Genomic DNA, 144,179 nt, shown 5'->3' with positions numbered 1-144,179 from the left:
AGTTTATATCATAGAGGGGTAAAGATAGGTAGACACTTCGGGTAGACACTTGCAGAAAGTAATCTGGGTTGACACCATTTAACTGCCATGACTCCATGCTAGTTTGTTGTGGCACCAGAACATTCCAGAGTGTTGGCCTCCAAAATATAGCAGTTTGATTTTTTGTAAAAGAGTTTGGAGAAGTTACTTTTTGGACTCCAGCTCATGTTGGTCAAGGAATTCTGGCAGTAATAATCCAAAAAGTAAAAAGTAACAGTTCCAAACTCTCAAATTAACACAATGGCCGTTTATTCTCATAGTTACACGTTAGCTGCTTTCAACAGTGTGTGGAAGGGAAAGCAGGTAACCTCCAAATCTTCATATGTGTCCATGTGTGGGGGACAGCTTAAGGAACTGAAGATATATTCTCTTAGTTTAGGTAGCTGGCACATAAGCCTAAATAACCTAAAGTCACCAGAACCTGTCTGATCTTGGAAGCTAAGCGGGATCAGCACTGGTTAGTACTTGGATAGGTGACTACCAATGAATAACAACTGTTATTATATTTCAGAGGAAGGAAGTGGCAAAAACACCTCTGGATATTCCATGCCTAAGAAAAAACCCTATGGAATTCATGAGGTCGTCATACGTAGACAGGAGACTTGAATGCGCACGCGTGCACACACACACACACACACACACACACACAGGTAGCTAGAAGATGGTGTGGGTTCCTCGGTGCATTCTTACTGCCATTAGCCATATCCTTGGCCCATAATTATCCCCCACGAAACTTGGTATAAAACTCTATTGCAATGTGTGCCTCATCCTATGCTCCCACAGAGCATAGAATTCCTCACATTTGGGAGACTCTTATCCGTGTGCTGGTACGGACCCTTTATGGGATGTGGGAGAAAGAATGATATGCAACATACCTCACTGATTTCCCATCTATTGAAATCTTGCAGTCCCCTTTCCTCCCTCTCCTTTTTTCTCCTTTTTTAATTTCCTTCCTTCCTCTTGTTGACTTTGTATGAGTGAATGCTTTAATTTATTCCCCATGCGGTGGCCTTTTACACTCCTGCTCTTGGGGATTTATAATGCATATTGTTTGCCATTCTAGGTTATTCTGCTCCAGAGAGAATACAGAGATGTGGTTAGCTGGAAAGATGCTATTCTTTTTTTAAAATATATAAAAATAAAAAGAGCCCTACATTGTCTTCTGCTGTATTGTGCCTAAGAAAGCGGTGGGAAGGGAGACAGAGGTGAGTTATTCACAGCATTGTTGTCTCAGGTAGGGAGGGCAATGAGCATCACCTTGCTACAAGCCTTAGAATTGGAGTCACACAGAGTCAAGGGGAATTGAAACACTCCCCCGCCTATATTCTCTAGCAGCGACACAAAAAAAAGAAATAAAGCAAAATAAATAAACAGCACTTTCTGGCATTACAGAAAATCTGCTGAACAGAGATAGTGAAACTGTGCTGGGAAATGAGAGTTGTTCCCAGAAAAGTGAGCACTTTTTTTCATTCACTCTGGAGATGACAGCCTAGTGGAAAATGGTACAAGTACATTATGGTTATGGAAAGGGCCCCTTTCTGGAATGAACAGAACCTCAGTCCGTTACTGAATGCTCAGTAATTCACTCAATACTATTTACACTTGTCTAAAGCTACTGTAGATGATCACCAGGGCTAACCTACTACCTTGTGCACTGACCCATATTATAAAGCACTACGGTGTTTGATGGTGTGATTTAAATGGGGCTTTGCTTGCAGACCAATGAACATATTTACCTATTTCTGAGTACATCGTTTTGATCGTTATCCATGTCATGGCTGAGCCTACCATTTGCCAAGATAGAAGATGCTGGGGTGTCAGTGGACAGCTCTGAAAGAGCAGTCCCTTTGCTCTTTCTCCTGTATCCTCTGCACTCATCCTCTGCTACACGCAGAGATGCATGTAGCAGATGATCTGCCCATTCCCCCAAAGGTTCTGTTGCCCTCAGTTGTGATCGGCAGTGTAATTCCATTGCCACTATTCAACTGGGAGCCCACTCAGCTTCTGAATGTAATAAGGGGGGTAGGATGACTAAAGGTGATCCAAGAAAGGTAAAAAGGAAGGCCATCAAGCAAGCAAGCAGTTTAGTTGTCCTGTTTGCATATTCATATTCATTCCATTGGTAAAAAGCCTGCTTGCCATTCTAGTGATTAGTCTGTTCAGGGGTTAGCGAGAAAATCTAGAAGTTCAATTTTGGCTTTTCCCTCCTCTTGGTTGAAATGATCTACCTGACTCAGAATAGTTATTAGTAAGCCTGGATTCAAGTACTGCCTTGGACATTTTGATAAATGAAAATGACTAATATCTGCAATTCACAGTGTACCATCTAAGTGCACTGGATCAAGATGGTGGCTACAGACTTAAAGAAAGAGCAAGAAAATAAGGGATTATTATTGGCTGTCTGCAGCCATTGCCTGAGGAGCAGGCAGAGACAGAGGCTGTCAAAGGCAGGGCTGACCCAAAACATTTCCTCCTTAGGATAAAGAATAAGGTGATGCCTCTTTCCATTCACATCCTATGTTATCTGATGTGGGGAGGTTCAGGACAACACAAAGGAAAGGTTACTGAACATTGGAGTGGTCAGCTTGCAGGGCTAATGCCAGCACTTGACATACCTGAATAGTTAACAGGCCTCTGGTTCATACCTCCTCTAACCCTGTTTAGGTTTGTCTGAACTGGCACTCTGAGGGACCTGGATCTACTCAACATTTAAATTTTCCCCAATGCCCTTGGCTTAGTGTCACTCTAACACTCTGTGGAAAACTTAAGAGCAAAGCTTAGGGTCAGGGGTGTAGCTACAGCAGGGGCTGGTAAGGAGGGCACAACCCCTCCAGACAAGAATTCTGCCCTCCAATCACCTTTTCCTTCTAGTGCCAAACTTTAGCACTAGAGTAACTTCAACCTTCAGCTGACTATTTAGAAATACAGTCCAGGCATTCAAAGAAAAGGTGAAAGAAACAGCTACCAATGGAATGCAAACATGGCAAATATAAAAGTCCTAAGTGTGAATCAGTGTTTCAGTCTCTGAAATGTTAGAAATGTGGGAAGTGAAGGAACATTTCATTAGGGGTCAGAATTCTTATTTAGGGGGAATGTTCTCATTTTGCTCCCTCCCATAGCTACACCCCTGCTTGGTGCCACCACAGCCAGGTAAACCTGGAAGTCAATTTCAAATAGGATTCATTTAGACTTGAGTTGATTTATGCCACACCATAGCTTCTTGCCAATTCCCCATCTGATTGCTCTCCAGACTTTTAAAGAAAAACTTTGAGAAGCAAGGTAGCACATTTTGGCTCATTTGTGGACATCTTGTTTATAACATGAGCTGTGACATTCAATGTGGGCCCCACACCCTCATACCCCTCCCCAGATGTGTTGCAGCCATATCGTCTCCTTTTGTTTCTCCCCCCGTGTCATGTTATATTTTAAAAATGGCTCCCTAAAAGTATTGTCCAAAACTGATCAACCATAAAGGTTATATTGCTGGCCGGGAATAGCCCTTTGTAAAATGGACTTATGTAAGCAGGTATTACAACTGTGCAGAGGTCTAACTCCCATATCCAGCAGGGGGGATGCTGTTACATTACTATGTCACAGAGCCAGCAAGAGGGCCCAACTGACATGCCTTGTTCTCAGGACCCAGGTTCAGACTTTTTAAGTTTATTGCAGGGGACTTGGAGAATGAGACCAGAGTGGAACAAGATGGGAACGGAACGGAACGGAACGGGCAAAAAACACATAATACCTCATGGGAGAACACCGCCGATGCTGCCAGGAGTCCCCAATCTGTTTCCCATCCATCCCACAGCAGTCGATTTTCAAGAACTGTTCAGAATCATTCTTGAAAATCAGGTGCTGTGGGACAAATGGGGAACGGATTGGCGACGTTCTCCCATGCAGTAATATGCATTTTTCACCCATTCCATTCCCTTCCCATCCCCTTCCATTCCGCTCTGGTCCCGTTTTCCTAGTCCAATGCAATAAACTTATTTGACACAGACAGTGAAGCACAAAGACAGGGGAATGTGCTCCATTCAGACTATGATACAGACAGGGAAACAGAAATATGGGGGGCATGCCAGTGGTTGAGACAGTCAGTGGCACTCCCCAGCAGCCACAACACAGACATGGACTTAGTAATACCAACCTTAATTGAACGCAGACAAGTGTGGGAAGGTTTGAAATGCTTGGAGTGTTTATATAGGAAATGCTCATTAATCAGGCAACAGCTGGAAGAGGCTCCCAGGCCATAAATAATCCAGCAATTCCCTCAGGAGGTTGCTGCTGACAACTGATCTTTCATGATGAAGCAACACTTCCATCTCTTGATACTTGGCTCATGTTTCTGAAGAAACCTGGACCTTGGATCATAAACTGACCATGCCACCAGATACATAAACTGACCATGCCACCAACCCATGGATTGATGCCTTGGCTTTCTTGCTGTACCCTAATGACTTGGACTGCCTGAACTTTGAGAATTGTAACTGGCTGGTAAGCTTCTGTATATGACTGAGGCTGCTACTGTCTCATCTTTGCTTGGTACTTTGCCACTGGCTGGCCTCCAAGGCAGGATGCCAATTCACATAGGTATCCAATGCACAATGGGACTGCTGTATATCAGTCTCAATGTGCATACATCTCTCCTAATGCACACTGGGTACCAATGCACATTGGACACTCTTGCTGGTGTCCTGTTATGCCTCTTTGCCACTCTTTAAAGGGGTTTCTTAGTGCCTTTGCTACATGGCTAGGGATATGTAAAGTTATGTAATGTAACAGGTCATATATGATTCCAGTATCTGTATTTGTTTCAGATCAAGATCCCTCCCTCCCTCCCTCCCTCCCTCCCTCCCTCCCTCCCTCCCTCACACACATCACACACATCACACACATCACACACATCACACACACACACTCCATGTTCACTTTCACTCCAGTGCCTCAGAGAACTGGCCTTCCACAGTTGCCTAGGTTGAATCTTTGCCTGTGTTAAAATGTTTTCACATTTACCATGCTTCCATTAACCATCTCAAAGAATAAACCTAAGAGCTTCTTGGCAAATAAGAGGCCAGAAGGGCAAAACACACTCACCCAGAGTAGACCAGTATGTACAGCCAGAGAGGCATAGGACATTTATTTATTTATTTGGATGAAAGCATAGATGAAAGTGTGTGTGTGTGGGGGGGGCAGCTTGAAGGAGGCACCTTGGCAGAAGGGGTATTCACAGCACTCTGGACATTTCCAGGCAGAAATTCAACATGGTAGCAATTGTGTGATAGTGATAGGAGCATCCCACTAAGCTCCTGTCACTTTTGCCAATGTGAAAATCTCCCAAGTTGTGACCAAAAGATCCCTGTTGTTGTTGTGGTGGTGGTGGTGGTCATCATCATCACTATCATGACTATTGTCCCACTTTTTACTCAGAATTGAGACACATGGTAGGTTGCAAAAACTAAAACAGATACAGATTTTAAAACTCAGATATAATGCAAACCTTTGTTGTTTAAATGTAATTAAAATGTCTACAGTATTACAATAATTTTAAATGTATCCATTAAAAAGACAAAACAGTAGAGCTCACTATTAAAAGCATTGTCCATAAAAACAATCCACCTCCAAAGTTTGTTGATGCTAAGTTCAGGACCATCCCCGACCATTCTAGGCCCAAATGTAAGACCTAGGGATGGACAATGCTTTTAATAGTGGCCTCCCCAGAAAATCTCAAGAGTCCTTATAGAAGGATACAATCCTTCAGATAGCCTGGATCTAAGCCATATACAGCTTTATAGGTCATAATCAGCACATTGAATTATGCCCAGAAACATATTAGTAGCTAGTCGAGCTTTGTTATAAGGGAGTTGTGTTAACAACAAAACTTGGAAATGTTTAAACATCAACACTGGTACCCTTTACAGATGCATCACAGGTTTTTCAGTCCTGAGTGGAGTACATTGCTGACAGAATGAACTAGAACAGAGAGGCACTTCTTGTTTCCTCATGGCTTACACTTTCAATGGTACTTTTGGTGGTTTGCTTTGACACTGTGACAGGTAAAGAATGGAGGTGACAAGAGAAAGCAGCAAGTCCATCTTGTAAACTGATACTTACTTGTGCACCAGTGCTGAGAAGCCTTCCTTGTGATGACGTAGAAAAACTTGCATAAACTGAAAGCATTGGTCTTCATCTTAACTTTCAGGTCATTGATTTCCTATGAATTATAAATCTGGGATATAAATTATGATGATACACATGGGCAACCGATAACATCCCTCGTGTGCAGGGGCAAAATGGCACTGCGCAAAAGGGGCATCATAGTGGCTCCTTTTCCCACCGGGTTGGGGGCATAGTGTGCAGTTGTCGCGTTCCCAGCCCAGCGCTTCCAGGGGCGGCATAGAGCCACCCCTTTGGGCTGTTTATATAGCCCATCAGTTGGCAACAACTGAAGTAAACAAAGATGAAGGGGAAATGTGGGAGAAGGACAGAGAAGCTGTGATATTTTAAAAGCAGCTGAAAATATGTGATGACAGAGGATTGTTTAAGACTATTTCTTCCAGATCAGACAGTTGCAGAGTATGGTGGTAGTGGTATTAGTAGCAGTAGTAGTACTTGTAGATATGAGTACTTTGGTGCACTTCCTTGGTCAAAGGTGCTTTGAATCAGTAGATCTTGGAAAATTTATTCTTTTTGATGTCAGCTTCCAGAATCCTTGAACCAACATGGCTTGTGGTTGGAGGTTTCTAGAGCTGTTGCTCCAAAAAGTGACGTTACCAAGCTTCTGTAGTAACTCAGTCTGTTTCTATCTTTGAACCCTTTCCACATGTGGCCACCATTTCCCAAATCATTTTATAATGTTCATGCATTCTGCTTTGTAACACAACTCTGAAACCATAAACAAACACAGCTTATGACGCTACAGAGCACCAACAAAAGCCTGCATCAAACAGAATATATAAAGCAAAATTCTTGATTCGGCACACATGGAGTCAAGATGGCAACCCAGATTTCGTAATAAAGAAAAGGGGAGGAAGGGCAAGTCTCATCTTCAGAAGACTTTTGATAATTACTGAATGTGTTTATTATGTGGCCTATGAATTGGTCAAATTAAGAAACGCACTTCAGAGCAAACTTTAGCGGGCTTCGCGTTTGCTGTTACTTCAACAATTTATAAACTTTAATTCCAATTCAAAGCTTACCTATTCAAAGCAAGCAAGAAATGCACGCAGAAGGAGAGTCCAAAAGCAGGAATGCTGGGAGCTGCAGTCCAACGATACCTGGCTGGCAAGATGGCATCACTTGGAACCATCTTGCCAGTCAGCTATTGTTGGGCTGCAGCTCCCAGCATTCTTCACCATTGGCTATGTTTGCTAGGGCTCTGGGGATTTGCTGTCCAACAACATTTGGAAGGCCATGTGTCACTCTGAATCTGGAGTTTTGCTCCTGAATGAAGTGTCAATAAGGAATGTTGGCAATAACAATGGAAGATCATTGTCAGGTTTATTAGCAAAATGAAATTTCTATCTGTTCATATTAATATGCTCCCAAGAAAAGGGCTTTAGGAAAATTACTGAATGGTTAAACAAAATGACAAACCCAATAATCCAACCTAATGGACCCTTACTGATATTCAGTTTTCGAAGGTAGAAATGAAATTTTAATAAATAAAGATCTTCTCTTGGTTTTTGTAGCCGAGTTTAACTGTATTGGCTTTGTAACTATAATTGCATTACTAACTAATGGCAGGGTTTTATTTATGATATAGGTGGATGGATATGGGCTGTGGGTATTTTATTTATTTATTTAGACTTATTGTTTCTTCCAGGAAGCTCAACTCAGCATAAATTATTTTTCTCTTCATGGTGTAGTAGTGGTTTGAATGTTGGACTACAACGCTGGAGACCAGAGTCTGAATTCCCGCTCGGCCATAGAAACCCACTGGGTGACTTTGGCCAAGTCACATTCACTCATCCTTAGAAAACGACAAAGGCAACCCCCCCCCCCAAAAAAAAAAAAAAACCCAACAAATATTGTGAAGAAAACCCTATGATAGATTTGCCTTAGGGTTGTCATGAGCTGGAAATGATTTGAAGGCACACCACCACCTCAACAAAATTCTTGCTCACAACAACCCTGTGAGGTGGGTCAGGCAGAAAGAGAGGGCTATATCTAAGATAGCGCAATGGGTTTTGTGGCTCAATAAAGACCAGAACATGGCTGACTTGTTTCACAGGGATATGTGTGTATTACCAAAACTTCCAACCAAGAAAATGTCTAAGTTTATCACTCCACTACAGAATGGGTTTTGCTCCCCTCTAGCAAAGTCTGCAATGACCAAGCTAGAATAGAATTCTACTTGTATGTTTCCCATCCTCCAAGAAGATCAGAGATTGGGGGTTATCCCATTTTATCTTTTAATGATACACGTTGGTTGCCTCAGGCATCGAACAACAAACTTCTAGTTACTTCCTTTGTTATAATTACAGTTTACTGCCAGAGATGCATAGAAGGATGAGCCAGTGTGGTGTAGTGGCCTGAGTGTTGAACTATGACTCTGGAGAAACAGATTTGAGTCCCCACTTGGCCATGAAACCCACTGGGTGACCTTGGGCATATCACTCTCTCTCAGCCTCAGATCCCCTCTGAAGAAACTTGCTGAGAAAACCTCTTGAGAGTTTCAAGGTTGTCATAAGTCAGAAATGACTTGAAAGCACACAACAACAATAACAAACAAAGAGAGGGACATGTGAGATATGTCATGGTCCAAAATAATTTACTGCCATTAAGTACTACACACTTGGGTGTGGAGGCCATTAGTTTTTCAGGCAGCAAATATCTTGGGTTTGCTCTGGTCTTGACACAACTATACATAATGGTGGTGGTGGTGGAGAAAGAAGAAATTAACTGTCCCAAACCTCAGGGTGAATAATTCGCTGTTGGTTAAATAGGTCTCATAGAGAAATGGCATAATGATAGGAATGATTTATTTTAACTCTAAAGAGCTCAGAGTGGGCACAGTCTTGTCAGCTAATATGAAGACATAGAAGAAGCTATGTGGAATAAAGTAAGGCTTTCAACCAGATACATATGTTAATGACTGAGGTGCAGAAGTCCTATTTTTTTCAGTCATCAGCTTTTTCTTTCTGTCTGTCATTTTCTTTGAGGATGGCATTACTGCTTTCTTCAATGTGACAATAGGCATTCACTCTGGTTACCTGCCCCATCATGTTCTTTTAGAGTCATTTTATCTCTGTCCTAACAGTAATCTAGACTGTACAGATATGCAAAAGAGCTTTTCTTGTGCCTTCTTCCTTTAGTATTGCAGGGCATTTATAACACAAACTCATTATGAAAGCATTATATCAAATACTGAGGACTTGGCTTTTTTGGAAAAGCTCAATTCCCATTAAACTTACTGAAAGCACAGCATATTCAGTATGATTTTTGGCCCTGAGCCCAGAGCAGTTACAGGATTGTGACAACAAAACTGCCTTTGAAAATTTGCTAGTGCAAAGATGCAAAATTGGCCCCTGGGTAAGCATAGCTATTTAGGAAATCTAAAGCCTGAAAACAGAGTGAATATTTCCACTAACTATTTAAAAAACAACAACAGATAGATTACATCAGTTTACAAAGAGTTACAGTTACAATTCCACAAAAAAATATTGTATAATTCATCATTGTTCATTTTCTCCATTTCTCAAGTGGTGAGAAGTTCAGAATAATTTGTGAAGAGTTGGATAATCCCTTTCGTAAAGTCTGGTAACTGTATAACCTTAATTATTAATTTATACACATATAGCTTGAGCAGATGCAATAAAGGTGAAGCAGTTAGCATGCAGGGCACCTATAAAATAAAATGTCCAGGTATCTAAAGCTCACTCCTCTCCATGTAGTCAAAGTATTTGGTCCTTCCCATGAGTCTGATGTTGGATTTGAGACAAATCAAACATTTTGACTAGTTGGGCTTTTTAGAGAGCTGCCTACCAAATTGATTTTTCTCATTTCTAGAAGTCATAGGGCTGCAGGAGGTAGTGAACCATCATATTTTGCTCATGGAGAAACAAATCTATTATGATACTTCTCTGGTATTACGAGTTTTCAAACTACAGTCACCCCTCCAAGACCGCGGACTTGAAATCCAGGGACTTGAAAAATCTGTGGAGGGGTGATCACCATTAATCTTAATGGGGCACATGCCCGTGGTGTGTGCCACACATGCACACACCCCATTCAAGCCTATGAGGCTTGAATATGTGCAAGATTTGGAACTCGTGGTGGGAGTCTGGAATGGATCCCCCACAAGGTCCAAGGGGCAACTGTATCTCTGAATTTTTGCAGGTGCGCTTGGCTGAAGTACATCACAGGAATGTGTTGTGGGCAATATGACATGTTTTCCCATCCTGTCCATCACTATGTAATACATCATAATGCACACTTCTCTGATAAACTATTACCCCATGAGTTTTGTTTAGAAGAATCAACAACTGAGCAAGTATGTTAGATATTTAGGTATACTGCATAGAACATACAACAGCCAACAATATGAATTATAAATTAACTCGGTTACAATTAATTCATACTCAATCTTGATTTAAATTATGAAAATAATAAACTGTATTGGGATAAGGAATTACTGTATTTCACTTATGGGATTATTAATTCTGAAAGTCAGCAATATCACTAATAGGAATAGGTGGCTGGCTGAAAGGTAGTACCTAAAATTAGAAGACTTTCTGATTAGGACTATAAAGAAATGAATCCAATTCTTTCTGGGCTGTGTCACTTTCATATGCATCCATTCCACTATTGTATTCATCTGTGGCTGGAGGAAAAACCACCACACAAATATTCTATTATTTTACATACAGATTTTTAAAATTGGCTTTTTAAAAAGATGTGCATTTTAAAAGTGTTTTGTTATTTGGTCTGTACTTTGAACCAAGAGCTGTGTGAGAACATCCTGGGTGTACAAAAATAGTGGATAACTAAGTTCTAGTTTATATTTCAAATACTGGAGTTCACAAAGAACAAATTCCTCAATTTCACAGATACGATTCAATAGCTAGCCATCCTCCTCCAAAAGGAGTAGATTCTGATGAGTCCTGTTTTTGAGCCACAAGCAGCTTGGTTCCACCTAGTGCATCCCAATGGCTATCCTTGCTAGGAAATTCTGAAAACTACAGCCCCAAAGCAAATTTTCCAAGTTCTGAGCAAGACTTTATAAAATATTGGACCTGCTGGGGGTGCAGGATTGCCTTGGGCTCTACTACAGGAAATAAAACTGTAGTCAACATATTGTTTCACTGTACAAGCACTCCACATTTTAGAAATTTTGTGAGTAGAAAACAAGCCATTTTGGCGGTCATTACATGGCAAATTTCATTGCTATTTTCACTATAGATTCAATTCAGAACAATCAAAGCAGATTATATTGCAGGCCTGAATCCTATTAGTAGTCTCAACTAAAACTGACCCATTGAATGAATTGCTGAATGGCGACTTAACACCTATGTAAATCCTATTGATTTACTCTACTTTAGGTGGGACAGACAATAGGATTTAGGTCACGACAACTGCATCTATATTGCAGAATTAATACAGTTTCAAAGCGTCCCCAGAAATGGCGCCCTCTGGAACAGAATTGGGACACGATGGGAATGCGCGGCGGCGGTGGCGGCGTTCCCCCGTGTGATAAAGTCGCGTTTTGGGCCCCATCCGGTGCCCATCGCGCTCCGTGCGCGCCCACGCTCGCCCCCGTTAGAACGCGCTGGGGAACGGTTTCAGCCCCATGCGATAAACTTGACACTGCTATAACTGCCGTAGCTCAATGCTATGGAATTCTAGGATTTGTAGTTCTGTGAGATATTTAGCCTTCTCTCTCAGAGAGCTCTGGTGCCACAACCTACAAACCCCAGGATTCCCTAATAGGGATCTTTGACAGTTTAAGTGGTGTCAAACTCCTCTTGTTCTGCAGTGTAGCATCAGCCAAAGATTCAACAGAGTGGACCTTAGCTGGGAGGCCTTTAAAAGCATGTTACATTTATTACTTTTCAAATAACAATAGAAGATGTTTATGTGACTGTTTCAGTTTTAGAGGTATTAACCTTCCAAGTATTTACAGAAATATCTCCAAAGGGATTTCTGTTTCTGCAAGAATAATTTAAATTCAAAATCTCAAGGTGAGGTTTTTTTTCTTTTTTCTTTTCTTAGAAGAGTAAATTAAGCTTTACTGTTTAGTAGGCCCTCTGGAGAATTTTATGCAGGAAAGAAATATGTCTCGCTTGGGTTTGTACTTCATTCAAAGCATGTAAGTGGGAGTAACTATCAAATGAGGGGCAAACTCAACACATGGATGGGTTGTGGCCTTAAAATGCAGTGGCTATGTTTTTCTTTTCTTTTCTTTTTAAGATCAATTGAAAATCAACAGTATTTCACAAAATACAAACACGTGCTTCACACTAAGTGGTTGTCCCAAACGTTTCTGGCATTTTGGAAACAGAGGACAAATTTGCATCCAAATCTTGTATTAATCCTCAGGAAGTAATAAAATCTGAAAAGCATGTAGGTGGTAATGGTGATGACGGGAGGCTTTCCTTTAACCCAGGATAGAATATTTCTCCGTTGGTGGTGGCCACATTTGACACCCAACCCTCCAATTCACAAGAACTTCCTTGAGAAAGCAAGATGACCAAAGATTCATTTTCTTTTCTTATTTCTTTAACAGGGGAATGAGTTTTGCCCTTCCTTTTTTTAAGCCATAGCATAGCTGCTTTCAGGAGCCCAGCAGCATTCCCTTTCTAATCAGTTACAAATGCCTGAAAATCAAAATGAAACCCATCTTTGGGAGACAGTTTTGATCCCCCATTTCCCAAATATCAAATATAGCTTGGATTAATACTTCAGCCCAGCATTAATTTTACTTTGTTAAATGTTTTGGATTTTACACTGATACCTGCTGAGTTTTATGCTGTTTTAACGTTGATTATAAAAGCATTGGCTATAAAATCTGAATTATATAGAAGCTATTTGAACATTATTTTATTGGAATGTGGGGAATAAATCAACTATTGATTTATTCCCCTACTAAAAATGAATATTTGAAATAGAGTACAGCAGGGGAGGGAAGGCATTTTCAGCCAGGAGGCCCAGTTTACTTTATGAAAGACTCTTGAGATAGAGACGCAAAAGTATAAGTCATTCCATGTGTCAGTTTCCTGGGTTCAGCTCCTTTAAGCAGTCAACTATCTCTTATCTCCAGTCACTGATGAAAAGTAACAGTAGTAGAAACCTGAGATGGGATGAGGACCTACTCTCCATAAGCCATATTTGTTGTACAAACTGGAGGTGCTCCTTCCATGGCTTACAAATATGCATACTGAATAGAATGGTATTTAAAGTCAGAAACTTTTATTAAACATCTATTGACTATAACTATACAACCAAACAATCATCACAGGATCAATCATTCCAAGGACTGATATTCATCAGACATTTCAGACCTTATATCAGCTACAATATTTTTAAAATGTAGAATGTTAATAATATATAAAGGACAGTTTCCATTTAAACATACTTTCAGAAGGGCTGCATCTGATCTACCAGGGAATTATTTCAGAACTGGGTCCAGCAATCTATTCTTTGTACCCTTATAACAATTAGAGTAGAAATGGATGTGTACTATCATCTCAACAGCCTCTGAACTATATTGGCAGAATGTGAGGTCACAGGGTATACCTTGGTATACCTTCAAAATGTCCTTCAATCCGCAAAGAGGGCAAGACATTGACCCTTGCCAAGAAGCATAATCTCAACTACTTTGCTGTTGACACTTCAAAGTTTCAGAGTAATTTTTGCAGCAATTTTGCTATTGTGGTACAACTCCCCAACTAACCTGAAGAGAAACATGGGAAAAGATCTAATTTTTCATATTTCATTTTCAAGAACGGTTCCAGCTAGGCCTGTCATTTAATTTTCTACACACACACAACTTTAAAGCCTTTGCTACACAATGACAGTGACTCTTTTGGTTTTCCAGCCAGTCAATTTTAGACCTGCATTCCTACAAAATAACTTCTCCCGCACCATAACTCACTCCACTTTCTCTCACCTGAAGGCAGTTCACAGATTGTCATCACAGCTGACCTTTTTCACTCAAGTTTTCCTTGCTGGACACAAATAGTAGCACTTGAGGCTGTTAGAGGCAGTGTGAGAGCTTTGAGAGACAAGTTTCCATGACTACCCTGATGTTCAGTGGTGCCAAGAAAATTTTGTGAGTCTGTGGACACTTATATATCTTGAGCTTTCTACACATGCCTTGTGGTGATATATTGCCAGAATGCCAAATAAACCATCATTAAAATGATCATGTGCGTTAATTAGGCATCATGGTACTCAAACAGTTCAACCCTATGTAAAACCTTGTGTGTGTGTGTGTGTGTGTGTGTGTGTGTGTGTGTGTGTGCGCAATGCATACTTGTGTTCGCTAGTTCAGGCGACATCGTCAGTGCCATTTAGCAGTCACAGTGTCTGCAAGCAACACTAAATGGGAAATGATTTTCCTTTAAGGGTATAATTTCAGACAATGGAGTTGCAGCCTTGTAGTTTCTTGTCACATGAGAGACATTTTTTACAGATCACTATTGAATTTCTACCCAACCAACTTGAAAGGAAAAAAGGAACAATATCCTACTTCTTGTATTTCATTTTAAAATACTATTTTAAAATACTATTTCAGCTAGGCTTGTTATTTGATTTTCTGCGAACATGCCCACTGCCCCAGTTTAAAGCCTCTGTTACACAATGACAGTGACTCTTTTGGTTTTTCAGCCAGTCGATTTTAGGCCTGCCTTCCCACAAAATAACTTCTTCCTCATCATACCTAACCCTTCTTTCTCTCACCTGGAGGCAGTTCACAATGTGGATTTTGTTGTTAACTGCCCTTGAGTTGTCCTCGACTCATAGCAATACTGTGAGTGAGACACCTCCAAGACCCCCTGTCTCAACTACTCTGTTCAGGTCCTGCAGATTCAGGGCTGTGGCTTCCTTGATTGAGTCTATCCATCTAATATGTGGTCTTCCTCTCTTTCTATTACCCTCCACCATTCCTAGTGTTACAGTCTTTTCTAATGACTCTTGTCTTCTCACTATGTGTCCAAGTATGACAGTATCAATTTAGTCATCCTGGATTGCAGTGAGAGTCAGGCTTGATTTGCTCTAGGACCCACCTGTTTGTCTTTTTGGCTGTCCATGATATCCACAGCACTCTTCTCCAGCATCACATCTCAAATGAGTCGATTCTTCTTCTGTCAGCCTTCTTTGCTGTCCAGCTCTCATATCTCTACCTTGTGATGGGAAATGTTATTGCTTGGATTATCCTAACTTTAGTGTTACCAGACTGAAAACTGGAGAAGACATGTATCTTTAATGGCCATGTAGAAGAAGGAATTTCAACAGGACTTGCTTGTTGTGCAACCAGGAAACAAGCAGCACCTTCTGGAATCATCTCCTCTATACAACCATAAACGTACAGCAGCCTACTTCATTTTTCACTCTGGCAACCCTACGCAAGATGAAACCTAGTTACAGGATTGACTCATATGTTCCACCCCTTAGGAGTAAACGTTCCTAAGGCAACAGCATCTGAGAATTTAAACCATCAACAAAGGCTTAATTTCAATGAGTTGCTCATGCAAATACCTTACCATGTAACTTCTTGGGGATGAATGAGAATTAATTATTGACAGGCTACAACTGCTCAAGGGAATGTCCCAGGAGTGCTAATGCTGCAGGGTAAGGAGTGCCCTCAAACTAATAATGTTAAAGTTTTCTGTACCACAACTCTAGAGCATTCTAGATCAGGGATGGGCAAAACATAGTCCTCGCAGGAATCGCAGGGTCTATCCCTGAATTTCAGGATGTGGTTCCTCTTCTCAGGGAAAGGAATCTCAGGGTTAGAGTACTGACTTGAAAAGGTGTTTGTGTATATAGATTTAGATCTTCTTTCCCTTTTGTTATACTTGGTATTTTTGATTTGAATTACAAATTATACTCTCTGCAGCTGTGGTTAATGCCAGCGTCTTTCTCCCAAGTCATCACAAGGAGTCATCCCCAGGTCTCAGGTTTTAACCTTGAACTCTCAGGCCTGGGATAGACCTGACCTGGCAACCTTACTCCCATCAGCCCTAACTAGCAAAGCCAGTTATCAAGAATGCTGAGAGCTGCAGTCAAGCAACACCTGGCAGGCCTCAGTTTAGCCACCCCTGCTTTAGAGATATTGCTCAGGGCACTGCTGGAAATGACATCATCAGCCTTAAAGCTATAACTCTACAGCACCCAGTTCGAGCATTAAAACCTCTTATACTATAACTCTAGGGCATCCCTAGAAATTGCATTATTGCATTTCCAAGATGCCTTCAGAAACACTTGAAGCCCATCGGTGTTTTGGTTTAAAAGAAAGAAAGTGAGAAAAAGGAAATGTGGGTTTTAAAAAGTTAAGAAAAGAGATGGAAACGAGTCAGTGTTCAGCAAGAGAAACAAGTACTAAATAGTATGCAGTGGAATACACAGGGGGGACATCTTCCCCCCATCCCCATTCAGCAGGGGCAGGTTACAGTGTTTAGCATGGGAAAGCACCCATTCCCAATAACCTCCAAAATCTACAAAACAGTGATATTTTTATTTAGCCAACCAAAATGCATAAAATACACCACATAAAATTTCAAAGCTCCACTGGTTTCTTCATCAGGTAAAGGTGTTAAAAAATGGTACAAGGATTTTTAAAATAAAATGACTATGTTAGTCACAGGCCTGCATTTTCACCAGGTGTTTGCTATTGTGTTGTTCTGTGGAGGAATATCTATGCATTTATTTATTTTTTCTGCTTAAGTGCAGTACCTTACATTTCACCCTGTTGAAATTCATTTTGTTAATTTTGGCCCAGCTTTCTAATCTATTCAGGTCATTTTGAATTTTGTTCCTCTCCTCTGGAGTATTAGCTATTCCTTCTAATTTGGTGTCATCTGCAAATTTGATAAGCATGACTTCTATGCTTTCATCCACGTCATTGATAAAGATGTTTAATAGCACTGGGCTCAGGACAGAACTCTGTGGCACACCACTGGTCACTTCTCTCCAAGATAAAGAAGAGCCTTTGCTGAGTACCCTTTGAGTTCAACTGGTCAACCAGTTACAAATCCATCTAACAGTTGCATTATCTAGATTACATTTTACTGGCTTGTTTACAAGAATATCCACAGCATTCCCTTCTTCTACCAAGTTAGTAATTTTATCAAAAAAAGAGATCAGATTAGTCTGGCATGACTTGCTTTTCAGAAACCCATGTTGACTTTTTGTGATTATGGCATTCCCTTCTAAATATCACAGACTCTCTGTTTAATGATCTGCTCTAGAATCTTTCCTGGTATTGATGTCAGACTAACTGGGCCGTAATTTTTGGGATCCTCTTTTTTCTCCTTATAACGATGGGAACAACATTTGCCCTCCTCCAGTCTGCTGGGACTTACCCTGTTCTCCAGGAGTTCTCAAAGATTATTGTCAGTGGCTCTGAGATTACATTTGCAACTTCTTTTAATACTCTTGGATGTACTTCATCTGGTCCCAGAAATTTAAATTCATTCATTAAACCAGGTATTCCTGTACAACCTCTTTATTTATTATGTGCTGCATTTCCCCTATTGTGTCCTCTGTTCCATTTTCCTCAGGTTGATCTTCCTTTTCTTTTGGTGAGAAGACTGAAGCAAAGAAGACGTTGAGTAATTCTGCCTTTTCTCTGTCCCCTATTAATATTTTGCCATATTCCCCATGCTGTGGTCCTACTATTTCCTTTTGCTATGAAGATACCAAAAAAAAAAAAAAAAAAAAAACACCCCAAAACTTTTTATTGTTGTTAACCTCTCTAGCAAGCCTGAGCTTATTTTGCGCTTTACTTTTGTGACTTTGCCCTTGCATGTGTTAGCTATTTGTTTGAATTCCTATTTGGTGATTTCCCCCCTTTTCCATTTCCATCTTATACATCTCCCATTTAAAACTTGGTTTATTGAGATACCTCCCATTTTTCCTCCTCATTGGAACAGTTTAAAATTGTGCCTCCAGTATCTCCCTTTTGAGAAACTCCCATCCATCCTGAACCCCTTTCTCTTTTAGTATTCCTTACCATGGGATCACTCCCAGTATTTCCCTATGTTTACTGAAATCAGTTTTCCTAAAGTCTAGAATGTGTGTTTTGTTTCTCCGTTCCACTGTATAACAAATTCCAGGAGAACATGATCACTTCACCTAATACTACTACTACTACTACTACTAATAATAATAATAATTTATATCCCGCCCTTCTCTCAAGGCTGGGACTCAGGGAGGCTTACAACCTAAGGACCCCTTGCATCTTTTTAACCAGGTCATCTATGTTGATTAGGATCAGATCTAAAATAGCTGATTCCCCTTGTTGCTTTTTCCACCTTTTGGACAATTAAGGGCCCGTTCCCACTATGATTTGAAGTGATTTGCTGATCACTTTATTTTTGCCTCATTCACACTGGAAATGGTTTCAGTTGCGACTGAGATTGTTCGGACTCGCTTTGAAGTGAGACAAATGCAAAAAAAGTAATCTTTTTAAACACTAATTTTTGGTGGTTCTTTTGAAAATAATTGATTAGAAAGTGTGTTCAGCAAGTAGGAACAATGGACCTAAATCGCATCGCACTGGAGGGGAGTGTAACCCATGTTGGCCCTGGTTTTTGGGAAATCCACCATTTTTCAATACTGAGCCTTCTCTATCAAGAGAGCAGAGGGCCGTGCCTTGGAAAAGGAGGACGTGTCACCCTGGTGTGGTTGTATACTATATGTTGTGTGGTTGTGTTAGTGTTTATGTTGCATTCACTGCTGCCACTGCCCACCCACTCTCAGCCAGAAGAAGACTGAGGCATGTCCAGAGAAGGGGGGAGCTCCTCAGTACCACCCACCCTGGGAGATGCTTTCCCTTCTGCCGCTCACATGAGACGGCTCTGGGCGAGGAGGACCAACACCACAGACACCCTCCTCGCCCAGAGCGTCCTCCAGGGCAAGCAGCACTGAAGGCTCTCCTCTGGACATGCCTCGGTCTTCTTCTTGTTGAGAGTGGTTGGGTGGCGGCAGCAGCAGCAAATGTGGAGGAAGAAGAGGAGGACCGAGGTTCAAATTCATGGAATAATGAAATAATATGCTTCCATAGTGGGGACTACGCATCAGCCTGAATCAATTCAACGACCCAATGTCAATGCGACTCACAAACCAGTTTTAAATGCAAGTGGGAATAGGCCTGAAATTGTCTTTGAGGCAAGTGAGAAATTTGCTAGACCTTAAAGTTTTGGCTTGAATGGTGGATGATGTTCACATAAATGGTAGAAAGGATAGAGCTATAAAACAGACATTTGTCTGATTACATTTTACTCTTCTGTGACACATGATATCTGGTTCCTTTTAAAGTAATATTATGTCGTCTCATCTCATTCTTGGATAAATTTCTTCTTTTTTCACACTGCCTAACCATTTTATATAATAGTGGGTTTTGGGAGGGAAACCATCAAGAGTTCTTTTATCAATACAGTGGACCCTTGTTATACGCTGGGGTTTGGTTCCAAGATCCTCCGTGTATAACAAAATCCGTGTATGCTCAAGTCTTATTATATATAATGCATAGCAAAATGGTGTCTCTTATAAAAAAAATGAAAAATCAAGGTTTGATATTTGAAATTTATACTTTTTTGAATATTTTCAAACCGTGTATGCTTGAATCCGTGTATAAGAAGTCTGTGTATAAGAAGGGCCGACTGTATTTATTTCACCTGGAATCAAGTTGCTGAGGGTGTTGAGAAGGGATCTCAACAATATGAGTCAGAGATGAAGAAGAGAAAAAAAAGATATCCTTGCATCAAGGAGAGTGGTAAGCTAAATATGACTAATTTCACTTGATTTGCCCCATCGAGCACTCGGGAAGCCATGATTGCTATCCTCTCTGGGATTATTGTTAGTCATCACATGACTTAAAACTGCTCTCGCCTCAATCTTATAGAAGTCTTGACCTTTTTTCCTCCCCTCACTTGTCAAAGGCACGCTGAATGTCTTACCCCCCTTCCTGTCTCCTAGCAATATATGTCAAGCATGCTGGAATAATTCGCCTGACCATCATTGTTGTAGATAATATTCATACCAATAATGAGTCTGTCAATCCAAAGGGATTCTCTCATGCGAGATGAAATAGCTAAAGTGGTTCCATTAAATATTGTTTCCAAAGGGGAACCTGAATGTCAACACATACACATACACACACTGTACTACGTTAGATGCAGTTCAAAAAACTTAATCGTGCTGACTAAATCATTCCTGAGCCAAGTTTGAGGCCTATTTTTTTCTAGGTTAAATAACTTTGGTGTCTGAAGCAAAACTTTAGGTTCCAAGATATTCTGCCATTGCAACCTGTACACACACACATACACACATACTACAGATATACTTTTAGGAAGAAAGGAATAATTATGAGTTCATAGGTCAACTATAAAACATCAAGCAGAGAAAAAGAAATATAGTAAAGGGATCGGGAAAAGAAGAAGCTGAAGGCATGGAAATGGAGAATGAATATTGTCCACTAAGGAGTGGTCTACACAGTTATTTCTTCAAGGCAAAGGAGGGAAGGAAAAGGCATTTTCTATTCTCCTCTATTCCAACAAATTAACTATTTCCCTACACATACACACACCTCCAGGGCTGGTGTGAGATATAATGAGGAGGGAATGAGGAGCCCTGGTGGTGCAGTGGTTAAATACCTGTACTGGCAGTACAGTACAGTACAGTACAGTACAGCCACAACATTGTGAGTTTCTTCCTGACGTTTTGCCAGCATCTGTGGCTGGCATATTCAGAGAACGCTTGTCTGGAAAGGATTTTGGTATATATATTGTGTGACCTGGAAAGGCAGAGTGATTTGCATGTGTATTGTTCTGTTGGCAGGCCTCAGGGTGGGAGGTTCTGCAAAAGAGGATTAGTATCTGCTTGATTGTCTGCTGGGAGATTTCTCATTTGCCTTTGTTGAGTCTTTATCTTGCTATTTTTCAGGACTGATAGCCAAGCCTTGTTTACTTTAAGGGTTTCCTCTTTCCTATTGAAATTGTCCAGGTGTTTGTGGATTTCAATGGCTTCCCTGTGCATCCTGACATGGTAGTGGTTGGCATGGTCCAGAATTTCAGTATTTTCAAACAGTATTTTATGCCCAGGATGTTTTGTGGCATGTTCTGCTACTGCTGATTTTTCTGGATGGCCCAGTCTGCAGTGTCTCTCGTGTTCCTTGATTCTTGTTTGCACACTGCATTTGGTGGCCCCTATGTAGACTTGTCCGCAGCTGCATGGTATGTGGCAAACTCCTGCAGCTGTGAGAGGGTCTCTCTGGTCCTTGGCTGAGTGAAGCATTTGCTGGATTTCCTTCGTCGGTTTATAAACCATTTGAAGGTTGTTCTTCCTCACCACTTTGCCTATTCTGTCTATGACTCCTTTGATATATGGTAAAAATACCTTCCCTTTGGGTGGCTGCTTGTCTTCATTCCTCTGGGTTTTCCTGGGCCTGGCAGCCCTTCTGATGTCTGAGCTGGAATAACCATTAGCCTGTAGAGCCTGGTCTAGGTGCTTCCGTTCATCTTCCAAGAAGTGGGGTTTGCAGATGTGTTTTGCTCGGTCTACCAGTGTTTTGATTGTGCTTCTTTTTTGTCTTGGATGATGGTTGGAGTTCTTGTGCAGGTATCTGTCTGTATGTGTGGGTTTTCTGTATACTGTGTGACCGATGCGTTGGTTCAGTCTGCAGATGACTAGGACATCCAAGACTGGCAGTGTTCCTTCCTTTTCTTTTTCCATAGTGAATTGGACATTTGGGTGGATGTTGTTCAGATGGTTCAGGAACACAGCCAGATCTTCTTCTCCATGTCTCCAAATGGTGAAAGTGTCATCCACGTATTGGAACCAAGTTGTGGGCTTTTTTGGTGCTGTTTCCAGGGCTTGCTTTTCAAAGTGTTCCATGTAAAAGTTTGCTATCACAGGGCTTAGAGGGCTTCCCATTGCTACCCCATCTCTCTGTTCGAAGAATCCATTGTCTCACTGGAAATAGCTTGTGGTGAGGCAATGTTCGAACAGGGCTGTGATGTCTTCTGGAAAAATCTGTAAACTGCTTAGAGAGTGCTGAGTTCACTATGAAGTGGTATAGAAATATAAATGCCATTGCTACTGGGCCTCTGGTGATGTCTCCATCAGTTCATATGTCCTTGGGCCAATCACTGTCTTTCAGCCTGATCTAGCTTAATGAACTGTGAGGACTAAATACTTTGAGTTCATTGTAGGAAAGGTAAGATATAAACAACTAATGTACAGTTGGCTTTCTGTTTCCATGGATTCAAGCATCCATGGCTTGAAAATATTCAAAAATTATATAAATTCTGAAAAGCAAACATGATTTTGCCATTTTATGTAAGGGATACCATTTTACTATCCACTCTATTTAATGGTAAGTCAAGCATCCATGGAATTTGGTGAGTCCTGGAACCAAAACCACAGTGGATACCAAAGGCTCGCTGTAATAATAACATGTAAATGGGCTACAGTTAATTTCTGTCCTAGTATAGACAGGTGGAGGAGCTGCCCAGAGTGGGATGGGTGCCACTGAATGGTAAACCTGTCAAAGCATATAAAGAGATGAACCAGAATAGTGTGAGAAACCCAGAAATTATTGATGGGTTTTGAAGAACAGTATAGTGCTCTTGTACCTTAACCTCAGAAGCCCAAAGCTGCATGGGAAAAGGTGTATCATAATTTTTCAGAAATAGCAGCTATGTGTTCAACTAACCATTGCCTTCTTGCCCCATTAACTGGCAAAATGCGAAAAATGCTTGATTCTTTTTCAAACACTTTTTGACCTCCAGAGGAACAAGCTTGCTTAACCTTAATATATACCTTTTAGCCCATGACTTTTCTTTTATTTTCCACCCTGATTTTAAAGAACACCTCCTTTATGCCAACTATCCATGTTCCAAGTATAAAGAACGGAATTATATGGCTATGTTCCACTGCCGCTTCATGGCTATGGACTTCCTTTCCCTTGGATACTTACCACTATTTGAGTTTCCTATGAATACGTTCCAAAACAATTATAGAAACTTCAGTAACAAAGAGTCTTGTGACTGGTTTAAGTTAACAAATTTATTATGAGATAAATATTTGTGGAGTAGAGTTTGCCCAGTCAGATGTACTCCATAGCACTCTGGTCCATGAAAACTAATGCCAAAATATATGTGCTAGTCTCTTAGTTGCCACTAGCTGGTTGATTGGTTACTTCACTGGTTGGTTGATTCTTTTGTCTGCTACTAATATCATTACCAGAAGTTGTTACAAAAGCCTCAATTTCAGGCTGGCTTCCAATGACTAATCTTAAACTAGTGCTGCATGATGCATCACCCCTAGTATCATATTAACTGGTCTTGTTGGATTTTTCCTTCTTCACATTTTTACAAGCCTCAGGCCCTCAGAATGCATGTTCAATAGTTATTAAACTCAAGAGCAAGTGTGCCTTCTTGTTCAGGTACTATAAAAGTTGACTGAACTAGCAAAGAACATTTCTACACCTGAATCAAACACCTCTGATTTTTAAAAAAATAAATAAAAGAGAGAATAGATTGTTCATTAATGCCAAGGCACAATTTGTGTTTTCTCTCCTCCAACATGAGCTTTTGTACTCTTTTTAATGAGTGTTAGGCTGAGGTGACTCACTATGCAGATGTCTCCACAGCTCTAACTGAATGCTCTTTGGAGCTGTTTTGAGAAACTATGAAAGTAACACAAGGAGAAACCAGTCCAACTTTTGAATTGGTAAATTTAAAAACAGCAACACATACGCAGTAATATTCACAGTTTCCCTTCGCCTTCAGTGGTGACTGTTGAAGAGATGGAGAATAGGGCACTCCCTACGCATGAACATGGGCTGGGGGTGACAGACGTCTGTTAGAGATAACTAGTCAGCAAGGACCTGTGGCTATGTTGGACCCTAAGTGACAGGGCCAGTCCAAACTATCTTGGCCCTCTAAAAAAAGGTCCGCTAAAAAAAGACGTATCTTGGTATAATCAGGGCAATCGCTAAGAAAAAGGTATAGCATTCATATCAGACCAGAAAATGATGGGAACTGAACCAGTTAGGGAACTCACTGCAAGGGCCAACCAGTACAGGGTCAATGGACAGGTCTGGATGTAGATCACAGTATAAATTATATGGAGCTGAGAGCAGGACAGCTAGCATCACTCAATCTGTGCAGTTAGTTCAGGGTCAGGATATTTTGGTTTGTTATTTTTAATTCATTTATTTATATCCTGCCTTTCTCCCGATGTAGGGACTCAGATGGTTGTTTTTATGAACATCCAAAATATGGAGTTGATCTGATGAACAAATAAGCTGGCTTACATCTTCTGACTTTAATTCAGGATCCAGGATGCCCCCGGATGTTATCATACCTAAATTGCCACCTGTCTAAGTGGGATGCTGCCACCTGGATGCATCCCGGTTCGAAGCCTCGCTCAGCCAGCACTTTTTCAAAGTCAGAGAGCTTCCAACTTAAAAAATTAGCCAGCTGAGCGAGGCTTCAACCCAGGATGCATCTGGGTGGTGGCATCCCATGTAGATAGGTGGCAATTTAGGTATGATAACATCTGGGAACATCCCGGATCCTGAATTGAAGCCAAAAGAGGTAAACCTTATTTGTTCATCGGACAAGCTCCTATAAAAGAGTACATTTGCATGCATGGAAGTTGTTTCATATAGCTCAAGGGTGAGGAATGTGTAGCCCTCAGATGTTGTCAGACTGTAACTCCCAGCACCCTAGCCAGCATCACCAAGAATGTGGGGTCATGGGAACTGCAGTTGGGAGTATCTAGAGAGCCACCTGTTTGCCATCCCTGGCCTAGATTTCTCTAATCACGCCTAGGCTGCTAATGTTACTGTATGGCATTGCTCCTCACTCCTCCACTTCCCCAGTATGCTAAGAAGGTGAGGTGAGGCATAAGGATAGCCTTTTACTTTTAAACAGTATGGTGAGGATTTCACTCTCTCTAGAAAGTGGCTTTGCTCTTGGTTGCTTCTAAAAGAGGCACTTTACTCTCCCCCCCCCACACACCTTTTTTTTCCTTTTCCTTTTTTTCTTTTTGGACAGAGAAAGGGCAATCCCAGGATCCAGTGGGGTCAAAGGGCACCAAAATATTCTTGCGGTCACATGCATCACAAAGGCCATATTGTGCCACACCCATAACCTCTTAGCTAGGTACCTTGGCTAGGCTGTCCTCAAAAATATGCTGTGCCAAACTGACCTAAATTTTAGGTAAAGAAATGTGAGATTGTGGTACTGGGTAGACCATGCCAATGAAGCAGATTTTGCATATGTGACTACTTATTTTGCATAATTTAATCTGTTCTTGCTAGATATGCAGAGGCTCAAGGAGACACAGAGGACAGTTTAAAACCATTGGATAGTCTATTGTGGAAAAGCTGCTAAGGTCCCACAGTGATACCCTTCCTCCTTCTCCTTCTTCTTTTACACTCTGGTTTCAGAGATACTGGGTGTACTTGTTTCCATTGGAGACAAACAGCAGATTCAAATGTAGAGTGGAAAGAGTTAACACTTTAGTCAGTGGAAAGAGTTAACACTTTAGCCTAAATCTAAGAGCAACTAGAGTAGATCCATTGAATAAATAGGAATTTACTAAGTTGATTACTTATGTGATTGATTTAAAGCAGTGGTTCTCAACCTTCCTAATGTTGCAACCCTTTAATACAGTTCCTCATGTTGTGGTGACCCCCAACCATAAAATTGCAGTGTCTCGGTTCCCAAGACCATCGAAAATGTGTGTTTTCCAAATATCTTAGGTGATTCCTGTGAAAGGGTCATGCGGCCCCCAAAGGGGTCGCGACCCACAGGTTAAGAACCACTGTCCTAGAGAAAGGGCAGGTGGGCAGGCAGGCAAGCACTGAGGGTGGACTTTATTGTTCGCCACTGTGTATCATCTTTGTTTCCTTCATCCATTACCAAAATTGCTTCTGGGAGGTTCTATGGGATCTCTGGCAAAGCAGTGCGCACCAAGGTGAGGCAACACCCATGGCTGGCTTCCCAGGAGGTTTCTGAGAAGGTGGTCAAGGTGCCACTACCACCCAAGGGCAAATTAAGGTTATTTTTTTAATAAACAACTATGGAGTTTATTACACAGAGGGCAAATTGGTGAAATCTCATGCAGAAACAGGATTTTAAAATCCGCTTGTTGCTTGGCAGATGCATTGGCATGAAAGAGAAATAACACGAAAATAATCCAAATGGAAAGCTCCTTTGCACTTTCGCAATTTAGTGAAAGTAAAAAGGAGCTGGTTTTGACAACTTTGCCCTCTGGTTATTTTTGCATCATTTCTCTTTCACGCAAACATTGTCTGGAAAACATTCCACAAATGCAGTTTTTTTCAACTTTCTGTTTGGGTTAACCCTAAACATCATCTGAAAAACAACCTGCAAATGCAGGTTGTTTCCAGTTTAAATTTAGTTTCTGCACGGGATTCCTCTCATGTGATAAACTCATATGAAACCATCTTCTTCCACTGTCATGACTAGAATACCTATTCTGCTAAGGAAGAAGAGAAATTGGAATAGTTGCTGCCTGGGGAGTCACATCATGGGCTTTTCAGTTTCCAGCTACAGGGATCCAGAATTTCTTCCCTCCCCAAAACAAGAACATCCATTTGTCCAGTCCTCTGCCTAAATATTGTTAACCTGGGGCCATGAGGGTGTAAAAAAAAAATTCCCCACTAAATTCATCCACTATAGCGATCCTCAGTAGACAAGAATAATAGTCCATTGGATGGAGCCATGCAATTGCCGTGGAATCATAGTGTTGTAACTGTGTAGTGTGAAAGGACTTCGGGTGAAAGGATTGAACACCTCAACTATGCTCATCTACAGGTTTTTATCTAGGAATGTCTGCCTCTGAATTAAAAAAAAATTACCAGATGGAGAGCCCTATGGTTTCTGAAGTGACATAACATTTTACCTAAATGGAGGGCAAATGTTCTCTCTGAACTTCTGATATTCCAAGAGAAGCACAACCAACGGTATTTGTAAACACAAAAATGAAGAAACAAAAGAGAAAGAAACAGAACTATTTCCAAGGTTCGGATTTTTATTAATTTTGCATTATGTCTATTTGCCAAGTTCGGTTTGGCAAGTTTTAAAATTATAAGTTTAATTTGATTCCTATGAATCTCCCAAACAGCCTAACAGGTGGCCCCTGCCAGATGCCCAGAGGAAGGCGAAAAACCTCCAGGGCCTCAGGCCAATCTGCCCTGGAGGTAAATTCCTTCCTGACCCCAAAAGTGGCGGCCAGTGCTACCCTGGGCATATCGACAAGAGCCTGACTTATGCAAGCAAATGATGAAGCTCCCTCCTTCGATCTCTCGATGTAGAAGACATGCTGGCATCTTCCAGAGTCCATCGTCATCATCAATGAAAAGCCATCCTGTCTGGACAGCATGATAATAATAATATTAATAATATTATTTATTTATATACTGCTATTCCTGTGTAGATCATAGCGGTTTCCAACAAAAAAATACAACAAGCAACAATTATAAACAACATATATTCCCAACTATGTGCAAACCAACCACCCATACCAATTAAAAACTATACAACATCTAAAACCAATTATCATACAAAACATTAAAACCTTAAACATTAAACATTAAAAGTCAGATGTTTCTTCTGACTTTTATTTTAAATTTAGTAAACAGTGCTGCTACTATAGCTAATGATATTTTAGGAAGCAGGGTTTTTAAAAAATGGATCAGCAAATTCTTACTGAAGCATCATTTTGCAGTTAGTAATATTCGACGTCTTGCTATACCCCATTTCCAAATGGTAGGAGTTTTCTTATTTGGATCTCTGAAGCCCTTTTAGCATTTCTTCTTTCAAAAGTGAGCATCATATTTCAAAAATTCCCTATGTATATCTTTTATTAATTTTCTTTCAGAAGCTTGTCATTCTCTGCTGAGTTCAGCTTGGCAGGTTAACTCAATCTAGAAAATGATGACATTGAAAAAAGCAAAGACTTCTCATAACCTGGATCCATCAACAATCAGAACGGAGATTGCATTCAAGAAATCAGAAGAAAACTAGGACTGGGAAGGGCAGCTATGAAAGAACAAGACAAGATCATCAAATGCAAAGCTGTAATACTGAACACTAAAGTAAGGATCTTCCATACCACTGTATTTCCCATCGCCCTGAATGAATGTGGGAGATGGATAGTGAAGAATGCTGATAGAAAGAAAATCAACTCATTTCAGATGTTGGTCTGGAGAGGAGTGCTGAGGATACCATGGATGGTCAGGAAGATATGGATACGGGAACATACCAAGTCTGAACCCTCCCTAGAATCCAGAATGGGCAAACTAAGGCTGTCGTATTTTGGCCACATTATGAAAAGGCATAACTCATTAGAGAAGACAGTGATGCTTGGAATGGTAGAGGATAGGAGAAAAAGAGGCGGACCACATACCAGATGGATAGACTCAGTTAAGGAGGCTACAGCTCAGAGCCTCAAAGAACTGTGCAAAGTGGTTGAGGATGGAGGGGCTTGGAGAGTGTTTCATTCATGGGGTTAGCCTGAGTCAATGATGACTTGAAGGCAGTTAAGAACAACAGGAACAAAATACATTAATTTTTCAAACATCCTAACAGGTGGACGCTGCTGGATGCCCAGAGGAAGGTGAAAAACCTCCAGGACCTCAGGCCAATCTGCCCTGGAGGAAAATTCCTTCCTGAACCCAAACATGGCGGGCAGTGCTACGTTGGGCATGTCAGCAAGGACCACAGACCACCAACTTGTCAGCTCCTGCTCAGGCCAAACTTATTCCTTCTTACCTTAAGGCTCACAGAATAAGCCTTTTTCCGCATCGACAGGGTACATTTCTGGACATCACTTACCTTGTGACAGTTTCCTTGAAGTCTACTTCTATTGAGACATTGTCCATCATTCTTCAGTGTTCTGCATTCAGATATTTCATTCTTGTATATCATTTACGTTCCAAAACTTTCCTTTGAAGTTGACCTCTGTTGAGATGTTTCCATGAATTCATGGGCTTTCCCTATAACCTCTTCTCATTCTGCAGGAGCCTGATATACTGCAATGGAAACAATTTATTATGCAATGTTTATAGTGCTCCAAAAGATAAAGCTGAGGTTGCAAATGGCATCCAGAAATTTTAAAACTAAAACTTTGTGTCACCTTGTAGTGAGTGATGGGATGCTGTGCTCAGACATTTCCAACTTTGTTGTATACTAAGTCCTTCTTGTATACTTCAGTTCTTCTGTTGTCACCCAAGTCTGCAACATGGAGGGAAAGAAGTAATTCTTTTCAGTCATTCTTAAATGTTCTGCACCCACAGGGTTCATTTCTGGACATCATCTACCTTTTGATAGTTTTCATTGAAGTTGACTTCTGTCGAGATGTTTTTATGAATTCATGATCTATCTCCATGACTTCTCTTCAGTCACCCCCAGGAGCCTGATATACTACAATGAAAACAATTTATTATGCAATGTTTATAGTGCCCAAAAAGAGAAGGATGAGGTTGCAATTGGCTTCCAGAAATTTTAGAACCAAAACATTTGCTTCACCTTGAAGTGAGTGATGTTATGCTGTATTCCCAGCTTTCTTGGATACTAAACTTCAGTCCTTCTGTTGTCACTCAAGTCTGCAAGATGGAGGTGAAGAAGCATCAATGCACAGGTGTTGGTTTGCAGGAAAACTGAAGGAAGGTGGCTGGTACTAGAAGTGAAGTGGTGAATACTCACCTGGAGGACTAAGTCTGTCTGAATAGCCTTTGGAATTAAAGAATACTCACATTTTTGGAAGCAAGGTTCCCTCCCTGTAATGAAGCCAACCAAACTGGTGGCTCTAATAGGTGCATACCTTCAGCTGTTCATATCTATGAGCCATGAGGAGGGTTTCATGAAGCTTCACTTGACTGGAGTCCTCTCTTATAGGTTTACTGGGGCTGATTTCAACATTAAAGAGAGATTAAAATGCATTTAAAGCATCCTGCAAATGAAGTAGAAATGGTGAGTAATTGTATGAATGATTATCACACGCAATTGCGCAAATAAAGTGATATTGGAAATGCATCATCACTGAAATCCCCAAAGTAAAAAGATGTGCATTACTGCTTCTTTGTGACCACTTTAATGTTGGGTTTTGTGTGACGTCATGTGAAATCATTACATGATTATGTGATTTTTCCAGGATATTCATGGGATAAACTCCCAATCACCTTCGTGTGATAAACCCCTTAGTTATGCCAACCACCAAACAGACCATGCTTTGTAGCTGGTTTGGAAGAAGTGAATTGAAAGGAAAAGAGTTGTGGTGGGAGAGCTCACCAAGGTAATAAGGAGGAAGACAGTTTTGAAGAAACGCGGAAATGCGTTTTTACTGGCATGGAGTCCAGTCAAAGCTAGGCTGATGGTTATTATTCTTAACTACTGTGATGTATTTTTATTTGGGGGGGGGAGCAAAATTTTCATAGATCTCGCAAATATTTTCTGTCATTTTTTCATAGGTTTGTGGGCTCCATCTCCCACATATCTGCAACTATGAAACGTTTTGTTTCCTTGAATATCTTTGCAAGTCCTGTTAACACAGGAAAGAAGAAAACTCCTAAAAGCTGAACAACCACCACCACCAAATGGCATGAACTCATACTAAGCCACATCTTGCAGTGCTTTGGTAAATTGCATATTCAGTCCTTCTGTTGTCACCCAAGTCTGCAAGACTGAGCAAAAGAAGCATCAATGCACAGCTGTCAGTTTGCACAAGAATTAGAGGATGAGGTCTGGAAGCAGAAGTGAAGTGGAGAATACTCACCTGGAGGACTGAGTCCACCTGGACAGCCATCGCTTTTGGGATTAAGGAATACTCACATTTCTGGGAGCAAAGTTCCTTCCTTGGTGATGAAGTCAACCCAACTGGAGAATCTGAAGGTGCACAACTTCAGCCATTAGTATCTTCTGGCCATAAGGTTTCATGCAGCTTCACTTGACTGGGGTCATCTCTTAAGTTATGCAGACCGGCAAGCAACCCAGACTTGGTAGCTGGTTTGGAAGAAGTGAGTCCAAAAGAAAGGAGTCATGGGTCACAGTGGCAGTAAATAAGATGGAAGAGAGTTTGGAGGAAATGTGGAAATCAGTTTTTATCTATCCATTCTTTACAGGCAAATCTGCTCACCCTTCTAGAGCTGCAGTTGGGAAGCAGGGAGACATTTGGGGGACAGACCCTTCATGGATGGTTCCCTCTGAATCTTCTTGGTTGGTTCCCTCTGGATCTCCTCGGATGATTCCCTCTGGTTTATCTTCCAACATGAATCCATTCCGTTTCGGAGCTCCTTCCTGGTTTGGTCCGCTGGGCGCAGCCTTCAGACCCCAAGGACACTCCTTTCCAGGCTGCGGGGAAGCGGCCTTTTGCCGCTTCCCCGCAGCCCGGAAAGCGGCGGATCAGGGCCTCAGCGACTGCCGTTCTGGCAGCTGAGGCCCCGATACACCGGGGAAAGGGGCGGGTGCAGCCCGCCCCAAATGGGCGGTCTGTAACCCACCTTAGTTGCCTTTTCTTGACACGTATCAGCAGTTAACTGCCTCATCTTGGGTACCTTGCTGGCCTTAACTGCCATAGAACAATAAGCGCATCACAATGGAAGTCATGGAGCATTTCTCTCTACAACTAGAACAAGCATTTCCATGTCACTTGTTGATGGACACCACCCCTCCCCAGAAGAACAGGTCTTCCTTTTCTTTCTCTAGACAGAGTGATGCAATAACTTGGCAAATTTCTTCCGAGGGGATTTGCCATTGCCATCCTCTGAAGCTGAGAGCACTTGGCTTGCCCAAGGTTAGCCAGTAGGTTTACATGGCTGAGCCGGGATTCAAATCCTGGTCTCCAGAGTGATAATCTAATGCTCAAACCACTACACCATGCTGGCTCATATAACTTGGCTGTTGTTGTTGTGTGTGTTCAAGTCATTTCCAGCTTATGGCAACCCTAAGGCAACCCTATAAGTTTAGGGCACTCTAAAAGCATAGTTCTCTGTATTCTAGGAAATGAGACCAGTAGCACTTCTGGGCGGCTTCCCAATGTGTTTATAGCATTTGTTTTGCCTTGGGGTTGTTGTTGTTTTGTTTTTGTTTTTTGAAAAAGCCATGTGTTTTCTTACAACTTAATTTATTAAAAGAAGGGGGAGTGTTGTAGACTTTTGAATAAACTATGTGACCATCACATCCTCTTTATTCAAAGAAAAGAGAGAGAAGAAATGTTGTAATAAAGAAGAAAAGAAAGAAATGAAGGTCAGAAGCTCTCATTAGGCTAAGGATGGCAGGGGGGAGCAATCCAAAAAGGACTTTTGAGGAACTCTGGAGCAGGAGCATTACCATGAACATACTACCAGTGCTTAAGTGAGTTCTTGCTGTGACGGTAAGGTTAATGGTAGTGACCTCTCACTGGGGAAAAGTAACAATAAATGGAATTAATCCCTTTCCTTAGGTAATGTTTCAAGCTCTTGTCTAGTCATTATACTGAGATTCTCAGGACACTGCACCCAGTATCAGTGTTTGTCATTTTATTGATTGTTTCCACAGAATTGAAAACTACACATAGCTTCCATTACAACTTAGGCAGCCCTTTGAGTTGTACTCTGACCTCATTTAAGGAATGTGGACTGGTGCAGGAGAAAAAAGTAGAGTCTTACAAGCAAAGATTTGCTTGATGTCTTTCTTAGCAATGTGTCTTTCGGAACCAGTAGAACAGCAGGGATTGGGACAGTACATTTGGCTTAACTGTGTTGTTCTACTGCTTGGCTTTCAATCTTCAGTTTTCTCAATATACACGCCTTTGACAATGATGCAAAATGAAACAATCCTTCCGCCCCTCTGATTTCATAATAAGATGTTTCTTTTACAGTGTCTCCTCTGTTGCAACAGAACAAGGCCAATTTCAAAATGTAGATTTCTGATTGACAAACTCCTGGTCAATGAATAGAGACCTATTTGATGAAAGACGTGGCTCTTGTTGATTAATATACCCACCACTGAGGTATGATTTATTTCTCCTGTCTCATGACAAGTTTGCAACCACTGTGAGAAACTAAATTTTATCTCCCATTTTTCAAAAAGTCATTTTCTGGACCTGGAGGAATTTACAAGCAGCAGCTCTAAAATGCAAGGTCCTCATACACATTTCAGTTTTCATTTGTTCTGTAACCTTGACTGGAACAGGCATTTATGTACACACAGATACACTGCTGTTACTTTAAGAATAAAAAGCACACTGTTCTTGGATTTGCATGGTTGCGAATAAGTGCATTTGTTATATTAGCCATAGTTCTTTGCGAATATGTTAATAGGTGTTCTTGCACAGCTTCTATTTAATTCAGCGGATGATGCAGGATCAATAAAATTTGGGAAGCACAGGGAACACCATATATACTCATGTATATACTTATACACGACCTCGTGTATAAGTCGAAGCAAGGTTTCAGGATCAAAATCGCGGATTTTGATATGACCCATGGATAAGTCAAGGGTAAAACTTAGGGCACTATAACAAAGGATGGAAAGCAGAAAACATGACTTCTGTCCTTCCTTTTCCTTCTCTAGACCACTCCAGACCATCTAACATCACATCCCAGGTGTAGGAGAAGTTTTAATATTGGCTTGGGGAGGAAAAGAAGTGGAGTTAAATGGGGGTGTTTCTTTGATGGAAAGAGAAGGCTTTCTAATTGAACTGGGAAGGGAAAGAAGGGGAGCTAAAAGGGGTGTTTCTTTGATGGGAAGAGAAGGCTTTCCAGTCAGACCGGAAACCTCTTACACACACACACACACACACACACACACACCTGCCTCAAGGCATAAAGAGTGGGGCATCAGCAGGTGCTTGTTTCAGGATTTTTCTAAGCAGTATTAATGTGCTGACCCATATATAAGTCAACCCAGGATTTTAGGGGTCAATTTTGGAGTATAAATTACTCAACGTATAGTTCAGTATATATGGTAATTGCAGAATTAAATGGGTATTCCGCCCCCCTCCCCAATACTCATGCATCTGCCTTCTCAGCAGTGCATTTCATCATCCCCAGCCAGTTTTGTGGTTCTCTATCTTGGAGCCAATGCACAAATGCTATCCAAATAAGAATTCTGACACACACACACATTTTCCTTCATTCCCAAGTTTCTAGCACTGCAGACAGTGAGCCATTGAAAATCATTCACTCCTAGAACTCTTACATTTACTGCAAGCAAATGGATCTTGTAGAACCTTACAGACTGAGTGAAATGTTGTGGCATAAGCTTTCGTAGGCTTGGTCTGCTTCTTCAGTCTATGGAAGGAATAAAGAAAAAAGAACAAATTACAATGACTTCTTTCCCCCAAGCGTTTGACTATTCTTGAAATTATCTGTTAACTGCCTACTATAACTAATATAAATCTCCTTCTGTGTATTAATGAGTTTTAACCATTATTCAAACCTCAAAGTTGAAAGGTAACACAATTTTTGACTAACAAAATTAATAAACAGTTCACAATCTTTTATAAAATTAATCAAGGAGTTAGCCTTGATTAATATAGTCATCCCTCTTGGAATATTTAATTAATTTCATTAAATAATCTTCTTGCATTGGTATCACTGAGTCCTTCCATCTTTTGAGTATACAGTTTTTGCAGTTGTGATCAAATACTGCACTCTACCATGCTTTTTCTCTAATTGATCTTCAAGCATTCCCAGCAGGTATAATTCTGCTTTCTTCTCTATTGAAGTTTTCAATATATTTTCCCTCATCAAATGAATCTGAGTTCAAAAATTCAGAGGCTTTGTACATGCCCACCATATATAAAAGAAGGTCCCCGTCTTTTGACCACACTTCCAGCATTTGGAGAAATTTTATACATCTTTGACAATCTTTCTGGTGTTAAATATCATCTACACATCATCTTGTAAATTTTTCTTTCAAGCTATAACTCAAAGCAAATTTCAGGCTTTTGGACCGCAGTCTGTCCCATTTCTCATAATGCAGTTGACACATTATATGAGACCATTTGGTCATATAGTCCTTCACTTGTTCTACTTCCATCTCTATTTTTAGTAACATTTTATACTTTTACACAATCAAATTTTCATAAAGTAAACACAGCTAGCTTCCAAGTTCTGATTCTGTCATTTCAATGCTATATAATTTTTTATCCATTTTAAATCTTTCAGTTAGTTTATAAGAAAATCAATGAAACACCCAAACTCCATCTTCTAATTCTTCTCTTGATTTTATTCTGTATTGCCCATTTTCTATTAAAAGTAAATCTTTATATGTTAACTATTTATCTCTCAACTAAATTTGTCTTCTTTAAAAAGCTTTGTGTGGTGGTGGATGTCTAAGCTGGTTTTCTAAATGCTCAACTGAAATTGTGTTTTCAACATTAAAAATTTTGGAACAGGTATTTGAAGGAGAATACCAGGAAGGACAGAATTCTTATGGTGGCACAATGTCTGCATTCTTTTCACTAGTGGTTAAACCCCTGCTTTGAGTCATCTTGCATCAGGCAACCCCCCAGTTAGAGGATGCCTTTGAACAGAGGAGATATCTCAGAGGAGTTTTTAAGTCATGTGGCTACCCTTCAGAAAGCAAAATGGATGGGATGAAAAAATAGAGAGACTGTGCGAAGAGTAGTGCTCCTACAGTGGCGAGGGAGGTGGGACTTTGGGGTGGGACTCTCAGTTGGGTTTGGGAGCAGGACTTCTGTGGAAAGCACACATTCCCTCTCCCCAAACCAGCCTGTCCTTCTTCTGATGAAGAAAAGGATGAGACGGTGCTTAGGGGACAAAGCGTGCATGGAGGAATGGAGCGGTGCATGCATGCACATGTGCATGCTGACAGAGAGATGCTTGCACACATTGAGAGGGCCACTCACACATGTAAGGAGGGATGAGCATGCACAGGGAAAGGCGTGTGATGTGTTTTAATAGTGTAACAATTTAATTCTATTTTAATACACACTTTTTGTATGTTTTAATTGTATTGGTTTTTTTAAACTGTGAACTGCATTGAGTCCCAATTTTTTTGGAGGGGAGTGGGGACTACTATTACTACTACTAAATAAATAAAACCTTTATTTTTATCCCGCTTATTTGTAAGAAACAATCAAACCAGCTTCCAACAATTAAAATGGTACAAATATAATACAGATAATAATAATACAAATATATACAGAACCTCCCTAAAAACGAATTAAACCATTCTAAGATTAAAATTCCAAACATTAAAATCAACCCAGTTATATTGTAATAATAGAATAGCGCAATAGCAGTGGCAGTGGGCACAATCATCACGTCTGGGATTACACAGATACGCAAATACACCAAGTATGGGGAATCCATACGTGGCTGGGGGCTATTCCAGGAAGGCCCGCCAGAAGAGATCTATCTTGACCACATTTTTAAAATTATCTAGGTTGGTTATTTGTCAGATCTCATCCGGCAAGCCATTCCATAGGGTGGGAGCAACAGCAGAGAAATAATAATAATAATAATAATAATAATAATAATAATAATAGACCTAGGCTGTGCCCACCACCAGCTGCAGGAAAGGATCCTGATGGTCTTTTCCCATGGAAATGATTTCTTGTATTGTTTATACTGTTTTTCATTTTGGTTTCTTTCACTCTGCACATGTATAGCACTTTGATCCCACTTTAACTGCCATGTCTTCATCCTATGGGATCCTGGGATTTGTTAGAAAAGTTATTCAGGTGCAGGAATTCAAAATTCTCAGCCAGGGTGCTCTAGCGCCTCATCCAATTACAAATCCCAGCATCCTATAGGATGGAGCCATGGGAGTTAAAGAGGTATCAAATTTATACAACTGTGTGAAAGATACCTTTCCTCTTGGTAAATTTAATGGTAAGATGCGTTGAGTTAGTGAGTTAGTTTAGAAAAGGCATCCAAATCATCACTCTATTACTACTAATGAAGATTTCATAGATAAGAAAGGGTTTCCTACCATTGCCTCTATGGATAAGCCTAAAGCTCTGCAGCTGGAGACAATGTTAAAATGAACAAATATGCCTCCATCTGTAATCCAGCCTAGCCTTTTTTTTTTTTGACAAGGATCCTATGGGGAGCAATGTGCCTCTGTGAGCACAATGCACAGAGACCTACTGAACCCAGAGGAATCTTTATAATACATGCATTATCTTCCCACAAATCATCCACCATAAAAATAATTATTTGTTACTTTACAAAATAAGAGTTCCATAGGTTTGATGTAAAACACATCTATTACAGGACTTTGATATTCAAGGGGCATCTTTTATCATTAGAGACTAAGAATACCTCTCATTTGGATGAAGGTGTATAGCCTACAAGGTATTCAGGCCACAGAACAGTTCTAATGGAAAAATACCAGAGAGAGGGAAAATGAACATCCTAAAATGGTGATCTATTAATATAGTCCAAGTTGCTCTTTACAGCTTTCTCCCTGATGGAATGCATTACTGCAGCTTATTGATCAAAGCACGTACTTCGTGAGAGCATAGATGGGAGGAACTGATTTTCTCCTTTTCCTTTCCTCAAGCTAATATATGTGTGGTTATTCACAAGTTTCACAAATGTGGATTTAGTTACACATTCCCAGCTGTAAGTCTTGTTGCTTTGCTGACATCTTGCTGTAACACTTGCTGACATCAGTGAGATGCTGGTTGGAAACTAGACTCATCCAGTATGTAGATTGTTTTGTGTGAATATGTGAGGCTAAGTACACTAAATTAGGGTCATTAAAGTCATTACAAGCAAACAGGCTACTAACAGGAGGTTCAATTATGAAGCCATTAAAGCCCCTGATAAAATTATTATGGGCTTTGATAGAAGCTTTGTATTCTCACTTCCAGGATGTGAAAGACGCAATACCACCTGACATTTTCTGAACTGACCGAAACGATTAGAGCACTGGCAAGGTTTGTCCTCACCCAAGGTTTGTTCTCACCCAGTCCTTGGTACTTCTCTTCACCCTGCTCACGTACCAGCTGGAGACGGAAGATAATCCTCTTACAAAGAACACCACATTGTCTGCAAGGACAGATACAAAATATTTAGAGAGAAGAAGTGAAGAAGAAACACCATCACCCAGGCTAGTGCCTTCATTTATAATGTCCATACCATTATTAATCTGTTTGTTTTAAAAAATATAGAGCGTGTTTTAGGTAATAACTGATCAACTTCAAGGGCTTCAAGATGGGACCTTTTCTGTCCACCCTGTGAATTAATTCAGCCCTGAGCATATTATGTGACAACCCTTTCCCACCTGCAGAACCTCCAACATGTCTTACGTTTGCAGTGCTAGGGTCATTCATGCTCAAAACAACAAGGTGACTGTCCCTCTCGCAATGGAAAGAGAGCAAAAGGATTAAAAAAACCAAAAACAAGGGAAGATTCACAGATTAACAAAAAGCAAGAACCTGATCAAACACAGACTCTTTTTCACGAAGTGCATAAACCTATAGGACCTGGATGTTGTTTTTTCTGCTGGAGGGGTTTTTCTACTTTTCTACTGGCTTTCTCTCTCATATACACTGACTTCATGTTCCAGAATAGGTTTCCTCCTCCAGTAATATGTACAATTTTGAAGCTCTGTCCTTGTTTTGCTTTGCATCAGAAGGAAGGGCCTTGATCTCCCACATATTTGCTGAATGTATCAGAAATGTTCTAATAAAGAATTTTACAGAATATTTTGACAGAGGTGGAGGTTTTGCAAACAAGAATGTAATGTGGACCTGTGGAGGGGGACCAGCAGGTAAACTGGGGACTGGTAATTTCTGTGATTCTTTTGCTCATTTTACCAACCAAGGATCTGCCATAGACAACACACCCATTATCACTGCCATAATTCAGCAACAAAGCCATGCACCTGGATGAAGGGAGGGGAGAAGCCGGGGGGAAATACATTTCTCAAACCCGGTAAAAATGGCTACCAAATAAACATAGCTGTTGTTTCCAAGACACAAATTCAACTGAAGAAAAGAGGAATGTTAGCAATAAAACAAAATGATCCTAGTGCTTAAGTAGTACAACCCCCCCCCTCAAATACATGGGGGAATCCATTTCAGACACACCCTCCATGTATGGGGAAAAGATTGTATGCTCAAGTCCCATTGAAAATAATACAGTGTGTGCCCCATTACTCCTTCTGGGACTTGCCTTCCATGTAAACTCAAGTCCACAGAAGGTATGCCCACTTATGGAGAGGGTCAACTGTATAATATTGCTAAACCACTTTAGCACTTTGACCATAACTCCTGAATAATAATAAAAAGGTTCAGTGGAAATTGGTGAAAAACATTTTCTGAAGTGTTGCATGACATTGGATATGACACAGTGGAAGTGGAAAGGACACAAGGGGAGGAAGGGAGGGAGAGAAACCTGGCATATTTCTCATATTTGTCCAGTTGAAAATCCATGGATACATAGGTACACTCGATACAAAAAGAAATGGAAACTCTGGATACTTTGAGGTATTCTGGTTGAGCCCTAAAATAAGCATTTTGTTGCTTTAAGTGGGGCTTTCCCCTGTTTGCCATGTAAACTTTGCCACACAAACCTGGTGACAAAATGCTACAAAATACTTTATGTGGCTCCACCCTGCTACAATTTGCTACCACATTTTGCTGGTATGGTTTTCAGGGCTTTATTGCAAAGGTGGCCCTTAAGATGACAAGTGGCCCACCCCAAATGAGACAATATAGGAAGAAGCAATAACAAGCTGCTTAGGAGCAAACCCTCTCCCAGTATTGTTTTGATTCTAGGTCGAGTAGAGAATGACTGGCTGTTACCCAAAATGCAAGGGTCCTGGGAGGGCACCCACAATTAAAATTCAAAGAGGGGGATTTTATTAGCTCAAATGAAAGCAGCAGAGAGGGCTCAGGCAACTCAGAGTGGGGATCAAGACTGTGTATGCCAGTTCTGAGAAACAGAACTCCAGAGTGCAAGTTCCAAAATAGTTTTATTTATGAATAAAAGGGAATCACCACTCATGCAAAGACACTCTCTCACATACACATCTAAGAACTAATGATACAGAAGGTGGTAGAATACAGTGTCTTAAGGGGGTGCAGAAGCTGATACTGTACTGATTCCAGATGTGATGCTCCAAGCGAGACCAAATAGGTAGTGCCTGAGCAGGCATATTTATAGGGCAAAACCTGTTCCGGGGCAGGATTCAGGTATTGAGAGGATTTTCCAGGAGGGAAGAATGGAAAGGGGAAGTGGCAATGGTCAGGCTATCAGTGCAAATGTCTTTGAAAGGGGAGTATTGCTCCCAGAGGGAAGTATTCTTGGATTTTTGTTAACTTGTAAACACAAGGTCTATTGCCCACTATCACTCACATCAGTGAAGGGATTATTTAAAGGAAAGGATTATCTTTTTCTGCTCATCTGTTTCAGGCCTATATCTCCTTGTCACTATCTCCTTTATGGCTTTGAACCATTCTTTTAAAATACAGTGAGCCCTTCCCTAATATGGGGAATCCGTTCCAGACCCCCACATAAGGGAAATACCGCGTGTGGTGAAACCCCATTGCAAACAATGGGGTTCATGCCTATGGTGCAGTGTGGCACGAACACCATGGGCACGTGTGGCATTGCCTCTTCCGGTGTGCAGCTTTCAGCGTATGCTGAAAGCCATGTATGGCATGCCCACGTATGATGCGTGCACACTGTATAGCTTTACTCAATATGTGGACTTCATCACTCCCCGGGGGTGCTTAGCTGGGGGGTAGAAAATGAGGGCATTTCCCCGCCAAATAAAAATTATGCCTCCCCAGGAGATTTTCCTTGAGTCTTCACATTTCTAGCCTTGCTGAGACTCAGAAACTAAAAATTTGTTCACACCTACAGCTCCTGTAGTTGCTCTGTTCGCATTGCCTTGGAACTCTTCCTGACCATTTTCTTTGGTTGCCTAAGCTGCATTTCCAAATGCCCGGCTGGAATTTTAAGTTAATGCAATGCAAGAAATTTGGGGACTGAAGGAAAATTTCATGGAGGGGGGGGGGTAGGATTCTTATTTGGGCCATGCTTTTATTTTGCCCATCCTTCATAGCTACACCACTGCCCTTCGTGTCATCTAGCCTGACCAGTTCTGTATTTTAGTTCATTCAGTCTTGCACATCTAAAGGTACCCCACTGCGGGAGGCTGTTTTAACTGAACATGAACCTTTAACTTATAGAAAAAGGCAGGTCTTTGTTCCACATTTCTTGCTGCTGCCCCTTCAGCAACCCTGTTCCTCTTAGCTGTGGAAAGTTTATGTCTGCAGGAGAGGAAGGAGCTGTGCCAGGTCACCTTCCTGCTCTCCTGTTCGACAGCTGACCTGTACCTTGGCAACCTCAGGGCCTCTCATGGACAGAGCAACATTTGTCTGGAAGCATGTTGAATTTGGCAGGCACTTGAAATGTAATTCCCATTTCAACTGCCACCTTTCAGAAGCAGTATAAAAGACACAGAAATGGCATCCAAACAGAGGGGGAAAGAAACCAACACCCCCACCACCACTGCCCAGAAAACCATTGCAAATAACCCATGTTTATATATGAGACAAACATGCCTCTGTCTCCTGCAACATTAAGAACACTACTGGGGTTGTACATGATCTTCTTTTTAAAAAATTAATGCACAAAAGTGTTACATTACTCTGTTGCAATGGGACCGTGCAAGGTAAAAGACAGGCTTGTGTTTCACGTTTGTTAAAAGCCACACCAAATGCCCCATCTGCTTTACAAGCAGATTAATGATAGAGTGTGGTCTTCACTTTCACAGTCCATTGGTTTCCTCCTGCGGGTTCATCGCTTCCCTTTGCGCACAACCAAGTCAATATTTAGACATGCTTTTCCTTAGAAACTTCGTTGATTCCCCTCAGGTTCCCCCTGAAATATTTTGGCACACCAGAAAGAGTGAACTGATTCTGTCAAGGGAGGAGGAAAGGAGTGACTTATACAAGAGCTTTTTAGAGCAAACTGGGCTTGAGTAAATCAGGTGCTGGCTGCCTCTGTTGGCTTGTTTGAAAAGAAGCTGTGTGACCTCAGCAAGTGTCCATATGAGACAAGAATTTTCTGCACAGAATTGACCATGGCTTCAGGCAACTGTGGTCACAAATCTTGGCAGACTTTTTGGGGTCATGAGCTTGTGTATTCCTAAGAGGAAGAAAACATATGTAAGATGCCAAAGCTAAGACAGCCTTCAGAGTGTGCCATGAAATACATTTGTACTCCTGCCACCACTTTATAGTGTACCAGTATAAGCAACAAGATGGTTATAATCCAGCAGTCTTCTCCCATGAGATAGATAATTGTGCTGAAGGAGTAATGGAATTGCCAAGAATCCAGAAACCAACAAACTGTGTATGTGAAGGTCCCCCCCCCCCACACACACACACACACAGGTCTATGAATAATAGGAGTATTTTGTGTATTAAAGCTAGGTGTACTGAACTAAATCAGAAGTGAGAATGATTCAGCCTTACTGATGTCAATGGACTACCAAGTCCATGTTTTTTTACCACTGCTATCTTGGCTATGCCTGCTGGGAGTGCCATCTAGCAATGTCTGAAACTCTGGAAGAGTCCCTATAGCCCTTATAGTTTTATGATTCCACCTCTTGGGTGGCAAGAAGTACAAAGAGTGAGTAAAAATGGCAATAATAGTCAAGTAGACAATGTAGTAGAGTCACACTTAGAAACCCATCTCCAAAGAGCTGCCAGATGTATTAAAGGCTTCTTTTTGACCATGTTTCTCTTATGAATGAAACAACAGTACAGTACCAGAATCCTTGCTTAACATTATAAACTAAAGTAAGAAACATGTAAAGCCTTTTAATGATGTCAACCCCATAATATTCCTATTAGCGCAAACTACCATAAGGAGGAGTGATATTTTCTTGTACGCTTGTCTCGAGGCAATCTTGTCCCGTAATCATGTTTTCCAGTTGGAAAAAAGAGAAAAGCTTCATTTTGGCTTTGGCAGGATGCCTGGATTTGGGTGTTTTAAAGTATGATTGTGGGGTTTTGGAGCAAGGATGTGGAATCATCAGAATACTAGTTATTCCTGGTTAAATGGCAAGGGGGGAGAAAGAAAGTACAGGCTTCCTCGCAAGGACATGGTGTGCATTTCTACTCTAAAATGGATACTTTTCTTTCTTTCTTTCTTAGTGTATGGTGTCAGAAGAATTAGTTGCTCTACATTAAAAAACAACAACAACGGGGCAGATGGAGGAAAAATCGAAGAAAGAAATAGAAAACAGCTTGATGGAAAGTTTTTTAAAAAACATTTCAGCAGAAATAGGAAAACAGAATAGAGATAATATTGTTACAACACTGCTTTTGGATTAAATTAGGGAGGGAAATCTGTGGCCCTCCAGATGTTGTTGACAGCCTACTGTCAGGGTGATAAGAATTGTAGTCACCTGGGGAGCCACAAATCCCCCATCATTCATCTAAATAGTCTCTTGGGGGTCCTGACTAACCCTGTGGTTCATAACTGTAAAAGTGTGGTTTGCCACAGCGGACACAGCAGGAGGATTGCTGGAGACTTTCTTAATGACCCTGGCAGAGTGGACAAGTCTTTTTCATTTCTTAAGGAGATTATCTGACTTTAGCCTTGTGTGTGTGTTTGTGTGTGTGTGTGTCTTTGTGTACGTTCAAGTCACCTGTCAACTTATGGTGATCCCATAAGTTGAATTTCATAGAGTTTTCTTAGGCAACAAATATTCAGAGGTGGTTTTTGCCAGTTCCGCCCTCTAAAATATAGCCTACATTGCCTAATATTCATTGTCAGTCTCCCATCCAAATACTAACCAGAGCTGGCTCTGATAAACCTCCAAGATCAGAAGGGATCTGGTCTCTTTAGGGTATCTAGCCTTGACCGATTATTATTCTGTAGAAGGGACACTGTCTTCCTCCACCTTCTCCCCCTTCCTTTCTCTCAGGGGCTGTTCAGACAGCCCTAAAGAGGTGGGATGGAGTTGCTCCTGTTTCAGCCAGATCGGGGCCACAGCAACCACATGCCACAGCCCTGAGCTGTTCCTTTTTGCACCCTGGAAAGGGCCCCATAGCAGCATTGCTGTGGCTTGGCAGTGCTCCTTCGATGCTGCATTATACAGACGCAGCACCGGAGGAGCACCATGACACTGTGCGCCATGTAGAGCAGCACACAGTGTCAATGTGCCCTGCGAGGCAGAGTCAGGGTGTGCATCATGTGGTCTTCACCCCCAGGCTAGCCTTAATGGCCGGTCTGAACAGGACCTCAATCTCAGGATGATGCTGTCTAGCTTTGTCTGTATAAATGCAAATGACCTGTAATTTCTGGAATTGAGAACTGGGGGAATGGGATCAGAATATCCATCTGGGAGTTGTTTATTGGGGTGTTTAAGTTATAAATGTTGATTTATGCTTAACAGTCTGTAGAAACCACGCAGACTTATTTCAGAGTTGTAAATGCCTTCTGTGACTGCCTTTCAAATCAAACTGAACCCAAGGTAACATTGGAGCTACAGAAACTGCTCCCCATTCAGAGAAGCAGGGTGCAAATAGCTATACTTGATATCTGTGTGGTCTTTCAAATGTTCAAAAGTTATTCACAGGCATTTTTCTAAGTGTAAACCATAGTAAGAGCCAGCATGGCATAGTGGTTTGACCACCATGTAAAGTTTGGACTATGACTCTGGAGACAGGGTTCGATTCCAGCTCAGCCATGAAAACCACTGAGTAACCTTGGGTATGTCATGAGCTCTCAGCCTCCAGGGCAAGTCATGAGTAAAGGCAAATCCTCTGAACAAATCTGGCCAAGAAAACCCCATAAAGTTGTGTTAGGGTCACCATAAGTCCAAAATGACTTGAAGGCACACAACTACAACAATAAAACCACTGTATAAGTCAAGGGTGGGCAACTAGTAGCTCCCAGACATTGTTGGACTGCAGCTGCTCCTACCCATCTCCCTTGGCTACACTAGTAAAGGTTGATGGAGCCCAATAACATCTGGTGGCTCAAAGGTCACAGATGCACACCCATCTAAGGGCTGTACAGATACTGAACAGTAATGTGGTTGCTGCCTGCAGACTCACAATTAGTCATGCTATTAGAGGGAAATGTAATGAGAATGGAAGAGGAAAGTAAGCACTGAAGCAGCCACTCCTGCTGTGGCAGATGACATCCTCCATGTGGGCTAGGGTTCTTAGTAGTTTCAGTCCAACAACATCCGGAGGGCTAAGTTCCCCTAAATAGGGCCACTGTTCTCATCTCACCTTGTTGATTGGTATGTAGAGAGATCTTGTGGTACCTTTGAGACTAACTGAAAGGAAGAAGTTGGCAGCATGAACTTTCGTAGACTTACTGTAAGTCTATTTCCTGAGATACATTTGAGGAGTAGACTTAAGTCTACGAAAACTCATCCTGCCAACTTCTTTCTTTCAGTTAGTCTCAAAGGTGCTACAAAATCTCTCTACATATTGATTTTACAGAATAACACATCTTTGAGTTCTACCATGATGATGGGGTAAGGGGTGGGTGTTCAAACTGAAACTGAGAAAGAATGGCCATCTGTTGGGTCCATCTATATCTAACGCTAGTGAGTCATCATAGCAGAGTCAAGAATTAAACAGAGGGCATCAGTAACTATGCTGTGGGAACTCTGATGTTAAAAATGTTGGAGAGATGGTATATGTTGTATGTATGGAATTCAAGCTAATTCAAGGAATTCTGAGCGGAAAACAGGGAAACATAGAAAACATGAACAAATCTAATCTAAAACAATCTGACTCTTGTGGTGACAGCATTCAGAATCCTTTTATGGATCATAGTGAAAGCCTCCATTTAGAGTGGTCACATGAAAAGGGGGACATGACCCCTCTTCCTTTCAGAATTGTGTGGAAGAGATAGGATACACCTACTGAAATTCCCTATTCTGTACAACTGCTAAGGGTCCTGGAGACTGTGGGGACTCCCATGTCAGTGGGATGATGAATCCACTCTGGGTTTTAGTATAAATTTTAAAGGAGCTGTTCAAGGTGCCCCCAAATCCCTGTAACTTCTAAGAGTATCTGTGGGGGAGAAGGCCCAGGGATCTAGTCTGTGCTGAGGCTTTGCAGAGGTGTTAGATTTCCTGGGAATATGCTCTTTTTCACAATTGCACAGTAGCTAGAATTTCTATATCCTACAAAATTAATCTTCAAGTCTTGTCATATTTCTTGAACATATTTTCTCTTTAGTCTATGCTCTCGTTTTCTCACATTCCTCTCTCAGTTTCTCTCTTTTTTTCCCCTTCGCACACCCAACATGTCATGCCACAGGGCTAATTTTGGAACTGAAAGCACAGTGCTCTTACAAAAGTGTCTTGTCAGAGGAGTTCTGGTGCAGAGAACGGTCTCCATTTACGTGCTTTCCTTCCACACTGCTGTAGTCAGCCCTTGCCCCCTCTCTTCTCTTAGCCCCAACAACCACACTAATTATCATGCAGGCTGAAAGGCCAGTATTGAACAGGCCATGCAGGGAGATGGGATATTACATGCATATAAAGTATTTTTACATGCACTGTATTGCAGCTTAGTACAGGATGGAAATTAGGTCCTATGCTCTCCAAAAAACTACATGAGTTAAACTATGACCCAGCTACTAGTATTGCCCTTTAGCATCTCTTAAGCACCAAGACCATTCACGGTGTGGCGGAAACCACAAAAGATCACATGGATGGCAACCAATACCAGCTGAAATTCCTTCCCCTATCCAGTTATTAATTGCACAGGAGCATTGCCTTCTTTTTCACTCTAGCCTCATCCCACACCTGCTGTTGCTATTGCACAAATTGATGCATGGATCAAAAAATAATAAATGATTTAACAAGCATCATCTCAGGGAAGCAGTTGCCACAAACCCATTTTCTAAGTAGCTTTTTAAGGTTACAGGAAAATAAAAATAAATGCAGGAGACAAATATAAAACATTAGTTCAATATTAATTGATACAGTTGCCAGCTTGATTGGGCTTTTTAAAGTCTTGGTTCTGTGCCTTTTACAGCTGCAACAGTTACATGCACAAATAAGTTTTAAAAATTAAATGAGATGCATAACTTGGCCATGGCTAGAATAACATCCTAAATCCACAAAACAGTGATCACTTTGATTACAGTGATAGCCAAAATGCACAAGCTTTCAAAGCTCCACTGGCTTCTTTATCAGGCAAAGGTGTTAAAAATTATACAGGAGATTTTTCTTTTCTTTTACGATGTTAGCCACAGGCCTGCATTGTCAAGATGTTTTCGTGTTGTTCTGAGTTAAGACTGTATGGAGGGGTAGGTCAGTTCTACTTTTGGCCATGTGGTACTGGCAAGCAAAACATTTTAAAGTCCAGGAAATAAAATTTAAATTCCATTAGTGATACTGGGTCTTCCTTTGAGATCCAGGATGTTTCAGTCTCTTTAATAGGACATTTCTGGGAGTGTTGCTTACCATGCAGCCAAATAACAAGCCATATTTGGTGAAATTCACTCTTCTACGCTGCTATTAAAGATACAGGAGCCATTTCCAGTTCTCATTTTGGCAACCTTAGAGGAGACTAAACTTGATCCATGGAGAGAGGCAGGTAAGAAATCCTCATCCTCACCATCATGTTATCACTATACACATATGTTTTGCATTTCCATTACAATTCACATTCCCCACCCCTGCCCATTGCTATATATGTCTGTCCACAGAGGATCCTCTCCAGGCATCTATTGGACTGGAGCCCAAGAAAATTTATGCTAGAAATTTCCTTTTCTCAGTCTCAAAAATGCAATGGGAATCAGTTTTTAAAAAATATATATGCTGAAGCAGACTAACTAGGGAGACAATCACACGTGCGTTATCCCATCTTTTCCCTGACGGGATACACCCACATTTAACTATGAATAACTGATCTTATTTCATTCTTCTGAGGCCAGGCATATGCAGCCCATATGTAACCCAGACATATCGTGCGGTTTTTCAAGGGTGGGATTTTCCCATCTTGAAAAGCTGTGGGATAAGCCCAGGTTGCACATGGGCTGCATACACCCAGCCTCCGGAGAATGTGATAAGATCTATTACTTACAATTAAACACGGGTGTATCCCATCGGGGAAAAGACAGGATAAGGCATGTGTGATAATCTTCCAGGAGTAGGAAAATCTCCTTTTACAGATTAGAGCACCAGAAGCCTCTAGCCTCTAGCCAGTATACACAATGCCCATGGTTGGGGATTTTGGAACTTATAGTCCCATGCTTGAGGGGCATGCTTGTTTCTACACTCTCCATCTATCAGTGTGCAGGGTCAGATTAACAATGGATTCAATGGGTGCAAATGCTCCAGGTCTCTCAGTCCCTAGGGGCCCAGGGCGGAAGGAAAAAGTCACCTCCTGGATCTCCCATTGTTTCTGTTCTCCAAACTTTGTGTGTTCCTTGAGTAACTGAGTTAAAATGCATGGGGTCAGGGCTGTTAGTTTCATACCAAAGTTGCAAGGCTGACAAATGAGTTCCTGTATGAAGATTTTTATGCAGTTGTCCACTGTATGTAGTTTGTATTTTGCATATTATTGATTGATTGATTTTACCATCAGTCCTAGAATGGCTCGCATACAGAGGGAATGATATTTTTCAACTTCAACTCCCAGCAACCCAAAAACTTCAATCCAGCTCTCTCTTTACTAAATCAACGTCTGTTGTGGTATTGAAATAAATAAGAGCAACCAACTGAAACTTACAGCCTGTACAGACTGGCCATTAAGGCCAGCCTGGGGTGGAGTTGGGGTGTGGTGTCTACATGACGCATGCCCTGATTCCACCCCCATGGCAGTGTGATGCCACACGGCGGGCAGAATCACAGTGCTCCTCTGCTGCTGGTGCCAGCACCCTTTCCACAAAGCAAAAAGGAGCCACTTGTTGCGGCTCCTTTTTCCACTGTGGAAAGGCCACATCGGGGCCGCAGCATGCGGTTGCTGCAGCCCAAATCTGGCAAAGACAGAAGCAGCTGCAGGCCATCCCTGAATCCAGGCAAGCCAATTGAAAGATATATCAGGGAACAGGGATTCAGCCTGTGTTGCATCCAGTGGGGTTACACACCTTCTCAAATCTCAGGTTCATAGCTTGGGTGTGCTCCTGGAATCAGATCTGAGCCTGGATGGCCAGGAGTCAGCAGTGGCTAGGAATATGTTTGCACAGTGTGCCAGCTGCACACCCATTACTTAAGACATGAGATCTGGCTACAATGACACATGCCCTGACTACATCCTGTTTGAATAACTGTAATGCACTCTATGAGGGGCTGCCTTTAGAAACTGTTTGGAAACTTCAACAGGTTCAAAATCTGTTTTTAAAATTAAAGTTAATTTAATTGTGCTTTAACGTTTGTATGAGGGTTTTTAGAAATTATATTGAGTTTTTAAACGTTGTATGCTACCTTGAATCTTGTGCTGGCAGAAAGGCAGGATATTAAATAGATGGATGGATGGACAGACAAAGAGACAGAATTCAAAGATATAGCCATGTTAGTCTGTAGAATCAGTATGTAGAGAGATCTTGTAGCACCTTTGAGATTAACTGAAAGAAAGAAGTTGGCAGCATGACCTTTTGTAGACTTAAGTCTACTTCCTCAGATGCATTTGGTTCAAATTTGGTTCAGATCCAAATGCATATGAGGAAAGAGACTTCTCTAGGAAAGCTCATGCTGTCAACTTAGGGTTGCTATAACCCGGTTGCAACCGGGTTTTTCCCAATTTTGGCGGCACCTGCCCGGTCACGGCACGGGTGCCGCCAAAAACCGGGAAAAGCCCGGTTGCAGCGGGGTTGCTAGGCAACCCTGGGGCCTCGCTGCCCTCCTCCTCCTCCACCGCGCATGGCCGCGTGGAGGAAAAGGAGGGCAGCGAGGCCTGGGGCGGAGGAGGCTGCAGGGAGGCAGCGCCTCTTGGGCGCAGCCGCGCCAACCTCCCCGCCTCCCTGCAGCCTGCTCCCCTCCTTCCTGGTCCCTGCGGGGGCCAGGAACGAGGCGAGGCCCCAATCCTGGCCTCCGATCGCGGCGAGGCCCGGGGCCCAGGCGGAGAGGGAAAGCCTCCTTAAGTGGAGGCTTTCCCTCGCCGCTTGGCCTCCGCTCCCCGCCGCGATTGTGAGGGAAAATGTAGGACATAATTTTCAAATGTAGGATACATTTTGTGTGTCCTACATTTGAAAATTTTGTCCTACATTTTTCCCGGTTTGGAGATCCGGCGCTATGGCAACTTCTTTCTTTCAGTTAGTCTCAAAGGTGCTGCAAGACCTCTCTACAGACAGGCAGATGACAGATAGATCTGTGACCAGAGGCCAATGCACATCATGGCCGGGCCATCCTATAAAGTAGTGATTCCCAAACTTGGGTCATCCAGATGTTTTGGACTTCAGCTCCCAGAATTCCTGAGTGTTGGCCAAGCTGGCAGGGACTTCTGGGAGTTGAAGTCCAAAATACCCAGAGGACCAAAGTTTGGGAAGCACTGCTATAGAGAAATAACATGGACAGGGAAGATTTAAACATGGGCTTTCGTGTTGTTAGTTTATAAAAATAAAGCTGAGGAAACATTCCCTTTCAAACTGCTTTGTTGTTGTTAGTTTTTAGCTTGCTGAGGTGAGTGGCAGGTTTCTTGATGGACCAGGCCTAAGTTTCCCCCTTCCACCCGATTTCCATTTAGACGCACAGCTTCCAGCGCATCTTTGCTCAGCTGGTGAGGCATGCGGTCCACCAATTAAACCAAGGGAAGTTACATTTAGTGGACATCAAAACAGCCGGAGCCCCTTGAAAACCAAGGAACATTCCTCCATTATCACACACCTAAAAGCCTTCCGAGCGGCAACACCTGTCCCTGTTGCCCCTGGCAACAGCTACAGACATAATTACAGCAGAATGAGTAAGACTTTCACAAGCAATTGGAGGACTTTTCATAGGCCTCGCACATCCCATCATAGCCGGCAAGATTGTTTGCAGGCCTGAGGTATGATCAAAGGCCCTCGGTGACTCATCTCAAATCCCATGCATGATCATTAGGTGAAATGGGAGAATGAGAGAGAGGGAGAGAGATAATCAGGCTGGCTTGACTATCCAGCTGTTTGGCTTGCAGGTCTAATGGGGAGGCATTGCTGTGGCTGAAGACTTCATTTGTTTGGAGTGACTCAGGAGGATTGTAAACTTGGTACCAAGGGAAGAAAAATTACCTGTACACTGGGGGAGAATCAAGGCTCTAACACTCAAGCATGCAGTGCTCCGACCACTGCAAACAACTGTGTGATTCAGGGAAAAGGCACAGGTATATAAGTTACTGTGTGATCCCTTGGTCTTGCAAGTATGCCGCCGCCACCACCCTTAAAAGCGAACAATATTTTTGTTTTCATTCTTTGGGAACGCACATTTTCAAAGTGCAACCCCACTGACTTGAAAGCTCAGGACGTCCTGGTGGTGGCATACATGCAAAACCAAGAGATCACAAAGTACCATGTTTCCCTGAAAATAAGACACTGTCTTATATTTATGTTTCCTCAAGAAGACACACTATGGCTTATTTTCAGGGGATGTCTCATTTTTATTAAGTCTGGTACAACAATCTACTTTTATTCAAATGTAGTTAAGTCGTCTTCTTCTGGAACATCATCATAACTCTCCAAACCCGGAATTCCACCTTGAATTTCTTGTGACTCCATTTCCTTTAGAACCATTGGCCCCAATCTTTCTGCTCCCTTCCCGTCCCCTTCCATGCCAACCCTATACTATATACTATACTATATTGCACAAATGCTTAGAAATCCTGCTATGGCTTATTTTATGGGTATGTCTTATTTTCGGGGAAACTTATATAAAGAACCTAGAAAAAAGATGGAACCATTTCCCAGGCATCATTTCCTATAGCATCACTTCTCATTAAGGTGGCTTGGTAGCAAATAATAATGATAATAATAATAATAATAATAATAATAATTTATTTCTATCCTGCCTCTCCATAGGATTGAGGCAGCTTACAGTAATAATAAAATTCATATGATATCAAATAAATTATTCCTTCCTTCCTTCCACAAAAACATACAACTTCCAACATAATGCTAATAAAATATAATTTAGATCATTAAAACAATCAATTAAAACAATCAGAGACAGGAAAACAGGACATCTTGAGGTGATCTGTAGGGAGTAATCAGTATGATGGTCCATATCAGCGGAGTAACCGAGTGAATTATTCAGGGAAGGCCTATCGGAAAAGATCCGTCTTGATAGCCTTTTTAAAGTCATCAAGATTGGTAATGTGGTGGATCTTTTCTGACAGTCCATTCCATAGTTTGGGAGTGGCAGATGAAAAGGCCCTCTGGGTAACCACCGGAAAGAGGGCAACAATATCTAATGTACAGTAGTTATGTAGAAGAAGGGATTTCAAGAGCTTTAGCTTTTAATTGGTCATTTACGTGATTGTAGATATTCTGGTCTTAAGTTGTTCTAAAGAGGGGCCTTCTTTGTAGGACAATGTGCATTATTTCCTTTCCCTCAAAATGTGCTACATTTGGAAAGAACTTCTTGCTCATTTTGTTGAATGGAGCCACACATTTCTTCCCTGGTGCCCCCTGATGGCACCAGTAGCTAGACCTGCTGAATGTCTCTCCGTAGCACAATGGCCATTTTCTTTCTTCTGAAATAAACCCTGCAGCACCTGGTATTCCCTGGTGGTCCCCCAGCCAAGTACTAAAGAGGCCTGACCCTGCTTAGCTTCCAGGCCTGAGTATATCTTGCCTAAGAAAACTCTGTGAAATGTATGGGATTGCCAGAAGACAACAGGTAATTTGAAGGCAAAAATACACTGATAAATAAATACACAGTGGCCAAAGGCAGCAAGAACACTGCCTTTTTTTTCACATGGTCACACTAACGTAGGAGAGCCAGCATGGTGTAGTGGTTTGAGCATTGGACTATGACTCTGGAGAATGGGTTTGAATCCTTGCTAGGCCATGGCAACCCATTGGGTGACCTTGGGCAAATCACATTCTCTCAGCCTCAGTGGAAGGCAAAGGCCCTTCTAAACAAATCATGACAAGAAGACTCTATGATAGGTTTACCTTAGGGTTGCCATAAGTTGGAAATGACTTGAAGATAATACAACAACAACCACAAGAACCATGCTAGCTTATGCCCTAAACCCACTTGCTTAAAAGTGTCACTCTATTTCTGACTTCTAAGTAAGTATGGCTAGATTTAAGGTTATTAAATAATAAGTTCTACATTTACAATATTTCATTGGATCCAAGAAAGCCATTTATCTTAGATCCAAGTAGCTGATCAATCATTCAAGATTGGGCAACTATGAAGGGGCCAGATGCCAATTTCCTTGGACCTCCCTCCAGACTAAACCCCTTCCCAGTAAGCACAAATACCTGCATTTTTCTACACATTCCCTCTCTAAAGGAAAACGCAGAGGAAAGGAAATTGTAAAGGGAAGCATTTCTGGGTAGTGTTGTATAGTGCTTTGAGAGTTGGACTATGGTTCTGAAGATCATGGTTTGAATCTCCACTCAGCCATGGAAAACCTGGGCAAATCACACACACTCTCTCGGCCTCAGAGGAAGGTGAAGGTGAACCTCCTCTGAACAAATTCTGCTATGAAAACCCCATGATAGGTTTGCCTTAGGGTTTCCATAAATCATAAATGACTTGCAGGAACACAATAATAACAGGCTTCTGGAGTACTGATGTTAGTGGGGGTATTTTAGGGTGTGTTTTCACATGTCTGGGGATTTCTGCCTGGTATTAGGGCCAATTCTGGCCTCAAAATTGCACCATTTAAGGGGTTTGTTTGTTTGTTTTTTACAAATTGCATGGTTGGTGAGGACCTTAAGGAATTGGTGGGCCACTCAGGGGCTACAAAAACGGGTAGCCTACAATCTCTTCTCCATTTTTCTGAGAAAATTCAACCTTCTGCTCTCTTACAGAGTTATGGGCATTTTTTTCCTGGTAGGACTCCTGGAGTAGTAACATAGAATTGCCATAGTAGATGCTGCCGCTTGTCCTGTTTACCAAGGGCACATGGCCAGAAAGCAGACTGAAAGAGTTTTACCTTTGGAACAGAAACCTATATCAGTAATAGGACATACTGTACCTAATGGACGTTATCCCTAGATAGACCAAATAAGTCTCCCTTGTCTTTCCCCACACCAATTTAGGTTTTCCCAGTGAATTATCAGATGCCTGCTGCTGTAGTCATCATTTTGTCTGGGATAAATCACAGTCCTATTTTTTTTATTCATTATTTTTATTTATTAAATTTTTAAAAATAAATTCTAGTACAGTGTATAAGAACATGATTACAATCACAAGAACCCATTAAAATCATTAAAAAAACAAACACCAGCAGCATAATCAAGAAGTGAAAACAGCTGAAATCTGACAAAACAGATAAAGCATATCAACTAATTAAGATTAAAATGCTTCGAAAACAAAAAGTTTATGGGCTGGGCCCAATGGGTATTTTGTAATTAGGACACCATAGTCAAGGATGCTCTCTTTTTGCTGTACGGAGTTGCCAGATCAACAGCATCTTATCCTCTGAGACTTTCAGGCCAAAGGCTGAAATCAGGAGTATGGCAGACATGTTTGAGGAAGAAAGGGGTGGGGGTTACTTCCATAGAAATGGGCACAAGGGGAATCTGGGTAAAATCAAGATGATGGCATAATATGCCAATCTAGACCATTATTATAGTCAAAGTAGCCTAGAGGCCACAGTTGTTATGGTGTGCCCAAGTTGTTTCTGACTTATGGTGACCCTAAGGCAAACCTATCATGGGGCTTTCGTGGCAAGATTTATTCAGAGAGCTTTCCTTTCACCTCCTCAGAGGCTGAGAGAGTGCGACTTCCCCGAGGTAATCCCATGGATTTCCACAGCTACGTGTTCTCCGGCATCATTGTCCAACACTCAAATTACTACACCCCTGGTTCTCTTAAAAGCAAGTATTTAGTCATTTAAGTACTGTGGGTAGGGGGAGTGGATAGGGGAACTGATCGAGAATTTGCCCATACTTACGTAGCTGGGAAAAAATTAACATGCTATTAAGTAGTATGCATCTTTGCTATTGAAATAAAGGAGGTTAATATGAGATACCAGATCACCTTTGTCTGTTTTTCACAACTCCCACCAGCAGCTTAAAATTCACACTTAGATTGTAGGCCATCGTTTCAGATCTACCTTAAGCGACTTTCAGCTGGAGGTACATAGTACTCTGTCTCATCCATGCTACATATGATTGTCAGGTCACTTTCTCCAAACCTGCCATAACTGCCAAATTATGTATCAACTGTTCTCCAAAGCTTAACCTGGCTGGCATCTCCAGTGGCAGGAGAGAGGTGGGCAGAACTCTTAGTTAGTGGCTGCCTGCATATGCTCAGAGACCCTCTTGTTTGTGGGCTGAAAAAACCCCAACACCACTTTGCCTACCTCGTGCTTCCTCAGCTGCAAAGAAGGAAGAAGGTGTGGAGGAGTTAGGAGGGGCACATCAAAGTGAGGTACATCTGGCATGTGGTCTTCCTCTCATTCTACTGCCTTCCACCTTTTCTAGAATCATTGCTTTTTCCAATGATTAATTTATTCTCATAATGTGGCCAGAGTATGACAGTGTCAATTTAGTTATCTTGGGCCTGATACAGACAGGCACAAAGCACCAGTCTCGGACCAAAATTAGGGCTCGGGATTAGTGCACGGCAATGGCGCCATCATGGCGGCCTCCTGTCCACATAGGGGCCGCCATGATGACGCAAGCGCAGTGCAGCATCCGCACATCACTACCCCATGCTTGCTTCATCAATGCGCAACAGTGCGCCAATGGCACACACATGGCAGCCACCGCACGCAGCAGAAAAAGAACCCTTTCAGCAGGTTCTTTTGCTGCAGAGGAAAGCTGTGCGGTTTGGCTGCTGTGGCTTCCATCAGGAGCAAAAACAGGTGGCTCCAGCCCACCCTTTTGGGGCGGTCTGTCGAGCCCCTTGGCTTTGAGAGAGAGTTATGAGTTGTTCTGTTCTATAACCCATTTGTTTGTCTTCTTAGCCTTCAACATTATTCTCAGTACTTTTTTTAACACCACATCTCAAATGCGGTGATTTTCTACTTAACAGCTTTTTTCATTGGGAATACAGTGGCTTGGACAATCCTCACTTTAGTGTTCAGAGTTATATCCTTACACTTTATGATCTTGCTCATTTCTTTCATAGCTCCCCTTCCCAATCCTAGTCTTCTGATTTCTTGACTGCAGTCTCCGTTCTGATCAATATTTGATCCAAGGTATTGGAACTCTTTGACTATTTCGGTTTTCTTGTTATCTAGGATGAATTCTTGTAGATCTTCTGTGGTCATTATTTTTGTTTTCTTAATGTTCAGCATTAATCCAACCTTGACACCTTCCTCCTTGATCTTCTTCACTGTAATTGCTCCAGGCCTTTGTTTGTTTCTGCTAGTAGTATTGTGTTGTCTGGGTATCCTAGGATTTTTTCCTCCAGTGTTCACGTCTCCTGCCTCTGAGTCTAAGCCTGCTCCGCATATGGTATTTTCTGCATACAGGCTGAATAAACAGGGTGATTATATGCAGCCTTGCCTGGCCCCTTTGCCTATTGGAATTGTAGGGTGAAAATATCTGGGAGGACCAAAGTTTATCAACCCAATTCAGAAATTAAATCTTTCTATCCACAATTCTGTTATTAGTAGTTTAAAAAGATCAGGGGATGCACTTTGACTCATGATATGACATGAGCAGTAGTTCATTCAAAGTTATTAACAACAGGTTCTTTCTATTGTGTGTTGGGGGGGGTGTTTTTTTTTTTTTGCCAAAATGTGTACATGTTAACCAAAATTTTCAGCTGTTGTATGATTCATCATTTCACTTACAATATATGATGACGACAATAGTAATAACAATAATAATAATTCATGCAATATGCAGTTTTATTTTTAATGTCAAAATTCACCAAACAATTGCAATGGGAGAAAATAATTATTTTGGGGATATTTCTGGATTAAAGTGTAAACAATTAGAGGGAAACAGTTAGGTGGAATTGAAGTTTAGTTAAAGTGAATTCAAATCTGTATTAAATAGTAATTAGATTTAATGGAAATAATATATAAGTAAAGAAAAGAAGGTATATTAAGTTGTAGTGCTAGATAATCATAAAATGTTTCTTTAAAATAACACAAGTCAGCTAGGAAGTAACGAATGGGTGAATGATTGATGTAATCTCTGTTTCTCTCTCTTTTTTCTTTTCTCTTCTTTTTTGTTTGTTTGTATGTTTATTATTAGATATTGTTATATGCCTTTTGTAAAGTATACATGTATATATCTGTGTATGAAAGTGGACTGTATGTAATTTTATGTATCTTTTTTAAACATTCAATAAAAATTACTCCAAAAACAAAACAAAACAAATCACCGAACAATTAAAGAAAAGACCACAAGGCTAGGTGATGCTTTGAGTTCTTGAGGTTCCTTTTCTTCTTGACACAAAAGCTCTTTCAAAAGCTCTTTCTGTCATTGTGAAAATGAAGAGGAGAAACTGATTGGGAAAATGTATGTGGGTGCATGCTTGCCTAGCATAGAGGAGAGGGATCGGGATTGGGTGCTCTTTCTCCCTCACTCTCCCTCCTTCCTTCTGGAACTGGCTGAGAAAGTTTTCAGCTTGCTGCTCCTTCTCCTGCTGCTATTGCTGGAGAGGGGTGGCTGGGAATGAATCAAAACATGAACCATTTAGACGGGGAGGACACAGCAAAACTTTTCATTTTCTGCACACACACCCACGCACACACACACACCCCATAACAAGTAGTTTCACAAAACTGACAAATTTTAACAACTGGTTCAGATGAAATGAGACCACTGGGCACTGGGCATCAGTAGTGGTGGTGAAGCTGCTAGGGGCAGCAAAGGTAGGTGGGGGGGGAACTAGTGGAGGAAACTGCTCATGATGGTGGGGAGGCTACAAGGGGCAGTAGAGTGTGAAAGGGAAGCTGCTAAGTGTCAGCGATGACCATGCACTATGGCAGGGAGGCAGAGGTGGGAGGTAGGGCCATCAGACCATATGCAAGGTGCAGCAGAGGTGAGAGAAGGAAGGTGCCAGATCACAAGGAGCAGTGGACATAAGGGGGCTGCCAGATGGTATCTAGGACCTTACATGGTAGCATGGAGGTTGCAAGGAGAGGCAGAGGCATGCAAGAGAGCCCCCATGTGGAGCTCCACGTAGTCTATGTAGTGACAGGGGGGCTGTGTGTAGGCCATGGGAAATAGTGGGGGGGATAGCAAGAGAGAAGAAAAAGAAAGAGAAGAAATAGAAGAAGAGAAAGGAAAAAATTGGTGAGGGTGGCAGAGGTGGTGGCGAGGACTCTGTAAGGCTGTAAGAGGTGGTGAAGGGGGAAAGAGAAGAGGCAGTAAAGCAAAGAGAGAGTGGGGTTGGTTTGAGACAATTTGGAGAGAGATAGAAAGAAGAGTAAGGGATGGGCAAAGAGGAAAGAAGCCATAAAGGGGGGAACAATATGGGGAGACCAAAGAAAACAAGAAGTAAGAATAGAATGAAACTCATGGACCTCGAGCCCAGGCCTACTATGAGCAGCTGCTCAGAGTGGCCTAGTAGCGAGGGTGCCGACACCTAGTGGCTTGGGGCAACATAGGAGATTATCACATTTTTCACCCGATCTGAGCACTGGCTGGGCACAGGCTTGAACAGGTAAAAATGGGCTTTATTGCACACCAAAACACCACCGATGCCACCGGGCAACTGCAACTAGTCCCTGAGCCATGCTTAGCCCGCCTATTTTCAAGGACAGGGAGCTTCTGTCCTTCCAAAATTGGTAGGCTAGACATGGCTTGGAGATGGGTTGCAACTGCCTGGCAGCCTTGACGACATTTTGGTGTGCAATAACACCCATTTTCACCTGTTCAAGCCTGTGCCTACCTGTGCCCAAATTGGGCAAAAAATGTCATGCGATACTCTCCTTAGCCCCCTCTGCAAAGGTATTGGGGGTACAATTTTTTTTCTGGTTAATAACTTTTTACCATCTTGACCACATTCTGACATTACTTGGCCATATGTGACCCAGTTTTTAATCTGTGAAATGTTGAAGGGTATGCCATGCCTCACTGAAATCTCTTCAAAGGCCATGCTTTGGTTTAGTGCATACTGTCATGTAAATGCAAACACATAACCCCATGCTTGGAAAAGTTGTTATTCTGAGCTACCTTCAGATGACATTCCAGAATTTTCCATTCTAGCAGTTATGTCTCAGAACATACCATTTTCTGCTTCTGCATTGTAAAGAGCACAGCCAGCTGTTTCAGATGTTGGTGAGACTCATTTTGAATTAGGAATAACAGAACTGAGGGCAACTGAGGTTTTCTACCATACGGTTAACTGAAAGAACAAAACAATACGTTGGCTTTTTAAAACACTAAGAAATAATTTAGTATACACTGTATGGCTAGATCTTTCACCAGCATAGAAACTAAGCCTAAGCAGTAGATGTAGATGAATTAGTCTATATGAAATTCGTATCAGTTTCATGTATGTCTTATGTCCCTTCTATCCAATACTGTATCTCTCTGCAATTTTTAAAGAATGCATGAAAATTTATTTACAGCTTTTTGTACACATATATAAAAATCTGGCATGTTGCTTTCCTCAATGTATGCCCTTTTGAATACATTTGCAGCTGGCAACTGCATCACAATATTCAGAGAAAGCGTACAGTGTGAAGGTTAACTGTGTTCCCGATCTGCATTTTCACTCTGGGAAGTGCAAATTAGATTGCTTTGCTTAAACACTCAGGCCAAAACAAATTCTTTCTCATCCTTAGTGTCTGGCCTCATGTAGTGAAGGTTGGTAAACAGGGGGTGGTTCAACTATGTCTTTATTTTTCATCTGTGAAATGATGGCATGCATGCCTGATTAATAGGGGGAAAGCTCAGCAGCCTTGCCTTTTCTTTTACCAAGTGAAACCTTTTTATTGCTTGTAAATGTATTATTTTGACTATTAACATACACTGTAACTATTCTGAATTTGCAGGGCCAATCCCAATTAATCCCCTTTTGCCCCATTTTTTCAGCTGCTTTTAAAATGTGTCAGTTTCTCTCTCCCCCCCCCCCTTTTTCTCCACTTACTCCAATTGCTGCATACTTAAGTTCAAAGTGCAAAAGGAATTTGCAATAGTTAACTCAGTGAGAGGAAAGGAGGGAGCAGAATCTTACAGTTCCCCATAAACTCAGGCAAAAGTGAACTGCTGCAGCCTCTGCTACCTTGTCATTTCTTTCTCATTAATAACTTTTGCCCTCTTTTTTAAAATTGTATTTCTTACCAAAAAAAGGCAGAAAACAATAACAAATACAAACAAAAACAAGCTAAAATATAGATCCTTAAAAAACAACTTCAAAGATTCAAGATCACACGGGATATAAAAGGGCAACATTACATAAAAACGGGGATGGACTTAGAACACAGAGATACTTTCTTTGCACCAGTTCAATCATCAAAAGGGAATCATATTACAAAGGAAGACCCACTTCAGCTCCAATGTTGTTAAGATAAGATATATGTGGGGGCCATCATTCTTCAAAAAGCAGAGGAAGATTCCACCCCCGCAATCTTCTAGACTGATCAATGAGCTTTTGCATAAACCAAAAATTCCAAAATCAAGACCACCAATCAGTCATATTGACCTTTCCAGTTTTCCAAGCCCTGGCAAATTCAATCCTGGCCAATGCCAACAAAATGCAATAATATCTTTATTGTGTAATGTCTTGTTTTCATTAATAAACACTGAAAGCAATAAAAGTTCTGGAGAGGGGACAATTTTTTTATCAGTCATTTCTGAAACAAAGTTAACTACTGAATGCCAAAATGCAAATACACTTGGACAATCATACCACATGTACAGGAAGGTACCTCTATTACTACACCCTCTCCAACAGCACGAGGTGGGGTTATTAGTAATGCATGCAAATTGTAGTGGTGTAAGGTACCATCTACACACAACTTTACGAGTGGTTTCTTTCAGGGCTATAGAATTAGATTTATATGGAAGAGTGTTCCACATTTTAAGCCACTCTGAATCTGTTATTTGAATGTTTAAATCCTTCTCCCACCCCAGTTTATGAAGCAGCCCACAACCAAAAGTCTTGTGTAGCATTCACTTATATATTTTTGCCACTCTGCCTTTAATGCAAGTATCTTCGTTTATACACATGCATTCAAACAGAGTAAGTAAGCGAGGGAGTTCTTTCTTCCTAACAAGCTAAGCTAAAAAGGATGCAATTTGATTCAATTGCATCCAAGAGGAACTTTTGCCCTCTTGACCACGTTCTGATTTTGCTTGGCCATATGTGCGCTGGCCTTCATCTATGATATGTTAGCGAGTATGAAGTAATGTATTCAGAGCAGATCTCAGGAAAACTACTTTTATTGGATTCCATCTCCCAGAATTTTCCAGCCAAATTTGCTAATGCTGGGATCTGTAATACAAAGCAGTACCTTTCCAAGCTCTCCCACAGAACATGTTGCTGTTAAAGGTGCAAGGGAGCTGGTCAAAAAGTTGGCTACCACTGTATTTGTAACAGCTGCACGTTGATGCAGAAGTCTAGCCAGTGAAATTGTCTCTTGCAATTTCCATCTCATTCTGTTTGTAAGCTTCCCAAGGGCATCTGCTTAGTCACTGCTGGAGATGGAGTGCCAGCCTGGATTGATGTTTGATGTGATCCAGCAACACAAGCAGGTCTTAATGATAGATCACTCCCCAAAAGAGCAACATACCTTCAGATTGAGTAGCAGTAATACAGATTAATTCTGAAAGGGAAACGTGCATATGAGCTTTTGAACTGCACCCCACTAATGGTGCAGCTAGTAATTTTAAAATCTGGGGTTAATGGCTGTAATGAGAGTGTGTCTCTGTGCATTTGTTGTATTCATGATTCACTTATTTCAATCCTGTTGCACTTGTGGGAACTTCTACTCATTCTGGTACATAGGATTTGGGTTATCTGACCTCAAAGTCTCATCTTGATAATATCACTGCATCCCACTCATAAATAAGAAAAGATAGGGAAGGCGAGATCTAGGATATTACAGAAGAGCTGTCCTCTTTTCCTTCTCATATTCTGAAACTTTATTCAAATTCTCATATATATATATATATATATATATATATATATATATTAGCCTGAATCCTGTTGCTTAGTTGGGGGTATAGTTGGGAGGGGGGGACAAAATGAAAACATTGTTTCCCAAATAAGAATTCTGCACCCTAAAAAATTCCTTTAACCCTCAAATTTCCAGCATTGCAGAGAGTGAGACAATGAAAATTGCTCCCATTTAGAACTCTTATATTTGGTGTGTTTGCATTCTTGATTTTCTCAATCTTTTGGAATAAGTCCCTTGTTCGTCCCGTTTTGTTGTTGTCTTCTATTTCTCTGCATTGGTCGTTGTAGTAGTTTTATCTTTTCACACTAGCTGTTGTACTGTTGCATTCATGGTTCTTAGTTTGTTCCTATCCCCTTTTTCTTTTTCCTTTCTGTCTTTATTGCTTGCAGTATTTTATCTGTCATCCATGTTTTTTTTTCTCTTTCTTTTTGGCTCTTGAAAGTGTCTGCCTGCATTCTTCTTTTGTTATGTCCCAGGCTTCAGACCATAGTTCTTCTGGTTCTCTGTCTATTATGCTAAGTAGTGCAAATTTGTTCCTTTACACAGTCAATACATTCTATTGAGACATTGTTCAGATCATATTTTGGTATGATGACTGGTTTGGGGTTTTTTTAATTGAGTTTTACTTTTATTTTTGAAAAGAGTAATTCATGATCTGTACCACAGTCAGCACCTGGGCTAGTCTTGGCTACCAGTATGGAACATCACCATCTCTTACATCCAATTATATAATCTGTTTGGTTTTTGCGTTGGCCATCTAGTGATGTCTATGTGTATAGCCTTCTTTCTTGTTTTATGAAAAATGTGTTAGCAATGAATATGTTGTTGACATCACAAAAATGTTTCAGACACTCACCTGCTTCCATTTCCATTTTTACTATGTCTTGCTTCCCTTGGCTCATGCTTCTCACATTCCACGTCCCTATTTTATGTGTGGTGCTGCTTCACATGGCATCTACCTGTTTCCTCCCCATCATTCTTATGATCACATTACACCAGTCTTAAAAACATTCCACTGACTGCCAATTAGTTTCTGGGCAAAGTACAAAGTGTTGGTTATTACTTTTAAAGCTCTACATGGTTTAGGTCCAGGTTACCAATAGGATCACCTTCTCTGTACAATTCATCCTGTATACTCAAGTCCTCAGGGAAATGGTTGTTCCCACTGGCCGGGACTAGACTGGCAATTGATTCCCAGAAGACCTTTTTGTCTGCTGCCCTCAGACTGTAGAATGACCCGCCAGAGAAGCTACGATAGCTGAAAAATCTGAGTTCATTAAAGACATATCTCTTCTGGCAGGTTTATCCATAAGTTTTTAATTTGTATAGGAACTCTTCTATCTTAATGATTTTATAGTATTGCATTTTAACTGTGGCTTTATGTGTTTTAAACTGTATTTTGTATTTTAACATGCTGTACCGCAACTTGAATCTTGAGGAGAGGTGGGAAAGAAAAAAATATTATTATTATTATTATTATTATTATTATTATTATTAGGCTTTCTTACATAGTCAATACATTTATTACAATTTCAGTATCATCTTTCACTATGTTTCCATGTGAGTAATCCAACTATATAATGACTGGGTCTTCTAATTGTCATCTTTTTTATATAATTTTCTTGATATATTCTGATTTCTTTTCAAATCATATAATTTGCTTGATATGCATTAGCACTTCTCCCCCAAGACATTTTAATGGTATCAAACTTCTAGAGTATTCTAGTTGAGATGCATCAAATTATGATTCATTATACCTGGAACACATTAGATAGAAATGTATAAATATTTTTCAACCTGTGTAGAGTGCTATTGATTTTTCATCTCAAGTTCTCTTTAAGATACACTGGCTTTTTTCCATATCTGTTGAAAAATACCTGAATTGATTTTCAGTGTTCCTTCTAAGTGTAACAGCTAAATCCAATTGTTAATTCCAAACAAATGGGGCAGATAGGACATGTTAATAAAACACATTATTTGTTGTTGTTGTAAAAATATTTGTATGCTGGCCTATATCAAAGATCTCAGGGAGACTCACAGATACCATTAAAACACATTATTATTATTATTTGTATCCTAGCCCAGTGGTTCTTAAATGTTTTACCCTTGTGACCCCCTTTACATCTGCCTGCAGAACTTGTTCCTCTCCCACTCAACATAGTATATGAATAAAAATATTTTGTTTGTTTACTGTGTGTGTTTTTATTCACACATTTTAACATATACACTCGTCCCTCCATATTTGCGGCTTTAATTTTTGTGGATTTGATTATTCACTGGTTTTATTGATATGTTTTCTCTCGAAATATCTAGGTCCTCCAGTGCAACTCTGTGGTCAACTTTAACTAAAAGTCACAATGAAGGACCTAGATTCCTAGAGAGAACACTCCACTAGGCATTTGCAGCTCCTCCAGCGCAATTCTATGGTCAATGGCTGGCAGATATTGACCACAGAGTTGCATTGGAGGACCCAGAGATTCCTAGAGGGGTTTTCTCTCTGGTAAAAGCATAGTGTTTTTGTTATTTGCAGTTTTTCCACATTCACAGAGGTCCTGTGCCCTTAACCCCAGTGAATGTGGAGGGTCAGGTGTATTCATGTTTTAATACTGTATAAGGAAACATCTCTCCTCCTTCTCCTAATCCCTCAGGCAAAGGCTCCAAGCACCCTTCTTGCCTTTCTCTTCTTCTCCAAGGCAAAACAATTTTGAGAAGTGGAAAAGTGGGGGGAAGAGGGGAGATCAGGGCCTCCAAGTCTTGAGCCTCCCCTTGAGCAACTCTCACATACCCCCAGGGCTCCTTCTCCACTGTTTGAGAACCACTGCCATACTCTATATCAAATATCTCAGGAAGCTCACAGATAACATTAAACCAAGTTAAATAGTTTAAAACAATGAAAAAAGCTAAAAACATATTTAAAAAGAGCAATAAGTTAAAAACAAATTGATTCTAGGCCCCATTCATTCAGTAGCTTTACTCAGACAACTAGGGCATATTCACACTGCATAATTATCTCAGTTCAGTACTACTTTGCCATAGCTATATCCTATGGAATCCTAGGATTTGTAATGGTGAAGAACTTAGTATTGTCTAGTATATTCCCTTAAGCTACAGCACTAGATTTCTCTGCTGAAAATCATGAATCCTTCAAACTACAAATTCCAGGGTTCTATAAGATGGAATCACAGCGGTTACAGTGGTATCAATGTGCAGAGTGGATGCACCCCAAATTTAGTCCTAACAAGCTGTCACCCATAATCACCAAGACAATGTGATGGATTTCAGCATATTGAAAAGCATAGTTCCTCTGGATACATCTTATTCTAATTAAGAAAATCTGGAACATATACCATCTTTTCCAGATTTTCCTATCACCCATTATACCTTGATTCTGAATTTGAGACAGAGCTTGGAAAACCACATTACTAGCAGAAAACAGAAAATACTTGGAATGATTACTGAAGAAAGTCAAAGAAGAAAGTGCCAAAGCAGATTTACAACTATAAACGTTAAGAAAACTTAATGACTACAGATGATTTACATAACTTTAAAGCAGATACAACTTCAAAGTTCCGTAACATTAAAGTTAAAAGGCATTGAAATAGTTCATGATTTTCCATACCTTGGCTCAGTCATTGATCAGAATGGAGACTGCAATGAAGAAACCAGAAGAAGACTAGGATTTGGAGGGGCAGCTATGAAAGGACTAGATAAGATCCTCAAGTGTAAAGATATATCATTGAACATTAAAGTTAGGATTGTCCATGCCATCATATTTCTCATTTCTATGTATGGCTGTAAAAGTTGGAAAATGAAGAAAGCTGACAGGAAGAAAATCAACTCGTTTGAAATGTGGTGCTGGAGAAGAGTTCTATAGATACTTTGGACTCCTAAAAAGATAAAAAAAATGGCTCCTAGAGCAAATCAAGTCTGAACTGTCCTTTGAAGTCTGTGCTGAAATTCCCCTATTCTGTCCTCTGCTCCATTATTCTCAGGTTGAGCACCCTTTTCCTTTTCTGAGAAGACTGAGGCAAAGAAGGTGTTGAGTAATACTGCCTTTTCTCTGTTCCCTGTTAGCATTTTGCCATCTTCTTCATGAAGTGGCTCTACCATTTTTTTCTTCTTCCTTTTGCTGCGGACATATGCAAAAAAGCCCTTTTTATTGTTCTTAACCTCTCTAGCAAGCCTGAGTTCATTCTGCATTTTAGCTTTTCTGACTTTACCCCTACACGTGCCTGCTATTTCTTTGAATTCCTTTTTCGTGATTTCCCCCTTTTTCCATTTCTTATAAATGTTCCGTTTAAAACTTAGCTCAGTTGAAAGTTCCTTAGTCATCCATCCTGGTTTCTTGAGACACCTCCCGTTTTTCTTCCTCACTGGAACTGTTTTAAATTGTGCCTTCAGTGTCTCCCTTTTGAGAAAGTCCTGACCGTCCTGAACTCCCTTCTCTTTTAGTATTTCTGACCATGGGATCACCCTCAATACTTCTCTAAGTTTACTGAAATCCGCTTTCCTAAAGTCTAGAATGTGTGTCTGACTATGCCTGGCTTCTCCTTTCCACTGTATATCAAACTCCAGGAGAACATGGTCACTTCCACCTAAGGATCCCACCAGTTGCACCCCATTAACCAAGTCATCCTTGTTGGTTAGGATCAGATCTAAAATAGCTGATCCCCTTGTTGCCTCTTCCACCTTTGGGACAATGAAATTGTCTTTGAGGCAAGTGAGGAATTTGCTAGACCTTGAGGATTTTGCTGAGTTTGAATTCCAGCAAATATCAGGATAGTTGAAGTCACCCATCACTACTATATCTCTCTTTTCTGAGTGTGTAGTCATCTGTTCTAGAAAGGCATCATCCAATTCCTCCATCTGACTGGGGGGTCTGTAGTAGACTCCCATAATAACGTCCTTGTTGTTTCCTTCCCCTTTAATTTTTATCCAGATGCTCTCCACCTGGCTGCCCGTATTGATATCCTGGATCTCTTCACTGGTGTAAATATCTCTGACATATAGTGCTATTCCTCCTCCTTTCCTGTTTGGCCTATTTCTCTTAAAAAGGTTATACCCCTCTATTTCTACATTCCACTTATGAGACTCATCCCACCAGGTTTCAGTGATGCCAATTATATCATATTTGCTTTGATGTACTAGGAGTTCGAGTTCATCTTGCTTATTTCCCATGCTCTGTGCATTAGTGTAGAGATATCGCAAACCATGGTTCCCTTTTACTTGCTGCCTGTGCAAGTTTTTTTGCCTCCCACTGTTAGGTCCTTGCACTATTTGTCTTGTTTCCTCTGTATCAGTTTGACTATTTTCTCCAGCCCTTTTGCCTTCCTTAATATTGTCTCCCTCCCCCACGAAACTGAGTTTAAAGCCCTCCTGATCAAATTCTTGAGACTGTTAGCAAAAACATTTCTTCCAACTGGCATGAGATGCAACCCGTCTGTTGCAAGAAGTCCCTCCTCATGGAACCGCAGCCCATGATTGAAGAATCCAAATCATTCTCACCGGCACCATTTGTGGAGCCAGTTATTCACATCCGCTATTTTCCTCTCCCTTCCTGGACCGTGCCCTTCAACTGGCAGAAGAGACGAGATGACAACTTATGCATCCATTTCTTTCAGCTTCCTACCAAGAGCCTCGTAATCCGTTCTGATGTTCTGAAGGCTGTGTCTTGCAGTATCATTGGTTCCCACATGGACCAAAAGGAAGGGGTATTTTCTGCCTATCTGTCACATCACGGATCTTTGCCCCGGGGAAAGATAATCTTAGATTATTTTCCATTACTGTCTTCACAGATTCCTTAGATAGAATAGGGATTCCCCCACTCCCAAGGAATTTAGGTCTCAAAAATTAACTGTGTTTAAACATAGCTGCCTTGATTGTGAGAGACATTTTGGGGAGCTGCCATTACAACCTCTGATGGTTCTAGTTAAACAAATCTAGTAGCAAGAGATGGGAAACTCTCAGCCTAAGAGCAGCCAACATGGTGTAGTGAACTGAACTACAACTCAGGAGATGAGGGTTTGGTTCTTCACTTGGGCAATTTTGGATAAGTCACATGCTCCCAGCTTCAAATAATCCCATCATAGGGTCACTGTCTTTGGAGCAGTGGCCATGCTAGCTGGGGATTCTAGGGTTTGCTCTGACCAGCAGGACAAGTGTATAACCTGAGCTGGCATTTCTAAAGGGATTGCAGTAGTTAAAGGAAATCAAATCAACAGGTCCTTCCTGTTCACACACATTCTGCTTAGAAGAACAAGAGTCTGCCTGAAATTAAATTTCCTTCATGGAAATAGCATCACTGCTTGGACAAACTGCACCTACCCCTATGATTTCCTCTATACTAAGGAAAATCTATGTCTCTGTGTTGTACTGTTCAGTTTGTCCCTGGGTGTCAATCAGAGCAGTAGTATAAGGGAGAGAGACTCCTCATGCTGAAGACTGGGCCCTGTGTAACACTTTTTTGTGGATGCTGCAGGGAGAATACTTAAGCAGAATGACAATCGGCTCCTCCTGAGTGTGCCTGTCAAATGAGGTACATTATACAAGGCCAGAAGGTAGGCAGAGCTAACTCAGATTTTTTTAAAAAAATACACCCTGATAATTTAATATGAAATAGATGTTTAGAAAGCTAAAATGTCAGCAGAGGCTAAATACCAGGGAAAATTAAGAGAGGGAGGGAGGGAGGGAGGAAGGAAGGAAGGAAGGAAGGAAGGAAGGAAGGAAGGAAGGAAGGAAGGCTGGCTTATAAAAGCTGGTTCTGGAGATATCATGTGTTTCTTCTGGAGATGATGATGAGGAGGAGGAGGAGGAGGAGCAGGAGGATTCATCAGAGGCCCATTCACACTCAGAAATAAACCAGTATGGAAACTGGGTTATTTCATTCATTTGCCATAATCGAATCTGTCTGTGGCATCATTTGCCATGATCAAATCTCTCCATGGCATTTTATCCCAGATTCACATTCATACTTGAGAACATGGTAAAATGCCATGGAGGATTCAGTCCTGACAGTCATAGCAGCAGGGGCAGATGCAGAGGAGGTGGAGATCAAGGGCGAGATCTGCTAGTAGCTATCCCAAACACAAGCTGTCTTCTGGTAGTTGAATAACAAGAGGGAACATGTTAATGACAAAGCCTTCTTCTTCCTTCTTCCTTCCCCCTTCCTACTTTCCCAAACATGATCAAAAAACATGTCTATGTCAGTTACCACAAACCACTGAACTTGCTTGAGAGCTCTGTCTTGTGACCTGTTGATGATTTCATCTCTACATCTCCTAAAATTGCTCAGTCTCACTGGATATCTCTGACTTTGAATTCTGTGGTCCATGTGGCTTATGTTTGGTAAAAGATGAGGGAAGTAATAGTGCTACATTATTTTGCTTTGGTCAGACGTCACCTGGAAAATTGTGTCCAGTGCTGGGCACCACAGTTCAAGAAGGATGTGGACAAGCTGGAGAATGTCCAGAAGAGGGTGACCAAAATGGTGAAAAGTCTGGAAACCATGCTTTATGAAGAGTGGCTTATGGAGCTGGGTTTGTTTAGCCTGGAGAAGAAAAGGATAAAAAGTGACATGATAGCCATTTTTAAACACACTTCCTCAGAGAATGGTGGAGTCTCCTTCCTTGGAGGTCGTTAAACAGAGGCTGGATGGCCATCTGTTGGGATGCTTTGATTCAGAGTTACTTCATGGCAGGGGGTTGGACTTGGATGGCCCTTGTGGTTTCTTCCAACTCTACAATTCTATGATTCTATGAAATACTTTAAAGGATGTCATATTAAGAGCAAGCTTGTTTTCTGCTGCTTCAGAGAATAGGACACAGAGCAACAAATTCAAGCTACAAGAAAGGCGATTCCACCTAAACATTAGGACGAACTTCTTGATATTAAGATCTGTTCAACAGTGAAACATGCTGCCTTGGAGAGTGGTAGAGTGTCCTTCTTTGGAGGTTTTTAAACAGAGACGGGATACCCATCTGTCAGGAGTTCTTTGATTGTGTATTCCTGCATGGCAGAAGGTTGGACTGGATTGCCCTTGAAGCGTCTTCCAAGTCTATGATTCTAACTCTTAATTCCAAGTTCATGATGTTCAGGATCATCACCGTTTTGCCGCTCCTTTTATCTCATGCCATGTGTAAATATTTAATCTTGCCATTTGTAAATCACTAATTTGAAATCAATACAAATTCTTTATGTACACCTCCCATATTTTTCCCGATACTAGGATATGAATCTGTGACATAAAACATATGGGCTAATCCATAATATGGTAAACATTATTGTAACATTCTATATTAGTCACAGCCAGGCAAGTCTTTTTCATTGTCTGATGTGTAGACAATGTCTTCTTGATTTTGAGTTACGAGGTAAGTTTCAGGGCCAAGTCAATGTCTTATATTTGTTTCCAGTGGTGGCATCAACATGACAGGAGAGAACTGTGAGTAGAAAAACAATTGGTGAGCTTTATTGTGCTAAAGCAGAAACAGCGATGACATGATTAAATAGTGCTTCATTGGCTCATGTAAATCACACAAATTTATGATCTTAAATTAGAATAATAACATTCAAAAAATGTAAAGGACTCCAATATCAATTCTATACTGCTATTAGGCCCTGTATGGTACTTGATTCTATGCAGTCATAATTTGTGAGCAAGAATCAGTCCCAGTGTCAACACACAGGGCACTCATGCAAGTGTCAGAGTCCTTGACCACTGGCAGTTCCTGTTGCTGCCAGTGTTGCTAGAGAGCAGTTGTGGGTGCTGCCACTTTTAGTACTTTAGATCAGTGGGGAAAGTTTGCAAAGAAAGTGCAAGTAAAGTAAAAGGATAGCAAAGATTGACAAAAGCTTATCCAATAAAATCACATTGTATCAAAATGCAGAGTAAGAAAGAAATAACAGTGGCCTCTTCATTAAAGGCAACCCCAGCACTCTATGGATCTATATAGCATTCAATAGACTGAGAACAGAAGTATTTCTCTTGGATATAGCCCTTTATATATTCAAGGTACCAAAAGGTGTTACTTCTTTGCTCATTCTTGAGCCAGTAAAATTGCAGTGACCTATGGTGAGTGCAGCCGCCCATTCTTCAGCTGGATTGGGGCCGTGACAACCTCACGCCATGGACTCAGTCCAACCTCTGTAGGGTGCAAAAAACAGCCGCAAAAAGCAGCTCATTTTTGCGCCCTTTAAAGGACGCCATAGCCGTGGCGGCAAGGCTATATGGAACCCCTTCAGTGCTGCATCATCTGGACAGTGCTGGAGGGGCATCGTGATGCCCTGGTGGCATCGTCAAGGGCATGCATCATCTGGATGCGACACCCTGACTCCACTTTCAGGCTGACACAAAGTGCTGGTCTGTACAGGGCCTAACATAGCTACTTCACTGGCTTAATCACAATCAGATTTTGGAAGCATTACTTTGGGAACAAGTTGGCTGAGGTTTCTGGTAGTTGTAGTCTAATAAAGTAAATTTCCCAAGTCGTATAAAACACCATGCCAAAGGAGCGCCATGACACTGCCTGTCACGCAGATGGGCAAGTGACGCTGGTGTGGGGGCGGCGTGACAGTGTGTGTCATCCAAATACCATGCCCCCGCACTGACACTGACCCCATGCCAGCATTTCAAGTCGCTCTGTATAGCCCCTAAGCTGAAGCCAAGATAGCACACGTAGAGTTGGGTCTAATGGGAAAAGGAATCATTCTATTTAAGTAACTGAACAGAGTCTGGGGCCCACACATGCTTCATTTACTGCTCACCTTGCTACACTGCTAGCCACTTCTTCACCCATCAAAAGCTATTCCAGGTTTTGAAAAGGCCTACACACACACACACACCACACACTGACATAGCATTACAGTGGATAGTCACACCCCTGAAGGCTTCTGGAGTTAGGATTGTCCATTGTTAGGCTGGTTATAGTTTTGTTTTTGCATGGGAACACTGGGGGGCCTCCCTGGGTGGCTTGGCATGGGGCATGTGGATCATGGGCCATATAGTTCTCATCCCTGGTATAAGAAGAAGGGTGAAAGGAAAGAGAAGTGACAAAAGTGCTAGGGGCAAAGAGTTGTGTTTAAAAAGTCAATTATTTTCCCATTATAGTGGAAGTCATGGCTAAAGGCTTCCCTCAGGCAACCATAACTGAAAGCTGTGCTTGTTTTTACTGTTTAGTCCCTACTGCCCCTAAAACAAGAAAGTTCCATACTTTCTTCCCTCTGTATGAACTTGAGTACAGTGTACCCTTTTTAACAGTGGGTTGAAAAATCTGTGGATTTGACTGCCTGCAGATCACCATACCCCATATTATTCAAAGGATTTGAATTTCCATTTGGCCATGGAAACCCACTGAGTGACCTTGGGCAAGTCATACTTCCTCAGTTTATCAGGAAGGCAAAGGTAAATCCCCTCTGGACCAATTATGCCCAGAAAACTATGGAGTTTATCACACAAGGGCAAACTGCAAAAATCCAGTGCAGAAACAGGATTTAAAAAGCAAGGGGGGGGGGCTGCAAAAGCGGGTACCTTTTCACACACAACTTTCGGGATTTTCCAAAAGTAAAAAGGAGTGGGCTTTGTCTAGTTTCTGTTCAGGTTAATGTCACATTAATTCTCATTAACACTAACATCATCTGAAAAAAAGCCACTTTTGCAGGGATTTCGGTTTAAATCCAGTTTCTTCACAGGATCTGCTCCGTGTGATAAACTCCTATGATAAGTTTGCTTTAGGGTTCCCGTAAGTCAGAAATTACTTGAAGGCATAGAACAACAACAACAACAACAACAACGCTCTACAGTCGGCCCTTCTTATACACCGATTTTTTTATACATGGATTGAAGCATCCACGGTTTGAAAATGTTCACACAAAGTATAAATTTCAAATATCAAACCTTGATTTTCCATTTTTTTTATAAGGGACACCATTTTGCTATGTCATATTTAATGGGACTTGAGGATCCACGGATTTTGTTATCCACAGGGCTGGTTGTCACCTGTAGATTTGCAAAGCAAGAACATTCTTTTCCAGGGGATCTTGGGACCAAACCCCAGCGTATAACAAGGGTCCACTGTATTTGTGTCAAGCAGACTAAAACATTCATTCCCATATAAAAAATGAGAAAAAAACAAACAAACTGAAAATATTGGTCATAGTCTTACATAAACGTCTACCTGCTACATAGTTTTTGGAAATAATGTGGGGAGACTAAATACAGGAACACATTCGTTATCTAAGAGAAAATGTTGCATAAGCCAATGTTTTTTAAAAAATTCTGAAGAGAAAAAAGTGCTTGGAAAAAAGTTTCTTTTCCCCCTGACTTCCCCCCCCCCCATTTTTCCCAGGCCTCCACATCTCTAGTCAGAGGTGATGGGGTCTGAAGGCTGCTCTAGGCAGCAGCACACCCGACATTTCCCTGTGGTGGCTGCGCATCACAGTCAAAAGATTGACAATGGGAGGCCAGCAATTTTTCAGCAAAGCCTGTCTGCTAGCGCTGATCGTCCTACTGAGCAATCCCAAGGAATGCCAGGTTTCCCAAAATACAGTCTCAAAACCGCTGCTTACCCCCTGCCTCCCTCATACTCCTGCAGTGTAGCTAATAACAAGGCGCCTGTTCAGGCTGTCAGCAGGAATCAGCAGGGGAAACTCCACTCCTCCAGGTATGTGATTTAACAACCGATACCCTTGCCAAAGGGTGGAGGGGGGTGGCAATTAAAGCTAGAAATATGATTCTTGACTATCCTTTATTAGCATAATAGCTTCCAGGATTACTAATGGCCATGAAAATCCCTTAGCTGCTGCATTTGACTGAATGATGGCTCCACAGAAGGGAACTGTATAGGCTGGGCAAAGCTGCCATTCCTTTTATTAGCACCAAATATGCTAGCCATTAATTTCATCCTGTTCTTATGGCTGCATCCCTTGTCCCAAGGCACATACTCATGGATGGAACCTCTTGTGTTTTCCTTTAAAAGTCACACACACACACACACACAAGCCCCTCACTAATTAGGAGGCTCCTGGGCAGCGCAAACAATACGTCTGACACTGTTCATAACACTGCAATGTAAAGCAGAGAGGCAGGGGGAACAAGGGCTGCTGCCATACATCATCCTAGCCAAAGTACAAAGATTAAATGGTATTAATTAATTTAACGGTGCAACCCATTAGGAATAAATGCACATTCTTCGAGAGTTCCTTGATTGAGAATAAATGCCTCATTAATATTAGATAGATCAACCTGGGGAGCACTGCCAGAGCTAGACAGAATACCAACTGGCTTTTTTCAATGAGCTGAGCAGGCTCCATGCAGGGAAGGCCTCAGCTTTCAGCAAGAATACCATCTCTTCTGCAAGGAAACCATCTGCATATCTTGATTCTAAAAGTGAGGTGGTTATGCCTTGACATGACACCAATGAGTGGTTGCCTTTCAACTTTTAGAGTTTTTGACTCTTCCTGACATGTGGGGTAAATCAGATCAATAAACTACATAAACATGAACACTACTTTGGCACATGGTCAGTGGACTCATCAGACTTCCATTCACTTTCAGTTTTAAGGCCAGGTTTCTAGCCCTTGTGACTGCAAGGATAAGTATATGAAGGTGAGAGTAGTATCTGCTGGAATAGCAGTAGGATACCTGCAACTCTCCAGCTGTTGCAGAGCTGCAGCTCCCATCAGCTCTAGCCAGCAAAGTCAATGGTGAGGAATGGTAGGGGCTGCAGTCCCAACAACATACGTCATAAGCTGTCCACCCTGGCCCATATGCTTCTGATTATAGAACTAAGTTCTTATCTGCTGTATTCAAAGAATGAACTCATGACAGTGCATTTTGGTCTAGTTTTGCAAATGCTCCACCATAGCCAGTGTGGTATAGTGGTTTGAGTGGTGGACTATGACTCTGGAGACCAGAGTTTGAATCCCCACTCACCCACAGAACCCCACTGGGTGACCTTGGGGAAGTCACGTTCTCTCAGCTTCAGAGAATGGCAATAGCAAACCCCCTCTGAAGAAACTTGCCAAGAAACTCTGTGATAGGATTTCCATAAGTCAGAAATGACTTCAAGGCATGCAACAACAAACAAGTAATACAACATGAATTTGTATCACAAACTGATGACATCTTTTAAAATGCTTTTGAAGAAGGATGTGTTTTAGTACAGCAATCAAAAGAATATGAACTACCTTGGTCATCACATATGGAATTTCTAAATATGTTAAAAATTAGGAAGTGAGGTATTGTGTCATGCCCTGGCAAATTGCAAACATTAAGCCTAAAGGCATCAGTCAGTCATTCAGTTAAAAAAAATCTATTTTTGTTGTACTGTGCCTTCAAGTTTTTTTTCCAACTTATGGTGAACCTATTATGAGGTTTTATTGGCAGTGTTAGTGGGGGGGGGGGGCTTGTAATTGGCTTCCTCTGAAGTTGAGAAAATGAGACCATGGGTTTCCAAGGTTGAGCAGGGATTTGAACTCTGATCCCAAAGTCATAGTCCAACTCAAACCACTACACCACACTGGCTCTCAAAATTCTAAACGAATAACGCTAAGGCAATGTCAGTCTTACTAATAACAGGGTAAGTGTAGCAAGACATAACCAATTAACCAGTTGAAATAAAAGAATGAAGCTCATGCTAGTCACAACTTATGGCCATGAGCTTTTTGGGATTGTGAGGACTATATTATTTTGCCAAGTGACCAAACTACATGGAAGGAAATTTCCTTTGCATCCAAGCAGATTCAAATGGGGAAGGATCCAGTGTTTGCGAGTCCTAAGAGAGAGGAGTGAGAAATAAGATTGCTTCTCCCTCTGATTTCAGCCTATTTGTCTTCTATGTGACTTCCCAATCAACCATCATAAAGGTCTAACTGATCACCAATTGGTGGTCTGAATATACATGCCAGGATCTTGCTTTTAAATTGATCTCTTTGTCTTACTTTTATCTTTCATCCTTTACAAGCACTATTACTGGGAATGGGAGAGGAGCTGCCATCCCCAAAATGATGCAGAATATTGAAGGGTGTAATCTGTTGTCTGCCCTTTATTTTATAGAATTTGAGAACTGTATCCCAATCTCCTACCAGTGCAGGAATCTATCCTTAAACTTTCCCTGTTAGAGGCCATGCAGCCTTTGTTTAAAGACCCCTAAAGAAGGCAAATCCACCACCATCTGAGATTGTCAAGTCCACTAACAAACAGCTCTTACTATTAGATAGTTTTTCCTAATGTTTAGTAATTTGAATTCATTGGGCTGGGTTCTGCCTACAGCAATAGACAACGGATTTGCTCTATCTTCTTTGTGACAGCCAGACCTATGAAGATGGCTAACATATCTCTTCTCTGGAGGAGGGGGTGAGACTGACAGAAGAAAACAACAACAAAAAAATTCTCATAACAATTTCCTCGTGATAAATTCCATCTTGCCAGTATGCCTTTCAATTGCTCCCACCCACCCACCGCTCTTTTCTGAGATATGGCAAGAGTTTCTGTTGATAATCTAATCACCGTGTTCTTGGCATGCATGTACAGTAACCATATGAATAGTTGTGGATGACTCACAAGAGCCTGAACCTTTTTTGTATTTCTAAGTACCTTATCTCACCGCACTGAGAGTTGCGGCATGAAGTCTTTCTCATTCAATTGCTTACCGAGTATCCATCTCTTATCGCCATCAGCAGTACACACAGACACACACAGACCCAGCTCTGTGATGACCCTTCTCCTTGTGATGCAGCTCAATAGGAGGCTGTTGTTTCTCACGATGAGAATCTGGTAACATTTCTCACTGTGGCCAACTATTTTGGGGAATAGGAAACCCCAGTGTTTTGGCAGAAATAGAATGCAAAAGGCCACAGGGCTGGGGGAAGGAATGGATGGAACTGAGCTACTTAATGACACAAGATGTTTTGTAACTGCTGTCTTCGAAGAAGACAGAGAGTTCTTTGATACGGCACTTGCAAACAAGCAATTGTTTGTCATGTGGACTTGTTGAATATCAGTATGAAAAATCTTTCCATGGATCTTGCCTCTAACTTGTAGGATCCAAGGCCGGTCCATCTAGAGTTATCTGATGTGAGGAGACCCACAAGTTTTATTTCCAATGTGTCAAGGATCTATACCATGTTTGTGCCCATTGGCTACAACTGTTTCTGTTTTCCCCCAGGAACCTTTCCAGCGACCAGCAGTTGATAGCTTGGGGATCAGCGCCAGTCCACGGACTACCATTTTGAATAGCACTGTCCTAGAGACTTACTGAACTGGATGCCAACAGTGTAGAATGGCTCAGAATTTCCAATATTACTATTATAGTCCTTTTGAACACTAGTCCACTGCAATAATCATTCCTATTCAAAGCCAGGGATATTGCTTTTAAGAAGTAAGTAAATACAGTTATATTGCCAAGTCCCTACCCTAAAGTATTAGCTACTGTTACAGTTCCGGTTTTAATAAAGAAACTCTTCACTTTCCAATTTCTCAAAGGTAATTAATATTGGTACCTTTTTATTGCTTTAAAAAACCTGAATGCTATAAACTACTGGTTGGCAGTACAAAGCACACGCTATGCCTGTCAGCCTCTTTCTTTCCTCAAAAGCCACACCAGAGCATGAGGTAGCAAGAGGAGGTGGTACTTGAACCAGGTGATCTTTGCCTACCATTGACTAAAGCCACATTCCCATAATTACAGAAATAACTAAATCTTACAGTTACACCACAAAAGATGGTGTTATTTCTTGTTAAGTTGCTATCATAATATAATGTAGATTGTCGTTGTTAACTGCCTTCTAGTCAGGTTCGCCTTATGGCAATCCCACGAATGGGAGACCTCACAGAACCCCCATCCTTCTTCATGTCTTGCAGTATCAGGTCCGTGGCTTCCTTGATTGAGTCGATCCATGTGTAATGCAGCCTTCCACTTTTCCTGCTCCCTTTCATTTTATTGATCATTATTGTCTTTGCTAAGGAGTCATGCTGTGTCATGATACATCCAAAGTCTGATAGTCTCACTTTGGTCATTTTGGCATCTCTAGTGATGGGAAGAAAGAACCCAGATCTGATAGATCCACAATCTTCTCATTCCTCAACTTGGAGGGGGGCAGGTTTTAAAAGGGCTCCAGAGATGCTCTAAATGAATCATCTCCAATTGTTTTTATTGGGCAGACATTTTGTTCCATGGGTTGTTTTTTAGGGGTCATAGAGTAAAAGTGAGCAAAAACCCCCACCAGATATTTGTCCCGTAACATGATTCTGGCAGGACTTTTGAATAAAAGTGAGCCGCCCAGGTTGGAGTGCTTTCTTCACCCATGGGGTTGTTCTCTCAATGTGTAAACATTGTCTTTAAAAGAGAAGGAAAATTCCCATTGTAAATATCTCTCTTTGAAGACTCGGGCATTATTGTTTTGTCTTTTTTTTTAATTGAGTGTTCAGCAGGAATTAACTGCCAATGAACTACATAAAGCTGGAATGCATCTGCTTTGATCCATTCAGTTGAGCTTTAAAGAGGTTTTCATTCTCTTGTTGCTGCAAAATGTCCATCACACCCTACTTGGCTGGTGTTGGGTTCTTTTCCCCTTGCAATAATGTGAACAACACAAAAGTCATTCATTTGCGTCTCCTGTGTGTGGGCTTGCTCGGGTGTGCTTGGGGTGGAAGGTTGATGTTTTCTCTTTTATTTTGCTTCTGCATGCCTATATGAATAGAAGCTCATATATAAAGATAATTGACTCAAATGAATGCTGTTGATCTTAACATAAGAAAAGAGTACACTACCTAAAAACCGCATATCAAGCCTGAGTGAACACAAATAACATGCTGTTCTGGAAACTGTGGATATAAAAATAAAAGCCCCAAATCTGACATACTCTCAGTAGTTCAGTTTTCCAGTGTTTTGCATTCATAGTCCCTTTTGCACCACGTTTCATCAGATTCATTCCAAGGTGCAAATATACGCATCTTATCTAAAAGGAGGATTTGTGGCCTTGTTGCAGATATTGTACCAAAATTCACACAATCTCCTGTCACTATTCTGACAGTAGCTGATGACAGGTGGCGTCTAGTCTCATCTAGAAGGACACAGCTTTCCCACCCTTTCCCAAAAAGCATCTGGCTTCATGGCATAGTTTTTTTTTACAAAAGTATTTTTTTTTTTAATTTCACAGGCACTTCACATGTGTATCTAAGCTGGAAAGTGAAATTTCTAGAAAAAAGTCACAGTTTTCAGGGACCTTGAATTGGGCCTTTTGCGGTGGTTCGCAGGGTCTACATCATACTAGAGAGTATGTTAAATTCACAGTGAACAGTTTAGTATGCTTTTGAGGAAGCATATCCAGGCCTGATCTGTACCACAGTACATGGGCGGGGGAGAATTTAACCACTTTTCAGCTGGGCTTGCCCCTCAGATTTCTACCCCTTTGTGTGCAGGTCTTGTGTCAGACTGTCCTGAGTGCCTGCCCCCTAATATTCACTGACTGTATAATCAAGATTAGGGAATCTTTCACCCTAAAGACTACATTCAGCTGTGATTTGGAGACTACATCCATGGGCATATATGTGCACAGGCAAGCACAGGCACATCCACATATATCTGTATGTGCCCTCTTACCTAGCTCAACTGCAGAAGTAGCAATGCCATCTGTATGGATTTGAAGCTGGCAGTATGGGCACCCATGTAGAATTACATTAAAGCTTTTATGGGCTTCATGCCACATTTGGGTGGCCAGGTTTGATCTAGAGCAATGCTTCCCAACATTTGATTTTTCTAAAAGCTTTTGGCCTCAGTAAAGCCCCTGCTACCATAGCCTTTGGTAAGAGGTTCTGGGAGCTGAACTCCAAGACATTTGGAGGCACAAAGACTGAGAACCTCTAGTCAAGTAGTTCTCAACCTTCCTATTGCCGTGACCCTTTAATACAATTCTTCATGTTGTGGTCATTCCCAACCATAAAATTATTTGTGTTTTCCGGTGGAAATATGTGTTTTCCTATGGTCTTAGGCAACCCCTGTGAAAGGAGTCACAACCCACAGGTTGAGAACTGCTGTAGTAGTTTAAATAGTACTTGCTTGCCTCCAGACTTAGAGCATCATGACGCTACGACAACATATTGACGCAACACTTCCAGCAAGAATGACATCATTGATGTCCTTGCATCATCCCATTGTAGTGCCGTCACAAATGTGCATTTTTACACACTGGAAATAATCCATTAATAACCATTTGCTGCAGAACTCCAAACCCACTTTCTTCCATGAGAACTCTATTACTGGGTGGGTTGGGACTGTAGCCAGCTACTTCCTCTCTCAGAATTTCCTAAGAGATTTGTGGAGGGAATCCACAGACTACTTCCAATGCTTGGTCTGAGAGGATCACTCTCAGATGCGGCACCTTACTGGGTTCCTGCCACATTGGAAGGACTCTATGACACCATGATGGCAAGGAAATTGGTAAAATGCCCAACTATACCAGACTACACACAAGTTCACATCAGAAGTTCAAAAGTAATCAGTTTCATTTACACAAGATGGGGGGAAAATTGTGGGGCTAAAGTGGCCATCTTTTTTTCTTTCTTGTTCAACGTTTTGTGAGAAAAGGTAGCCCAATTACAGACATTAGCATGGCATCTTTCTGTCGTAATGTCATGGTGGAAAAATAAAGGAACATCTGCGAAGCTGAGGGTGGGATAGGGGAGGAGGCTGTTGACACAGATATTGTGGAAGGTAAATTTTTGTGTGGTATGTGCTAATGGGAAGATTACTGCAGAAAAGTGGCAAGGTGCAGTATAATTCAGTATCCCTACCACAAATGGCTGCAGCGGATTAAGACAGTATAAAGGAGAAGTATGCCAAGGCCCTTAGAGGTTTGATTGAGTATTTCTGTTGCAATTGTGTATTTACACAACATCCCTACTTTAACTTGCCAACAAGGGAAACCTTCACTGGCTTACTTATGCTATTCTTAAATTCAAAATAACTTGTTTTAAAAGTCCTTTCAAAATAATGGGAAGCAGTGTGCATCAGCATCAGGTTAAATCCAATTTTAATCATAATTAGAGTACACTCATTAAAATTAATAAAATTTCCATCTCTCCTCCTCCTCCTCAGCGTTTATATTTAAAAATATACAACAATCATAGAGTTGGAAGAGACCACAAGGGCCATCCAGTCCAACCCCCTGCCATGCAGGAAATCTATATCAAAGCATCCACGATAGATGGCCTCCCAACCTCTGTTTAAAGACCTCCAAGAAAGGAGATTCCACTACACTCTGAGGGAGTTTATTCCACTGTCGAACAGCCCTTACTGTCAGGAAGTTCCTCCTAATGTTGAGGTGGAATCTCTTTTTCTGTAGCTAGCATTCATTGTTCCGCATTCTAGTCTCTGGAGCAGCAGAAAACAAGCTTGCTCCCTCCTCAATATGACATCCCTTCAAGTATTTAAATAGGGCTATCATATCACCTCTTAACCTTCTCTTCTCCAGACTAAACTTCCCCAGCTCCCTAAGTCTTTCATCATAGGGCATGGTTTCCAGACCCTTTACCATTTTAGTCACCCTCCTTTGGACACACTCCAGTTTCTCAATGTCCTTTTTGAATTGTGGTGCCCAGAACTGGACACAATATTCCAGATGGGGCCTGAGCAGAGCAGAATAGAGTGACACTATTACAATAAAATGGATTGTGACATAATCCCAAAACAGAATGAAACTCTTCACAATCTTAAAAAACAATGTAAAGCATACATTTTAAATAGGATAAAAGCAGTTTAAAAATGTACAACTCGCTAAAACAATGCAGTGCCCAGTTAAAAGCCCTTAAAAACCATCAGTTCCAAAGCCTTCTAAAACCTTTGAGGGGGTCCTTTTAGCTTAGCTACAGAGTTCCAGAGTCTAAGGTATCCCCAGCAGTTGAACCTCTGAAGGTGGTGGGATTGAAAGAATGGCCTCTCCTGAGGATCTTAGGGTCTGGACAGATTCTTACGGGGAGATAGGTGTTCAGATAGCATGCAGCTAAGCCGTGTAAGGGCTTTATAACCAACACTTTGAATTGTCCTCATCCCATGGATTTCAATGCTTACTGTGTGCAGGATTAAATCTTGATACACATACACCTCACTGTATAGTAGGCCAGTGGAATGCACTAGCTAGAGAGGAAGGCTTAAAAAAGTAACTGATACTTACAAAACTACATACAAACCTACATACAACTCTTAACTAACTGAAACTATGTTTGGATATAAGGTTAATGCAAAATTAGCTGTTTAGGAGTCTGAGAACTGCAAAGAGTAAGCAATTTTGTTATCAATGCATCCATGAATTGAAAACACCACCACCAAAAGCCATTAATGAGGAACTCTGGAATATTTTCCACTGCAGGGCCTGTTTGCAACAAATCAATTACAGCAGTTTGAGTAATGAATGGATTACATTGCTTATGCATGAATTCTGTTGTGTGCTTTAATTAGCTTTGATTTTAAACAAGCTACATGGCAAACTTTTTTTAAAAAAAACTTTATTAAACGTTAAACAATTTTGAATTTAAATTATTTAACAGAATGTCTTGGGGAATCCATAAGTGGTAGATACTGACACACTTCAATGAGAGTGGGGTTCTTCCACCACCCCTTACAGAGAGCTTCCCATTTCACAGAGAAAGAAGTTGCTGCCCTTCCCAAGATATTCTGCAAACTTATGTTGCTGCCTGGATGATCCTGCTCTTCCACTTCCCAATCTAACTTCTGGCCATTCTGCGATATTTCATGTTGTAGCCTTGAGACAAGCACCACTAATAAAGGCTGCAGTTAATAAACAGCTGTACAAAAATGGATGAAATGTGAAGCAGAATATTCATTGGAAATTAGCTGATACTTAAAGCACAGGCAATCATTGACTCTTACCGGAGAACTAAAGATATAAAAACCATGCAACTCAAAGTGAAGGATTCAGATTCAAAGATACAGCCATGTTAGTTTGTAGAATCAGTATCTAGAGAGCACTTGTAGCATCTTTGAGACTAATTGGAAAAAGAAGTTGGCAGCATGAACTTTCGCAGACTTACAGTAAGTCTACTTCCTCAGATGCATTTGCTGACCAAATACATTTGAGGAAGTAGACTTAAGTCTACGAAAGCTCATGCTGCCAACTTCTTTCTTTCAGTTAGTGTCAAAGGTGCTACAAGATCTATCTACATATTGAAGGATTCAAAGAAAGTCTTTAAATAGAATAGAGAATTGTGCATCTTGCTTAATGCAACACAGGAGTGAAAATGAAATGGAGGATCAAAGAAATAGCAATATCATATTATATCAGAAGTAGGCAAAGTGTGCCTAAATGTGGCACCCAAGGCCCTTTTGAGACTGTTGGGGTCCTCCTAGCATTCCCAAGGAGTGGTACATCACTGTATCCCTTTAAAAAAAATAAAGAAATACACTGAGGTGCATGGGATATGGTTCTCCAAAACCTTGTGGGGGCAAGACAATGTGATCCCTTAATTCCTGGCAGTTACTCACCCCTCTGAATAATCTGAATTAAATGTGATGGATGCAAGGCAGAGATGGGCCAAAATGGCAGGTCCTAAGGCCAGTGTACACCTTTCAGATCCCCCACAGGCTACACACACCTCTGTCACTGCACTATTGAAATTAGGCTGCAAATCATCTCACCAGATTTTAGCAAGAAATCGGGGAGAGTCATGAAAACAAGCAGGAATCCCACTGCCCCATTTTTTGTGTGGAGCCCAGGGAGCACAAAATAGCTTGGGGGGGGGGGGTGTGTGCACTTTATGGATTGCTCTGATGTAAAGGTACATCAGCCTTAATATTTTCATTTTCTATTTCCATGCAGTTAGGAGACAGGTTGTCTAGGTTAGCCAACATTTATGATAATCTGGTTGTTATTTAAAGGGCCCATGATTGCATTTTTTAAAATTTCATCGCTCTCTCTCTCTCTCTCTCTCTCTCTCTCTCTCAATCTAAAATCAAAACACTTCCATTGTTAAATATCACAGTAGAATTCTGTTATTGTTTACATCATGTTGTTCCATGGATATTTACCTTTGAAGGGTTCTACAGCTTGAACTCCAGATTTCCTACCAGCTGGAAGACAGACAAATTGTATACTAGGTAATTGTTATTGCATATCCTTTTTGTACTTTTAAAGACCTGTCTAGGCCCAACCTACAACTATTACTTTTGGCAGGTACAGTTGTCATAGAGAACCAAGAAAATCCATTCCATTACATGACTATGGCCTATTACAGACTGCCAAAATAAAGCTGCTTCGGGTCTCTTTGGAGGTATGCTATTTAAATGATGCATGGGTCCTAAGAGTCCGGAAGTCGCGCCAAAGCCACACTCTGTTCCTAAGCACTGGAGTGCAGATTTGGTGCAGCTTCTGGATTCTTTGGATGCATGCATCATTTAAACAGCATACCTCCAAAGAGACCCAAAGCAGCTTTATTTTGGCAGTCTGTAACAGGCCTATGTAACATGACTGTCTGTCTATCCATCTGTTACATAACTGTCTGTCTATGTCTCTATCTATTTGTCTGTCAGTCTGTCTGTCTGTCTATTATCTATTTTCCACCTCTGTCTTAGCCCAGGGATATAAAATACACCCAGATAAAACTCACATTATTTAAAAGGTACAACAGTTAAAATATAATAAGAATTAAAGGCAATTTAATACTTTTATGGTACTGAAGGCCTTGATACTGTGCAGGCAGCCATCTGCTATCAATCAGTCAATAAGCAAGGGTGCTGATACCATTGTTCCAATTCACTTTTAAAGCAAGCTGTGGCTTCCCATCTTATCAGTGGAAGGCCAGTGGTAGATTATGGACCATAATTATTTGCAAAACAATAGGTGCTAGACTGTAACTTTGAATATCTAGACCAATTAGCTGAACACAACTGGTCTCTAAATATTGACATCGTCTCTGCTTCTGTTTCTTCCTCCACCTCCTCTTCCATTACCGTAAAGTACCAAACTTGAAAATAGATCTTCTCTGCCAAAACCATTCATGTTATGAAAGATCTCATAGTTATTAAGCAGTAATGATTTGTTTGTACCTGTCTTCCCAATGGCAATTAACTTTAATCATAGGAATGTTTTCACAGACTAAACCCAGAAGGAAACAAGAACTATTCATCAGCCACCCCTATGGCTTTCCAATACAATTTCTATTTTCTACAAGGGTAGATTAAAAACGATACGTTATATAGATTTTGGCACCACTGCACCCATTTTATGTTTACTCATAACTTGAAGACCGCAATGGAGTAACATGACTAAGGAATAGCCTAAAGGTATTTTTATTGGCCGGGGGGGGGGGGGGGGAATCCCCTGAATTCCAGATTTATAATGTTTACAATGGGAGGGAGAAACCTTAACAATATAAATGACTTATCTAGATAACCTGTTGTAGAACTAAGTCCATTGGTATGGTACTAGAGCCTTCAAAATATTTCGAACTCTGAATTGATTGACCTCTTACAAATATACTAATAAAACAGTGATAATTTGCAGACACTTTAGTTTAAGCCCTCGCTATGCTTATTGCAGTAACTGATTTGTGTTATTTTCTGGCTAAGAGTGAAGGGAACATCATAGTCCCAAACTGCAGGCCTTAGTCTGGATTTTGTAGACACTGTAGTGTCTCTGTTCTTCTTGAACCATTAAAATGCACACATTTTGGTCTATGTCTTCTTGGATGATGTAGTGCTTAGATAATGCAAAAAGATAGCTGCATGTTTATTTTAAAAATGTTTTTGATGTCTTTGCGCTTTTATTCTAGAGAACATTTTAAAAAGGTATAGGTTCATATTTGCTGTACATCACATACAAATTAGACTATCTACCCACATTTTTACACATTGACATCAGAGCTGAGAAACCAAAAATGCATTTTACTGGGTAGTTTCACAGCTGGGTAAGGGGTTAGCAAAGAGGTGGGAGCATCTTTGATTCCTAGACTTGTATCTACAATAGGGATGGACAACTACAGCTGAAACAGGAGCCATATTTGGTCTTGTGGAACTACTCATGGGCCACAGTTTAAAATGTGAGTGAGTGAGTGAGTGAGTGAGTGAGTGAGTGAGTGAGTGAGTGACATGGTGTAGATTCTACATCATAATATGCAATAAGGCCGCACAAATAAATCCAAATACTGTTGAGAAGGTGACTGATGATGATGAAAGTGCTCCATTCACTATGGAGCTTATCTCATGGCTTACTAAATCGATTTATCTCTATCTGACATAAAGCTTAATTTGGGTGGCATCCTGATGTTATCAGAAGGTTTTTGCCACCGAATTTGCTGCCCGAATACCTCACGGGTGCATCTCCACTTCCAGGAGCACTACGGAGGCCATTTTCTTAAGCCAGAAAACTCCCAGATCCAAAAAGAACCACGATGAGTCCTCCTGGAAGCGGGGATGCACCTGGGATGTATTCACTTTTCAATGTGAATGTGAAGATTTCCCAATATATTTGAAATACATATGTTTGCCTTTCTACAGGTTACCTGGCACTCAGTAACTAGCAATACTCCTTTATTATTTCTGTCTAGTGCCAATGGGACTTGGAGGTTACAGGAAGGGTGGTGGCAGAGTGACGCAAACCCAAGTCAGACATTTTAAGTGATTTAAGCAAACTGTCACAGGGGGAGTGCTCTAGCTCCATCCCCTCCATTGTCCAGGATTCAAACTCATACAGACTGCTACTCTACTTCAGATGACCACTCTTGACAGAAGCTGTTAACTTCCCTTTTTTTTAATCCTTAAAATTAAAACTTATATGTGTAACTGAACAACAGATGAGGGCTGAAGTAGACAATACATATAGACCATATTTTAAAGCAGCTCTCTTAGGTGGTGAAAACATACCATCCAACTGCCCTAATTCAGCAAAGACAGTCCCAATTAATAATCAGTCATCCCACCCTTTCAGCTGCTTCTAAATTGTCCCAGGCTAGGTCCAAATGGGCCAGAATATTCCAGAAGCACCCTGGAGTATTCTGGCCCCAGAACTGCCCCAATGTTCCCTCATCACCTAAGGCCCTCTGTTGTGACACTGGACTGGGTTCACACATGCGTCCCACTGTGCCACCTGGTGCTGCTGCAATGAGTCACTCGCTCTGAGGTCAGAATGAGGTGCCCAGCATTGAGCACATGGCTGAGAGCCTCATTCTGACCTCAGAGTGAGCAGCATGCTATGGTAGCAATGCTGCCGGGTGGCACAGCAAGTCACATTGTAAACAGCCACCAAATAGAGCTTTCCAGATCTTCTTGGAAGATCCAGAGGAAATGGTGAGTTTTTAAAAAACATTTTAAGAAGGGTATATGGTGGGTTTGGTGCTGAACTGGCCAAACATCATCCAAACAGTTTGCCCCAGAACTGGGGATTATCCGGACTTGTCACCATGGGAGCAGGTTGGGGAGAACATTTTATTTGTCTATGTGGACCCCTCCTGCACCTCCCTCTCCTGAAGCCATTTTCCCTTTTGTCCAACTGCAACAAACTAGATTCTAAGTGAAAAAGTAGTTTGCACTCAGTTAACTCAGCAGGGAGAGAAATCTTGCCCTTCCTAGTAGGTTCAGGCAAAATCAAATTGTTGCAAGCTGTCCTACTGTGTGTGTTCTTCCTTATGACTATTTTGCATCGTGACCATCCTTTGATGTTGCATGGCCACTCCTGCCAGTTTCAGTCTGTGAAATGGAGGATATGGGTAGGCTTGCCATTTCCCGCCTGGGGGCGGGACTTTCCCGGTTTGGGGCGGGTCTGCACGGTCCCGCCCCGGTTTGGCCCCGCCCCCGGGATTGCCCCCACCCGCGGGCGAGATATGGCAAGCTAAGGGAGGCTTTCCCTCTCAGCTTGGGCCAAGGCCTGCAGGGAAAGCCTCCCTGAAGGGGAGGAGTTCGTTCCTGTTTGGGCTCCGCCCCCGCCAAGGGCGGGGCCCAGGCTGAGAGAGAAAGCCTCCTTGAAGGGTCCGTCCCCGCTTGGGCTCCGCCCCCGCTGAGAGCGGGGCCCAGGCCAAGAGGGAAAGCCTCCTTGAAGGGAAGGAGTCCGTCCCTGTTTGGGCTCCGCCCCGCCGAGGGCGGGGCCCAGGCCAAGAGGGAAATCCTCCTTGAAGGGGAGGAATGCCTCCCTGCTTGGGCTCCGCCCCCGCCGAGGGCGGGGCCCAGGCCGAGAGGGAAATCCTCCTTGAAGGGGAGGAATGTCTCCCTGCTTGGGCTCCGCCCCCGCCAAGGGCGGGGCCCAGGCCGAGAGGGAAAGCCTCCTTGAAGGGGAGGAGTCCGTCCCCGCTTGGGCTCCGCCCCTGCCGAGGGCGGGGTCCAGGCTGAGAGTGAAAGCCTCCCTGAAAGGGAGGAGTCTGTCCCCGCTTGGGCTCCGCCCCTGCCGAGGGCGGGGTCCAGGCTGAGAGGGAAAGCCTCCGAGGCTCCTATTCAAATGTAGGGCACCAAAAAAATGTGTCCTACATTTGAAAATTTTGTCCTACATTTGTCCCGGTTTGGAGGTCCTGTTGAATGGCAACCGTAGATATGGGGGATATGTCTGCTTGTCCTAGCACATGCTTTCTCTTAGCTCTGCATCTTTCACTCTCAGTACTGTGTTTTCTGATGAATGAAATGCTAAACGTAGGCATAATTTTCCAGTATGCTTGCTGAGACTGTAAAGACATTCTGTTGTTGGAAGGGAAAATGTACTAATCTCTGTGAATGTTCAATCCTTCCAGCATCTCATTTGACCCTATATTTCTCACTGATGTGCCAGTCTTATCACAACTCACACTTTCTGAACCCCTCTTCTTCTGTGGAGGCCATAACCCAGTACCCTACAACAAACTTGGATCCCCAAATGTTGGATGTCAAATCTCCAGAGGTCCAGCCAGCATGACCAATTGTCAGGATTTCAGTGAGATATGGTCCAGTAACCTCTGGGGCCTGAAGGTTGTGAACCTCCACTTTAGAGTCTGCTAGAATGGCAAGGGAGCAGGGAGGGGAGACTTTTCATTTGCAAGTTCTCAAAGTCAAATTGGGCCTGAGTGCAACGCACCTCATAGTGACTCTCTTAAATATAGATTGCTTTTCCTAAGAAATTACTCAGAGAGAATGACCCTTGCATTTAGATGCATCATTATTTCTGCACCATGGTGTCCATTTGCAAAACTCATTATGTAATGTGGTATAACATCATTATATGATTTTGCCTTTCTTTTCTTTTCTTGTTTATTTTTAAATAATTGTATAGCACTTTATTTGAAATGCTATTTATTATGATCCTCTACACCAGGGATGGGAATTGTGCCGCCCTCCACATGTTGGTAAACTGTAGTTCTTATCAGGCCTAATCAGCCTAGCCAGTGATAAGAAATGCTCAGAGTTGCAGTCCAGCAACACATGAACAACCATATAATTCCCAACCATGTGCTACATATTGGAATTCTTGTGAAATTCTACTTTTTTTATAAAAAAAATGAGTCTGTCTATAACAGATGCTATGGCCTGTTGAATATTCCTGCATAGAGTTCTGCTGACAGTCCAAACCTGAAAGGATGCCTAAGGAAAACCTTGGATATTAATCCCTTCCATTTCCATTCGCTCTCCCTCACTCCCACAACTATCAAAATTTACATTATAATTTCTTGGGGCAGAGATCTGTATCTTTTGCTTATGTTTTCCATAAAATGCCATTAATAGCTCTATTTAAATTAATTACGATGATGGTAGACCTTTGAGAAATTTATGGGCAGGTTGGGCTATAGTACAAAAAAGGAACTTTTTAAAGCTCTGAATGATAGTATAGTGGGATCTTGGTATCTGTTAGGGTTTGAATCTAGGACCCCTGAGGGTACCAAAATCCATGGATGCCTAAGTCCTGCTATATACAATGGAGTTATAAATTTTTTTTTAGATTTTTGAAAAAATACTTTCAAGCCATGAATGATGGAATCCCTGGCTACAGAGGGCTGACTGTATGGATAGTTTCTTTGTATGGGATGCAAATACCTCCTGCTTAAAATGAGTTTACCTGCCTTGATAGTAGGTGCAGGTAAATATTTTTGCCCTTCCTCTTCTAGAGTTCTTACATTTATGTTTTCCCCCACTCACTATTATTTATTTGCTACTTTGTGCCCAATACATACTATACTACTTTTGATCTGATTAACTATTGAAAGCCTCATCTATACAATCTTTAATGCCATGTAAGGTAGGAGGAACACATTCTGATATTGTTGAACTGGCATACATGACACTGAGGAATAGGACAGGAAAAAATGGTTGCTGTCCAAATCTAAACACTCAAAGAGGTAAAGCGAATGTGCTTTAAAAGCCAAATGGGGCAAATTTTCATAATGAGCCTACAGTATTCCACAAACATGGCACACTTGCTCCTGTGATTAATCGCATGCAAAAGCCAAGGAAACTGGAGTATTATGCTGCAAGAAGATGATGAAGGGATTCGCTTTGAGCTTATGACCTCCATTCCTGTGTCATTCGTCACCTCAGGCACTGAACTTGTTATATCTCACAGGCTGAGGAAGGTCAGGCCTGGTCAGGCTGAGCCTTTAAGCAGGAAACTTCTAAGGAATGCACTGGTATTCTGGGAAGTAGAGTTGGCGACAGTATGGGTGACATTATTTCCTCTGAGTTAGCACTAAAGAAATGCCTTAGCATGGTGCTGAGGTCCCAAGCGTCTGCCTAGACACTAATATTCTCCACATCACTGCAGGATTTCATACAGCAACCTCTTTTTCAGTGAGTTATTAGGCTAAAGTGCTGGTCATTCATGATCCTTTCCTTGGGGTGCAGCTATTAGTCCTAAGGTCCCTACCAAATGCCTGTTATGCTCAATAACCTATTGCTTATGGTAGCTAGTCTCATTTAGTGATGAGAATCACACAAGGCTTTCTTTCTTTCTTTCTTTCTTTCCTTCCTTCCTTCCTTCCTTCCTTTTTTTGCTGCTTCACCATGGCTATTTACCAAAAATAAATCTAGCTGTCATCTCAAATATCCATACTAGTAAATTTATACGCAAACGTGGTCCATGCAGTGGTGCCTGGTTGCTCTCATGCCAATGAGCCAATGAATGTTCTTTGGGATTTAGCCTCAAGTTCAAAGTACGGTGTATTCAACTCCCCAACTGGTTCAGCATTTTCAGTACACCAGCCACCACTGGTTCCCACAATCATATGTAAACCAAGTGATGTGCATAATTCATTTTAATGCATGTACCTATCATAAAATTGCATCAAAACTACAACCTCAAGCTTTAAAAATCAAACCTAACCCATTTTAAAATGTGACCAGCCAACTTCAATCCAAAATCATTTAAAGGCTATGCAGGGTGGGGAATTGGATGTTTTGAGAAAACATGTTGCTGCCACCCAAAAGGTGGTATTTGTATTGTGAATTCTCTAATGAGCCATACTGTAAGTCTTGTACTGTGTACTAAAGCTGTCCTACAGCATTGTTTCTTCCATCTAACAGAATGCAGCAATGTGGAATGATAGTGAAGAAATGTCTGATGTGAAGATGACAGGAAACATTGACCAAAATCCATCTGCTTGTGCCAGCTGGGTAGACCCACTGAATCAAGGGCTAGTGATAAAGTAACACTAATATAAACTCCATTGATACAATATATTTTCAGTTATGAGAACTAACCACTGGAGTTCGGTCAGTCAGTTGAATCCCTGCTTTGTTTGACATTGGGAACCAAACTGTCATGGATCTGCCTTTTTGAAATGATAGGTTCAGGTGATATCTGGCTCATTTCATGTAACAGACTCTGATGATGTGGGTATCTCCCTTAGTCCTACCATTTCTGGGGGGATATTATTTTCAATGCCTACAATTCAGTACATGTAATCATGTGATCTTAATCATGTGGTCAAATCTCAAGGTGTCTAGGAAATTGGCAATGCACTGGAGTACTTCATGTGTAGCATGTTACACATGCAAGCAGACATCATGTATGTCTCAACATGGACCACAAGAAAACCACAAGTGTACTCTGTTCCATGCAATAGGCAAGATGGCTGCAAAGATGTTGGGTGGCATTCTGTGAGTCAGTTACAATGTCATACATTAGACTTAAGACCTTCTAACTGTTTCATATTCTCATATTCTTATTTCTACTGTGGCACTACTACTCTGACCACAAATGACCCTGAACCCCACCTTAAAAGCAAGTCACTCATTTGGAGGAACAAAAGTCTGTTCTGACGGCAAGTGGGGTGCTTCAGGATAAATGAGGCTGCAAGCAGAAGCAGGGACTCCTGTGGAGTCTGTCATAACTCTTCACTGCAATCTCCTTTGCTGGTAGGAGGAAGCTGGTCACATTCTGCAGTGCCCTGCTTGCCAGTTGAACAGACCTCCCTTGCTCCAGATGACTGACTGGGTTTTAAAATGGGTTTCAGGAGTCATATGAGGAGTTAAAGCAAAGCAAATCTCAGCTGTTATTTTACCAAGTCAGTGTGGAGTTGCATGGTTCCCAAAAAAGGTATTCCCACCCTCTGAAATACAGTCGCCCCTTCGTTTTTGCGGTTTTGTAGTCTGTGTCCCTTGGAAATACATGCATGGCAAATGGGAAGCAACACAATGTGGGACGCCCAAGGCATGCGCATAGTAGAGCGTGCAGGAGCATGCCACCATTGGAGTCAATAGGGACTCCAATATCAGTGATTTTCTGTTTTCATACAGGAGTCCATAATGGATACCCCACAAAAACAGAGGGGCAACTGTGCTCTGTGGTACTGTGTTGCTCATTTGTACAATATTTCAAAGTGTCCTTTTTTTCATGCTTTGAAGGAAATATAGAAATTACCTACTCTCAGTTCAGTCCTTATTGGCATTGTGCTATATGAAAAAGTGCCAATTGCTACCTGATTTCCATTAATGGATGGCTGCTTGACTATTTGTCAGGTAAAGTCTAGCCACACTTCACTGCTTTCAAGGAAAAATTTAAGAAGCTGGAAGTTAATATAAACTTCAGGAGAGAAGGAGGTTGATTGGTACTTATCCAATGTCTTATGGAGAAAGAGCCTCACTGTATCAGAGTCTATGGCTTTACATTTTAAATGGAACTACTTGGCCTAACAGCTTAGTTTTGAATGTTTCAACTGAGCACTAATTCCTTGGCACCGTTTGTAAATTCTCAGCAGCTGAACTGATGAGGATCATAATGAAGAGACACCAACCAATCTAGATTGGCAGTTGGGTACACTTGGAGGTCTACTGGTAGGCACTGCACACTTGGATATTATTGTTATTATTATTATTATTATTGAAATATTAGAATAGAATATTATTATTCTATTCTATTTTCTATTATTATAATAGAATATTATAATATTATTATTCTATTCTATTCTATTATTATTGTTATATTTTCAAAATGCTTTCAACAAATCCCCCCTTGGAAAGCTCTTAAGGAAATTTTTCAGTCATAGCATGTGAGTACTAGTTTTCTACCAGACTGTTAAATGGTGAAAAGACAAGATAGTGAAGCTAGAAAGAAATGGATGATTGCACCATGGATAGAAAACTGCAGCTTTGTTGTTTTAAACTCTTGTGTCATCTGGAATAAAGAAATAAAGTTGGCCCCTCTGTATCCATGGATTCTTTATCCACAGATTCAAGCATCCACAGTTTGAAAATATTCCAAAAAATCTAAAAAACATAAAGCAAGGCTCAAGTTTGCCATTTTATATAAGTGACACTATTTTACTACCCCATTGTATTTAATGGGACTTGAGCGTGCATGGATTTTGGTATCTACGGGAGGTCCTGGAACCAAATTGAGTGGAGACCGAAGCCCCACTGTAATAAGGAATATCAGGCAAAAGAACCAATAGCAATAGCAATAGCAAGTACATTTCATACTGCTTATCAGTGAACTAACACTCTGTAAGCAATTTACAATGTGTAAGCCAATTGCCTACAACAAGATGGGTACTCATTTTACCGACCTACAAAAGGATGGACGACTGAGTGGACCCTGGAGCCCTGCCTGGGATCAAACTCACAACCTTGTAGCTGTGAGTAGCTGGAGTACTGACATTTAACCACAGTGCCACCAGGGCTCCTTACTAGACCTTTTGTTGCAGTGTTACTCAGCAGTGGCAACAAACATCTAATTCCTTCCACAATTGTGCTCCAAACAGGAGGGCAAAGTTCTCCTGTTAACAACTCACATTGCTTGGTGATTCCACACTCCCATCAATATGTCTTGCCTTTGCCCCAGTCGGGTGGCCACCCCTTGATCGCTGCAAGACTGTCAGTGTATGTATGGATTTACACCATTGTATTAAGAATTTCACAGGACCGAATATGGCAGCTGGATGATGCAATGTCTGGAAAGGGTGCATCATGGTAGAGTGTCTTCGTCACACCACTTGGAAGCATTTTCAGGATGACTCAACAGGCTGATGCAAGGGACAATTGCAGGCACCTGTGAGGGGAGATCATCCATGGACAATCTGCATAAATATAGGCACGCCCAATGGACAGTGTGGGTTATTGAGTAGTGTCTGGTTGGTTGTGATGTATATAGTGCTGTATATACACCTAGTAGTAAAGTTCTGTAAATAAAACTTGGAGACTCTGAGTACTTCTTAAGCACCTTGTGCAGTGTAAGTGCTGCCAGCACTGCAGAGCCCAGCAAAGATAGACCACAAGGGGAGTGCACAGCTCTGATAGACCTCCCTCCACTCTCTCCCTACCTCCTCTTCCTGCTGACAGTGAAAGTGTTATTCGGAGAACAAAAGAGAAAGTTACCAATTAATGGGGTGTGGAGAACATGAGAATAAATCATAGCTGAGCTCCTTGTGGTAGAAAGCAGTACTGTCATGACCACCTTCACTGTTCCTGTCTTTGGTATTCTGCAGATCAACATGGCACAAGTTAAGAGTTTCCCCAACCATCCAATAAAAATACCCCCTTGGGACTAAGAGGGCTGGACAGGTTTATGGAGGGAGGATAAAGACTACATGATACAGTCAGCCCTCCATATCCATGGATTCTTTATCCACAGATTCCACCATCCACGGCTTGACAATATTCAGAAAAATATGAATTCTAAAAAGCAAATCATGGGCCTGTTACAGACAGCCAAAATAAAGCTGCTTCGAGTCACAGTGGAGGTATGGTGTTTCAATGATGTCTTTAGGGCTGGAGCATGGCTTTGGTGAGACTTCTGGACTCTTAGGACTCATGCATCATTGAAACACCATACCTCCACTGTGACTCGAAGCAGCTTTATTTTGGCTGTCTGTAACAGGCCATGGTGTTTTTTCCATTTTATATAAGGGACAACATTTTATTATTCTACTGTATTTAATGGGGTTTGAGCATCCATGGATTTTGGTATCCCCAAGGGGTCTTGGAACCAGATGCCAAGGGCCCACTGTATAAACTTCTTATCGACCACTACCATGCAGGTATTTAACACCTACATTTTGGGGCACTTAGCACTATTCTGTATTCCAGCATACTGAAGTATACTCAATTCAACTTGATTATGATTCTATGATTGCATTGCATCTCTAGTTCAAGTATCTTATGTCTATAGTGGTAGGAGTTGCAGGTGCAGTAAGTTGTTAATGTTGTGGGGTAGGAGTACCATGTCACCATGTCATTGACCTTGTAGAGAGGTGGGGAACTGCACCAGGGACCAGTTTCACCTCCTCTGCTTTCTCAAGGGCTGCACTCCCCCCTTGCCAGCAAAGGGCTCCCAAATGTCCTCTAGCTTCATCTGAGTCCTTCCTAAAATGGAGACCAGAAGTGATATTTCCTGTCGTCATTTTGAGAAGACCTCTGGTGAAAAAAAATATTTGGGGGTGATGGAGGCTTCCGGAGTGGATTCTGTGCGAGGCTGGGCATGTATTTGCATGTTTCGGGGAGAAACTCAAAGTTAAGTCACTTTTTAAAATGCAACACCATCCCCCCCCCCCCCCCCACTCTACCAGTATAGATCAGGGTACACTTTTTTCTGTTAATCTGCCAGAAATCATAATGAATGAATGATGGGGAAAGTGGAGGGCTCTGGTATAGGAGGTAGATATCCCCTAATCATCTTGTTACTACACAAACCTCAAGGTATTCTTTGTAGAGAAAGCACACTGACAAATGGCATCTCATCACCCCATCTTACTTTAAATTGTTGGGTTTCTGGTTGCATGAAAAATGTCCAAAATGTTTTATCTTTTATAATATATACCAATATATTCTAACAATTAGAAAAGAAACAGTTCATTGGATAGAGCTAAAATATCAGAATGAAAGTCTATGTCATTCTAACAAATAAAGATAATTAATTAAGACAGCAGGGTAGAAATAATCAGTATAATACATAATTCCATAAATTAGCCTGTATTTTTGGAGAAGTAGGCTCATCAGTGTGTTCATGTAATGAATAAAGATAGACCAAAATGTTGTAGAAATTGTCACATGTCTATGTGCAGTTATATCTAATTTGGAAAATCAGTTTCCAACTAATACAGAAGCAGTACCTTGTTTTTCTAGGAATCTAATAAAGGATATATTTGGTTGATTGATTTATACTGTACTTCTCAATCTGAGATGAACAAAAGCTTCCACAAACATCCTGAAATACACACACACGCACACACAGAGAGAGAGAGAGAGAGAGAGAGAGAGAGAAATGTGCAAAATTGGTTCCTATGCATGATTACTTGGGAATAAGCATCTATGAACTAAGGGAAATTTATTCACTACTGTGGTGAGTAAACATTGCAGCCTTAATAGTATCTTCTCAAATACACTTATTCAGAATTGTCTCCAAAATGTGGTTGGCCCCACTAGGATTGCAGTCAATGAACAGCCGTAACAGAATGTTAATGCTAATAAGAGACAGGGCATAGTGAGCTGAAATTTGTCCACTGCTCCTTGCAGTTTAAACTATTTCCCCCTCTGCAGGGAAAGCAAAGCAAGTCCAAAGGTTGCAGCAGAGGTTCATTCCAGTGTTAACGATCATGGGGAGATACTGGCCAAGCTCATTGACATTTATCTGAAGGCTTCATTACACTACTAGCGTATATGCTGTCCATAAGCCAAATGCAATTCTGGGGGAATATATCAGTAACATCACTAGCAATTAGAATTGACATGAACTTCCACTGCGAACTTCAGTCTTAACTTACTTTGCTGTCAAGACTTCACATGAAAGATAACATAGACATGCCCATCAATCCCTTATCACATTGGCTTAGACATAAGACATAGCACTGCTGTACCATTCCGATGATGTTGGATATTCAATAGTTGTTTGTACAATAAGCATCCCTTCTCAGCCAATAGGAAGCAAGAAAACAATCTAGCACATTTTTCTCAACTCATGCCTCTTTTACAATCAGGTGAGAAAATGCTCCTCTGGATAGCTCTTGCACAGAAATCCATCAAAAAGGTACCAAAAATGACTAGCATTCAGAATGGGAGTATTCATACTGGGGGGGTGGGGGGGGCAGCATTGTCTTCTTATTTGTATGAATTTTGTGGTGCAGTTCTCCAATGAAAATATGTACAAATATGTACATTAGAGCAAATAGCATACAAAAAATATAGCTTATAGGAAAAAATTATTTGACATGGGCAAATTGTGCACAAAAACCGCATATGAATTTTTGTGTGCAAGGAAATGCATAGCGATTTGTTATGCATGAAAATACATACTAATTTTTGTATAGGCTTTTGGAAAATGTGTAAAAGTATCCAGAAATAGGATGAAATCAACTTGTGCTCCATCCTCATCCTCACACACCCCCCCCCCATCAAAGTATCAGCATTATACTAAACGAAACAGGCAAACCTGTCCATTTCTCATTCAGACTTTAAATGACTGCTTTAATGACAATAGCCACAAAAGAGGGAGGACATGGTAAGTACTGAAGATATTAAGGCCTATACTCTGTTATCTGGGTATGGATAAATCAAGTAAGGAATGCCAGATCAGAAAGACAGACAGACATCTCTACATAGTTATTATAATTTTGGGATTCAATGGATTCTCCTAAAGCAACCAAATAAAAACTGGAGTACTTGGGTTGCTCAAATTTAGAAACATCATGACACCATAGCCCAGCCAAAGCTATCTTTCAGTTAATGCTGACCATTTAATGTATGTTGAAACAAATAAAATGGTGGTGACAGTTCCCTAGCTTTGAAATGTTTTTTTTTTTGTTTGTTTAAAAAATTTTTTTTAAAATGCCAGAATTCTCCAGTCAATATAGCCATTAGTCAGGCTGGCTGTTGGGATCTAGGAGCAGAGGGTCAAAGAAATAATTTCTCCAATCCTTGAAGTATTGATACTTTAATATCAATCCAAATGGATATAAAGGTGTAGAAACACACACATACATACACACAGAGATACTGCGACTAGCTACAAATCCTTTTCAGAGATTCTGCCCTGATGTGACTACAGTCAGATGAGAAAGCAAGCATGTACATGCCATGTGGTACCACCTTTCCAGTTGCACTCTCACTGGCTGTAAACCTATTCCTGGGGATTGGTGTGAATTAGGGACCCTGCTGGATTCGAAATTACACTGGGAATTTACAGGAATACAAGTACAACAGTCTCCCCACTTCAGATCTTCTCTCCAACACATGTAAGGCCCAGTAAGGAAACCATTGCATAGCAAGGGTGGCTAGTATGTCCTCCTTCATGCACTTGTAAGGGGAGAATACCTAGAGAGGTAGCATTAACTGTTTCTTAAGCCTCTTTCTTATACTATAATCAAATTGTAAGTAAGTAAGTAGAAATTTATTGTTAAAAGCTAAAGGGCGTCACAATATAAAATATATCCAAACAGTAAATACAAAAACAGAGTTTAAAAAAAGCATAAAAATCACCAAAAAAACCCATTGTAAAGTTAATAAAAGAGATCCATCAACAAAAGGCCAATAATACATCATAAAAGATAAAATAATATAACCATAAAACTAGACTGGAACTAGCCATCATTCCCATCAAGAAAGCTAATTCTAATCTTGCTAGCAGCTAAACCAAATTTTGCTACCATAGAAGTAACAAATGCATTGTTGCCAGCCAAAAGGACACAAGTCTGCTGAAAGCAAGATCTACCGGAAAGGGATTTCAAAATACAGTCAAGAAACCTTTGTCTAGGAGATATACACAGAGGGCAATGTAGAAGGTAATGTTCTATATTCTCCACTTCCCCAGTTTTGCAGATACATACAGTCTTAGATGGACAGGAGTGTTGTTATATCTGCCCGTCAAATAGGCAGAAGGCATACATTGGAATCTTAGAGCAGTAAATGCTTTTCTAGCAGGGGCCAAAGTAAGATTAATAAAGTAATACTCTAACCCAAATGAAGTCTTGTACAATGGGTACCAAAGAGAAAAAGAAGAGCTCGAAAGTGAAAGAAGATCGGCCCATTTGGAAGCAAGATAAATTTTCTCCTTAATCAGTTGCTTGACTCTACCGGTGGCATAATTTGGAATTGAGTCCACATTAATCTCATAGCTCTGTAATATTGTTCTAACTATAGATACCCAGGAGTTTGAGTAATCAAATTGTAGGTATGTATTTAGTGTGTCCTGGGATGTGGTTCCACAATATACGGCTAGATTAAAGGAGTCGTTAGACTACAGCTCCCATCAGCCTTCACAATTGGTTATCTTGGCTAGTGTTTTGTAGAAGATGTAGTACAACAGCATCTATAAAGTGACACATTGCCTACCCCTAATGTATTCTGTGTACTGGGGTCTCCACATATGCAGCCAATCAATGCATATATTTCATGCTAAGGTCAAAAGAATGACCCCCTGAAAAGATAAAAACTATGGGGACCTCGTCCATGGGAGAAATTCTCCATATGCATATGTCTTCATGGAATATCATGTAAGGAAATACTTGACTGTGTGAACTGACTACACAGTTCAAGAGACAGAGAAGATTAGATATGAGGTGTGTGCCTGAAAGGACTGCAAGTACTTCTTTATGAGAGGATGTTAAGATTTTCCTTTCAAGAAGGGAGGCAAAGAAAAGCACTCTCTGAGATAGCAAGGCTTACCCTATCCCTAACATTCAGCTACATGGACAGAACCAAGCCCCCTAGATCATGCAAGACTCTGGGCCTTATTCAACCTAGCACTAAAGCATTGAACATGGAGGACTCATTTGTTGCAACTGGTAGCAAATATAAGGAAATAACTTTCTCTTCTCTCTTTTCTCCAATCATATCTTTGATGGGACTTTCAGGTAATACTTTATAAGCAGGTGCTCACTTGTGCATCCAATTTTCTTTCCCTTTGTTCACAGTAGGGGACACACACTGGGACTGACCATCATCTAGTGCTTCCATATGTTGCCAAGCCTAACACACACAGCTTTCATGTTCAAAGAGGTTGGGAAGTTTGAAGGTTGAGAGGCCGTCGCAGAATGTTGCGGGACTTGCCTTTGATCTCCTTATTCCTCAGTTCTTACGGGAGAAGCCAATCTAATTGCTGGAGTTTTTTTAACTATTTTAATTTTAACTCCCTTCCATCTTCCATTTGCTGCATTGTCATTGCTTTTATCACACAATAAGTATGCACCCTGTAGTAATGATTTTTTTAAAAAATAGAAAAAACGACTTTAGCACGTATTTAAAGCAGATTCCATAGGGCTTAATGCAATACGCAACTGTGGATGTTTACTATGCAGTCCTATATTACTGGATACACATGCTATGCATATATAGGTTGGTATCCTGTGAGTGGCATACACAGGCATATATCTGTCTTCTACCTCTGTATATGTGTGTGCCAGTGTATTGTCATTGCAAAGGTTGGTATGCTCTTCTGTCCTCTGTAACAACCAAAGCCTATCCAGACTCAACATTTAGCCATTTCAGCACCTCTACCCCAGCTATTCTGTGCCTGGTGGCAAACAGGGGGTATTAGAAAAGTGGCTGGCTATGTCCCTGTAGCCAGATGCAGAATGATCATACCATCCACTGAGACATACAGAGAACCCCAGTGGATCACAGTGGATGATGCAATCATTCTGAATATAACTGACAACTGAAGACAACTGACATAGTGAGACCTTCTCTGATTCCTCCAGGGCTCAACCAGCCACATAATGGCTATGAGGGAGAGGCAGGTGCTTCTAAATATGAGTCTGGGAGGGGAAGCAGCACAGCTGCAGCATAGATCCACATACAGAACTATTACACTGTGCTGTGCCATAAAGGATCTCAATCACAGTATACACGACTGCTCAAAAATAAACACCATTGAGTTCAGTGGTACCGATTAAAACAGCATACATAGCTTTGCAACCTTGTTCTTGTTCTTGTTCTTGTGTGTCTCCAAGTTGTGTCCAGCTTATGATGACCCTAAGGCAAGCCATCACCCATTGATTTCAGAAGACATAAGATAAACTTGCTCAGAAATTTCCTACAGTCAGGAACCAGGTGTTATTAAGGTTTCAAACTGTAAGGAGGCTTCAAAACAAAGTATTTACACTTTCCCATCAGATGCAAAGGCATGTGGAGTGAATACAGCACACAGGAGACATGCAGGCTTTCTCCCTTGTCATGCATTAATTCCACCCACTGTGAATTAATACTTGTATGGAGCTCATGCAATGTATAAAGATGGTTGGCAACTCAATCTCTTTTTGTAACTTTAGAGCTGTTAATTCAGCTGTCCCTGACCAGCGGTTTGTTGGATGCTTTCGACTTCAATTCCCATTACCCTCAAACATTATGATCAGGGTCATATTCCAGAGGGTCCTGTGTTGAGGGAAACTGAGTTCATGGATCTGGCTTCTGTGTTCTTGGCAAATGATCAAGAACATAATTAAATGAAGTTCACACATTACACCTGGTGAGAATGCAAACCAATCCTCTCAGAAATTGCTTTCAACAGAAGGTATGCTCTGGACTTAAGTCACAGCTATGCCTTAAATCACAGGCTTGGATTCATTCAAACCACAGGCAGATCATATATTATGTATTTTTGGAAAACTGGCTATGGCATAATAGCACAAAGCAGGAATAAAAGAAAAGCTGTAAAGACATTTTTATTTGTCTGTGGATTCCCCAGACAAAGCTCTAAGAATGCCCTATTTTAAAACTAAAGTTTTCATTTGACTGTACATCAGTGAAGAATTCACAGGCCTCCTTTGTTCTCCTCCATGATTTGTATTCTTTGTTTTAGATATTGGATTGTGCTGATAAATTAAGCTGAGATAATGTTTTAAAACACAGTTCTGGGGCCTTCTCTTTGCTCTGACTTTCTCCATTTCCCCAATTTTTTGCTCCTGGCTCAATCAGCATCAGTAAGACTATTAACAATTCTAATCAAAGTAATCTCAGTTTCTTAATTATGCATTGCAAAGGTAGACAAGTCCAGATGCTCTACTGCAATTCTCATTTACAGAAAATCCTTTTGAATTATTTGACTGTCCGAGAGCCTGAACAGCTTTGGTAGTAGTAAACCTGAAATAAGGAAGAAGTTAAAATGTGGTTCACAGACGTAATTCAAAGGGAGCAAATGGTTAGAGCTAAGAGAGTGATCCAGACAGAGAGGGGGGGGGGGGGGAGAGAGAGAGAGAGAGAGAGAGAACAAAGGAACATGGCAGACATGGAGGGGACCAGAAGAACTAAAAAGGAGGAACCGGATAGCTTGTCAGCAGTTGACAAGATAGCAGCAGAAGGAGATGATTGCATTAACATATTACATTTATAACCCACTTTACCTATGGGGAACTACTGACTCTGTTAGCTGAGGAATTCTGGCTAATGCATCAAAAGTAACTTTTCCATGTTCTGCTTATCTCAGACTGGACAATTTGTCCATCTAACCCAAGAGTGGGAACTGAATTTTCAGTTTGCAGATACTGAAACTTGCAGATACTGAACTGAATTTTCAGCATTCCCCACCATTGGCTATCTGGACCATCTGGAGAGCCACATGATTCATCTTCCTGATCTAATCCAGCATCTCTCTGACTCTCCAGGGTGTCAGACAGAAGTTATTCCCATCAGTGGCTCCCTGATGGCAGATATTCAATATGGGACTTCCTGTCTGTATATTATGTACAGAGGGACGTTGGTATCCACCAGGGTTTGGTTCCAGGACTCCCTGTGGATACCAAAATCTGTGAATGCTGCAGTCCCATTTTATACAATGGCATAGTAAAATTGTCTCTCTTTTATAAAATGGCAAAATCAAGGCATGCTTTTTAGAAATTTTGTGTGAGAATGTTTTCAAGCCACGGGTGGTTGAATCCACAGATGCAGAATCTATGGACATGGAGGGCCAACTGTACTCTACTACTGAACTGTAATAATTCCCTTTGAGTGCCATTGTGGTGTAGTAGTTTGAGCCTTGGACTATGGTTCTGAAGACCAGGTGTTGATTTGCCACTCAGCCATGGAAGCCCACTGGGTGGCCTTGGTTGCGTCACACACTCTCAGCCCAAGAAAATCCTTTGATGGGTAGATCTTGTAAGATGACCCATAGCCTAGATCCTATTGTTAATCCCAACTGCAGAAGACCAATGTAATCCATGACCAATAATCAGTGGGCAAGTGAACACTTATGTAAGTTCTATTGATTCAATAGACATACTCTAGCTGGGACTAAAAGTAGGTGTTGCCCTTTTCTGTGCTGTTTGATCCATGGTGGCTCTTTCACAAATATAAATACAAGCATGGAGCAATAAACATGCACATGGGAACAGAACTAAGAAGACAGGTGGTCACAAAGGCCTGAATCCTTTTGGCAGATTGTGCTAATGCTGCTACTTTCCCTAAAGTCATACTGCATTGATGAAGGAAGATTGACAAGAACTACCAACTCCTAGTAGGCTATTTTTCCAATAGTTTTTGTGAGTTTTTCAGTCTATGTGGCTGTTTTTCTAGAAGAGTTTATTCTTGATGTTTCACTGGCATCTTTTTCTGGAGATGCAAGCTACAGATGCCGGTGAAACATCTTTTAGAACACGGCCACATAGCCTGAAAACCCCACAAAAAACTATGGATGCCAGCCATGAAAGCCTTCTATTTCACATATTTTCCCAATGTCTGCCTGCCTTCACTGCCCCTGTGCCCACGGTCTTTTTTTTCCCTTCTAGCACCACCACCTATACTGGTGGTAGTTATATTGTAGCAACAGGCTTGTGGCCATAGTTTTTTAAGAGTACAATATGTAGATTTATTCAGAAGTTATTGGATTCAGTGAAGTTTATTTCTCCCAACAGTGTGAATAGTAAACGTGCCAGGTTTTCTGAAAATCAGCACTGGATGCATGAGGCAGGCTTATATGTGGTCGCCACAGGTCTCATGAGGGCCTTGTGCTTGTATGACCCAAAAAACCTGTGCAAATCCTACAATGGCAGGCCAGCTACTGCAAAATGAAAACTTTATTCTGTTGCTCAACATCTGCCTAAGTGGAAAGAACATACTCTCCAACTGTCCCAATGTGGCAGGGATGGTCCCAATTAATCCTTTGTTGACCCACTTTTTCAGCTGTTTTTAAAATGTCCCAATTTCTCTCTCCTCCTCCCACTTTCCACCTTTGTCATTGGCTTACTTCAAAGTGCAAAAGTAGTGTTTCAGTAGGGGGAAAAGGTAGAGGAAGGGGCAGAATCTTACTTTTCACAAGAGACTGAGGCAAAAGCAAACTATTACAGCCTCTTCTCACTCATTTTTCCTCCTCATTAATATTTTTTGCCTTCTTGAGCCAGTTCTGGTGATGTTTGGTCAAACATATCTCAGTTTTTATCTGTGAAATGTGGGAGGGTATGAGAGAAGAGGAATAGTGATTTCATGACAGTCACAAACCCAGTAAATCCATCTCTGCATTTGGTTTTTAAGCTATGATTACTGCATATGTACTCAGTGCCTGAAGGATAGACTGGTAGGAGTGCAACTGACACCTGCTCTCAAATATGGGGTTCAAGCCTTTCCATATCACTGCAATATGGGATAAACCATAGAGAATGGGAGACCTGGGAATCCTAGTGAAAAGAAACTGCAGCCTACATGAGAGTTTCAGAAGTTATCTGATGTAGTGAACCAGCAATTTTCCCCAGTGGGCAGGGACAGGTACCCTACTTGTGCCATATTACTATCATGTTAACACGGTTTCCTGGAAACTTGCCACAGACCAGCAGCTGATGGCTTGTGGAAGGGCATCAGTTCATGGACCACTACTTTGAGTAGCACTAACCTAAATGACACTTTCAGATTGTCCACTTATTTCTTTTCTTTTTAAAAAATTAAAATTTATTATATCTAGTTTATACACACATTTGTCCAATGTCCGAACAACTCCAAACATATTATTTATAAGTGTGTGTGTGTGTGTGATTAGTATAATAATAATAGCCACCTATCCTTTTCATCCTCCCATTCATAACCTTCCATATCCTCAAAATATCATCCAATGTCATGACATCATACTATCTTTCCATTCCTCTCCCCAGTTGTCTTCTTTCACTGCCATTCCACCTCTTCTTCTCTCTTTTAACTTCTGTAACTCCTTGTTTCAACTTACTCTCTCTCTCTTTTTCTATTTATGTTCTGTCTTCTGTCCCACCATCTATCTACTTATGTGCATTATCTTTACACGTATTCTCACCTTTTTGCATACCTCTTCATTCATACTACCTTCCTCCTTGTTAATACTACCCATATACCTCTCCTCATTTTGAGTATCATATTTTGTTCTTGGTGGTGGTACTTTATCCATATTTCCTCTCTTATTTAAGCACATGAATGTTTGTTAATTTATTTTAGCTATCATTAATTCCCTTTCCCCTAGTTTTCTTTCAGATCCAAAGCATTCTTATCAGCTTAAGTGTCTTATTCCCAAAGCTGCCATTGCTCTCCATTTTTCTTCCAAAAATTTCAAAACTGGGTTCCAGTCTTCATTTTAAAAATTTCCAGTGTTCTCTCTCAAATTCACTATGACCCCATACAGAGTGACCAAAATAAAGCTGCTTTCGGTCACTTTGGAAGTATGCTGTTTAAATGATGCATGCATCCTAAGAGTCCGGAAGCTGTGCCAAAGCCATGATCCAGTCCTAAGGACTGGAGCACAGCTTTGGTGCAGCTTCTGGACTCTTAGGAAGCATGCATCATTTAAACAGCATACCTCCAAAGTGACCCGAAGCAGCTTTCTTTTGGCCTGTCTGTATGGGTCTGAGTTAACTTGTCCATAGAGTTTTAATATCCATTCCTCTAGTGTTGGGATATCACCTCCCTTCCATTTCTGAGCATATGTAATTCTCGCTGCTGTCACCATGTAAACAATCTTTTCCCAAATTCTTTTTTCCTAAGTTTTCTTCAGAAATATCAAATAAGTCAAATTCTCATTTCATTTGGATTTTTCTTTTCAAAATGTTAGTTCTGGTACATCTTGGCATGTCTTTGTTTTTATATATTTTAGATATTTTATCTGGCATGAAGTACTAGCAATAAAACATTTTGTTATAGTTATCTATTGAGTTTTGTGACACTGCATCTTATTTTCAGTTGCATTTCTGCCTTTGATCCCAAATGTAAATTCTGTATTTTAGATGTTTATTTTACAGGAGTGTCCATTACTTCAAAATACAGCACTAGCATAACACAGAGAAAAGAACTATTTCATTTAGATCATCAGTGTTAGAGAGCTTCATTCTAAACAGACATTGCAAACCTTAATTTTGTATTTTGAGTTTTGATCTAGCAAACTCAGTATAAATTGTTATAAAATCTACCCTTTGCACCACTGGACAATCTCTTTCTCTCTTTCTTTTCTTTTCTTTCTTTGCTTTCAGTAAGCTTGTACCAGCTTTATAGTTCTCAAATAGCTTGTTTTTAAATTTGTGACAAGTACAAAGAAACTGTTTATAGTAGATGGATATATAGCAAGGGCAGAATAAATTGGGTTGGAAAGCAGATGGATACTACACTAGCTGTACAGCAGGAAAAAAAAATCACCTTCAAGTGAGTGGGAACAAGCACTTTTAAAACAGGACATGACTAACATGCTTTACTTGTGGGGCCCAAACTATTATCTCAATTGGATTTTTTTTCAAAGAAGAAAATATGCAATTATTTTGAACATGCTGCTTTCAAATTTTATTCTTAGGTTGGGGGGAAGGGAGAGAGATCAGCCCACAAAATAGCACATAAGATGTGTTCAGAAATGTTGTTATGTAGAAGAGAAACCCACTGGGTGACCTTGGGCAAATCACACCCTCTCAGCCTCAGGGGAAGGCAATGGCAAGCCTCCTCTGAAGAAATCTTGCCAAGAAAACTCCATGACAGGGTCGCGTATGGATTGCCATAAGTCAGAAATGACTTGAAGGCACACAATAACAACAAATGAATAGAATTAAGTCTTCCCATTTGTTTCACAGCAATACACCCCCAAACCGAGAGAGTTCTTTATACAATGCTTCTTTGACTGTATAATACAAGCAACTCCCTGACAGATCTGCAAATTGTGTCCCTCTGGAACCTGACTGGTAAGATACCTGTGTCATATCTACTAGATTGTTGCCAGATCATTTAAAATCAACTGTGGCTTGCCTGTAGGGCAGCACCAATGTGTTTTAGCCTGTCTGAAGTAATGTGACATTGCTTCTGGCCACCATTGTTTCTGGTTGATTTTGGGGTTTGGAGGGCTCTGGGAGGTTGAGGAAAGCAAACTACCACATTTTCCAAGAATTTTGGACAGCTCTCATTTTGCAATTTCCAGGCAAAAATCACCCAATTATTTAAAAGGAAGTCTTAGAGCTTTGGGGGAAGGGGGCTTTAGTGATGGCACTAAGAGATTCCACAGCCTGTCTGCAGTTATTTATTTGTTTGTTCATTCATTCATTCATTCATACATCCCACCTTTATAAACCTCCAAATGGAATGGCCTTCTGTCGGGATGATTGGGTATTCCTGCATGGTAGGGTGTTGGACTGGATGGCCCTTGGTGTCTCTTGCAACTCTATGATTCTACTTTCCCAACAACCACTTTATATTTCTTTATTTATGATTCTAGAATGCAGATTAATGAACTGATTTTGGCCAGACCTGATAACAGGTTGACATCCTGAACACTCTGTTCGGGTTTGGGACTGTTGTGGCAAACCATGGCTAGTTTTGGACCGTTTGGAATGGAACTTGGGATGAAAGAAGTTGAAGCAGCCTCCTCCATCCTCTGCCTTCCAAATGTGCTGCACAACAGCCATCAAAAGAACTGGCTGGAGACAAGTTTGAATCTAATACTGTATTACTATCATTTAAATTAGAGGTGGGCAAGTGTGGTGGGAGTGGGAGACAATTTTTTCCCTTGTGCCCTCTGAGCACGGCACACTTTTGCTTTTTTCACTAACCGATGCCAAAAATAAAACTCAGAAGTGACCAGAAGTAACTTGCTACTCATATTTCTGTTTTTAAAATGATTTTTAACTAATTTCTTCAAATGAAAGGATTTGGGTGGTTATAAGCATTTTAAGATGTAATGCCACTGGTTGGGTTATTTTTCACTTGAAAAACGGAATCTGCAGGGACTCAGGGCTTTAGAGGACACAAAAAAGGTGATCAAGAACTTTACTTTTCCCACCACTGTTTTGATGGGAATATAATACATTTTTCCACAGGGAGAGGACTGTGACTCATGTGCCTCCACAGCCTTTGCTGCCCAGATGTTAATGGCTGATCAGCAGCATCAAGGTCTTTGCTCTCTTTCATATGACATTTTAATGTTTAAATGGGACTTTGTTGTTGTCTGCCTTCAACTTGTTTCCAGCTTATGGCAACCCTAAGGTGAACCTATCAGGGGGTTTTCTGGAGCTGTGAATGTGTGACTCACCCAAGGTCACCCAGTAGGTTTTCATGGCCAAGAAGAGAATCGAACCCTGAGTTGTAGTCCAGTGCTCAAACCACTACGCCACACTGGCTCTTGGACTTGGACTCAGACAGATAATTCCTTCAGTAGTACACAGTAGCCCTTCCATATATCCGGCTCTACTGAGTTGGGCCTCTGCCACCCAGTTGTGGAGTCCTTGTTAGCAACATGGCCAGAGGTTAAAAGCTGCCCTGTGTAGAGAAAGAGTCCATTTTTATTAGTGACACTGATATTTTTTGGCATTAGCTTGGTAGTGTGAGGCTGGGAATGGACTGGAGAGTGACTTTTCCTCTGTTGCTAACCTGCTTACACAGTTCTCATTGTTAATGGGCCATGCTTGTGCACTTTGGTTTTATTTATTTCTTTGTACACTATATATCCTGTCCATCTTCCATTGGCATTACTCCAGTAGGAGCACCCCAATCCAGGTGCCCCATATAGCCAGCAATGGGGTTCTTGATTACTTGCCAGGGATAGACTGGGTATAATTATTTAGGGGCCCAGTTCTACAAGTGGTTGTGAGAGAATGCTAGACCTCTTCAGTGAAAGGGCTGGAATGCTTCTCTCCTGTGTGTCATCGTCTGCATCATTTACCAATAAAGCTTATCTTACAGCAATAATAAGTGTCAATGCTTGGCACCAAAAAAATGCTTTGGGAAACTTGTAACTAACCAAGTGCCAGAACAGAAGACCAACTTTGTGAAGTAGGACACATCACAACTTTAAATAGCATAATGATAGTGTTATCAGAGAGCAGCTGTCATGCAGAGGTGCAAACGATGTGGACCGGGTAGCACCCCAGTGGGGGAATGTATACCCGGTGGGGTGGAACTGGTATGGCTGCTGGATGAGCGAGAAGGGGTATCACCTCTTTCTTGCTCACCTAGAAGCCACCCTGAACTGGTCATCTGGAGGCCACAGCACCATCTCCTGACAGTGGCCACTGCTGGAGGGCTATAGTGCCTTCCATTCAGGGTCTGCTGTTGGCTGCTCACTTAGCAAATGTGCCAGACTTTGAACCACCACCCAGTAGTGGTTTAGTCAGGTGACTGCTGGTTGGCCAGCTGGAGAACAGGCAAGCAAGACAGAGGGAAGGAAGGGGAAACTTTTCTGGGCACCCACACTGGGTGACACCACCTGGAGTGATGCCACTGCCTGCATCCTTTGTGATCAATTAACATGGCCCTCTAGATATGAACTGCAGTCTTTCAGATACTTGGAGACTCCTTCCTTGGTTATTGTTGTGTGTCATTTGGTATTTTTGTTTTGTTTTGTTTTGTTTTGTTTTGTTTTGAGCAGACTTACACAGGTGCTAAAACAGGAGATGTATTGAACTTTATGAGACTTTTGTGGCAAATTGACCAGTCAACCAAATATTCTGCAGACCTTTGGTGAGAACTTAGAAAGGATTTTTATTTTTATTTTGGAGGGGGGTTAACTCCCAGAATCTCTCAGCCAGCATGGGGGTTCTGGAAGATGTAATCTGAAAAAGGAACTTTTTCTAACTCTGCCTGGGCTGGAAAATGCTCTATGAAAGGGACTCTGACTACTTATTCAAGGATTGTTAAGCAAGGAGTGTATTAGGCTTCTGGTCATCACAGTAACCACAAAATGTGGGAGGTAAAGCTAGTCTGGAATAATAAACCAGCATATTCCTATTATTCAATAAATATTTCAGTGTATTTCAGTACATGGAGCTGAGTTTGTACAGTAGTCTTAGAGAGCCAGCATGGTGCATTGATTTGAGCATTGCATTATGACTCTGGAGACCAGGATTCCAATCTCCACTCAGCCATGGAAACCCACTGGGTAATACTGGGCAAGTTACATTGTTTCAGCCTCAGAAGAAGGCAAAGGCAAATCTGCTCTGAACAAATCTTGCCAAGAAAACCACCTGATATGGTTGCCATAAGTTGGAAACAATGTGAAGGCACACAACAACAATCACATTTCAAATACCAAAGGATTATCACAAATGGTATGTATTACTCCGTAATGTGAAGAACCATCGTAGCTATCACAAGAACGTTTACATGTGACTTTTTAAAGAAGGGAGGTCAATACTTAGCATTTCAGCTCTTCAGCTCCATCCAGTCTTCAGGGGTTTCAGGATGAGTTGGGGGAGCTAGCATTGATTACTGCTGTCTCAGACATTTCACCCATGTTTATCACTTCAGACTCTAATCCTGACTCTCTTCAATTACATGAGTTGGAGGATTTCTGCAGACACTGCACAGATGAAGAATGAATACAGGCAGATCAATTAGCCACTTCATCCTCCAATATGATACGGTCTGCTGTGCCATTTCTTTCACATCCGTTAGGCTGTGTGCCCTAGTGACACCATGGATTTCCTGTGTTAGCTATTGTTGTCACATCTGTATCTGACACTGCAAGATTTAACATTCAAGAGTGCAAAAAAGGGATGAAGAGAAGGGAAATTTCATTAACTTGTAGCTGATTTGTCAGCAGCTCTGAAGCTGTAAAGCATAGGGATCCCAAGTGTCAGGGCCTGGCTCTGAGTCTCAGGGCCTAGATCCACTCATCCAATCCTCAGGTAGAACAGGAGGAATCTCAGGGTGAGTGCACTACCTCAAAATTGTTGTTCATATGTATTTTCCTCATTTGTTAAGCTTTATTGTCTGAATGACAAACTTTGTGCAATTGTGGTTGATGCTTAAAGTATCTAGTTTTATATCACCAGTAGTTGCCCCTTGTAATATCAGCAAGGCCTCTCTCCTTTGACATCACCAAAGGGTTGCCCATAGGTCTCAAGTTTTGGAACTGGCCTCAGGACCTAGATAGTCCTGATCTGGCAACCCTAATAAGACACCCTATTTCAGAGAAAACAAAAAAGGGTTATTATATGAAATTTCTTATGATGAACTTAAATTACAGTCATATGTAGAGAGATCTTGTAGCACCTTTGAGACTAACTGAAAGAAATAAGATGGTAGCATGAGCTTTCGTAGACTTCTTCTGATGCATATAGGCATCTGAGGAAGTAGACTAAATTCTACGAAAGCTCATGCTTTCTTTATTTCAGTTAGTCTCAAAGGTGCTACCAGATCTGTCTACTTACTGATTCTACAGACTAACATGGCTGTATCTTTGAATTCTAGTTATATTATATACTTATCTTACATTTTAAAAACCCTGTTACATACTGGAGGCCTATCTCCTCCAGGATTTTGTTTCCAGATATCTACAGGAAGCCCACAAACTGGACCTGAGGAGGACAACAGCACGCTTCTGCTCATGCTCCCCAATAACTAGAAAGGAGAAGTACAATACCTCTGATATGGAAAGGGATTTTGTAGCATCTTTGAGACTGTGCGAAATAAGTTGTAGAATAAGCTTTCATAGACTCGGCCTACTACCTTTGATACTGGAGATAAAATGTGGGAAACATGTCTACTAGTAGTGAAAGGAGTACTGAAAAGCACATTGAAAAGCAGAAAACAGTGAAGAGAAGCTCCATGTGCTCTGAGATGGTGAACTGTGGATTATGAAGAGCCTTCAAAACAAATCACTGGAGTTGAACACTCTCCAAAACTGAGTATACTCTATGGTCCATTTTTGGAGAGTGTTTTCAACACTAGTGATTTCTTTTGAAGGCCTTTGAATGAGGCCTTTTCTCATTGAGGATGAAACATTTTGAGTTTTTTTTTTTTTTTTAAAGTACCAAATAAACAGTTGACCATATTAGAGCATGTGCTACTTATTTCCTCACTGTCTTCAACAGCATGTCTTACAGCCACCGATGGGTCCATTTCCCATCAAATTGTCCTACCCCTTTTAAAAGCATTGATGTTGGTGGTCATGACTCCATCTTGTGGCAGAAAACTCCATTGTTTCACTATGTGTTCCACGAAGAAGTATTGTACTTCAGTACTTTGATACAAATACTTTGTACTTTGATAGCTGTGCCAAAAAAGGAATGGTCAAATTGCTCCATTTCCTTATGCCCAAGGCTTCAGTCCAGTATCAAGAGATCCCACAGAGATACCCTGGAGTTTCACAAATCAGATGGGGCTGGGCTTTTACAAAACCACATGAAATTTTAAATGAAGTCTGCTGAAAAAATGGTGAGGTGTTTTTCTGACAATAGCGAAAAAGAAATTAACAAGACAATTTCAGTTCAACTCTAGGATAGATTTATTCTCTCTGCCCAGACACCAGATCTAATTAATTACACGTGGTCAGCCTTTGTTGCCAGGCTACCGCAACTCCAGTCCCTCATAACTTCACATTATATACAATAAATTCCTAAGGTTTACTAGAACATGTATTTTTAAGCATCACGTTGTGTTTACACTCAGGATGATTAGAAATGATATCATTCTGTTTTCTGATTGCAACTATAAAGCTTCATTGCTATTACTCTCTAGAAAATCTTGCAATTATCAGACCCACCCCATGTGCAAAGGCGCCAAGTGACTCAACATTTTATATGCAAATATGCAAGAGTGATAAAATACAGAAACCAGAGACCAACTGGTGCCGTGATGATTGATACAGAGATACCCAGCCAATATGAGAACACAGCCAGGCTCTGATTGTTAAACAAAATGTTCAGGAAAAATAGTAACTAGCTGGAGCAAGGGTAATAAATAGCTCAAGGCCCTCTTTTTGGATCACATTTTCCACCATCGCTAGCCACCATTCCCAGTTCTAAAAGAAGACAGGAGGTGATAGCAAGTTTCATCCCCTCCAGCTGTCTTGCTTAAGTCTCTACCATTCCACTTTTTAACTGTTTTTGAAATGTCACAATTTCTTCCTCTTTTCTCCATGTTCCCCCTTTGTGTTCAGCTTACCTGAACATTTTTTGCTGAATGTTTTCAACAGTTTTGTTGAAAACTGAATTCAAAGAGCAAAAATAGTTTGCACTCAGCTCAGAGGGTGGAGAGAACAGGGGAAGCAGGATCTTACCTTTCCTTGCAGGTTTAGGCACAAGCAAACTGCTCCTATCTCTCTTAGCTTTTGTGTTCTTCCTCACTAACAAATTGTGTCACATTCTGATATTGCCTGCCACATGTGTTCTGGTTTTAACTGTGAAATTTTAGAGGGAATGAAGTCTGATGCTTCTTGGCCACAGGTGCCCCAGTTTTCATCTGTGATCCCAGGATCATACAGTGTATGTATACACACACACACACACACACACACACACCACTCTCTTCCAGGTCAGCATTCTCTGAAGATGCCAGCCACAGAAATGTCAGGAATAAACTCTTCTAGAACATGGCCACATAGCCCTAAAAACCCACAAAAAGCCATCTGTGAAATGTTGGCAGTTAAGATGAAGCGACCCAATCAGATTCAGAACTAGTCAATGTGAGGAAGGCTTTTTAAAGATCTTTTTTCTTCCCTGGCACATTTTGCCCTCCCCTTCATTTCTACTATTAATCCCAGGAGGAAAGGTTCCCCTCTCTCCAATGGGAACTTTTTATCCAGGCTAATAGCAGTGTATGTATGTGTGTGGAGTGCTTTTTTCAAACCACAGTCTGGCAGGATCACAAAGAAATACAAGGAGGACTTCAGGTGATGCAGTTTAGGTGTCACGTCTAATTTGGTTCTAACACTGTAAACAAAACAAACCCCAACCTTTCCTAAGCTTCTAGTAATGAAGAGTGTAACTAAATGGTTTCTTACCATTTCCCCAAGGACAATGCGTCGCAGCTTGTGAATGAAGGAAGATGAGCTAGAAATAAGAAAGAAAGAGAGAGAGAGAGAGAGAATTTAAAGCCTTGTCTTTTTCTTTTCTTTGTTTGGCAGAAGTTTAATTTAATGGGCTTGTCACTGCTGCTGTGATAATAATGTTCCTATCATGCTTTATAAAAAAAATAAACATTAAATAAAAGAGGGCTAAAGGCATTTGTCGTCCTATAATTCATTCATTCAATTTATTGCAAAAGCCTGTGAGTTTTTATTGTGTCAAATTAGACTTTTGTCAGTCCTTTTAAGGGCACTGTTTTTTTTAAACTATCGTAATTTTGTGTTCTTCCTTCAACGACTGCTTTCTTGAAAGCTTAAAAATTAACTTGCCATTTCATTCTACTTTACTTTTTGTTGAGGACTTATTTTGGTGTTTTATGGAGGTATTTGTACACCTCATACATGATTGCACCTGTACTATACATTGTACAAATTGTACATAAATGATCTTTTTTCCTTTTCCCATCATGTAAAGAATGCATAAGCCCCACTGAGACCCACTTTGCAGGAAAAGGCAGGATATAAATAAAATGATTGATTGATTTACAATCTCAGTATCTGACCTAATATCATGCAACTAATATCATGTACCTTGAGCTCTCACCCAAAATATTTTAGGTCTCCTTCAATGTGAAACAAGCATATTTTACCATGTGGATGTTTCTTCCCATCCATTAAGCCCAAGCAACGTCATAGAGTACGGTACGGCCATAGGGTTGCCAGAACGAAAAACTGTAGAGGGTTCCTATACATTTCATGGTTGTGTAGAAGAGGGGATGTCAGCATGAGCTGTTTGTTATCTAGTTGTATGACAAACAACCTCTCCTAAAATTCCCTCTTCTACATTAATGGTACAGGAGCCCCCTCCAGTTTTAGCCTGGAACCCTATTTGGCCCTGGCAATTTGTACTGTCACCCTTGGTCTCATCACCCCACCTATTCCCCCTGGGAAGTATGGCCAGTGGACAGTGGTAGAGCTTTGGAAGTGGGTCTAATCCATCACTTCACCAAACTCCTCATGGGGTTGCTTTGTTAATCATTATTTTATATAAAACATAATTTTCCAAGACTGATATACACAGAGTTGATAAAACTACAGCCTACCTGTGTTTATGTACACACACACATCTATATACAGGCCCAAGTGCAATCAATTGCATATTCATGAAGTTTCAAAGAGCTCAACAGCTGCCATGTTTTAGTATAACTCTGATAGTTAAGATATGATGTATTGCTCCACGTGCATAGACAATATGCCATATTTCCCCCATAATGCTTATATCCTGTCCTGTAGCTTTACAGATGTGTTATAGCTGGAAGTATTTTTGAAAATAAAACTACAAAAGGGACAGAAAACATAAGTAATCAGGCAGAGGAACCACATAATGAATCACCGTTGCAAACAAAATGAGTTTCTTCATGAATATGATCAACTGAAATGGTCTCAACAAATCAAAGGTAGCTGCAGCATCACTGCAGTTTCTAAGAATGATGCGTAACAAGCATATTTTACCATGTGCATGTTTCTTCCCATCCACTAAACCCAAGCAACTTCACAAGACTTAATTATGCTTCACATCATTCTTTGAGATATATAGTTGGAGGAAGGGAGGACAACCCTCATGATTGTCCCTGTTGCAGAAGTGCTGGGTAGGGGTAAAAGACAGATGGGCTTGTTGAATTTCACTGTAGATCTTTCCCCCTTTATTAGCATGAAGGACTGACCCTACATGAGGAAGAGGCAGACACTTCAGGTGGTAAAAGCAGCAGCAGCAGATATTCCACTAGTCCTCCTAACCCTATTAGCCATTGGAGGACCAAGCTGTATGTTCCACACAATCTGTCCTGGAGGATCAAGCCGTGTGTGCTGTATGATCGATTCTACAGTATAGGACCTGAATCACCAGTGCTGAAGTAAAATTCAACTGGTCATCCATTTTGCTTCTCTTTCCATCAAACTGGATGACAAGATCATATTATCCTTGGCTTCAGGAACCATACTATTTCAGATCTGCCAAGTGGGTCAAAAGAATTCCATTATGGGATTGTGCTTTGTTTTATATCAAGATTTCTTTGTGCTCCAGCATTAGACAAGGGACAGTTGGCCAGGATTCAGGAGAGGGCTTTCTTTTGTGCTTAACAAGTGCTGTGAAACTCTAGTTCAAAATGGCTGGCTCAACCCATTTTGCTGCCTGAGGATGAACAGCAAACCTCTCTCTTAGCATCTGGCCTCCATAAGTCAAGGTGAATTAGCCATTGTACCCAAAATTACTTAAATTATTCAGCACTTGAAACAAGGTGCCTCCCAAAAGATTTCTTCCCTTCTCTGATGGTAGAAAAAATACAATAATGAATTAAGTAACTACCAATTTACCATTTGTCATGCTATCTCAGGCAGCTACACCACTTTGCCTAGTGCTATGGCTGGACCTGTCTCCTTCCTTCTTTCCATCTGGCCAATTTTCTATTACAGCAAAGATGTTATCTTCCAGGATGATGATTCTTATGTGCTATACCTATTGGATTGGTTTTATCAGCTACACTTGTTCCTATTTTTAACTGCTGCTTCTTAGAATCATAGAATCATAGAGTTGGAAGAGACCTCAAGGGCCATCCAGTCCAACCCCCTGCCATGCAGGAAATCCAAATCAAAGCATCTCCAACAGATGGCCATCCAGCCTCCGTTTGAGGACCTCCAAGGAGGGAGACTCCACTACACTCCGAGGAAGTGTGTTCCACTGTCGAACAGCCCTTACTGTCAGGAAGTTCCTCCTAATGTTGGTGGAATCTCTTTTCCTGCAGCTTGCATCCATTGCTTCAGGTCCTAGTCTCTGGAGCATCAGAAAACAAGCTTGCTCCTTCCTCAATATGACATCCCTTCAAATATTTAAACAGGGCTATCATATCACCTCTTAACCTTCTTTTCTCCAGGCTAAACATACCCACCTCCCTAAGGCGTTCCTCATAGGGCATGGTTTCCAGACCCTTCACCATTTTAGTCGCCCTCCTTTGGACACGCTCCAGTTTCTCAATGTCCTTTTTGAATTGTGGCACCCAGAACTGGACACAATATTCCAGGTGGGGCCTGACCAGAGCAGAATATAGTGGCACTATGACTTCCCTTGATCTAGACACTATACTTCTATTGATGCAGCCTAAAATCACATTGGCCTTGTTAGCTGCCGCATTGCACTGTTGACTCATGTTCAACTTGTGGTCTACTTGAATCCCTTTCACATGTTGTCTCCTTAAGCCAGGTGTCCCCCATCCTATATCTGTGCATTTCATTTTTTCGCCCTAAGTGTAGTACCTTACATTTCTCCCTGTTGAAGTTCATTTTGTTAGCTGTGGCCCAACTTTCTAATCTATTCAGGTCATTTTGAATTTTGATCCTGTCCTCTGGAGTATTAGCTATTCCTCCTAATTTGGTGTCATCTACAAATTTGATAAGTATGCCCCCAATTCTGTCATCCAAGTCATTGATAAAGATGTTGGACAGTACTGGCCCCAGGACAGTTCTTGTTGTTGAGTTATTGCTTAATTAATTTATATTGGGGTGGGATGAAATTAGATGAAAGGGGATAGGTGTATCTTGTCTTTTACCTCAACCAGCAGAATCCCTCATGGGTGCAGAATTATTAAAGTTCTTGTGAAGTCAATAAATTAAACTCTCCTTTCTTTAAAAAAAATCCCTCAAATAACAGGTGTATCATGTGTATCATGTAATCAGTGGCAAGGTGGGGAATGCAATATTTATGCTGAGGTTCAGTGTGGAAAATATTCATGTGTTGTCAATCCTGCTCTAAAAATTCAAGACACACCACAAGTTCAGTCGAGCATCACAACTCATTCTGAGGTAAACAAAGAAGGCACTTATCTACCTAAATCTGGACAGCTTCCCTGCAGAGAAAATCATGTACTGTATATTACTGCAGCAAAAGAATGCAAACATTCATCACCCAAAGGTAGGCATTCACGTAATCGCTCCCCAGAGTAAATGGGATGCTTCTTGTATGGCGAGGTCTCATCACACTGTGTCTGTTATGGATGTCATCCTAATGGAGGAAACATCTACTCTGATTTTATAGCTGCAGGACACTAGCATAAATGGTTCCTACCCCATTGCTGGGGGATTAACAGTATGACAGAAACCAGTTTCTCCTAGACAGCTTTCAAAGTGGTTATATGTTTCCTATAAGTCAAGATGACAAATAGGTAACATGAGAGGTAGGTTTGCAAACTCCTGGGTAGAATTTAGTCCAGATTCACAAGATTATTCTACTGGCTTTCTGGTAGCAATCTAGTCTACTCTATTTCTGGTTCTGACATTTTGCATAGCACTGCTATTGTACGATGAGTAGCACTGCTCTTTCTCAAGGAATTCTGGTTCTGTAGTATTGCCACATCTCAAGCAAAGAAGTTTTGCCATCATTTTCAGTAGGACAAGATGTGGCTTAGTGTGGTGTAAAAGGAAGCCTGGAAAGGGAAGTAAGAAAGGGACCTAATCCTACTCAGAAAACGTCAAAGCCTATTGAAAACAGCACACCATGCCCAACTTGGTTGTCATTCCATTGCCACTGATATAAGGAGTGTCAGAACTGTATTTGTAGAAGCTCTCCATGCAATTTGGTAGCCTGGAAAAGCAGGATTCCAATGGTGAGCCTCCCAAGAGAATGTCTTCTTACATTTGCAGAGGGTGATGGAAGTGATGATGGAGGGACGGGGCTAATGCACTCAAACTCTTTGCATCTTAAATATTCTTTAGGAATGCCTGACTAGGGCTGTTGTCATGTGAGTAGAGGAAAAGGAATGGAACTGATAAAGATACATGGATTATATTACTGAGAATTATATTACCACTTATGGGCAATTGGAAATTGGGATAGTGTTCCTCTATTCAGGAAAATGAACATTCTTAAGCAGTTACTTGGGAGAAAAGACATAGCTTTTCCCAAGGCTCATCTTTGATCTTGTAGCTGTTTTTTCCCAGGCAACAACTAGGAATGGCCCTGCCCTGGTCTCAATCAAATTTTCATGTCCTTACCCTTTATATATGTAGAGTTAATACACGATCCACAATAATTTGGAGAGAGACAGAACTGTAGAACCGATTCAGGTGTCAGACTAGGACCACAGAGGTTTGAGTCAGGTCTATTATACTGATGGACAGATCAGTGTATTCCTGGCATGCCAGTTTAACTGTGATCTTCTGTATTTTATTCTGTCTGGTTTCTGAATAATCTATTTTTTAAAAAAAAAATCTGCACAAAATCTGCACAAACACGTTCAATTAAATGTTCAAATATGTTGAATATCAGTATTTAAATATATTTTGTGAGAATATACACACACACACACACACACACACTTGATTTTTCACAGAAGGATTTCTAAGTCTATTATCTCTAAAAGTACACAAAAATTATTATCCTAAAATATATCTTTTACATTCATTTGGCCCATGTCTTCTCTCAGCCAAGAACTAAATTTGGAGAAGTGCAAAACTGAAAGGATTCTTGGTTTTAATTCTGAAATTAATTGAGGAGTGAGGATCAAGTTGTTTCTGTTGACAAGTACAACCGCACAAAATCCCTGTTTCAAACAACCACTCTGCCATAAAGCCCACCAACTGAACCAATCACTCCCTCTTCTTCTAACCAGTCTCACAGAAAGTACCTTTTCCAAACTGAGTATCAAAATCAGTGGCTTTACTAGGGCTGGTGTCAGCTGGTGTAGTAACTTATGGTATCCCCCCGCCCATTGACCTCCTCCCTTACCACCACCATACAGAATCCTTAATAATGTTTTTATACTAATGTTACTCATAAATCATAATTCCTGTGTATCGCTTTATGCAATGGTAATTGTTGTGACATAAAGAAGTTGCAAAATTAAAATTATACATTTATATTACAATATCATATGCACATGTAAATAGTTACATGTATATTGTGAAAATGTGGTATGTGATGTTTTCTAAGAAAATGTAAAAAAACAACTTTAAGGAAAAAATTAAAAATATTTTTAAAAAATCAAATTTAAAAAACAAAACTCTGGGGCCTCTACTTTCTCTGTCCATTGAACCTTGCCCCACTCACACCATCTCTTCAGTATTTTAAAGATAAGCAGGCTAATGCCACAACCCATTTCGCCCAAAAGGCAGATGTTTGAGGAACAGCGATGTCTCACAAACACCCTTAAGTTTTCACCTGGTGCAGCCCACAGACCCCTAGTAAAATTACTCCAGCTACTTGCTTGCAAGTCTTTTTTGTTGAGAAAGGAAGGAGACTGACATGTAGGTAAATAAAAAGGATGTCAAGATGTAAAGCCAAAACTGCCTATACATTAGCGGAAAAACAACTGTGGCCGTGAGAAAAACAAAATTGTTTTATAGCTCATGAACCATTTGGTTGCAAGTTGGCAGTAAATGACAAATAGCAAACCAATGGAAACAGTAGTGCATTCAGGACTTTCAATGATATCTTGGCATGTACCAACTGACTGTTTCTAAAACACTCCCAGATGTTGTAAGCCAGATATCTTTAGGGCATGCAAAGAATTTGTATAGAGGAATGTGTGTAAGCAGCCCAAGACCACAGAGCTTTCAAAGACCAGTTCACAAGAAATGTCATTGGAAAAGCATACTGACCACCCACCACAGGCCAGATTGTCACATATGTAAAAGATCTTGAAGGGCAGGATGTGCCTGTTAACATTCCAATATCCTTGTCTTCTTTCACTGCAGGATTTGGGCTTTCTGGTTAGTCTACAACTATTACTTGGAAGTTCAGACATTTCTTTTGGCTGTGACAGAGGGGAAATTAACTACTTGATCTCATAATAGAATAAGGGAGGGCAACTGTGTTGGGGAGGGGATTTCTCCCACCCACCCACCCATGTGCCACAATGTAACCAAAGCATAAGTGATGTGGCATCATTTCCAGTTTCAGTTTTGGTCTATTTTGGACTGAGAAAAGCAAACCTTTGGCAGCAGTTTTGCTCCATGGGGGGGGGGGGCTTTTAAAGATGGTTTGGGGGCTGATTATCTGTCCTACAGGCCACCTTCTCCTCTTCTCTGTTTTACAATGACATCTTACTCTGTACGATTGGAAAGAAATCCATTAGCAAGTTCCCATTGTGAAAGCATTTATGAGAAACTGCTTCAGTACACAGCCTGTGCAATTAAAATCTTTTAACCCTGATAGTGAGTGTTTGAACTTTTATAAGGAAAGCAAACAGAAAGAAAGAGAAAACACAATAGCTTTCAGAGCGGTGGAGAGGTTTTCTTGTCATCTAGTCTTTTCGTTTATTTGCCCACCACATACTTGAAAACCTGTTTCATTTTTCCCACAGGCAAATTTTAATTAGAATGTTTAAATAATACAAAAACATAGCAAGAGCCCTGTTGAAATAGACCAAAGCTAATTCCACATTCTCTTCATGCAGTGGCCAACCAGTTGGTTATAGGAAGCCCAGATGCTGGATGTGAATGCCACAGCATCCTCCTACTCATAGTCCCCAGCAGTTGATAGAAAGGCACACTGCATAATAATATAGAACCATCATGGCTAGTAAACATGAACCTTCTTGCATCTGTCTGCTCCCTTCTTAAGGACATCAGTGGCCATCATCGCTTCTTGGGCTAGGAAATTCCACATCATAACTATCTGTAGTGTGAAGAAGTACTCCCTTTGGAGAAGTGTTGGGGCTGTTGATGTCACGCTATGTTCTCGGCTGTCTCTTAATGTGGCACATTTAAGGAACTCTTGGGACACGCAATAATATTCTGCTTCAACCAAAAAAAGAATTGGAAAGTGGCACAGATATTAGATCAGAGGAGCGAGTGGTATGTATGGCCCCATGAGGATGTATGGTGGGAGGCACACAAAGTCATATAGATCTGTGGGTGGAAACAGATTTATAGCTGAACTTGGTTCAGGAACCCTTGTGACTAAAACCAGCCTGATGTATTATAAGACGTATGACCTGCAACACATTTTAGAGCTAGATTAGCTGCCCCTTTTATGTCTTCAATTTTTGCTCTTTAAACTTTTGGGAAAGTTGTGGGGGTTTTAAAACTACAGCTCGGGGAATTCCACGGCCAGTGTGGATTCTTGGGTTTGTAGCCCCACAGAGTAACTTTTCTAAGTTCTGTTTCCATTACATTTAAAGACGTAGCAGCTTTTTTAAAATGTAACCACTTTAAACACCAAGAGAGTCGTGTCAAGAGCTGCGGATAGGACCTAGTTGCTTCCCATAAACCAACACTCACTCCCCCTCATTGACAATTCCAGATGTCACAATCTAAATTCCTTTGTTGCATGTGAAGGATTTCCTCTGAGGAAACTCTGATCTTTCATCCTTACAAGACTGGCTTGCTTTGCTAGGAAAACCTGCACTCCCTATGGCACACATGGCTTCATTTTACTAAACATTGTTGCTATGCCTTAAACTTTCATCCATGTATTTTCTGGAATGGGAAATCTAAATGATCTAAGCCAGGCTCACAACTAGAGAAAACTGCAGGCACTGACTCCTCCTGCTTTCCCTCAGAGTTTTGTGCTTTGGTCAAGTGAGTATAAGTACAAAATATACATACAAGATACAGTAGCAGAGTGGTGAACTTTGGAATGCAGGTGTTCCTTGAAATGCCAGATCTGGCCTCGTTGGTAAGTGCTTGGTTACATCCTGTTTGGACTACTGTAATACACTCTATTTGGGGCTGCCTTTGAAGAGTGTTCAGAAACCGCAGCTGCTCCAAAGAACTGCAGCCAGGCTGTTAATGGGTGCAGGTTAGAGAGACCACACAGTGCGCCTCTTGATGCAACTCCACTGGCTGCCAGTTTGTTTCCATGCACAATTCAAAATGCTGGTTATGACCTATAAAGCCCTATATGGCTCAGGTCCAGGCTATTTGGCAGACCATATCTCCCTGTATGAGCCAGGCCTATCTCCGAGATCCTCGGGAGAGGCCCTTCTCTCAGTCCCACCCTCATCACAAGCAGGTGCGGACATGAGAGAGGGCCTTCTCAGTGGCTGCCTCAAGATTCTGAACTCCCATCCCAGGAAGACCAGAATGGGCCCTTCCTTGTTGGCCTTCCACCGGCAGGCTAAGACTTTCCTATTCAGACAGGCCTTTAAAACATAAGATTTTTAAAGAACATGCTGGGGTGTTGCATTCTTTTAAAGTGTTTTAAACAATTTTATCTTTTTTAAACTGTATTTTATTCTTTTAACAAGAAACCTATTTTAATATTGTAATAATTTAGTTCTGTTTTAATGTATCACTTTTCTGTGTTTTTAATTGTACTGTTCTTTTAATATTGTGAGCCACTCTGGGTCCCAGTTCTGAGAAAAGAGTGGGATACAAATAAATATCATCATCATTATCAATCATCATCATCATCAATCATCATCATCACACAGTCTCTGTAGCCATGATCCAAAAAGAACTCAAAACGGTTCGCTACTGGGAAGATCTGTATCAAGAAACCATGGACCCCTTTTACACAATGCAATTGTAGTGAAATATTTCTCCTTACCTGTTATGGCGATATCTTATAGAATCCTGGGATTTGCACTTGAGGGAAGGCAATTTGGAACTATCAGGAAGTGAATGCTGGTGCTTCACCAAGCTACCAAGTCTGTAGAAGATTGCCAGGATGGTTAAAGTAAAACCGTAGCACTATAACTATGTAGTGGGGAAGGGCCCTACTCCTAGCAGTTTGCATTTACTCCAGAAGCCAATGTTTTGTAAAGCTACTGGTAGTGGCAGTTTGTGGTTTCCATGTGAGAAGAGGAGTGCATCCACATTGGATTTTAGTCTAGAAAGGAGGTATCCAAGATGCTGGGCCCAACTGCCAGAATAGATTATGTGTTTTCATTAGCTCCTTTCAGGTTTGGACTGAAACTCAGACTGGCACCAGCCACCATTTGTTACTGGATCTTAACAGCTCATTCAGGACTGAGCCAGCATGTAATCATTTGCATTACACCATCAGAATACAGGTGTTCCCCGCTTTTCAACAATCTGTTTTTCAACGATCCACTCTTTTGACAGTAACCAGAATTACATGTCTCCTCCACTCCATTCATCCCTCTCCCTACAAAACCTCATCCAACCAGAAATGTCCTCAATGAAAACAGAATGGATCACTGTTGTGAGCTTCATGTACACACCCTTCCATGGTACATACTTTAGAGGCTTTTCCCTCCCTTATCGCATGCACCCTGCATCCATCCCTTACTCTGCCTCTTCTCCCATTCCATGTTTTCCAACTGAACTTACTGGTTTCTTGCACTCATGGCAGCCTTGCTGCCACCCCAGCCATCTTTAAGAATAGGTTCCGCAATATGACGATTTCTAGCTTTATGGTCTCTAACCTGTCAAATAAGCAAGACACCTGTATAATGTTGGGGAAACTAGCACAGGTACTCAATCTGTGAGAACTGCAGTTATGTTTAGAGGATATGGGAGGCCTGAAAAGGATGGCAAATGGTATTAACCCTACTCAGTAATTACAGTACTTTGACCCTGCAAGCCCTGGGGCCACTACAATCCATGCACTGCCCTTCCCCTTTGAAACCTGCCCTTTCCAATTAGTACTCCTAATAATCAATATCTCACACACAACTCAGAAAGGGAGACTGGTCTATAGACATGTAGTTGGGCTTTTCACAATGTGGTACTAGAAGGGTTTAAGCCATGAAAATGCCTATTGCTGTAGAACAAGAGTGGGCAACTTGTAGCTCTTCAGATGCTGGTAGACTGCAACTCCCATCATCCTTAGCCAGCTTAGCCACTCAGGGTTATACCAACTCCATTCCATGGTACTAACAAACTGCAACACTGAATTGTAGCAGCACAGTGGCACAATGCAAATGTGAGGGAGGGGGTGAGGGCATTCCCATCCATATAAGAATTCTGTTGTCCCCACATAAAATTTTCCTTCAGTTCCTGCAAATTTGTAACATCACAGGGAATAAGACATCAAAGTCCAAGAACTCCTATACAGGTATTTGTTGTGCTACTGTGTTAGTAACATGCTGGCCCCCTTTCTTTCAATGCCTAAGCGTTACAGTATTTTTAAATGCTCAGCCAAAATTTTATGTTACTGTGATGCAAGAAAGTTGGGGACTGAAGGAAAATTTCAATTGGGAGCAGCACAATTGGGGAGACAAAACTCTCATTCCCACCACCAACACCAGCTGACCCCAGCAATGACAGCAATGCTGCCTCTGATTTTACCTTAAAATTGGGCACAGAGCAGAATATATTTTCTTTTTAAGCTGAATTATACTTCCAGAAGACTGCTAAGAGCACATTTCAGCTTAAATGCAAGCAAGGTGAGTCTGCCTTAAAATTAAACTGTTGGGCAGGGATGCCATGAATGACACACTGCGGAAATTTGGTGCCTTGCCAGCGCAATCATGAGCAGCAGAGAGCTGGTGGGACTCATAAAATGGGTCAGGATGCATGTAGCCAGCTGTAGAACACCAAGACCTTGCACTGGCTGTACTTGCAGGTCATGATAGCTTCCCTTTCTCAAGACCACTCTTCCTTTGCTGTAGTTGCAAATTGATGGTGATGGTGATGGTGATGGTGATGGTGATGGAGGAGGAGAAGGAGGAGGATTTTTACCTTAACTTGCTCCCAAAATTAAAATAAAGCACACAAAAAGACACAAATAAAATCATACAAAATGTATGATTACATTTCTTAAAATGTAATCAAACCATCCATATAATTAAAACTATTTTTTAAAAAACCATGCACTTAAAAAAAACTTCCCAAGTGTTTTTTTTTCTTTATTTTATGAACTGCAATGTGTTGTGTCCTTTGAACCCCTCTCCCTTTGTCTTCGTATATATCACAGAAAACTTACACATTCTTATTTGCAAGTCCACCAAAGGAGAAGCAAGTTTAATCTTAACTATGTTTGTTTAAAGTGGGAAAGTGGTTTGTGGGGGGTACGGGACAATAAACTATGATTTACAGTATTGTGACACCTAGAAGTATCCAATATAAGAACAATGAATGTATTGATATTAGGGTTCAATAATAATCTTCACATTAAGACATTGCACCATTTGCTCAAGCAATAACCATAGCGTTTGGTTCTGTATGTGCAACATAATATTCACCATAATATTTGGAATCTCCTCCAGCTTCAAAGTTCAGAGTAACATTTATAAGGTTATCATATTTGGTTGGGACCTTTTTCTGCCAATGGCAGCTGGTTGCTCCCATGTTGGTGGGTTGATGAATCTTCACCAGGTTTTAATGTGAACTTTAAAGGATCTATTTAAACCTCATTTGATTGAAGCTATTTTGGTGTTAGTATTTAGCAGCATGGACAGCATCTCTAAGGGCCAGATGAAAACCTGGAATGGATTCACTGCTCCACTGACATGGAACCACTAGCCACTACTAGGCAGAACAGCAAATGAACTTCCCTTCATTCATCTGTCCCAAGGTGCATAGTTACTGAGTCAGGCAATTTATTATGCCACATGAAACTTAAAATCCCACAATCACATATCCCATTCCTGACATTAAAATTAGGATACTAACAAAGTAAACAGGTAACCATTTTTGTTTCTCTTTCATGCCACAGAATATCCGATGCCTGAATCAACCACCCCTGGTGGCGTAGTGGCTAAATGCCTGTACTGCAGCCATTCACTCAAAACCACAAGGTTGCGAGTTCAAGACCAGCAAAAGGGCCCAAGCTCGACTCAGGCTTGCATCCTTCCGAGGTCGCTAAAATGAGTACCCAGACTGTTGGGGGCAAATTAGCTTACTTGCTAATTAGCTTTCTTGCTGTTCACCGCTATGATCTTTGGAATAGCGGTATATAAAACAAACAAACAAACAAACAAACAAAAAACAAATAGTGGCCTCATAGTAAACCTGGCCCTTTGAAGCTCCCACCATCCCCCTAAAGGCTGAAACAGTTTAGCCTGAAACAAAGAAAGATGTGCCCAACAACCACACTGAGAGTTTTCTGGCTGAACAAGGATTCAAAGACACAATCTCCCCTGTCCAAGAGGTGGGCCATGCCAACAACAAAGTATATGATAACAGTGTGCAGCTTTTATGTGGTACCATCTGGGGCAGTGATAAGAACTAGTATATTAACATCAAATTAAATTATGTTTTTGGTTGGAAATTTGCCAAAAAGAGGGGGGAGACAAGTTAATTAGATTTATTTTTAACTGAAGTGGTTGGCTTAATATGGAATTTCAGCATTAACATTTCTCTAGAAGTAAGTTATTAATTATGTTAATTAAGTAATTAAATGATTCACAGAGTTAAAGAGACAATAAATTTTACATTACCTAGCTGGGTATTTACCCAAAGCCTAGTTGTCTTGGAGATTTGCAAAACTACTTTTTGCTTGTTTTTGTCCCTAAGGCACAAATAGTAATGGTAGCTTAGAGAGAGGAATAATTTTGGCATCCAGATGGTTCTCCTATGTTCTATATCAGATACTATATAGAAGAACTTCACCTGTGCGTGGCCACTGAACTTTGATACTTCTAAACTCTGGCACATTTATTGGGATCCATGAAGGAGTCGGTAAGATAAAGTAATATGAAGGATGAAGAGACACGTTAAAAGAGAAGGAAGGAGAAAAGGAAAGGAAAATAATTTTTTTGGTGTACTGTGACCTGGTACACACAGGCCAAAAGCAATGTGGCGCCGCTGATACTAGGGTTCAAAAGTGTGTGGCAACCACACTCTCCTAAACCGTATGGGTGGCGCCATCTTGATGCAGCACCATCCATATGGTGTACACATCCGTGATGCGTCTTGTGTAACGTGTCCAAATGGCGCGGCGCACAAGACACATCACTACAACACCCCAGGGCGCAAATGGCGTCTTGGTGGCACCGCGGGAAAGGGGCTCCATTTCGCACCTCTCCTAGCTTGCCATGGCAGGAGGAGATTATAGTTAGGGTTAGGGTGGCCACAGCCAGAGTGAGTGACAGAGTTAGAAACATTTTAAACAGCTGCCCAGTATCAGAATGGAAGATTCCATATCTTCCAGGAAGAGCCGGAGCAAAAATGGACTTATTTTAGTCCAGATTAAGAGGTGTATAACTGTGTTTGGCACTGAATGGGCCAAACTGGACTGTTCGTGCCAGACTCAGGGATTGAGCCCTGCATTCTCTGGACTCCCCACAAAGATGGCAAGGGGAGGGCAGTTTATTTGGCCCATACTGGCAGGGCAACAGAGAGAGTGAGAGAAAGAGAGAGTGGTCTGAAACTGACTCAAGATTACAAACAAGTAGAAGTGGTGAAAACACCCTATGTTTTTCTTGAATGCAGATGTGTGGATTCGGAAGAGTGGGGCCTTCACAGGTCCCAAGCCTAAGGAAGATGGTCTAGCAAGAGCACAGATGAAGCAGGTGTTCTGTAAAGTTAATAGATCTTAAACTGCCCATTCAAGACCACACTATCCCAATATGTTTTAGAGAGATAGCTTTTAACATTATCTAGGAAAACTCATTGCCACTGCAAGCTACTGTGAGGACTGTAGATAAACTTAGAGAGGCCTGAGGGGCTGGCAGATGACATCTTTGTCTCAGTTGTCCTTCTTAATTTAAAAAATCCTAGCATTTCAATCCTGTATATAAAGCTCCACTACACTCCTGATTATTTTTACCATCTTTGTCTGGGGAAAAAAATTATCTTAAACTGTATCAGTTCAAGCAGTTCTTTATTCCATGTGGAGCTGCAAATTAATTTAAGGCTGTACTCCAAAAAGCAAGCCTGTATGACAGCACGTCTATTAAAATAGAAAAATTCTACTCCAATAACTTTCCTACAATAGAAGTGAAACACAGTTATAAAAATAGCACTGAAACAAAAGTGATATTATTTTAGACAATCTCCAAAATTCTACTGTAGAAGTACATAGTACAGAGAAGCAGAAAAATGAAGAAAAGAACATAATTTGTTTCCATTAGTAGGGGGATGTTGAACGGAGACACAGAGGCCAGACACTAAATGGTGAATTGAATGTGGTAGCCACAACTTTATTACATAAGAACACAAATTGCCTCACCAGTAGTAACCAATGCCAAGAACAGCAGAGGAAGATGAAGATGCAGAACTTGTTATATTCCAGTCAAATACATACCCAAACAGGGCAGGAAGCAACAGTAGGGCTGGTAAACGTCTGGCAAAGCTTATTAAAAATTTGGCAATCTGGGCAATGAATAAAATAGCTTATGAAAGCTGACCCAGTCGGCACATACCCAAACCTTCAGGTGAACCCCCTTCTACCAGCCATCTGGACTCCTCAGGGTTTCCTTCCTTCCAATTTAAATAATGTCTAGTGTCTACCTCCTTTCTATAGTTGCTATTTTGTGATAAATCAGCAGTGCATGCATATATGTATAACACTATGCAATATTCAAATAACCAAATGGGCATAGTCAGGAGGAGAAACCCTTACATAAAGTGGGTGAAACCCCAGGGAAGAAAAATAAACAAAAATAAATAAAATGTTGCAATAATATGGAAAAATTCCTACCTAGCCCCTAGAGACAACCAATCTAAGCCTGGGCGCTAATAAGCAAGCAGCCTAACATATAGGCCTGCCTAAATCAAATGGAATATTATGAGACTTGGGGTCTCATGAGGCTTTGCCCAAGATCTTGGCCCAGATCACTTGCTGATATATTCTGATGACTTTACTTTAAAGCCATCACAAGAGTTTGTCCCACTCCTGAGGGCTACAGTGCTAGTTAAGGTGCTCAGAACAACATGCCCCCCTCCATGTATAGTTGCCATGGCAATTAAAGTGTGATTCACCTTATATTATAGTTTTCCTTATGCAGGTAATAGCATCTTTGGGAGATCTTCACAGGGAACATGGCATGGTTACTTCTCCCCTCTCCAGGCATCATACCCCTAATCAGAGTTTGTGAATGTTACTTTTTGGACTTCAGCTCCCAGAATATCCTAGCAAATGTAGCAATTGGTAGTGCTGCCTGGGGAATAGTGGAGGGCATAGTTCAAAAAGTAAATTTTCCAAAGTTTGGGCCCTTGCCTATTATTTTAGAAGAAGGGACATGGGAGATTATTGCATTAGCTTCGTTGCTGGGATGGACCCGGGATGTAACTTTCTTAAGGCGGATCTTATCGCATTCACCCATCGCCGGATAGTATGCAGCCCGTATACACCTGGGTTTCCCTTGCTGCTTTTTGGGACTGTCCTGTTCTTGAAAAGATGTGGGACAAGCCCAAAGAAGCCTGGGTTGCATATGGGCAGCATACTGCCCGGCGATGGGTGAACGTGATAATCTCCATATACTTGTTAAATGCAATTGTGCATTTCATGTCATGTCTACTTAAGATGAAGGGGGCTCACGTTGAACTTTTGACCCACAGTTTCAAAAGGTAGCACTGCAAACATGCATGGGACAAAAATATTTCTTTCCTAATACTTCTCATAACATCTTCCATCATACCTTGCCTTCCTGCATACTTCTTTCCATGCTGAAATTTTCCACTAACTATTCAGAAATCACTTCTCTATTTTTGTAACTGCCGAATTCATAATCACATGCAATGTAAGGTCTCTGATGGGCTAACCTATGGCTGTGTGTGTGTGTGTGTGTGTGTGTGTTGTGTGCCTTCAAGTCGCTTCCAATTTATCGTGACCCTATACGGTGAACCATTTATGGGGGTTTCCTTGGCATTGGCAAGATTTTTTCAGAGGAGGTTTGCCATTGCCATTACCATTCTCTGAGGCTGAGAACATCAAACCCTGGTCTCCAGAGTTGAAGTCCTATGCTCAAACTACTACACCACACTGGCTCTCTACCTTTCCAATGATCTTGCAGTATCCTCAGTTCTTAACTTATATTCTATGCAATACCATACAAGCATTTTTCTACAAATTAAAAAAAAAAACCTCTCTCTATAACTTTGTTTCAGCCTACAAAAAATTTGACAGTTGAATACCATACCCTCCAACATTTCAAGCATGGAGCAACATCATAGTGTAGTTAAGATGATCACAGTTATTGATACGGAAGAATACACATTACAAAAGCTTGTCAAGGTTATGGCAGTTTGTTTTTGCCTGAGCCTACTGGGAAGAACAAGATACTATCCTATCCTCTCTTCTCCCCCTTGCTGAGTTTATTGAAGGCAAATTACTTTTGCACTTTACAGTTAATTTGCAGCAATTGAGTTAAGCTTAAGACTAAGAGGGAAAGCTGGAGAAAGAGAGAGAAACTGGAACAACATTTTAAAAGCAGCTAAAATAGTGGAACAACTGACGATTGAACAGGACTTTCCCTGTCCCATCAGGATATTTTAAGAGTATGGAATACAGGCTGACAAAACCAGATGCAAGTCTACAATTAGATTAAACCTACCATCTTATATATGCCTACTCAGAAGCAGAAAATTATTTTCTGAACTGCAACTCTCAGAATTCTTTAGCCAGTATAGCCATCAATTGAACTTCACTGTCAGTTAAAATATTTTTGAAAAGAGAACTTCTTATATTCTCTTTATCTTCCATGTTGGTAGCTGACTGTCAGTCATCTCTTCAGCTACTTGTGTCTCCTGGGCCCTGAGGAATGCAATTGAATTATCACTTTTTGTCAGGAGCTTCCTGTCAGGAGTTTCAACTCAAGTAAGGTTTCAAAAGAATGTGACTAATTTTCAAGCCAGTGAGAACTATAAACCATGAGTATGGCTTTCATAAAGCTGGGGTTTAAAGAGACAGGCCTGATGGTTGCTCAGTGCAATAATTATTCATAGAAATATTGGGATGTTATGAATTAGGCCACCCCAAAGTTCGAGTAGATTTATGTAGCATTCCCACTATGGAGTATCACACTAGGGAGATTCCAAAGAAAAACGGGATTTCATCTAGATATAAATTTTAAAAACCCCGCAAATGCCCAAAGTTTATCAGATGACATCGCTGTTAAAGTGAAATAACACGAAGTTAAACTGAACATAAAGCAGAGAAAACCGGCAGCTTTTTACTTTTGGAACTTCCCAAAAGTAAAAAGCTGCTGGTTTTCGCCACTTTATTTCACTTTGGGGGTCATTTCATGTGATAAATTTCCCGCATTTGCAAGTTTTCTTTAAATCTAAATCTCTTTTAAATCCCATTTTAATTCGGGATCTCCCTAGTATGATAAACATCTATGAGACCTTTTACATCTGAGCTAAGGAAGCAACAGAGGGCATGACACTGGGTACTGATGGAGAGAAAAAAGGCCATATTCCCATTTTAACTCTGCTATCTATTGATTGATAGTAGCACTTCTAAAAATGGTAAGAGATCGATCATATATCCTCCAACATTTCATAGATGAAAATGGGAACACATCTGGTCAAGCAACATCAAAGCGTGGTAAAAATGTTATTAATGAAACATCAACATCAAAACATGGTAAAAATGTTATTAATGAAGAAAAACACACAAGTTTGGAGCAGCTGCAACATTTTCCTTTCCCTGAGTCTGCAGGGAAGAGCAGAATTCCATAGATTCTTCTCTCCCCCCTTGTAGTGTGCAAACTACTTTTGCACTTTGAACTTAATTTGCACCAAGTAAGCTAAGGATAAAGGGGAATGTGGGAGGATGAAAAAAAACTGGACATATTAAAAGCAGCTGAATGAGTGGGACAGTAGAGGATTCATTGACACAGTTCTTGACAAATAGGGAAATTTTAAGTGTATGTGACATATGGCAAAAGACAATGAATGAGAGGCCTGCATGAGCCCCAGGCTGCTGCTACACTGCAGAATTAATGCAGTTTGGCACTTCTTTAATGGTAGTTGCTCCTTCTTATGGAATCCTGGGATTTGTAGTTTGTTGTGGCACCAGAACTCTCTGACAGAGGTTAAATATCTCAGAAAAGTTCAGTCCTACTCTTGTCTTGTGGGTTCAGGACCACACCTTCCTTGATTTTCCCTGCCAAATTGGGACAGTTGGATGGTATGGTAGTAGTAGTAACAACAACCACATTATTTGTTCAAAATTAATGTCATCCTTGATCAATGGAATCAACTGTGCAGGACTTTGAGGTAGAATTTCAAGAGCCCACCAGTAGAATAAGTAGGCCTTTGTCCTCAATCTAATGTTATCTAACTGCACCATTGGGTAAGACAGCTATTTCTTCCACTGCACACATCTGCTTCACAATATCACAATAGGAGCTCTGTCTATTTCTTCAAACTCAGGGACAAATTACTGAATTATGCCATCTTTTAAAAATCAAAATTGTTTGACTCAAAATTACTTGATTCTGGTGCTTCTGGGCTATTAATTAAACATATCAAAAAAGAAAAAGTTTTGAAAACAGAACACAGAAAATACATGTGGCAAAAAATAGTGCCAATCCAACAACAACAACAACAAAACACCCTTCACTTTCATCTTTCTCTTGCTGCTTTAAAAGCCATTTTGAAAATTTTCACTGAATACTTTTTTTGGAGAAAAAAGCTATTCTACATATATTGAATAATTTAAAATTAGAGGGATAAAAGCTTGAGTAAAAATCTATTGGTTTTTTTAAAATGCAGCTAAAATGGTGCTGACACGAAAAGTAATAGTCAAGGTGTGCCGAAGTATGAGCATTTATTTCATGTACATAATACATGATGGCTGCATGTAGCAAAACATTTTCCCTTTAAAAAGAAAGAAGTGTCTCCTACAAAATAGATGGCTTTTCTGCAGTCAGAAAAATAAATGAGGAGAAAAACACTGGAACACAAGGACTTGATAATGGCTTTAGAGATGCTTTCAGCTGTGGTGTTTACTCTGCATTTGCTATTCTTCAACCACTCTTGTTTCACTGGGCAGCCAGAGAATGCCAGTGTGCAGCCCTTATCCTGTGTTGTCACTGTGCTAATTCTCCTTCCTCCTCCTTTCTGTTACTTCTTATCCTATTACTTTTTCTTCCTCTTCCGTAAGATCATAGGCCTGATACAGACAGCCAAAATAAAGCTGCTTTGAGTCACTTTGGAGGTATTGTGTTTCAATGATGCATGCGTCCTAAGAGTCCAGAAGCCACACCAAAGCCACGATCCAGTCCTAAGGACTGGAGTGCAGCTTTGGTGCAACTTCCAGACTCTTAGGACGCATGCATCATTGAAACACAATACCTCCAAAGTGACCCGAAGCAGCTTTATTTTGGCTGTCTGTATAGGGCCATAATATTCTTTTTGTGTCTGCAACTGAATGGTTGCACAAGTTCCCTTTCAGGCAAAGGCACAGTGAAGTCACCAAGGACATTAGCAATCAAAATATGTTGTGCAGTGTCTTCATCTTTTCTTTCTACATTTTTTAATAGGAAGTAAAGCAATAATGGAGAGCCAGCATGGCGTAGTGGTTTGAGTGTTAGACTATGACTCTGGAGGCCAGAATTTGATTTTCAGCTCAGCCATGAAATACAATGAGTGACCTTGGGCAAGTTACATGCTCCCAGCCTCAGGGGAAGGCAATGGCAAACCTCTTTTGAATGAATCTTGCCAAGAATACCCCAAGACACAGTCAGGATTGCCATAAGTTGGAAATGACTTGAAGTTACACAGCACACACAAAGCAATGAATAAAAGAAATAATGAGAACTAGGACTCCAAAAGACCTGGTTCAAATCCACAGCCTGCCACAGAAACCAATTGAGTGAAATTGGGTAGGTCACACTCATTTGAAGAGGAAGGCTAAACAAATCTCTCAACAAATCTTGCCAAGAAAAGAGCATGACAGGGTCACATTAAGGGTGCCACAAACTGGAAATGATTTGAAGGCACACAGTACATCACAACTATGGAGTTTATCAGACAAGGGAAATTGGAAGTATAATCCAATGGCAATCCGAACGCAATCATGGGGTTTAACATTATTGTGTGATAACCCACTACACGCAAATTCGGGCAATGGGAAGTCAGTCCGAACGCAATCATGTGGTTTCACATTATTGCATAATAGACTGCCACATGCAAATTCAGGCAACGGCATGCTATTTTCAGGCAATGGAAAACCAGTTCGAACGCAATGCACATTCACGTAATTGCGCTAAACTAGCGACTTTAAGTGAATGCGTTCTGGCCCCACTTTCTTTTCATTTGAATTTAAGAGAAATTCCTCCTGTATGAGAAGCAACTTAGGGAGCTGAGTATGTTTATCCTGGAGAAGAGAATGTTAAGATGAGAACATGATATGATCGCCCTGTTTGAAAATATAAAGGGATATCAGACTCAAGATGGAGCAAGTTTGTTTGCTGCAGCTCCACAGAATAGGACCCAGAGCAATGGATTCGAACTACAGGACAAGAGAATCCACTGCAACATGATGAAGAACTTCCTGACACTAAGAGCTATTTGGCAATGGAATATGCAGATGGAGTCTCCTGCTTTGGAGGTTTTTAAATAGAATCTGGATGACCATGTCTCAGGGGTACTTTGATGGTGTGTTCTTTCATGGCAGGGGGTTGGACTTGATGCCCCTTGTGGTCTCTTCCAACTCTATGATTCTATGAAATTATCGCACTACACTCTTATAGTGCTTCTATTCCACTTTAACTGCTCTGGCTGCCTCCTGTTGCATTCTGGGGTTTGCAGTTTATGGAAAGGCATTTAGAATTCTCAGCCAGAGGTCTACAAATGCAACAGGAGTGCGTTAATCTACAGTGATTCCAAGTAATGACAGGGAAACACAGGTAAACTACAGGCTGAACAATACTATACCAAACATAGCTCACCTTGTCTCCTTTTGAAAGCTAAGCAGGATCAAGTCTGGTCAGGGTGACCAGACATCCTCCGTTTCCAGGACATATCCTACATTTCAGCCTTCCATCCAGGTGGAATTCAAAAATGTCCTCCATTTTGACCATGACTAAGAAGCATGTAAAAAGGTAAAGGTTTCCCCTTGTCATGAATGTCTAGTTGTTACAAACTGTAGGGGGAAGTGCTCATCTCCATTACTAAGCTAAGAGCCGGCGTTGTTAGAAGATGACTCTGGTGGTCATGTGGCCAGCATGACTGCACAGAACACTGTTACCTTCCCACCAAAGTGGTACCTGTTTATCTACTTGCACTTTTACATGCTTTCAAACTGCTAGGTTGGCAGAAGCTGGGACTAGTGACAAGAGCTCACTCCATCACACAACATTTGGACCTCAAACTGCCAACCTTCTGACCTTATGATCAGTTGTTAAATACCATCAAGTCAACTTTGACTTATGTTGACCCTATGTAGCACAGGCAGGAATGCAGCCTCTGTCTTGTGCTACTTCTTTGAATGCCCTGTAGTGAACTGTTACGATAACTGCTGTAATAACAATTGATGCTGCTTGACCTAGCTTTTGCCCACTGCAGTAATGTGGGTTGCCTGTTATGAATCATTTTATATATGGGATTTGGGGATTTCTGTTATGGTCTATGAAATACAACTGAACTAGACCGAACTGTATATTTTCCATAGTATAAAGTGAGAGGGATATTAAGATTAAATTTCTGATTAGACACTTTGGCTTGAAACCTAAAATAAGTTACCTTAAGGAAGTGCATAGAAGAAAGGTTTTCCATCTTTTCCTTCCCCTGTGCTTTACCTCACATTCTTCAGCTTCAGCCCCCCTCCCCAGGGAGGGGGGGTAAGAGGACTATAAAAAAGGAGAAGGAGATGTAAACTTTCTAAAGGTAACATATCTTGGGAGCCAACCAACTATGACTATATTTTATATTTCTGCACCAGGAATGAGAATCATGCAACCCTCCAGGTGTTGCTGGGCTCCACTTGCAGCATACCTCACCGCCGCCTATGTTGATTAGAGCTGCTGAGATTTGCAGTCCAACATCTAGAGACCACATGATTCCCAGTATATTCTACCAATACTTTGTCCATCTATCTTTCTTGCCATCCATTGAGAAGCTCACTAGTGAACTGGGACAAGAATTTGGCAATGTTATCTTTTGAACTACAACTCCCACATCTGGGAGGTAAAATGTAATTTTACCACACTCTGGTTGTTATGCTCTTTTGGTAAAATTGGTAAAATATGTTTTCAGTTTGCAAGACAAAAGGCATACTTTTACAACCATCTCCCTCTGGAATTGAATGGGGAAGTGCTTCAAGGGCATCCAGATAGGTAAACAGAAAGCTACTTCTATCTCACTGCCTCTCATCTTAATTTTGTAACTCAATAAGACTCTCTGTCTAATGAAAGCTTTATGTGGACCAATAGACAATTATACTGATTGTCCCACACTGAAAAGAAAATGTTCTGGGACCTCCAATATGGGGCCCAAGTGTAAAATAATTCATTCCAGATGCATGTCAATGGCCTTCTTCTCACCTGCTTCTGTTGCTCAAACACAGTTTAATCATAAATGAGTAGCCTGCCCTAAATACATAACTGAGATCGAGGCATGAAAGCAGTTACCCTGTTCACAATGCCAGAACACTCCAGCTTATGGAGCAGCTATGTTGGTGACTGGCGATGGCTCTTCTATCAGTGCAGCACTGAATCTTGTGTGGATAGGACTACAAAAATGTAAAAGGCTGGACATGATGCGAAGGACGTAGACAACTAGCACCATCACAATCCTTCAGCATGGATACAATCTACTCCTAGAGAATATATGTGCAGGGTATCAGTCTAACAATAACCAAACATATTGCTTGAGTTTATATGGATGTAGAAATCTCTCAGGGGTCATTCCCACTTACATTTGAATCGTCACGCAATTTGCATTCGCTCCGTGTCAATGAATTGATTCCAAAAGGTCTGTCATTCCCACTATAAAAGCAGATCTTTTCATTACACCCTTGTAATCACTTCTTTTTTGGCACGATTGTCATCCCCACTAGTTTGCACTGCTACAAAATGCAGTCAATCATCTGTGCATCATCAGTGATATAAGCGGCAGCCTGGGCAACCTGGCTTGGGAACAATTATATTTTTTAAAAATAAATAAAAATAAATTGATAGAAGATGTGATTTGTTGTTTTTGCAACTACTTGCAATCAAAGTGCAGCAAGTAGTTGCAAAACCAATGAACTGAATTTTTGATGAATTTATTTTTTTAAAAAAAGACCCCTGCCATCCCTGGATCACCCAATCCAAGCATGGTGTGGGTGGTTTGGGGGGGGGGGACCCATGGGTCCCATCCAGAGCCCTGCCATGCCTGGAACACCTGATCTAGGCATGGTAGGGGTCTTTTTTAAAAAAATTAATTCATAGAAAATTCAATTCATTGGTTTTGCAACTAGTTGCAACATCAATAAATACAATTTCCTATGAACTTAATTTTTTTTTTAAAGCACCAATCAGTCTCACCACAAGTGCAAAGGCAGCAGGGAGGGGGGGGGGGATGGTGTATCTGCCAGAACCTGAGGAAGGGGTTGTTCCCACTTAAGATTTGAAACGATTTAAAATACAATGTTTTTAATAAAATCGATTCAAAATAACACTGTTCTTATCCCGCTATCCGAATCGCTTTGTTCATCGTTCCCATCTGGTTCTTTAAATCGAAGTTTTTACCTGCAAGCGTTCCTACTTGGCATGAAATCGGTGTTTAAATAAAGCGATTCTTCTCCTCCATACCTTATTTGGAGCTGTCAATCAATAGTACGTCAGAATGACGTAACGTTAATCCGAAATATTTGGAAGCGATTTATCTTTTGGCATCGTTTCCATTTCATTGACTATTTGTGAATTTAGCGAATTTAGGAAAGCGAATTTAGGAAACCCAAGCTCTTTCCAGAGGAACTATGGGATAGGTTTTGCATGACAGCATCCCCTCTTCATGTCTCCCAAAAGACAGCCAGGGAGAATCCCTTCAGAGAGCACAGAGATCAATGGGGGAGGCTTCTGGCAAAGCGAATTTAGGAAACCCAAGCTCTTTCCAGAGGAACTATGGGATAGGTTTTGCATGACAGCATCCCCTCTTCATGCCTCCCAAGACAGCCAGGGATAATCCCTTCAGAGAGCCCAGAGATCAATGGGGGAGGCTTCTGGCAAAGCGAATTTAGGAAACCCAAGCTCTTTCCAGAGGAACTATGGGATAGGTTTTGCATGACAGCATCCCCTCTTCATGTCTCCCAAAAGACAGCCAGGGAGAATCCCTTCAGAGAGCACAGAGATCAATGAAGGAGGCTGCTGGAAAAGCAGGGAGGGAGCACTCTTCCCAAAGATTCTCTTTCCAGGGTTGGAGGAGAAGGCAGATTCCATTTGAGAAAGGGAGGGAGAAAGGCTCTATTCCCCCCCCCCCCCATTGATCAGAGCCCTTCCTTGCCTGGGCGAGATCAGATGCCTCCTCGCGAGGAGCCTTCCCTTCCCTGTCTGGGCGAGATCAGATGCCTCCTCGCGAGGAGCCTTCCCTTCCCTGTCTGGGCGAGATCAGATGCCTCCTCGCGAGGAGCCTTCCCTTCCCTGCCTGGGCGAGATCAGATGCCTCCTCGCGAGGAGCCTTCCCTTCCCTGTCTGGGCGAGATCAGAACCCAAGCGGGCAGGGAATGCCTCTTCGAGAGGAGCCTTCCCTTCCTGCCTCTCCTCCGTTAGAAATGGGCTCTCCCCACACAGAGGGGAGGTTGCAATCCACCTCTTATTGAAAGACCACAGCGGACAAAGGGGTGAGGGAAGCAAAAATGGCCACAACCACGACGGATGGGGACAGAAAGGGCAACTCCCCCAAGGCCAGCCCCATCGCACTCAGCTCCTCCCATCCATCTAACACGATTCAAAGGCTGTCGTTCCTATTTAAATACTCCGGTTCCCAACTCCAATCAAGGGAAAAACGTAGGTCGGACCCTAGTGTTTTTTTAACACGCGTTAAATGAGGAAAATTTGATTTAAATTTTTATCCCGCTCTACGATTCGATTTGTAGTGGGGACGATTGCGGGTTGCTCTAGAACCGTTCTAGGTTTAAATCGGATCCTAATAGGAACGCCACTCCTTGGATTCGATTCAGAACGCGGGGTTTCACCTAGTGGGAACAACCCCGAAGAATAGTAAACACCCCTCTGCCATTAGTCCTTCCCCTTCAGAATGATGAGATTCAGATCCATCGTTCCCACTTGTTGAACACGCTGCAGAATCCATTCTTTTCAAAAGAACCACTTTGATACTAGTGTCAGGATAAATTTTTTTGTTGTTGTTTGCATTTGCCTCGCTTCAGCGCGATTGCAATTGATTGCACCAGGATCAGAAATGGTTTCAAGTGGGAATGACAGTCATATAAATCGATTGGCAATTCGCTCTTTTTCATAGTGGGAAGGAGCCCTTAATGTCAGTCATGCTGAGTTTCTCCAAATCCTCCCTGCATGTTCTTCCTGTTCTTAATCCTACCAGGTTACAAGACTTTTGTCAGATTCCTATTACTATGTCCCAAATAAAGTAGACCCACTGAGTGAACTGTTGAATGGTGAATCAATACATAGTTAAATCCCACTGAATCCAAGGATTGTGCTAGCTGGGTTCAGGTCTCTGACTTTTCTTCATACACTGAAATTTATGCAATTTTAACACCTTTTCCTAATTTGCACAATTTATTTTCACAATCTACTTAATTTACACCACTTCTCCCCATTGACTAAATTATGTTTCTGCATTTGCCCCAATTTGCCCCATTCACATTCCAGAATCTGTAAATTGCTTGTGTACACTTCATTTCTTGGAAACAAAGACAGCTAGAGGCACTGGAAATATGTTAGTACTTAAGGTGAAATGCACATGTTCTAACAACAACAGATCTCAGGTGGTACATGAATGTTAAGTTTGTTAAGATATTGTGTCCAATGAAATTCATTTCCATCTCTATCATTTAGCAAAAGAAGGGCATAAGAAAAAATATTTAAACATTTGGGAATGGGGAGTTAATAGGTATTTTTATAAACAAACAAGATCTCACTTCTACACCCAAATGTCCAATATCCAATAACTCCAAACAAATTATATATTTTCATACAATAATAATAAACTATTGTATAAGAGAGAGAGAGAGATGAAGGAATTGAAGATACTGGGAAAAAGTAGAAGATGAGGAACAGAAGGTCAAAGAAGGATATGATTAAAGATAGAAATGGAATGGTATTATAGTATTATGATATGATAATGGATGATATTATATTATGTTGATGTGGAATGGTGAGAAATATTTAAACATTTGTAGCAGATCAGTTCTCAACAGGGTAACTTTGCTGACAGCAGTAAAGGACAAGATCCCACCCCATCCTCAATCTCTCTACAAAAGCTAAACTGTCTGAGCATCCCTGCTCACTATATATTTGGGCAACAGGTCAGGTTATGGAGTTCAGAACAGACTACAATACACAAATACATCTTCCAATCCATTGTCACTGGTGTGTGTCCCAGAACATCTGCTACGTGAGATAGCTACTTCAATCTCCCTAGTGGGAGAACCAGCTCACTATACTCACCAGCCACTATACTCACAAATGGGGCAGCATATGGTCTATTATCTAGCATGCCATTCAAATAGCAGCATTTCCCAAGGTTGTCTAGAGAAATACACAAAATTTATACAGTCACCCCTCCTAACTTGCAGATCTCGGATATGCAATCTTGAAAATCCGTGGAGGGGCAATCTCCGCTATTTTTAATGGGGTGCGCACATGGGCATACACTCCATTCAAGCCTAAGGGGTCAGGAATGGATCCCCTATGAAATCGGAGGGCCAGCTATATGAACTTTCCAGGATTCATGGTGGCTCTGGATGTAAGAGATGCCTAGAGATCACAACAAATGAAAACTTGAAATGTTTTCAGCATTTCATGTGAAACACATTTTATGGTCTGTGCTCTGAACTGTGTGCCATGCCCATGAGGACATGGAAATCATTTCATCCATTTGCAACACAATATGTTAGTGAATTGCCCCTCTCCTGTATATTATTATGTTTTCACCAGAAGGCAAACAAAATGTCCTTGTATTCTTGCCTGCATTATTATTATTATTATTATTATTATTATTATTATTATTAGTATTATTATTATTATTATACAGGTGAACACAGGCAGGACTGTAGGGTCACTGGATTATATAGAGCTAAAAGTTGAGCAACACCATGAGAACCATGAACAATGAACTGACTTAACCACATAACACAGATTAAGGGTGGGGAATTTATAGTTCTCCAGATGTTGTTTGACTACAGCTCCCATCATTTTTCATCACTGGCTGTCAACAAGATCTGTAGGGGCGCATTATTTCCATGCCATGTCTTTGTGAATATAGTAATAATAATTTAGATGAATTTGTGTTCTTATTCTTGAACTTTATTGTAAACTGGCTAACTTTGAAAGGCTGCTAATAGCTCACAGCTATTCTGAGTTGGGTTAGGCAAATGCATTATGAGCCAAAGTTCATTCATCATTTTCTTCCTGTATAACATCTAAGTGTTTCCTAATTATACTAATGTTTTTTTTTCCTTTTGCTGACTTTGACTTTGGGGTCATTCCACATTTCAGTTACCGCTTCTGTAACAGAGTGATTCTTGACAGCTTCTTGTTATCTCATTTTGCTTTCTTTCCCATTTGAGCCTTATCTCCCCTGATGGAATGAAAATTGCAACATTGGATGACATTGCCCATTAGGATTTTATATACCTCAATTAATAACCTCTTAAAACCATCACTTTCTGTACTGCCCTCTGCCTCCCCCTAATGTATATAAACAAAACGTCTGTTGTTAGCAGAAGATTGCAGAGATTCATGTTTTCATTTTAGAATCCGTCCCCCACTTTCATTTCCTCATAGCCTTTAATAGGATGGTATATCTCAAGGGAAACAGAAAACAGCCCACTGGCTAGAGTGCAGGAAAACCACAGAGGAACTTGTAAGCATGAATGCCAAAGTAGCTGCAGGCTGGGAATGGGAGGGGACCAAAAGAAGAGGAAAAGAATCATAAGGATGCCAAATATGGAAAAGCAGAAGGGGGAGATTTGGGCATGCACTGGCATTGCTGATGTAAGTGCAGAAGTGGCTTATGCCTCCTGGGGCTAGTTCAGGCCACCAATGATAAAGCCAAGGGGTCACCAGAGGTGGAAGTAACTGCACTGAATGAGCTAACAAACGTACTCCATTGCAAAGCCCCCCAAAAAACTTTTTGCAGATGCAGACCCTATAAATTATTGATTTGGCCCAAATGTTGGGGGAAATCTAAGGAAGGGGCTGTTCTTGCTAGATGAGTTCAGAGAAAGCTGGAGAGCAACTGCA

The sequence above is a fragment of the Sceloporus occidentalis genome, unplaced genomic scaffold (genome assembly GCF_023333645.1).
Source record: "Sceloporus occidentalis isolate IW3139 unplaced genomic scaffold, rSceOcc1.0.p SCAF_7, whole genome shotgun sequence".
In the NCBI taxonomy this organism is placed as follows: domain Eukaryota; kingdom Metazoa; phylum Chordata; class Lepidosauria; order Squamata; family Phrynosomatidae; genus Sceloporus; species Sceloporus occidentalis.
The sequence above is the reverse complement of the archived record's forward strand: the minus strand, read 5'-3'. Positions refer to the sequence as shown.